General features: G+C 40.7%; 2 protein-coding genes and 2 pseudogenes across 4 annotated transcripts; 2 read left to right on the top strand and 2 right to left on the bottom strand.

Moving 5' to 3' along the window:
* Positions 1 to 1,207: 1,207 nt before the first annotated feature.
* LOC118650483 lies at positions 1,208 to 4,169 on the bottom strand (annotated as a pseudogene).
* Positions 4,170 to 6,934: 2,765 nt separating this feature from the next.
* Positions 6,935 to 79,842, top strand: NEK5 (NIMA related kinase 5). Its single transcript, XM_036301481.1, has 21 exons — positions 6,935 to 7,067; positions 24,293 to 24,389; positions 29,292 to 29,389; positions 31,206 to 31,289; positions 31,378 to 31,448; positions 32,956 to 33,042; positions 41,580 to 41,634; positions 44,005 to 44,205; positions 44,285 to 44,366; positions 45,887 to 46,017; positions 49,464 to 49,648; positions 53,160 to 53,226; positions 54,051 to 54,164; positions 55,897 to 55,983; positions 57,757 to 57,849; positions 60,509 to 60,589; positions 60,806 to 60,874; positions 62,536 to 62,659; positions 65,379 to 65,528; positions 72,132 to 72,270; positions 79,426 to 79,842. Exons 1-21 carry the CDS (start codon positions 6,951 to 6,953, stop codon positions 79,574 to 79,576), a joined length of 2,283 nt encoding a protein of 760 aa, XP_036157374.1. The 5' UTR covers positions 6,935 to 6,950; the 3' UTR covers positions 79,577 to 79,842.
* On the top strand, positions 66,468 to 70,489 carry LOC118649659 (annotated as a pseudogene).
* Positions 79,843 to 90,442: 10,600 nt separating the features above from the next.
* Positions 90,443 to 114,536, bottom strand: ALG11 (ALG11 alpha-1,2-mannosyltransferase). Of its 3 annotated transcripts, XM_036299615.1 has the most exons (5): positions 101,727 to 101,900; positions 101,184 to 101,267; positions 100,653 to 100,883; positions 97,407 to 98,338; positions 90,443 to 90,753 (listed from the first exon to the last, which is right to left on the bottom strand). In XM_036299615.1, exons 3-5 carry the CDS (start codon positions 100,739 to 100,741, stop codon positions 90,482 to 90,484), a joined length of 1,293 nt encoding a protein of 430 aa, XP_036155508.1. In that variant the 5' UTR covers positions 100,742 to 100,883; positions 101,184 to 101,267; positions 101,727 to 101,900; the 3' UTR covers positions 90,443 to 90,481. The 3 variants fall into 3 exon arrangements, with proteins under 3 accessions (XP_036155508.1, XP_036155507.1, XP_036155509.1); XM_036299614.1 differs by lacking the exons at positions 101,184 to 101,267; positions 101,727 to 101,900 and adding an exon at positions 114,458 to 114,536; XM_036299616.1 differs by lacking the exon at positions 101,184 to 101,267.
* Between the last annotated feature and the right edge of the window lie 13,411 nt (positions 114,537 to 127,947).

Below are 127,947 nucleotides of genomic sequence, written 5' to 3'. Positions count from 1 at the left end.
TTGGTTGAGTGTCATCCCATGCACGGAGAGATCCTGATTTGATTCCCTGTCAGGGCACATGCCTGGATTGCAGGCTTGGTCCCCAGTAGGGGGCATGTAGGACGAGGCCGATTGATGTTTCCCTGTCATCACTGTTTCTCTCCCTCTCCCTCTCCCTCTCTCTCTCAAATCAATAAAAAACATATTTTGTAAAAAAAAAATTAAACATGTTTTTATCTTAACATACAAAAACTGGTACAGAACTTCACCCCTCACAGTTTATTTCTATTTCAACATTTAGTCAGCCTTAGTCTCCTCTGGTCTCTGACAGTCTCTCTGTCTTTCCTTATTTCTCAGGACCTTGAGATCTTTGAGGAGTACTGGTTAGGCATTTTGTAGGATGTTCCTCAGATTGGGTTTGTCTGATGTTTTTTTCATAATGAGACTGAGCTTAAAGGTTTGGGGGAAGATTATCATAGAAGTGAAGTGCTTTTCCCATCACATCATATCAGATGGGTTGCAGGCTCGATCCCCAGTAGGGGGCGTGCAGGAGGCAGCCGATCAATGATTCTCTCTCATCATTGATGTTTCTATCTCTCTCTCCCTCTCCCTTCCTCTCTGAAATCAATTAAAAAGAAAAGAAAAGAAAGAAAGAATAAAGAAACCTCGCTTGTACCATCCACCATCCAGTTAGTTGTTCAACATCAGTATACATGTAAAGCAGTTTCTAAATTATTAACCCATACTCCTGTGAGAAACAAATATACCAACTATAATAGATTTTATGTATTGTTCTTATTGTCTTTAGCTTTACAATTCCAGTCAAAATACCATTTCTTAAAGTTACTTAGGTTAGCTTCTTTTTTTTTTCACCATTCTTGAGGATTTCAAAAGTTAAGGTAGGTAGAGATAATTTTAAATATATTTGCAGATATTCAGCTTCCATAGTACTCCAGTGTGTAAACATTTCCAAAACCATCAAACAGAGGGAACTTGAAATTATGTATAGTTTTTGAGATATTGAATGAATCTTGATTGAATGACAAATCCTTTTGAAAGTCAGATGGTTTGCAAGGTTTTGCTTTTAATGAAATTTCAAGAGACTCAATGGTTAGAGACCATTTTTAGTGATAAATTGCTATATGATTCTTGACATACAGCTAGACAAGAATTGAGAGACTCCTTTAACAAAACTTCCAATTCTATTTACTTATATGAATGTGGTTTCTCAGCACTTACAGCTTTAAAAAGAGAAAAACAGAAGAGAATCAATGTTAAACCTTGTCTAGTCCAGCAAAAAGTTAGCATTCTTCTATAGATACTAACTGAACTAATTGGGAGGGAGGAAGAAGAAAGTCCATTCAAGTCTTTAAGAGATGAATGTCTGATACAGTTTTACTTTTTATAATTAAGTATTTATCAATGTAATTTATTTTATTTTGATCAATGATGTACTACTAATAATTTTAATAATCCAGTAAAAAGCCTATATCAGGAAAAAGTAATTTCCATTTTTATAATAGGGTGATAAATATGATTTTTTTAAAAAAATATATTTTATTGATTTTTTACAGAGAGGAAGGGAGAGGGATAGAGAGTTAGAAACATCGATGAGAGAGAAACATCGACCAGCTGCCTCCTGCACACTCCCCACTGGGGATGTGCCCGCAACCAAGGTACATGCCCTTGACCGGAATCGAACCCGGGACCCTTCAGTCTGCATGCTGACACTCTATCCACTGAGCCAAACCGGTGCTGGCATCAATAAGATTTTTAAGCATGAAAAACATTACATGGAGGAGATAAGAGTTCAGGGAGAAAAAGGAATAATATAAATTTTCTGATTCTTAAAGAAGAGTTTACTTTTTTAATTAATTGGAAAAAATTTTAATAAGCATCAAATGCACTTTACATTGATAATCGCTATACTGAAATTGTGATATTTAAATTTGTTTTCTCTAAAAAGGTTAGTGATTTTCTTTTTTTCTGGGAAACATAGAGATCCAACTAACTATGAGCATTAATGTGGTCAGTCTAGGTCACTATGGTTTAGTTAACGATACTGAAACAAGTGCCATTTCATGTCTGTAATAAGGTAGACTGTGAACTTCTGTATCACTGACTTTTAGCAAAAATTCCATGAGGTAATTTAAAGGGATGTCAAATTTTTTTAAGTGTAAACTCATAAACTCTACATTGGGATCACTTTTTTGCTTGACTTGAGTGCATCTGACTTGAGAACACAAGCGATTTTCTTCCCTAATTCCTTGGGAAAATATATCAGCAATAAGTCTGTATCTTCTTTATTATGACTGGGTTGTTTGTTTTGTTTTTCTGCTTTTACTTTTATTACTATTTACTTTATGCTTAATTTACTCCCGAGCCATAAGTTTTTGTTTCTTCAGTTTCTTCTGGGATATCTAAAGAAAGAAAAAAAATAAAAATGACTGTTAAGTTTCCTGAAGAAACACCCACACTACTACTTAAAGGAGTAGGTCTTAACTCAGTGAAAGAATTGGAAACTTCAGTCATGACTGGGTTGTTTTAAGAAAGATTATAAGCCTGGCCAGAGTGGTTCAGTTGGTTGAGTGCTGTCCCATGCACCAGGACATGGTTCGATTGCTGGTTCGATTCTGGTCAGGGCACATGCCCAAGTTGCGGGCTGAATCCCTACTTTGGGGGGCAGCCAATTGATGTTTCTATCTCTCTCCCCCTCTCCCTTCTGCTCTCTGAAATCAGTAAAAACATATTTTTTAAAAAGAAAGATTATCAGCTCTGAAGTTAGTTTCCACAGTTGATAAAAATATGTCAAAACAGTATAATTTGCAAGTAAAAGGGTTTTCAAAGGCTGCAGGAACAGGACAGAAATAGCATTTCTTATTTGTGTAAGCACAAGCACTTAAAGCGAATCTGTAGGTAAATCCAATGTAGTATTCAAAAGTTCTATAAAAATGAACAAAAGATACATCTTTACTTCCACTGTTCCAATAGTCAAATGTTAGATCTGCATGAGAGTTGCAATGCAGCAGTTTGCTTGTCCTATTTAAGAGTTTGAGGTTCTTTTTGTATATTTGGCCCAATTATGTTTGCATCCCAGATAAATTCAGTTCAAAAATATGGAAATAAGCCCTGGCTGGTGTGGTGCAGTTGGTTGAGCATTGTCAGGTGCACCAAAAGGTCATTGGTTGGATTCCTTCCTGGTCAGGGCACATGCCCCAGTTGCGGGTTTGATCCCTGGTTGGGTTGCGTATGGGAGGCAACTGATCGATATTTCTCTCACATCAATGTCCCTCCCTCCCTCCCTCCCTCCTTCCCTCTTTCCCTCCCTCTCTCCCTCGTTCCCTCCCTCCCTCCCTTCTCTCTAAAATCAATAAAAACATTTAAAAAAAACAAAATGGAAATTAGGGCAAAGATTTCATATAACAAAGCACAGAGATATGCTATTGGAAGTTGCTTTCCTTCCATGGCTAATGCAGAAATAAAAAATTTTGAAAGCAGAAAAATGAAAGGTTTGGAGAAAAACCACACCATCCAGTAATTCCAGCAGTGAGAATGATTCCTACCATTTATTGCAAAGAAAATATCACCACGACACTGAAAAGTAGGATCACGGATGAAGACAATATCTAAGGACACTTCCCACACAACCAAATGAAATACCTATCATACTCATTAAGTTTAATAAAGCATTCCTAGACATTCAATTGTACTGATCCCATATACATAACCAAACTGGATTTTGCCAGGCAGTAACAATATGACTCCAAAGGCAAAGCAAAACACCATGGTTCCTGCCAGATGGGCCTCATTCACGATGCTGCCATCTGCTACTTTTAATGGGTGTAACACTGTTAGTATTTTTTTTGCCAGATGTGGTCAAAATTGATACCTAATTCTTCCAATAAAAGTGGTTCATCCTCAAAGCCGTTTCCATGGAATGGCTGAGGAGCAGTTGGAGTATATGCCTGAGCTGGCTGGGAATCTGCCTGGCGTATGGCTGCTGCGGCCGCATCACGTCTGGAGGGACATACGGACCTTGCGAGTAGTCACAGCCAGACACTCCATGGCAATGCGCAGCGCACTCAATCCCTTCCTCCATAGTCATAGGACTGCTGTGACCGGTCATCGATGCTGTAACTTGTCTGGTAGAAATCCATGTTTAAGTTATCAAAGCCTGACATTGCAAATGATCAAACTGGAAGCGGTGACAATAACTCCAGCAGCCCCAACTACCCCCCACCCCAACTCAGCTCAAGATCCTGAATTGGCCCCATGCTACACGTCACAGGCCGAAAAACTGCCGAGCTTTTGTATTTATTATTTTTAATAGATAATGGTGGGTTTCAAATTGCCATGGTATCTGGATTCCATTTGTATGTTTTACTTGTGTCAGTATTTATAGTTGCTGGTAATTACATCCTTCTCAATTACTGAACATGTAATGAATCGTTTTAGCAGCTTAATGTGCAATCTGAAATGAGGAATAGTGGAGGGGAAGGGGAAGGGAGCAGCAGCCAATTTTCTAAGAGGACCCCAAGGGAGGCCGCCGGCTGTGGACTGAATGGTAGGATTCCATTCCAAGTGTCCATCTCGACAGGATTTGAGACCTTGCACAAGAAACTTCCTGTCTCAATTTAGCCCATTTGTAAAACTGGGCGTCCACTACTCTGCTGGGTTATTGTAAAGAATAGAGATAATGTGTGCAAAGAATCTGGTACGCCGAAAGCGAGAACCGGAACCGTGTGCTTGCTGAGTGTTAGCAAAGGAGTTCCGACTTAAGGCAACCGGAGGTGACACGCTAGGTCTCCAAACTCGCTGGCCGCTGAGCCCTCCTCCGGGTGGACGGTGGAACCCCCGTCTCCCGGCCGGGTCCCCGCCCCGCCCCCGCGCGGCTCCGCCCAGCGGCCGGGACGCAGTCCGCCGGGAGGCTTCCCTCGCCCCGCGCAGCCCGGGAGCAGGTATGCGGCGGGCGGGCCCCCTAGTCCTTACCCCGGGCTGCTCCCCAGGGCTCTGGGATCCTCAGGGAAAGGAATGGAGCTCATACCCCAGGAGACCAGGCGGCAGAGGAGCGGTCTCCTGTGCGTCGGTCTCCATGGCAATGCGCAGCGCACTCAATTCCTTCCGGAGTGTTCCTAAAGGAGGATTTTCCCCAAAATCTGGGGCTTTCACCCCCTGGTGCCACCTTGGGAGCGTCAGGGGCCCGTAGTTCCCGCGCTGCTGCCCTTGAGTTTGGATTCCCTATCTGCTTCCCTCAAAATTCGGGAGCCCGCAGCTTCCTGTGGGTGCGGAGCTGGTGCCCCATCACGTCCAATCTACCCCCTCCCTACCCTGACAAAGTTACTCTAGAGCAGTGGTTCTCAACCTTCCTAGTGCCGCGACCCTTTAATACAGTTCCTCATGTTGTGGTGACCCCCAACCATAAAATTATTTTCGTTGCTACTTCATAACTGTAATTTTGCTACTGTTGTGAATCGTCATGTAAATATCTGATATGCAGGATGTATTTTCATTGTTACAAATTGGACATAATTAAAGCATAGTGATTAATCACAAAAACAATATGTAATTATATATGTGTTTTCCGATGGTCTTAGGCGATCCCCAATGGGTTGCGACCCACAGGTTGAGAACCGCTGCTCTAGCGCATAAGCGCCCTGGCCGGTGTGGCTCAGTTGGTTGGAGCGTCCTCCCTACACCAAAAGGTGGCGGGTTTGATTCCAGGTCAGAGCAACCACCCAGGTTTCAGGTAGGATCCCAGGTCCTCACAGGTGAGAGGCAGCTGATGGATGTTTCTCTCACATCAATGTTTCTCTCTCTCTCCCCTCCTTCCTCTTTCTGAAAATCAACTTTAAAAAATGGTTTAAAAAAATAACCAGCCTGCTCATTCAGTTTTAAGAAGTCAACATTAGACCCTAACTGAAGTATAAAGGGGAAATGCAAGGAAACAATTTATAATAAAATATTTCCATCTGTAAATGCTTGTTGCTGCTACACTGGAACGTACTGCTGTAGCCAGGTGCCCACACCCTGCCAGGGAGTCACCTGACCGCGATGGTTTCAGCTACTAGCAGAGGCCAGTGGGGGCGTGACTTTCCAAAAAACACCCCCCAAAACGGTGAAGAGTTCTTGGATAAACTTCCAAACAAAACAAAGTGCAGTTAAGCCTTGATTTGCGTGTAGTTGCATCCCTCGAAAATTGTTCATTAAAACTGTGTAAAAATTGCTTTGTATTCATATGTAAAATAGAGTTGGGTTCTTGCTGCAGATATGCGGATTTTTCCACGGACATGAATGTGTGGGAGACTTTCTAATGTAGGGCCTCGGGATAATCCTTTATTGTCCGGACCATCCCTTGTATTTCGGAATCTTAGTGTCCCACTCCCTAACTGCTTCTAAATTCCTCGGTGCCTCTCCATCTCTGAGGAGAACAGAAACACACACACACACACACACACACACACACACACACACACACACACACAAAACGGTGCCTCTCCATCTCCAAGGGGAACAGAAAAAAACAAAACGAAAAACCCCCAAACCAAAACAAAACAAAAACCACGAAAAAAACCCACCAAAAAAAACCCACCAAACGCCATAAATTTCCAAAATGTCCCCTAAGGGGCAGTACTTCATTACTGAGAAAAGCTGGATTGTAAATTCCGCAGGCATAGGAACACTCCTGCTTTATAGAGGCGATAATGCCCACGCTCACTAGAGTGTTCCAAAGCTGAGCAACAACCCAAGTCTGACCTCTGGAGCCCACCAGGAAGCTCCGTCTCATTTTGGTTGTTACCTGTGGCCACCTGGAAAGTTATTTGACTGTCTTGGTTGAGGTCCGAAGGAAAGTTTTAGCAAAATGAGTGCTTTTACATTTTAGTGGTCAATTTTCTGACTTTGTTAATGTTTATGAAAAAGGTGCAATAAAATTTCATTTCTCTAATTTCAGGAAACTTCATGCATTGGAAACCATGGATAAATATGATGTGATTAAGGTCATTGGGGAAGGTGCCTTTGGGAAAGCATACTTGGCCAAAGGGAAATCAGATAGCAAGCACTGTGTTATAAAAGAGATCAATTTTGCAAAGGTAAAACTAAGAAATTCAAATTCCTATTTATATTCAGTGGTCTATTCAGCTGGCTTTTAATCCAATATTTAAAGGAAACACTTTTTTGAGGTCTTTTTTTTGCAAGTATGAGCTAGTTGACTCTTGTTCGCTCCACCTCATAAATCCATTGTCCAAATAGCAACCAATAATCTTATTTTAAAAAATAAGTGTTGCTCAGTGGTTGAGCACTGACCTATAAACCAGGAGGTCACAGTTCGATTCCCCCTGTCAGGGCACATGCCCAGGTTTCAGGCTCAATCCCCAGTATGAGGCATGCAGGAGGCTGCCGAGCAATGATTTTCTTTCATCATTGATATTTTTATCTCTCTCTACCTCTCCCTTCGTCTCTGAAATCAATAACAATAACTATAACTATAACTATAACTATAACTATAACTATAACTATAACTATAACTATAACTATAACTATAACTATAACTATATATATATGAAAAAGAAATCAAGAATGAAAAGAAAAGAATCCACATCACCTTGGCTCCTATGGCACCTCTTGGGGTGGCCTGCAAGGCCCATGAGGTACTGCCTTCCTCTATTGCTGACTTCTGTTTTGCCAGTGCACTGTGTGAGGTCCTCGAAATCATTCGGTCTGGCCCTGCCGAGACATTAGGGGTGAGTTAATTAAATGTTTGACCAAATGTAGCAGGCTAATTTTTAAGTTGATAATTTTGTATGGCCCATGAATGATGTTATAAATATCCAAATGACACTTGGCAGAAAAAAGGTTCCCCAGCCCTGTTCTAGAGGATTTCTAAATGAGAGCAGCAGAAAAATGTCTGCAAAATGGACTACTCAAGCTGCACAATGGCAATAATGCCACTGATTTGGACACCTAAAAATGGTTAAAATGTTATAAATTTTGTCATATTTATTTTATCACAGTTTAAAAAATTGCAAAAAAGAAAAAAAGAGAGGACTAACCAAACTTACATCAAAGCTGAAAGTATAGATGATTAACTTCCAAGAGAATGCTTTATTTACCAAAATAGGGCCCCTTTCATGGATCGATGGTTTACTTCTACTAATGTCCTCTTCTTCTAGTGTCTGTCAGTGCTTCCTTTTATGACATTATTCTGCTCACTTCCTTGTTTATCTGACTACTTTTTCTCAGGCCTCTCTGTCTACTCACCTTCTATATATCCTTTGTTGACTCTCATTGTTATTGGAGAATTGCGCAGGTGGAATTTCTCCATTGCTAGTGGAAGTGGAGTTCTTGGGCGCCACGGGAATAAGAATTTCTGGAGGCCCCCAGGGGAGGATGAGATGTGGTAGAAAGCTATATTTTCGTGGAGTTATATCCCTTATTTTCCAAAGTCCCATTTCCCTCAAACCAGTCCTGGAAAAGGTCCAGCTGGGAATCCAGCAGAGCTAAAAGCAAAGCCAGTGTTCAGAATTGCTGTTCCCTGGTGGAGCTGGGTCCGATGTAGCATCAAGCTAGTTGTAGCCCATTAGTCCATGTGTGTGGCCCACCTGGCCATGTGGGCGAATGCGGGGGAGCACAACCAGAGAGCAAGGTGCGTGGGCAAGCAGATGAGAGAGAAGCTCTTTATTTAGGAGCTTAAATATCAAGTTTTCCTGCACCTGCAGTGGTGGCCATGTCTGTATGCCTACTCTGTCCAGTGCCCTGTTCCTAGGAATGACCGACAGGCAGGCACCCTCTCTATGTCACCTAGGCTTACTGGGCATGCATCTAATCTTCCTTTGTCCAGTCACTTCCCCCAGGATCTATGGGAAACAGACGTGGAGAGTGTTAAACTGCAGCTTTCTTGAACAAATGGCAGGCCTATATTATCTGGCCTCCCCTTTGCACCTTTCCTGTTAATTAATAACCAACTTATTACAATGGTATCATCATTTCTCTGTACTTTGTATAACCACCTCACTTCAATTGTGACCACTAAGCAGATCACTCTTAAAACCCTCTCTCCAGCCCTGATACCTTCTAGCGCCCTAGCTCTGCATTTCATCTGCCAGCTAGATACCTTCAAGTCATATCTCTTTTAGTAATCTATTGTATAACATATTGCCTCAAATTTAGTGACTTAAACAATAAACATTTATTATCTTGCATCAAGAATTAAGGGTGAAGATCATTGAGGACTATCTTGGAAGGGACCACAAAAATACCCCAAACAAAGTAGAAATTTCTCATTTTTCTAAGCAGACCCACTTCATCTGCTGTGTGCTTCACTGTGTTAATGACATCAATGTCCTTATGATATCCAGATTCAAACCTTGGGGTCATCTGTGAATTTTTTCTCTTTACAGGCACCCAAAACACCAGAAAAGCTGTTATCTGACAGCCTCCCAAATTTAAATGAGGGACCCTAATTGCATTGTGATAAAGCCAATTATTAAAGCAATTAAAACAATCAAATTTATTAAAGAAGCAAGGCAAGCAAATCTATTTCATCTGGCTCAGAGCACAGATGGGCATCACTTAGCTAATATGAGGAGTGAATTGGGTGGGGATTCACAGCATTATATACCCTCCTGCCTATAGATTTTTAAATTCCTCTGCTGAATATCTTGGTACAGATTAATTCTCAAGGTCCCTTTTTACTTTGTTGTGGCCTTCCCAGAATTCATGAGAAGTACCTGGCAATTTTATCTTGCCAACCTTGAAACTGCTGGCTTCTCTGTTTAGGGAGTAAAAAATAAAACAGCCCTGCCTGGCCGGCGTGGCTCAGTGGTTGAGCATCAACTTATGAACCAGGAGGTTACAGTTCCATTCCTGGTTAGGGTACATGTCCATGTTGTGTGCTTGATCCCTAATGTGTGTTTGCAGAAGGCAGCTGATCAATGATTCTCTCTTATAATTGTTATTTTTTACCTCTCTCCCCTCCTCTCTGAAATCAATAAAAATATATTTAAAAAATAATAAAATAAAACAGCCCTTTTACTCCTCCCTCCCCTTTCCTGCATTTTTTAGTTGGAGAGTCATTAACCATTTGCTTTCAAGCTGTCCTTGGGAAAGGTAAGGGCTTGCAGTCTTGCAGTTTATAAGCTGGTTGCAAATTGTTCACACGGTTTGGCCTTGTTTTAACATTCTTGTCTTAGTTTCCCTATTCCACTTACCCTGGAATTTTCCTAGCTTCTCACTGCCCTGTAACGTTTCCAGATGAAATTTCTTGTTAAATACTGTTGACTCTTTCTCTTCCTTGACTTTGAATTCCTTTTGTTCCTGGGTTCCTTGGATCAGTCAGTAGCTTTCTCAAGGCTCCAGCTTTCATATAGCACAATTTTGATAATGCTCCAGTTATGTCCCCAAACCTTCACTGGGACAGAAATCATAAAGGAAAAGATGGCTGAGTTTGACTACTTAAAGATACAAAGCTTCTGTGTGACAAAAAAACCGCCATGAATAAATTGAAAGGAAATTCACAAAATATAAAACATATTTGCAAGTATTGACTAAAAGGTGCTAGTTTTTTATAAATAAAAAACAAAATAAAACCCATAACTGAAGACATAACCCATAACAATTTCAAATTAATTTGTAAACTACTTAATGTAAATAAATCAATAAATGTCACCTTTTGTTTATGCATTTGGGGAGGACTGAAAAGAATATAAAAATGGGAGGAAGCAGTCACTCTTATTCTACTGATGGGAAGGTAGATTGTGAAAGGTGAACACGGTGGGTTAGCATGGTGGTGCACGGGTAGGCTAAGTAGCCATCTCAGACAGTGATTAAAGTAAAATTGAATTTATTTAAGGGAAGGGGTGGGGGATAGGACATCCAAAGGGAAGGGCTGCACAGCACCAAGCCTAGGGGACATTGGGTCCATGATGATAGCACCCAGGAGCTAGAGTTTCATCCTTACATGCAGTCGCTGGGTTGGTGGGAAACTTGATCTTAGTGAGTTTGGGGACTGAGCTGGTGAGCTTGGAATGCAGGTGGAATGCAAGTGTGCCATCAGGACAGTTTCAATTCCTTATATGGTCTGACTCTTAGTGTCTAGGAAGTTTTTCCGGGTCTTTTGTTCTTCTGTGGCAGGAAGCTTGCAAATGGCCAATAAGGATTATATTGCTCTACAGTCCTAACAGATTGGTAGCACCCTGAGGGGAATTTATCCAAATGTATCAAAGCCTTGGAAGGAACCATTCCCTGTCTGTATTACAGACAAGGAGTAAGGTCCACAATATGTTGTAAAGATGAAAAATTATCAGGCCACAACAAGTTGTGTGTGTGTGTGTGTGTGTGTATTAGGATTTCATCTCTGTCATTCTTTCTGTACTGTCTGAAGTTTAATATGGAATATATATTATGTTTTTAAAATTATGAATTGCATTATTTGTATAAGCAGAAAAAACCAACTTCATTTTGAAAAAGAAAAGGTTAAAAGCACACTTGCTAGGATCCATTAGTTCTACTTTTGGGAGTTTATTCCAAGGAAATATCCAGAGATGTACAGACAGTTATGAAACATTTCAAATGTCCAACAGTAGGGGATTGATTAAATAATTTATATAAATCTAAGAGGTTCTTAGAAGTGATGTTGTAGGTGAAGTATCGACGTGGAAAATACAACTTTTACTAATTGAGAAAATACTATGTGTAGAATAATGCAATCTTTGTAAAAATATTTTCTCTCTCTCTCCACACACACACACATACATAAAAAGAGAAAAAGACATGCTTGTGATTTTCTAGGTGGAATGTGGGATTATTAGTAATTTTTGCCTTGTACTTTTATACAGTTTCATTCTTCAGAGTAGTCTTGACACCCTCTCTAATTTGTTCCCAAATTCCATTTCCAATCTCCCTTTCATGTGCTCTTCTGTTTTTTCACATAACAAATCCTTTTCACTCCAGCTTCTTTGCTCTTCCACTGGGGTTCTTACTTCCAAGAAGATCTTTGCCTGCCCATCTCCAGCCGTCAAGGTTCCACTTGTCCAAGCCTCCGCTCCAGGATACTTTCCAGGGCCTTCCCACTCTAAACACTAATCTCTCTTTCTCTGTAAACTCCATAGCTTTTTAAAGTACTGCTGTTGTGATACTGATTGCTTTATACTTTTGAAATGTGGGGTTCAGGGAGTGGATCTCTCCCTTGTGGGTTCTTGCCTCACGAAGTCTGAAGAATAAAATTCTCTGACTAAAAAGACTTGTTAGTAAAAGGGTGGAAACTTATTGGAAGCAAATACAGACTCCCATGTAGGGAGGGGTTCCCAAGAGGGTAACCCACTAAGCCCCTTTTTCTAAGGCTTCTAAATGCTGTAGTTCTTTGTCTCTTCATGCTCCCTTCTAATTGGACCCCTTCCCCATTTTATGGCCCCGTGCTTTTCTAATTGGCCACTCTTTTGCAGAATATCAGCTTCAAAGTCCAAAACCCACAGGGTGCCCCTCTCTTCCTCTCCCTCTTATCTTGCAACATTCCTCTATCTCCTGTGAATGTGTTTCCCTCTTTCCAGCATCTGTCCACATTTCTCTGTCCTCTGGGAAGATGTTTCCTTTTCCCCCATACTCTGTGACTTTTCTTTATCCCCTGTGAATGTATGCCTTTCTCTCCTCTTATCCTGTGGCACTTTTCTATTCTCTGTGAATGTATGCCTTCTGGTGGCTCCAAGCCCTCACCTATGCATTCCTCCCCCATGGACCCTCCTTATTCCTAAGACTCCCTAAACCTGCCTATTTTGTCCGTAAAGTACCTTTCACTTTGATGTGCTTTAGCTGTTTATTTTGTGTCTTCTCCCTCTTCTTAAGTTGTGTGTTTTTTGCAGGCAGAATCCATATCTCATATGTCTTGATATTCCACACAGCACCTAATAATACTTTATATCAGCAGGTATTCAGTAAATTCTTACTGGGTAAATGATTAAATGTATAGATACTTTCAGTTCTGTTGTTAAGCTAGTGCATATTTAAGAAGAATAAAACCATTTTTCCAATGCAAAACATTTAATAGATTGTCAAATATACTGTTGTTAGAATTATCTAAATATCACTTATAAAAATTAACATCATATTATATGATTCTATAAAATAAAATCACACATTGATTGTAACTCCTACAGTCTAAGAATACCCCCAATAAATAGTACAAAATACAAATTAAAAAGAGAGACATTGTTTAGACATTTAAATCAAACTAACTTTGACTAGATTAATTACATTCATTCATCAAGTACAATAAATTTAGTATATTCACTAACAACACAGTTTCAGGTGCAATTTCACATGCTTTCATAAATCTTCCAGTACAGCTCCCATAGTAAATTGTCCTTGTGCTCAATTTTCATTTATATGTAGGTGTACCATACATCATACTTAAGACTATTTAACTTCATAATTAAACTTGTTAATAGATTTGTATTGGCCAAATTTAACTCCAGTAATGACAGAGTTTAACAATTAAAGAAAATTCTTTTTTTTTTTTTAACATTTTATTGATTTTTCACAGAGAAGAAGGGAGAGGGACAGAGAGCTAGAAACATCAATGAGAGAGATCGATCAGCTGCCTCCTGCACGCCCCCTACTGGGATGTGCCCGCAGCCAAGGTACATGCCCTTGACCAGAATCGAACCTGGGACCCTTCAGTCTGCAGGCCAACGCTCTATCCACTGAGCCAAACCGGTTTGGCTGAAAATTCTTAAATTTATTTAATTTATTTAATAGCATGAATACTATTAGTATAAAACCATTTTAATTTTAAGTAAAGAAAAAACTATTTGGGATGTGAATCTGTTACCCAAACTCAAGGTTTGCCTCCTGGAGTGCTCTGTTCGAGAACAAGGTATGGTTGTCCTTAGGGTGTTTTATTTACTTGCAGCAAGGAGACGGGTTCACGTCCACAGCTCTGTGTCCTGGAGGGGAGGCCTAGCCATTATTTATATATACTATTTGGCCAATTACAGGTTGATTTCTTCTTGGCAGTTGGCTAAACTATCTGTTGGGTTCTGGTCAAGTTACAGCTGCCTCTGCAAAATACTGTGCTACATTTTAACATTTAGCAAGAACAGCATTTTGTAAGAACTGCTCAGACCTTGAGATCCCTGTCCTATCTAACAAATCCTGTGCAAAAAATATGTATAGAGTGTCCCAAAATAATGTATACACACACTTAATTATAAAGGCGGTATTTATTAAAATACATTTCATTTTCAGAATTGAGCACTGTTAAAGTGTGTATACATTTTGGGGGGACATCTGTATTAATGCATTTCATAATATCTCTCCCATTCTTGCATATAGATCATCAAACGTTTACTTTATTTTTATAATAATATAGCACTGATGTTTTTTTCATCCTTTTATTCATGAACAACCTTTATCTCCCTGCCATAAATAGGTAGAATGTTATAGTAGGCCTTATTATTCTCACTTTCCCATACTTGTTTATGTTATCAGGTTTGCCTAGCAACATCTGTGTCGCAGTATTAATACTTATTATCTCTTTCTTCCTTTTTACTCTAATGTAGTTTTGTGAGAGGCACTTCTCAGACACCAGAGAGGTGTTACCTAACAGCCCCCTGAGTTGGAAGGATTCCAACCTTGATTCTTATCTTCTCTCGTATAAATGAATGTATATGGGAGACCTTGGTTGCATTGTGATTAAGCCAATTTTATTAAAGAAATGAAAGCATCTTTATTAAAGAAGCAAGGCAAGCAAATCTTTACATTTGGTTTATGAGGCGCAGACGGGCTCTCAGCTCATTGGAAGAGTGAGTGGCGTGGGGGTTTGAGGCATTATATACCCTGTCTATAGGTTTCAGAATTCCTCTGCTGAATATTTTGGGGCAGATTAATTCTCAAAGTCCCTCTTTTTATTTTGTTGTGGCCTTCCCTGAATTCATGAGAAGCACCTGGCAAATTTATCTTGCCCTGGAATTTTCCTGGCTCCTTACTGTCTTATAACAGTTTTTTTATTACTTCTTTTCTTGAGAACTTCTCAACTTTCCAATGCCTCTCTACTCAGTAAACTCTAGACCCCACACTTAAATTGCTTATTTTGTTACAAGTACCAAAAAACTAATATTTTCTTTCTTTTTTCATTTAAATACATTACTTAGTATTTAGTATTAGTTTTGAGAATTTATTGACGTTGTGGCGTGTTTTGGACTCCTTTTTTAAAATTATTTTTTATTTTTTAATTACAGTTGACATCCAATATTATATTAGTTTTAGATGTACATTTATGTAGATAGATTAGACATTTATGCAACTTACTAAGTGATTCTGTTACGGGACAGGGGCCGGCCGGGAGCAGGTCTGCCTCAGGCCTCCTGTAGTGTGTGGTTCTTGACTTTGTGTAGGAAAGATTTTGCAACACGAGTCCAGATGGGTTTTATAGGGAGTGTGTTTATTAATGCTGGGGACAGTGAAACAAAGGAAGAAACTGGGGTAGGAGAAACAACAGGGGAAAGCCTAGGCAGTGCTCTGCGTTAACTCTCTAGAAATGTTATTGGAAATAAATGAGCCAAGGTGGGGCTGCTTTAGCTCATTGGGAAGTCAGAGAAAAAGGGGGCCTTGGAGACAGGATCAGGGGTGAGCCCTGGTGGAACTGCCACTGCCCACTGCTCCCCTGGCTGCAAGTCTCGTGGGGACCCTGGGAAGGTGCATGGGATGCTCTAGAGCGAGCTGCATTGAGTCTTTGTCCTGTGGGCTTTTTATCTTTTTTTTTTCTTCTTTTTTCTGCAGGCAAGAATCTTAGGGGAGGGTTTTAGTAGAATATTCATCAGCTTTCTAGGTGTACTTTTAATATGCTGATGCATCAAAATGAGTGAATAGGGGGAGTTTGGGGTTATTCTTTGGTCTGTTTTACTGTTTTACTTTTATCTCAGGTCTGTCTGGCTTTGATGGGGGTTTTTGTTATTTATTCCCCAACTTATTATTCCCCAACAATTTATTCACCTGTCCTTGGGTTTAGCTGGCACAAATGGCATTAACTGGGTATTTTTTTTTCTCTATTTTCCCAGGTCAGGTTGATTTAAACTATGTATTTTCTAGTTAGGGAGGAAGGTATAAAACCATTTCTCTCAAGTGTCCTTGGTTGGGGTAGATAAGGTCTTGTGATTCACAAGCTGCTCAAAATGTTTGATCTTGTTTAATTTTCTTGTCTCAGTTTCCCCATTCCATTTGTCCAGGGATTTTCCTAGCTTCTTACTATCCTACTACGATTCCCCTACATCAGTTTAATACCCATGCAGAGGGTTTCCTTTCCAATTTTATGCTGGTTTCTTTTGCTGTGCAGAAGCTTTTAAATTGGGGTGAAAAATACCTAAGCTTAGAGGGTTAAATAGCTTACTGAAGGATACATAGATAGGAGGCAGTATAGCTGGGATTGAGAATGTTAATTAAAAAAAATTATTCCTGTGCTCGCTTCGGCAGCAGATATACTAAAAAAAATTATTCCTAAGTGAGGGTGAGAAATTGGGAACACACATACATTATGTGTGAGCCAATGATAAAGAACATTACAACGGGAGCAGTGGAGAGGAACAGGTGATTCATGGAGGCCAGAAAGTGGGGCAGCTGGGCTGATAACCAGGGTAGAAATGACAAGTTAGCAAAGTGCCAAGATGAGGATGAAATGGTGGAAATGAGGTATGACTACTGCCATTGGCACTAAAACATTTGAAAAGTGCTGTCCATAGATGATTAATGGAATAATAAGAAAATACAGTAAGTATAAAAGAAGTCACACCTTGGCTAGGTGGCTGAGTTGGTTGGAACATTGTCCCATACACCAAAAGGTTACGGGTTTGATTCCCAGTCAGGACACATACCAAGGTTTCAGGTTCAATTCTAGGTTGGGGTGCATATGACAGGCAACAGATTGATGTTTCTCACATTGATGTCTCTCTCTTCCTCCGCTTCCGCTCTCTCTCTAAAATCAATAAACATAACCTCAGGAGGTGAGGATTAAAAAATAAAGGAAGTCACAAGAGACAATTTTTATGTGAATGAAAAACATGGTAATCTTAATAAAGAACTTTACTGATCTGATTTTTGCGGTATATGACACATTTTCATATTTTATATATTTTGTTTCTTCTCAGTGGTGATTGCTGCTGAACTATTGCATATTTATAAAGAATTTCTTAGCTGAAAGATAAATATTAAAGTAACTTTCCTTTATTTTTTTAAAATAAATCTTTATTGTTCAGATTATTACAGTTGTTCCTCTTTTCTCCCCCCATAACTCCCCTCCACCCAGTTCCCACCCCACCCTCTGCCCTTACCCGCCCTCACTGTCCTCATCCACAGGTGCACCATTTTTGTCCAGTCTCTTCCCCCACCCCCACACCCCTTTCCCCACCGAGAATTGTCAGGCCACTCCCTTTCTTTTTTTTTGTTTTGTTTTGTTTTTTAATTAATCTTTATTGTTCAGATTATTACAGATGTTCCTCTTCCCCCCTCCCCCATTCCCCCTCCACCTGGTTCCCACCCCACCCCATGCCCTTACCCCCTGCCACTGTCCTCATCCATAAGTGTAAGATTTTTTTCCAGTCTCTTCCCGCACCTCCCAAACCTCCTTCCCCACAAGAATTATCAGTCCACTCCCTTTCTATGCCCCTGCTTCTATTATATTCACCAGTTTATTCTGACTTAATTTTTAGGTTCACTTGTTGATAGATATTTATTTGTTGTCACTTTGTTGTTCATAATTTTTATCTTTACCTTTTCTTCTTCTTCCTCTTCTTAAAGAATATCCTTCAGCATTTCATATAATCCTAGTTTGGTGGTGATGAACTCCTTTAGCTTTTTCTTGTCTGTGAAGCTCTTTATCTGACCTTCAATTCTACATGGTAGCTTTGCTGGGTAGAGTAATCTTGGTTGTAGGTTCTTGCTATTCATCACTTTGAATATTTCTTGCCACTCCCTTCTGGCCTGCATGGTTTCTGTTGAGAAATCAGCTGACAGTCGTATGGGTACTCCCTTGTAGGTAACTAACTGTTTTTCTCTTGCTGCTTTTAAGATTCTCTCTTTGTTTTTAGCTCTTGGCATTTTAATTATGATGTGTCTTGGTGTGGTCCTCTTTGGATTCCTTTTGTTTGGGGTTCTCTTCGCTTCCTGGACTTGTAAGTCTATTTCTTTCATCAGGTTGGGGAAGTTTTCTGTCATGATTTTTTCTAATAGGCTTTCAGTATCTTGCTCTCTTCTTCTGGCACCCTGATAATTCGGATGTTGGTACATTTGAAGTTGTCCCAGAGGCTCCTTACACTATCTTCATATTTTTGGATTCTTTTTTCATTTTGCTTTTCTGGATGGGTGTTTTTTGCTTCTTCATATTTCAAATCTTTGGCTTGATTCTTGGGGTCCTCTGGTCTGCTGTTGGATCTCTATATATTATTTTTCATTTCAGTCAATGTATGTTTAATTTCTGACTGGTCCTTTTCCATTTTTTGGCATTCTCATTAAGATCCTTGAAGGTCTCACTAAGTTCCTCGGAGGTTTGTAGAAGATTCTTGAGTAACCTTATAACTGTGGTTTTGAACTCTATGTCCTCCATTAGTTTGCTTTCCTCCATTTCTTTCATTTATGACATGTTTCTTTGTCTTCACATTTTTGGCTGACTGCGAGGACCCACTGTGTCTACAGTGGAAGATCTGCTGTGCTGGAGACACCCTTATGGGGTAGGACTTGCTTCAGTGGGGCTTTGGTGCTCACTGAGTCTGCTTCTTCAGTGTGTCCCTTATGGATGTGAGGAGTTGAAATCTGGTAGCTGACCAGGAGTACCCTGGCTCCTGGATCTCCAAGTCAACCACTGTGTGAGTCCATCCAGCAGGAGCTACAGCAATATCATCAGATTTCTCCTCTTTGTTTGTAGTTTGGAAGTTTTGGAGCTCTCTGACCCAGCTGCAATTTGTTAGGCTGCAAAAGCGCAGGTGATTGCTTTGTGCAGCGCGCACCATTTGGGTGGGGATGTAAATTGAGTGGGGCGGGGTCTCAGAGAATCTCCAGGATGGAGCAAACAGCAATGGCTGTCCTCAGCTGTCTCTGCAGACTCCGTGTCTCTGCGTCCCTGAGTCCCGCGCCCCCACAGCAACAATGATCCCTGCAAGCAGCTCTGTGAGAAAGTCACCCTCGCTTTCCGACCTGTTGTAAGATAGTCCAGTTTATCCCAGTAGGAGTCTGGGACCCCAGAGTCTCACCGTAAATGAGTTCAGTGCATTCAAGAGCTTGTACCCCTTCCGATTGAAAAAAAACACGCATCCAGGTGCAGCCGCCTCGCACACACCTCTGTACCTCTGTTCTTGGTGTCTCTGCACCTCCTACTTGGTCTCAATGTGCTTTTTTCTTTCCTTCTAGTTGTACAACTTCCACTCGGTCAGCTTTCCCGTGGTTCTGGATGATAGCTGTTTTGTCTTATAGTTGTAGTTTGAATGTTGTTGTCGGGGGGCAGCACATACAGGTTTGTACCTTATGCTGCCATCTTGGTTCCTCTCAGTCCACTCCCTTTCTATGCCCCTGATTCTATTATATTCACCAGTTTACTCTGTTCATCAGATTTTTTATTCACTTGATTTTTAGATTCACTTGTTGATAGATATGTAATTGTTGTTCATAATTTTTATCTTTACCTTTTTTCTTCTTCCTCTTCTTAAAGAATACCTTTCAGCCTTTCATATAATACTGGTTTGGTGGTGATGAACTCCTTTAGCTTTTTCTTATCAGTGAAGCTCTTTATCTGACCTTCAATTCTGAATGATAGCTTTGCTGGATAAAGTAATCTTGGTTGTAGGTTCTTGGTATTCATCACTTTGAATATTTCTTGCCACTCCCTTCTGGCCTGCATGGTTTCTGTTGAGAAATCAGCTGACAATCATATGGGTACTCCATTGTAGGTAACTGACTTTTTTTCTCTTGCTGCTTTCAATATTCTCTCTTTGTCTTTTGCCCTTGGCATTTTAATTATGATGTGTCTTGGTGTGGTTCTCTTTAGATTCCTTTGGTTTGGGGTTCTCTGCACTTCCTGGACTTGTAAGTCTATTTCTTTCACCATGTAGGGGAAGTTTTCTGTCATTATTTCTTCAAATAGGTTTTCAATATCTTGCTCTCTCTCTTCTTCTGACACCCCTATAATTCGGATGTTGGTACGCTTGAAGTTGTCCCAGAGTCTCCTTACACTATCTTCATATTTTTGGATTCTTTTTTCTTTTTTCTTTTTCGGTTGGGTATTTTTTGCTTCTTCATATTTCAAATCTTTGACTTGATTCTTGGGATCCTCTAGTCTGCTGTTGGATCTCTGTATATTATTCTTTATTTCAGTCCGTGTATGCTTAATTTCTAGTTGGTCCTTTTTCATATCCTCAAGGGTCTCACTAAATTTATCGGTGGTTTCTAGAAAATTCTTGAAAAACCTTATAACCGTGGTTTTGAACTCTATATCCAGTCATTTGCTTTCCTCCATTTCAGTCATTTGTGATCTGTTTCTTTGTCTCCACATTTTGGCTGCTTCCCTGTGTTAATAGAGTGGCTTTGTGTGCTAGGTGTCCTATAGGGCCCAGTGGCTCAGCCTCCCGAATTACCTGAGGTGACACTCTTGGTGCACCCCTTTGTGGGCTTTGTGCACAGTCTTATTGTAGTTAAGCCTTGATTGTTGTTGGTATCACTGGGAGGAATTGACCTCCCGGCCAATTGGGTGTAAGAATCAGCTGTGTCTGCAGTGGGAGAACTTCTGTGCTGAAGACACCCTTCTGGGGCAAGACTTGCTTCAGTGGGGCTTTGGTGCTCACTGAGTCTGCCCCCTGAGTGTGTCCCTTATGGATGTGAGGAGTTGTAATCTGGATGGTCCCACTCTGACCACTAGGTACACAGGCTCTTGGATCTCTAAGGAGGTGCTAATTTAGCCTCTGCCTGAGGCTACCCAGCAGGAGCTACGGAGAGATCTGTAGATTCCTCTTCCTTGTTTGGGGTTTGGAGGTGCTCAGATGAGGCCCAGCTGTGAAGCAATGCAAGCTGCTGTGGGGCCTTGAGCCTTCTTTTGGATGTTCTGGTTCTCTCTGACCCAGTTGCAGTTTGTTAGGTAATTTTAGATCTCAAAGGGCCAGCTCATTCATATGCAAAAGCCTCTGCTCACAGCTTGGGTGGGGCGGGGTCTCAGGGAATCAACAGGGCAGAGCAAACAGCTATGGCTGCTCCTCAGTCCTGCCCTAAGAGGCCCCCTGGTCTCAGTGTGCCGCAGTGATCGCTGCATGCACCTCTGAGAAAGCTGCCCTTGAGTTCCGCCTGCTGCCAGACAGTCCTGTTTCTCCCCGTATGAGTCTGGGTCCCCAGAGACTCACCCGGAACTGGAGTCAGGGCCGTGGGGAGCTTGAGACTCCCTCCCGATTGAAAAAGACACCGGCATCCTCAGCTGCCAGCCCTTTCCGCATGCGCCTCTGTACCTCTGCACTTTACTTCCGCACCGCCTGAATCTCAGTGTGCTTTTCTCTTTCCTTCTAGTTGTAGAATTTCCACTCAGCCACCCTTCCTGTGGTTCTGGGTGATGTCTGTTTTGTCTTTAGTTGTAGTTTTGAAGTGGTTGTGCGAGGCAGCAATTTCAGGTGTTTACCTATGCTGCCATCTTGGTTTCTCTTTATCAAAGTAACTTTCCTTTAGATGCCTAAATAATTAACAGTGTCTCACCAACCTAACTGAACTTTTTAAAAACATTTTTTTTATTTTTCAATTACAGTTGACATTTAATATTATATGGGTTTCAGGTGTACAACATAGTGGTTAGACATTTATATAATGTATGAAGTAATCACCATATAAATCTAGTACCAACCTGACATCATGCATAGTTATTACAATATTATTGACTATATTCCTGAAGCTGTATTTTACATCCTGAGACTATTTTGGAACTGCCAATTAATCCTTTCCCCTTTTTCACCCAGTCCCCCAACACCCCTCCCATATGACAATCATCAGTGTGTTCTCTGTACCTGAGTTCATTTCTGTTTTGTTTGTTCATTTATTTAATTTTTAGATTCCACATATAAATTAAATGATATGGTATTTGTCTTTCTCTGTCTGAATGGATGCTTATTTCACTTAGCATAATACCCTCTTGGTCCATCCATGTTGTCACAAATGGTAACATTTCATTTTTCTTTGTGGCTGAGCAATATTTCACTATATATTGAGTACCACATCTTTATTCATTTTTCTTTTTGTTTTTTAATCCTCACCTGAGGATATTTTTTTCCATTGCTTTTCAGAAAGAGTGGAAGGTAGATAGGGGAAGAGAGAGAAAGAGGAAGAGAGAGAGAGAGAAACATTGATATAAGAAAGATACATCAACTGGTTGCTACTGGCTACCTCCTGCCTGTGCCCAGACCAGGGGCAGGGAGTGAACCCTCGACTGGAAATTGAATCCGCAACCCTTCTGTGTGTGGGCTGGATGCTCTAACCACTTAACAACACTGGCCAGGGCTCCATTTGTCTTTTGATTGGAGCACTTAATCCATTTACATTTAAAGTAATTATTTATAGGTATGTAGTTATTGCCATTTATTAATTGTTTTCTGATTGTTCTTCTAGTTCTCTCCTCTCTTCTTATTTTCTTGCTTTCTTCTCTTCTACATTGTTAACTCACCTAAGTGTTGTATTTGGATTCCTTTCTCTTTATTTCTTGTATATCTCTTGTAGATTTTTTTAAAAAAATACATATTTTCATTGATTTCAGAGAGGAAGGGAGAGGGAGAGAGAGACAGAAACATCAACAATGAGAGAGAACCACTGACTGGCTGCCTCCTGCACACCCCCTACTGGGGACCAAGCCCGCAACCCAGGCATGTATCCTTGACCAGAATTGAACCCAGGACCCTTCAGTCCACAGGCTGATGCTCTATCCCAGCCGTGGGCAAACTACGGCCCGCGGGCCGGATCCGGCCCGTTCGGCTGTTCTATCCGGCTCGTGGAGCCGAAAGAGCGGAGGGTTCTCTTGCTCTCCCCTCCACTTTTTCACCAGCAGCAGTGTTAACATGGCAACGTCGGGAAACACGGCCATAGCTCCTTCTTCTGAGTCCAGTTTAAGAACCCATTGTGGCCCTCGAGTCAAAAAGTTTGCCCACCCCTGCCTGTCCACTGAGCCAAAGCAGGTAGGGCTCTTGTAGATTTTTGATTTGTGGTCACCATGTGCTTCTTGTATACCACACTATGTTTTTAGCAGTCTATGTTAAGGTGATGTTTGCTTAAGTTTGAAAACATTCTAGAATCACTACCGTTTTTACTCACCTCCTTCACATTTATGTTTTTGTCATTATTTTTTTACTTCTTTTGTGTGTGTTTTGTGTATCCTTAACTTTTGTACTAGTTTTAGTGTTGGTTGTTCCACTGCTTTTATTATGTGTTTGCCTTTGTCAGTGAAAATTTTTTTCTTTGTGATATTTTATTTATAGTTTCTTCTTCTTAAAGAAACCTTTTAACATTTCTTGTAATACTGGTTTAGTGGTGATGAACTCCCTCAGCTTTTTCTTATCCAACTGAAATTTTAATACAGCAAAAGTTCACCAGAAATCATTATTTTTTGTTTTTGGTTTTCAATGGTAAACCATTGATTAGATATAGTGCTAATTCTAGAAATTTTGTTTTCTGATGTTGAGAGATTGGTTTCAGAAGTGCCACTAAAAGCCAGTGAAATCCTGGAGAGTTTTAGATAGTGTAACTGAAACCAAGGTTCGGTTGCCTGCCGCCATGAAAACCAAACTTGTGAGACAGATGCTGGTGAAAAAGGAAAGTGGTTTATTTAAGTGCCAGACACCTGAGAAGGCGGGGGACTCTTGTTGAAAAGCCCATCTCAAAATCTCATTGCGGGCAAAGATTTTTATGTGGTGGGGGAGGGAAAGCAGAACAAAGAGATCAAGGGGAGGGAGTTGAAATGTTCTCTATGTGCAGACCAGTACAGTCCACTCCAATAAGGATCTGGAAACTGGTCAAGTGATGGTTTGGTGTATATCATCCTGGTCTTCATTATTCTGGTTTTACCGTTGAAGGTCAGCAAATCTCCTGTAACTGGGATGGCTGAAGGTCGAAGTCTGCATCTTCTGAAGTTAGTCCCTAGGATTCTTATACAAACATGCTGTTTATCTACAAGCTACATGTTAGTCAGAATAGCATTTACAGAAACAATGTCAAAAGAATGGTGAGATGGGTTACAATTCCCACTGTTACAATAGGAGTGAGCAGGAAGCATGTTCTTGACAGCAAGTTATCTTTACAGACTATTCTGTCTCTTAATATAATTTAGATGCCCATCCAAGAAAAAGAAGCTTCAAAGAAAGAAGTCATTCTTCTGGCAAAGATGAAACATCCTAACATTGTAACCTTCTTCAGTTCATTTCAAGGTTTGACTTTGTAGCATTCTTAAAGTATTTAATAAAGTATCAGCATATAGACTTCTGTAAAAGATATGTTCCTGAGAACTGTGATTAGTTTTTGTGAATGGACTCATTTTCCCATTTATTTAAATTGTCATTAGAGACATAATCTTTATTTCTTCTCTAGTGAATTTTTGTAGACAGGTTTCCCAAATTTTTTTATCCTTAATTCTTACTCCCTCAAATAGTTAATAATTGGTATATTAGCTTTACTGCAGGAACAGCACCCAAATTTCTGTGACCTACAATAATACACATCTATCTCTCACTCATGCCAAATTGGGGAGACTGGGGCCTTAGTTCTGGGGTCCAGGCTGAATAAGCAGCCCGGATATGGAGCATACTGTTCTGAGCAAAAGAAAAGAGCAAGATACAAGCACCCCCACATCATCAGTCTTGGAGTCTTGCTAGGATGTGGCATGGCTTTCATTTTTCTTATGGATTCACATTCCTGTTGCAATGCAGCCATGCAGTTAACCCTGATAATGGAGTGATGGGGGAAGGGGATACTTTGCCCACATGAGGCCCTGAGCACCCTGTGGCAATGGTTGGGGCTGTACAGTCTTCTTACAGAGAGGCACCAAATAGTTATGCGCCATCGCCAAGCAAATGGCAAAAATAGAGAGGAAAACTATAAGGAAGCAATTCCTTCATTTGCACACCTGAATACAAGATCTATTCTATCACCATCCATCATTCTATTTCAAAGGCAGGAACAACCCAAAACAAGCAATCAAATAATCATGAAAAGAGCAGTGGTCAGAAATCATTCATTCACTTAACAAATGTTTATCCAGTGCTTACTACATTGTTCTAGTGCCAAGAATAGAGCAGTGAACAAAGCAGCTGAACATATGTCCTCATGGAGCTTGCATTCTATTGGGAAGAGTCAGACAGTAAACACATATATAGTGTGCCAGTTGTTTATAGGCTGTCTGAGGGCTGTACATGCCAAAGTTCACCATGGGGCATGCCCCAAATCTGCACTTGGCACTGAGAGTGCTAAAATTCACAGGTTGTAAGTATTTAATGAACCAGGAATGCTACCTAAGTATCTTCAAGCACTATCAGGAGTTAAAGATCAATAAATAAAGAAATAAACATAGATACTATATTTTGAGCTTTTACATTGTGTTTCTTATAAATGAAAATTACTGCATTCAAATTAGTTCTCTGCATGCAACCTTCTTCAACAACTGGATATTTAAAAGAACTCTTAGAATTCTTCTGAGGTCTTCCTAGGAGCTGAGCAGTACACATGAACAGGGAATTCAGTTATATTAAAAACTTTTAAGGGCAGCCACTAACTAAAGTGCCTTCATTTCTGTTCATTGATTCCTAATACCAACACCATAAGGTGATCTTTACTTTCCTCATTCTTTGAGTTGTTACTGTGACCCATGCCGTTGTTACTCATCCTCGGGCCTTTTCTGAGATCACAACTCAAATAATAGCCCCCTTTCCTGATTTTGCCTAGCACTTTGTACTTGTATGCATATGTCTATTTATATAAGAAATTATGAATTGGTTTAATATTTGTCTCCCTTTTAATGGTTTCTTTTGCTCACCACTTGATCCTCAGCATCTAGCACAGAGTAGGTGTTCAATATATGTTTGCTGAATTGAGTGCATGGACTGGACCACTTTAATAGATTAGAGTATGTCTTTATACCATGCAAAATGGATATTTGAGGACAGTATTTCCCTGGATACTGTTATAAAATTAGAGGTTATTTTTACAGTATAATTAACCTCTGCTGAGTTTGTTTATATTATAAGCTTACATTTTCTTATGAAAGCTTTTTTTTCTTTTTAAATTAGAGCATCCTTGTGTTTAGAAAAACTAGAGTTACTGTGATGCTTTGGGTTTACCTGGAAGATTGTTGGATCTTGAAATTCCAAGCTTATCTGGAAGCTTTAGAAGTCCTTACAGCAGCTTCTAGACAGTGTAGATAAAGCCTTTGCTTACCCTCAGACAACTTATCTCTCAACACAAGAATTCTGGCTCTAGTTCATTAAATATTGGTAGAGAGTATGGAAGTTTCACAGGTTTGAAGGAATATACGATAAATAAGTAGAATGTGGTGAGATGTTCTTCAGGCTAAACTAATTCCGCTTAAATTCCTTCAGTAAATATTTATCGAGTACCTATTATATGTCAGGCATGTTTTAGGTCTTGAGGATATATCTCAGTGAACAAAATAGGCAAAAATTTCTACACTGCTGTTTGTTGCTGCTGAATAACAATGACCACAAATTTAGTGGCTTTCACCAACACTCACTTAGCATCATCCAGTTTCTCTAGGTCAGAAGTCTGGGCTTGGCTTAGCTGAATTCTCTACTGAGGGTCTCACATAATTGAATCAAGATGTCAGTTGGGCATGGCTAGTGTGGCTCAGTGGTTGAGCATGACCTATGAACCAGTCGGTCACAGGTTGGATTCCCAGTCAAGGCACATACCCAAGTTGTGGGCTCAATCCCCCTGTGGGGGGTGCAGGAGGCAGCCGATCAATGATTCTCTCTCCTCATTGGTATTTTTATCTCTCTCCCTCTCCCTTCCTCTCTGAAATCAATAAAAATATATTAAAAAAAAAAAAAAGAATTCCCCAAGCCTATCATTCTCAAAGGAACTCTCCAGAAAATAAAATATTAAAAAAAAAAAAAGATGTCAGTTGGGGCTGCCATCTCATCTGAGGCTCATAGTTCTCTTCCACACTTATTCAGCCTGCTGGAAGAATTCCTTCACTGTAATTGTAGGGCTGAGATGTCTGCTTTTTTGCTGGCCGTTACCTGGGAAGTGGTTCTCTGCTTCTAGAGGCCAAGTCCTCTTTTCTGCTAGGTGGCCCTTTAGTAGATCCTCTCCTGCTTGGAATCTCTCACTTCCTCTGCCTCTGACCCCAAACCCACATTTAAATGGCTCCTGTGATTAAGTCAGGCCCACCTGGATAATCTTTTCTATTAACTCAAAATCAGCTAATTACTAACTTTTATTATATCAGCAAAAATTCCCTTTGTTAACATAATTCTGGGAGTGATATCCCATTATATTTATAGTTTCTGTCCTCACTCCAGGGAAAGGAGATATAGAGGTTTGCACACTGGGGCAATCTTAGAACCTTCTAGAAGATGGAGAATATAATATATATATATATATATATATATTCAAGATAGACTGAATTCTAATCTCACTTCACCACTTAACATTTCTTAGCTCTGTGACTTTAAGCAAGTTACTTTAATTTCTCTGTGCCTCATTACCTCATCTTTTAGGGGGAAAGGTGGGAAAAGACAGACAGTAAATGTAAACATAATAAATACAATTTAAATAGTATGTTAGAAGGTGATAAGTGCTGTGGGAAAATAAGATAGGGTGAGGCAGGAGTGGAGGGAACAATTTTAAATAGGATGGTCAGGATAGGCCTTCTTGGGAAGGTGACATTGAACAAAGACTTGAAGAGTCATGCGAATGTCAGGAGAAGAGCTTTTTAGGCAAGAGGAATAGCCACTGCAAAAGCATGAGGCAAGAGCACATTATGAGTCTTCTGACTGGAAAACTGAACACTTTTTTACATAGGCTACCCTCACTTATAATTTCCAATTTCTTTTCTTTACAGTTGAGTAAGAATTTACAGGTACCCTGTGTGCATAATCCTTTTAAAGCTTCCCCAGTTATTTTCCACTTGTCCCATCTAACATTTAAGTCAATGGTTTTTTTTTAGCTATTCACTTTTACTGAGTCCTCCAAAGTATTCAATGTAGTTTGTGTAGAAATAATCACATCTGTTGTTTCTCATTAACGTTTTATCAGTTATAATAATTACAAATGAAATGGGCATAAACAGATTTCGGAACAAGCATAATGATCTCGATCAGTGGGAGCAGAGGTAACTGGGTACTACAGTCTAATAGTCCACCAGTGGTAACCTTGAATGGGCGAGCATAGTGGATAGAGTGTGCCCATTAATCTAGTGAGAAGGCCAGACAAAGGTCAGTTAGAAGAGTTTTATTGTACTTAATAACATGGTTGAATAAGTGTCATATAAATAAAAGTTTATACCCAAATTAAAAAAGGGTTTATTTATTCTTCCTGGGGTGTTGGGAAAGACAGCTGCTATTTTATATCAGATTTCTAATCTCTTGCAGGAATGTATTAATAATAATAGCTAACATTTATTGAAATGTCATTATGTGCAAGCATTGTTCTAAGCATCTGACATTCAATCATTACAGCAATCCTAAGAGGAATTTCTATATTATTATATCCATTTTATAGATGAGGTAGTTAAGCACAGAGAAATTAAAATAACTTGCTTAGAGTCACAGAGCTAAGAAATGTAAGTGGTGAAGTGAAATTAGAATTCAATCCATCTTGATGCTAACTATATATATATATATATATATATATATATATATATATATACACACACACACACACACACACACACACACACACACACACTCTATATGTTTTTTCCTGTCATATTCTCCATCCTCTAGAACAGTGGTTTTCAACCTGTGGGTTGCGACCACTTTGGAGTTGAACGACCCTTTCACAGGGGTCGCCTAAGACCATCGGAAAACACATATATAATTACATACTGTTTTTGTGATTAATCACTATGCTTTAATATGTTCAATTTGTAACAATGAAAATACATCCCGCATATCGATATTTACATTATGATTCATAACAGTAGCAAAATTACAGTTATGAAGTAGCAACGAAAATAATTTGATGGTGGGGGTCACCACAACATTAAAGGGTCGCGGCATTGGGAAGGTTGAGAACCACTGCTCTAGAACTTGAAAGACAAGTGATTAGTAAATATTTGAAATGCTTCCAGAACCAAATGATGCCTTTTCTTACAGAGAACAATAGGCTGTTCATTGTGATGGAGTACTGTGATGGAGGGGATCTCATGAAAAGAATCAATAGACAACGGGGAGTGTTATTTAGTGAAGATCAGGTAAAAACGCTTCTAATTTCCCTTTTAATTTATATGGGGACATTGCATTTATAATGCCATAAATAGTAGACTGTGTTTAGATGAAGCATGATTTCTGGTAGAGAATTCAAATCACAAAATAGTGATCAATATTCTTGATAGATTTAGTCTGGAACATGTTTGCAATTGAACTTAAATTGAATCTATTTTTAAGAGTGAAGTTTGCTTGAGAAAATATTGTATCTTATTTTTGGACAGTCTCATGTAGGGTGACCCTGAAATAAATGTTCACAGCTAAAAAACCTGAATATGGATATTCCTCGGCCATTTTAAATGTGATATATTTATAGGTTCACTCTTCTTCCTGTTACCATCTGTGCTCGCTTTGCTGGGGAGGACAGAAGCTCTTCTTAGCAATGGCTATTTACTTTCATTGGTTAAGAACAATGGCCTTGATTCCCATTTTCTTTTTTGCACAAACACATTTTTCTACTATATTCTGAGTTTCCTTTAGAAACTTCTGGGGAGTTGTACTCCTGGTGGAAACAGGTGTGTGTGTGGAGAAGAGTCCCAATCAGGCCTGTGTGACTGATGGGAAAGGCCATTGCCTCAACTAGTGCCCAGGAATGGTCCAACGGCTTTCTTCCTTTTTCTTTTTTTAAAGAATTTTATTGATTTTTAGAGAGAGAGGGAGAGAGAAACATGGATGTGTGAGAATGAAACATCCATCTGCTGTCCCCTTGCACACCCTCCACTGGGGATCAAGCCTCCAACCCCGGCATGTGCCCTGACCAGGCAGGAATCAAACCGGCGACCTCTTAGTGCACCCAACTGAGCCACAGCAGACAGGGCCCAACAGCTTTCTTTAGGCCACTTGCTTCTCTGTTTTATTTTAGCATTTATGAGCATCAGCCCATATAACTTCTTCCTCGAATTAAAATGTAACATTTAAAATGTACAAATGATTAATGAATTAATATCTCTAACCTCTGTAAACCTCACTAAGCGTTTTTCCTATGCTTATTTACAGTGTATATTAAATTTCATATTTTTAGAAACCCTGCTTTCTTTCTATCTAGGTATTATATTTTTCCACATTTAATAAAAAATACTTTTCTCTACAAAATTTTGTACTAAGTTTCCCTTTGTTGGGTGAGAACTAAAATTACAACTGAATCGTAGTATCTGGAATATAGCTTTTTTTCCTATTGTTTTTCTCTTTCTGTATAATTTGGTAAACAAAGTATGAATGAAATTTTAGGATAGTTTAAATAAATCTCTATAGGCATAGAACACATTTTACTAAAGAGGCTCATGGCCAGCTAAGGTAAATAAAATCATGACTAAGAAAATTAAGCCTTAAAAAGCTTAAAAGTAACTTTTTTTGTTTTTATATTATGTACATATATATTGGTATTTCATGAAAAAATGTAATAACCTCACATATTATCCATTTCTTTCTCCTTCGTTCTATGCTCTTGGCATACTCCTTCCACTGAAAAGGAAAAACCAGTGGCACCAGGGTTATCAAGAAACAGGGCAGCTTGCCTACTACCCTGATGCGGTTAGCAACCTATTAAGAAAAAGGAAAATTGTGAACTGCCTCCTCTCTCTTTTGCTTTTTTTTTCTTTTGTCTGTTGTGTCTTGGAGTTCGCTTTGATACCAACATGTTTGGATTGTTTTTTGCGCCTCCATTTTTTTAGGTTTTATATCTTATTAGTGTCATTCATGGAAACACACATACATCAATATGATATTTCCCTCTTTTTGCATATCATGAAAATACTTCAGTGACCACCAGACTATTCACAAGTTTTGTTTATGTTTCCTCTACAGATCCTGAGTTGGTTTGTGCAGATTTCTCTAGGACTAAAACACATTCATGACAGGAAGATCTTACACCGGGACATAAAAACACAGGTAACAGCTCAGAGAGAGAACAAGGACAGAACTGATCTTTTGTTTTCTTGAAATCTCTCAAACAATATAGCATTTTCTCCATTTACAGAACATTTTTCTTAGCAAGAATGGAGTGGTCGCAAAGCTTGGGGACTTTGGTATAGCAAGAGACCTGAACAAGTAAGTTCTTTGTAAAAATCATATATTTTCCTATTTATAACAACCAAATATGTATATTTTAAGTATTATAAGTTAAGAAGATATTAAAGGCTTAGTTTCCAGATAATTGTAGATAACTATATAAATCCATTAAATCGCCTGCTGACATGGCTCAGTGGTTGAGCATGGACCTATGAACCAGGAGGTCATGATTTGATTCATGGAAAGGGCACATGCCCGGGTTGTGGGCTTGATCTCCAGTGTGGGGCATGCAGGAGGCAGCCAATCAATGATTCTCTCTCATCATTGATGTTTCTATCTCTCTCTGCCTCTCCCTTCCTCTCTGAAATCAATAAAAATATATTTAAAATATATTTTAAAATAAAGTGTAAGAAAAAATAAATCCATTAGATCATTCAGATGGGAAAAAATCATTCAGATGGTACTTTGTCTGAGGTTAAAATTCTTAAGATAAATCTTGGCAAGATAGAATGATGGTGGCAATGTTGTATAGTGTCCTCTAAACTTATCAATTGAGATGTAACTTTTTTTTTTAATCCTCACTTGAGGATATTTTTCCATTGATTTTTAGAGAGAGTGGAAGAGAGAGGGAAAGACAGAGAGAAATATCTATGTGAGAGAAACACATTGATTGGTTGCCTTCTGCACCAGCCCCAACCAGGCCTAGGTGGGGAAGGAGCCTGCAACCGAGGTATGTGCCCTTTACTGGAATCGAACCCAGGACCCTTCAGTCCGAAGGCTGACACTCTACCCACTAAGCCAAACTGACTAAGTCAAGATGTAACTTAATATGCATAAAGCTAGTGAGAACTTAGCGAAACAGACAAATTTACACATGCTGGGGAGAATATATGGGTGTAACTGTTTTGGAAGATAATTTGGTGGTAATATCAACAGATTTTTAAATGTTCTAATTTTGGGAATTTGTTGTAAGGGGATAATGTGAAATTTGGAATAATTTAAATGTCTAATAATTGGGAAATGGTTAAATGTAATAGAACTTGGCATAGCCAGTACCTGAATATTATGTAGTCACTAACATTCATGATTTTGAAGACTTCTTGATGATGTGAGGAAATATTTGTTACATCAGGTAAAAATATGGAATTCTGAATTTTAAATACACTATGATCACAGTATTGTGAAAAATTGCATGGAAAAAGACAGGAAGGATATATATCAGAATTTTAACAATAATATAATTGTTTTGGGGTGGTAAAATTATGGATAATTTTTTTCTTCTTTATTTACTTTTGTTTTTCTCAAATTAAAATCATGAGATTGCATTCCTTTGATAATTGGGAAGAGGGGACTCTTCCTACATCTGGGAAATTTTTTGTGGATTAAGCCATGACATTTTTTTTTAATGTGTAAATTTTGGGGAGGTAAATTATAAGTTTAAAAATGTATACATTTTTATTCTTTTTTCTTGCATGTTTATATCTTAAGCCTTTTTTTTGCTCCAATAATAAACAATGTCATTTTATTATTTAACATAATTTGCTAGTTCCACAGAACTTGCTCAGACGTGTGTTGGGACACCTTACTACCTGTCTCCAGAAGTCTGCCAGAATAAGCCCTACAACAACAAAGCGTGAGTGGCCGACTGTGGCCTAAGGTCTCAGTAAGATCAGACGGGTTCTCTATTTCTTATGATACTTTTGTGATCTTAATTTCTTCATGTGTGAAATGAGTATCCCAGTGACTATATCTGGCCACCTCAGTGTTCCCAGAAGCTTTTGAACTTATTTAGAAAAAAAAAAATTATCTTTATTTAAAGGCACAAATGAGAGAAAGGCTACTGTTGAAAATTGGTCATTGTGACATCCATCTTTGTATTTGATTTTCATATTGTGGGGGAGGAACAAACTTCCCTCTACCCTCAGAATTCTTTTGCGTGGTCTAATAATCAAATAGACATGAGAAAGATTAGTAAAAGAAAATAACCAGGCCCTGGGCAGCTCAGATTGTTAGAGCATCACTTTAGATACTCTAAGTTTGCGTGTTCAATTCCCAGTCAGGGCACATACAAAAATCAACCAATAAATGCATAAATAAGTGGAACAACAAGTCGATGTTTCTTTTAGCTTTCTCTCCCTTCCCTCTCTAAAATCAATAAATTAAAAACACATTAATTAAGAAAAAAGAACCATATTTGATACATACATATGTATGGGAACCCCACATACATGAGAGATTCAGAGACCCCACATGCAGGAGAGGCTCAGAGACAGAAAGGGGACATGGGTGTCTAAGACATTCTGAGCTAGGATGAGTAAGGCGCCTTAGGGGCTTCAAAGGTCATTGCAATATGATAAGAGCAGACCTTTAGGAAATAGTTTTCCTTGCCCTGTAGATAGGTCAAAAGACGTTATCTCTGATAATAGTTTGTTATGGGCTAAGCTCCTAATTTAAGTTCTTCTAGGTAGTTAAAGAGAGGAGCAGAAATTTCTCTGGAACCTGTGGCTAAAGTTGCCTTTAGCTCTAAGTAATCTGCATACTGAGGCACTTCTCGGGTTGCTTGTTCTGAACTCCTCTTCCCCCGCCCCCCAGAGCAATACCTTCTTAGTGTGGTCGGCAGTTAGACAGACATGAGCAGAAGGAGGATGATGGGCCAGGTACAGAAGGTCACTTTGGTGGAAAGCTTGGGTGCCCAGGACAGTTGAAGGGTGGGACCTCATCCCTAGGGTGACTTTTCCTCCCCTAGCAAATCCCTGGTCATGAGGTGTGGATCTCTGACCTTCCTTCCCTAGAGAACATCTAGGCCTCAGTTGTATTTCAGCTCCAGGCCCAGAAAAGCAACAAAACCAGAGAAGTGACCCCATGGCTGACCTCAGGACCAGCTGCATTGAATAATGACCCCCTGCCCTGGCCCCGACCAATCAATCAGTGGAGACCCTGACCCTGAAAGGACACACTTGGAAAACTGCTGAATATACTATTGAGATCGTCCTCTTTGACCTCCCTAAAATCTGCACCCTTAAAACTCTTAGGAAAGCCTGGCCAGAGTGGCTCAGCTAGTTGTGTCCTGTGCCCTGAAAAGTTGCTGGTTCCATTCATGGTCAGGAACCCGGGTCGTGGGTTTGATCCCCAGTCAATTGATGTTTCTCTCTCACATCAATGTGTTTATTTCTCTCTCTCTTTAAGCATGTCTGCATGTCCTGGGGTGAGGATTTAAAAAAAAAACCCAAACCTCAGGATGGAGGACCCAGTGTACTCTCCCTCCCCAGGCACTCCCGTGCCTTCCCCTTCCTCCTCATCCCCCCCAGGCATGTCACCTTTACCTTCCTCACTTCTAAGTTCCAAGGGCCCCTCCTTTGCCTCTATGACTTGTTTCCTAAGCCCATTTCTTCTACAAATTACTTCTACTCTGTGATTTTCTAAATAAATGTTCTCTTATAGTTTGGGTCTTGACTCTGAATTCTTTCCTGCCAGAACTCAAGTACCGAGGTTGCTGAACCCAGGTCCAGTCTGACCCCACCAGCCTAATACCTGGTGCTATTCTTGCTGTTGCCAGTAAATGTGATAAGTTCTTTTGTGGTGAGAAAAGAATTCCAAATGCACACACAAGGAGAAGTTTAAATGTGAGGGCAAGATTTTATTGTGAATTAAGGGGAATCAATACACCCTTGGGGAAGTGGAGGGTGGGCAGCCTCTAATGCCCTGTCATGAGGTTCATGTTAATCCTCCATATATCTTCTTGGTTCAGGTAAAGAAGAACCATTCAAATTCCTAACTTTTCCTGGGCCTGGAGTTGACCCTCCTCCCAGTAAATTCTATTGGGATTTCATGGCCTCTATCCAATTCGATTACCTTTCCAATTGTTCCCAAGCTAGTGATAACCAGAAGGGTGAGCCAAGGTCCCCCTCACCCGCCCCTACCCCCCCCCCCTACAGCCTGGGGGTGTCTCACGATGCTGAAGAATGAGCTCCGCTAACCAGAAGATTTAAGCAAAAAGTGTGGAAAATTTATTACAAGCAGACTCAGACCCCACATGGGGAGGGGGCCCAAATAATGGGTTTCCAGCGAAGCTAGTCAGTCTAGGGGTATATACTGAAGTATGGTAGCAATCATCTCAGGTAGAAACTGTTAACGTAAAAAAAACCATTGAAACCTGTAAAGAATTTTTGTGAGTTTATTTGAGCCAAACTGTCGACATATGCCAGGAAGCAGAACCTCAACAAATTGAGATAATGCTCCGGAGAATGGCAGGGTTACATTCGTATTTATACATTGCAATCAAAGGAGGAACATAGGTGGGTTACATGAAATTCATTGGTGACAGATTTAAGGAGGTGGGATTAAGCGAAGCAGGGAAACCTCTAGGATAGGTTAAAAAGTAAAATGATGGACACATACTTAGGTGGGTGCAGGAACAATTAACAAGGAATCTGTGGTATCTGTCCTGGGCCCAGCACACCTGGCTGTGCCCCAGGGGCTCCATAAAAAGGGAAGTCACAAGTTACCCAGACATCCCAAGGATATGTTATCATAGATGCAAAAAGACAAATAGGCTCAGTTACGGTAAAGGTTGACCTTATCAGTAAGATACTGGCTTAGGACGTAACTGCCCACCATAACTGCTTTTAGTTAAGGTTTAATTTCAGACCAACCTTTGTGGTTACTTTAGGTCTCCGAGTCTGCAAAACTGCCATGCAGGCCTCTCCTGAGCTTGTCAGGTCGGCATGTGGCCCCTTTTGTCCACAAAACTATAGGTTAACTTTAACGCTGCTGTTTGGCTTCTGTACTTATTTGCTTTGTTTAACAATAGAAAAGTTATTTTGATTTTCTGAGTTATATAAATCATCCCATTCGATTAAATACCCTATTGATTGTAATGTGAAATCCCATTTGTTGTGGTCATACTGGTCTTAGAAAGCACATTTTCCTTTACCTGGCAAGGACAGCACAATTATCCCAAGGTCAGAGGGCTCCAGTTAACGTGTCCCTGTTGACTCAGTGTTCTGGAGACCCAAAACTATAATTTAGATAACATGCTGCTTTGCTTCTGTAAACTGCTTTTTTTGCCAATCAGGTTCCTCATTCCAAACCCTGGGATGTAATCAATACCTTTGTGATCTTTGCCTATATAAATCTGGCGCTGCAGCCATCTTATCACTATGAGATTTGGGGAATGGCCCCTCATAGTCCCGGATTGCAATAAATATGACTCTTTAATTCGACTTCTTGAGGCGTCCTTCTGTGATTCGCGGGGTACATTACAACAATACATGCTATAAGCCTGCTCTATATCTATCTGTGTTGCCACCTGATTGATTCCCTCATTGTTCTTGCCCAGCAACGGACCTGAACTTTCTTTGTTCCTATGCACCAATACACCGTGCGGTTGCAGACCCTCCCTTGGTTTCACATGTCTCCTCCTCTATGTCCAAAACATTCTGGTATTTTTGCATGGTTGGTTTTTGTGATTAGGCTTGTTCAAACTTCCGTGTCTGTCCCTGCCTATGTTCCACCTGCCTTTGTTTTCCACTGGCCCCCTGCCCTGCCTGCCTGCGTGTCAAGCTAACTTCTCGCACTAGGTCCTGTCCCTCTGTTTTGTCACCCTGACTCCCATTGTGCATGTCCAGAAGTTTCATTACAGCATCTAGTTCCTATTGTGCATGCTGAGCAGAGCACCCCTGGGGATATTTCTGAGGATTAAGTTCTCTGAAGTGTGTGAATGAGTCTGTTTACCAGAAACTAGATGGAATTCTGCACTGCTACCTGCTTCTCCATTTATTAAGATTACTTAGTTCCCTTTTGCTTTCTTCCTTATATTAATAACTATCTCTATCATATTAATAATTAGCTACCAACACTGACAATACCACTGCCAATATAAGCACTATTTACTTTATTGCAGAGAAGTGTTGTAGGTGGGCAAGATAGAAGGCAATGGTGACAGAGCACTAGATTAGGAGCTCAGAATCCTAGTCTTACTAGTACATAGGAGTTCAGAATGAGTCACCCCAAGACGTGCTTCTGTGGTATGTGGATTATTTTTGAGTTAAAGGCAACCAAGACCCTGTGGGCTCAAAAGAAACTTCTGCTCCCCCTTAATTACTTAGAAGAATTTAAATTAGGGGCCTTTCCATAGTAAGAAATTATCAGAGATAACCTTTTTGATCTATCTATAGAGCAAGGCAAACTTGTAATTACTCAAAATCTGTTCTTATCCTGCAGTGGCTTTCCTCCCCTCTGAAGCCTCAGGGTACCTTACGTCATCCTTAGCTCAGAATGTCATAATACTTCATTTGCCCTTTCTGTCTCGGAACCTCTCGTGTATGCAGGGTTCCCATATGTACATAGATAATTACATTTGGTTATTTTCTCTTAATCTGCCTCATGTAGATTTAATTATTAGCCCTGTTGAAAGAACATTGAGGGTAGAGGAAATTTCTTCCTCACACTTGGCTCTGTCACCAGCTTGACCAACTCACTTCACCTCTGTGAGCCTCAGTTCCCCACCTGTAGCAACAAGAATGCTGGCTAGGTAATCATTAAGGTGTCCTCCACCTTTAAAACCCAGCTATTTTTTTTTAAAAAATGTATGTGATACCAGAGCCTAGTTCTCAGGAGTAATATTAATATACATAGTGATAAAAGATGAAGATGAGGTAGCTTCTACTTTCATTTAAGGAAACGAAAAAAAGTTTTCGATTTTCAAAGCTTGACTGCCATTTGAACCATTTGAACTAGTAGGAGACTGAAATCCTCTTGGGAGTTAATTGTCTATTTGTTTAGGAAAATACCCAGGGATATGGGGCTGTTTGAAAGATAAATGGAAGGCAAAGCCCAGTTAGTAGAGATTTACAAAGAGAAAAGTAAACATTCCTCTGCATAATAAAAGAACAGACATTTGTTTGTTTGTTTTTGAGCTGACCCCTGGCACCAGAGGCCTTTGGCCTCCAGATGAGCAGGAATACAGCTCGTGTAGGGCTGGGTAGAAGGGCAGGCTTCCAGAGCAGAGCTTAGTGCTGCTGCCGGCCCAGAGCCCTAGGTTAGCAGCACTGTTTTGTTTCCTTGTACTGTTTTTTCAGAATTCGGGTCAACATTCAAATATGTTCATTTTAGCAATAATCAGCTGCGTCCTCTAGACCAGGAAGTCATTCCCAGGTTCACCTCAGTCCTCACCACACACAGGGAGGCTTTATTTGTGGGATTGTCAGTGTAAGAAACATTCAAACCTGTAAAGAATTTTTATTATTTTATTTGAGCCAAACTGATGACAATTGCTGGGAAGCAAAATCTCAACAAATTGAGAAAATGCTCCAAAGAATGGCAGTCTTGCACCTTATTTTATACATTTCAATCAAAAAGTAGATATAAGTGGGTTACATGAAATCCCTTGGTGACAGATTAGGGAGGTGGGAGAAAGCAAAGGTGGGGGGACATCTCTGAGATTGGATAAAAAGTAAAATGATAGTCATACATCTTTTACATAGGTGGGTGCAGGATAGTTAACAGTCAGCAATTAACATGATAACAATAACAATGAAGTCTACACTCTGGTGTGGTTGTTGTGCCAGGAGGGGTCCAGAAAGAAAGAAGTTATCTTGACAGTCGAAAGGTATGTTACCATACATGCAAAAGACAATAGACAGGCTCAATTAAGGTAAAGGTTGACTTTTTTCAGGGAAGATTCTAGCATAGGACATGACTGAAAGGTTATCATGGTGAAATGCAGGCAGGATAAATAGCGATCTCAGATGGTTGTTAACGTAAGAAAACATTCAAATCTGTAAAGAATTTTTTGTGAGTTTATTTAAGCCAAACTGTCGACAATTGCCAGGAAGCAGAATCTCAACGTATTGGGATAATGCTCTGGCGAATGGCAGTTTTTCATCTTGTTTTATACATTACAATCACAGTGGGTTACATGAAAGCTAGATTAGGGAGGCAGAGAAAGCAAAGCGGAGTTGGGGGGGAGGGATCTTTGGGAATGGATAAAAAGTAAAATGATGGACACATGCTTCTTTTACATAGGTGGGCACAGGATAGTTAACAGTCAACAATTAACATGAGAACAATAACAATGAAGGAATTTGTGGTCTCTGTCCAGGTGCCCTGGCTCATTGGTTGTACCCTGATGAGTCCGGAAAAAGGGAAGTTACAAGTTACCCTGACATTCCAATGATATGTTATAGATGCAACCATAGACAGGCTTAGTTAAGGTAAAGATTGACTTTTGTCAGGGAAGAATCTAGCCTAGGACATGACTGCCTGCCATAAACTGCTTTTTAATTAAAAGGTTTTAATTTCAGACCATCCTTTGTGGTTACTTTAGGTCTATGAATTTGCAAGGCCGCCATGCAGGCTTTCCCTGTGTGGCCCTTTTTGTCCACCATGGATAAAGAATAATCGAATTTATTTAGGCAAAGGGGGTGGAGGATGAGACATCTACAGGGAAGGGCTGCACAGCACTGAGCCACGGGGACACTGGGTCCATGAAGGTAGCACCCAGGAGCCAGAGTTTCATTCCCATGTGCAGCCACTGGCAGGAAACTTGTTGAGTTGGCTCAGAATGCCGATAGAATGCAGATGTGCAATCAGGTATCTTCAGGACAATTTCAATTCCTTGTATGGCCTAATTCCTGGTGTCCAGCGAGCTTTTTTTTCTGGTCTTTTGTTCTTCTGGAGGGGAAAAGGAGTGGTGTGGGCTGCTCCCCACAGGGAGAGAGCGAACTGGGTCCGTTGTCTTAAGGCTCTAATCTCTCTCTTGCAGGCAAGGACTTTTAGGGGAGTTCTCAGGGAAGGGTTTCAGCAGAATTTTCATCAGTTTTCTAGGTGGGGTTTCAGGGTTGAGGTCTACTGATTGATCAGTGCCAATGCAGGGGGTCATCAGTTAGGACAGCTGGTCCTGGCATCACTCACCTGGTTTTGCTGCTTTTCTGAGCCTGGAGCTGAAATACAACTGGGGCCTAGATGTTATCTCTGGGGAGGTGACCTTCTGTATCTGCTGTAAATTGCTCAGCTAGTTTGTTCAGCTGTTTGTCTCAGTGTCCCTACTCCACTTGTCCTGGCTTACTGGCCTGTCTCCCTTACTGCCTTGAATTTTCATAATACATTTTTTGTCTCTTAAATTCATGCTTTTTGTTCTATAAGTCAACTCCTTATTAAGGCAATCACATATAGCAATCACATATAAGTACTAAGTACAAAAGAGCAAGTCTCTAGTCATCTATATATATAAAAGCCTAAACGACCAGTCGACCCGTATCTGTGACGTGCACTGACGACCAGTGGCCAGACGCTCAATGGAGGAGCTGTCCCCTGGTGGTCAGTGTGCTCCCACAGGGGAGCACTGCTCAGCTGATCCATGGGTGCCAGATGCCTGGCTCATGGCTGGTGAGCACTGCTGCAGCAGTTGCACAAGCCTCTTCCGTGGACACTCCCCCTGTGTTCCCCTCCCCCATCTGGACCAGGACCTTGGCAGCAGCAGGCACAGTAGGGCCAGGATGAGCTGGAGCAGTGTCGGGCCCAGGCTCAGGCTCCTCCCCAGCCCCCCTGCTGCTTTGTGCACTACTACATACCTCTGGGGATGTAGGACTGCCGGTTTCAGCCAATCCCCACAGGCCAGGCTGAGGGACCCCACCGGTGCATGAATCTGTGCACTGAGCCTCTAGTATATTATTAGCACATTTTTCAAGTTTATTGAGTACCAGATACTATGTTCATCACTTAATGTGTGCCCGTGGGGGAAGAAGAGAAGGAAGAAGAAGGGGAAAGGAGTGGTGTGGGCTGCTTAATACCTTTGGTTCTGTCAATAGCCTTGAGTAGAACATACCTTGCTAACTCAACCAAATTTTACCTTTTGAATCAAAACAAAATTTATGTTTGAGTCCTGCCTTCCTCTGCCAAATGCTCAAAATTTCATATACATTTTATTTGAGCACATGAGGTTGAAGTATACCTTTTCTCTGTTAGGATTCTGACACAACTACAAATTGTTTTTATTTTACCTTTTATGTTAGTAAGAATAAGAATTGATAATGTGTCTGAAAACATTTCAAAAAACTAGTCAACCTATATAAAACTGTAAAGATACACAAGTATAAAGCACTGTAAGGATAAGGCTTTTATTAAGAACTGTGGATATATTTTTGGCATGTAAACTCTTATCTCCTCCAGGGATATTTGGTCTCTTGGCTGTGTATTATATGAGCTCTGCACACTCAAGCATCCTGTAAGTATGTTAATTGGCAAATTAATGATGAATTTTTGAAACTGTTAACTTCTGAGAGAAAAAGTTTGGTATTATTCAATTATTAAAAATTATGTGGGAAAGGAGGGTAAATGGTAATGGAAAAATATAAAGATAAAGGAAAAAAGAAAGCAACAAAAATTATATGGACAAGCTATTAAGAAGAAAAATAGATCTATATATGCTGACATGGAAAGCTGTCCATATTTTATAAGCTATATTATAAAGTAAAAGTTCCAAGTTGAAGAATAGTATATGTAACATATTTGCATTAAAAATAAACAAGGTGAGGCCTGGCAGTGGCTCAGTTGGTTGGAGAGTTGTTCCATATACCAAAAGGTTCTGAGTTCGATTCCAAGTCTGGGCACATACCTAAGCTTCGGGTTCAATCCCTGGGTGAGGGCACTTACAGGCAGCAATGGATCAATGTTTCTCTCACATCCATGTCTGCCTGGCTCTCGCTCACTTCTCTCTCTCTCTCCCTTCCCCTTCTCTCTCTAAACATAACCTCAGGTGAGTATTAAACTAACAAACAAACAAACAAACTGTGAGCATATATGGTCAGCAAAGGAAAAAGGTACATGGGTGAAGTCTGTAGGAAACCAGGCACAAGCTTTCAAGAGCCTTTCCTGGTAGATACACAGGATGCGCTAATTCCTCTAGCAACAAGTTGTGACAACACGTATGAAATGCTATGTACCAGGGAAGCTCTAGAGACCCAGTGCCCAGGTTTTTATTGCCGACTGTTCATGGAGGCACCCTCTGCCTGGCATGAACCAACTTCCAGACTCCTAGAAAGAAAGCAAGTGTTCAGCATAAACATATTGTTTACATAAACTGTGTAGGTAAAGAGAACCACTCTGAACATTTAGGGAATGGTGGGAACACTTCAGAAATCTAAGTTCCCAGATGTCAGCCAAGGACCAATATTGTAAGCAGGATAGCAGTCGTAGGCCTGCTATGTTCTCTTTTCTACACAGCTGCCATCATCATCACCATCATCATCATCATCATCATCATTGTCCAAGGTCACATAGCTAGTAAGTGTCTTACCAAAACCTGCATCTTACTGCCACACCTTGCTGCTGAACATTTTATTATAGTCATGTGTCGCCTAACGTCAGAGATGCACTCTACAAAATGCGTAGGTGATTTTGTTGTTGTTTAACATTATGGAATGCAATTACACAAACCTAGGTGTTACAGCCTACTAAACACCAAGGCTATATGGAATAGCCTATTAATCCTGTTGTAATGAATACTGCAGGCAATTGTAACACAATGGTATTTATGTACCTAAACATCTAAACATAGAAAGGTACAATAAAAATAAGATATAAAAGCCCTAGTTGGTTTGGCTCAGTGGATAGAACGTTGGCCTGTGGATTGAAAGGTCCTGGGTTCGATTCCGGTCAAGGGCACATGCCGGGGTTGTGGGCTCGATCCCCAGTAGGGGGCATGCAGGAGGCAGCCTATCAATGATTCTCTCTCATCATTGATATTTCTATCTCTCTCTCCCTCTCCCTTCCTCTCTGAAATCAATAAAAGTATATTTTACAAAAAAGATAAAATGTGTGCACACATGCATGTGTGTGCAAGGGTGGGAATGGGTGGGCAGGAGGTGAGTTCCCGGGCTCCCCTGCTCTCCAGCCCACACCCTTTGCTCCAGTCATGGGTGGACACGGAGCATGTGGACAGCATGCTGAGCCTCCTCATCTGTTTAAACCACCCAGAGCTCGTAGTAAATTCAACAATATAGTTGGCTCCAGCCTTTTTTTCCAACATTGCAAACACACTTTTTGGTCCATGGCTATAGATGTGGTCCGCGGCTGACTGAAACATTCATTTATAACACATGGCTGTAAGTGTAAGTAACTGAGGATTTTTATACATTGGGAGCATTTCTGGTTTATGAAGAATTTTTGTAGAAATGTTTGTGTTATGTTAATTTAAAAAGCAAGATGTAAAATTTCATATCGTTATGCCCTCAACTCTATAAAACAAACAATATTTTTAAAAATGAATAGGAGGAAATATACCTCTGTGTGGTGAAATTATACATATGTTCCCTGCCAATTTATAATTTTCTGTATCTTCCAGTTTTCTAGGATGCGTAAATATTAATTTGATAATAAGAAAAAATGAAACAAATATTGATTTAAATAACATGGCATCTCAGTGAGTAACTGCCTATAATATCAACTCATGAAATATTAGCTGATGAAAACAATTTAGGGTGGACCATGATGCTTCTAACTGAACTTTAAAACATTATTTTGTTTCTTGATATTACTTTAAATACTAGGATTGAATTTTTTTATAATTTAGTGTTATTATTCCTTGTCCTTTCAGTTTGAAGGTAACAACTTACACCAGTTGGCTCTGAAGATTTGTCAGGCACATTTTGCCCCACTATCTCCAAGGTTTTCCTGTGACCTACGGTCCTTGGTATCACAGCTCTTTAAAGTATCTCCCCAAGATCGGCCATCTATTAATTCCATTTTGAAAAGGCCCTTTTTAGAGAATCTCATTGCCAAATACTTGACTCCTGAGGTGAGTTCTGAGGTGATCCTGCCTGGATTTTGACAGAGGTTTTGGTTAGCAGGCTCTTGACACTTGTGTTTGGTTTTAGGTCATTCAGAAAGAATTCAGTCATACCCTAATAGGTAGAACAAGATCATCAGGTTCTCAATCTGCTGAGAAGGTGGTCCAAGGTAAACATGATTTAACTATGCAATAAAAAACATTCATTACGTGTGTTTCACACAATGAGTTATACCATATGGCTGGCAACATTAGCAGGGAAATTTCACCAAATATATTGAACATGGACATTTAAAAAAATATGAGCAATATCTGCAGGAGACAAAATCCTCTTGTCCAGCGGTGACTCGTGGGTGTGCCTGTACATCTAGCTGCATGACCGGGAAGAGTCAGCTCCTCTCTTCTCGTTAGTCAGGAGACTTTATAAAGCAGTGGGTTTGCTAATGAAGAGATGTTTGAAGAGGTAGAATCCAAACTTAACTTTTGTGTAGGGAGGGTTAGAGAGTAAGAGAGGATCAGAGACAGACATGCGATGAGGAAATGAAACTTATTTTTTTGAAATAGAGAGGGTGGACTGGCAATTAAGAATTCTCTTGGAAAGGCCCAATGGAGCTGAAGTTAGGATCTTGGAGAGAACCATAACTATGTGACCCCACAAGGAAAGCAGGTGATACTTTATGGTAATGTTAAGTAGAATAAATTTTAGTGTCAAGAATCCGCTGATGACATGATGAGGAGCAGGATTGAGCCATAAACAAATGTCTTTAAAGAATAAGGAGATGTAGAAATCTCTCTAATGTATCAGTGATAGGGAAATACTATTCACTATTATAGAGAAACTAAAATTGAGGAAAGTTATAAAGGGAAAATTAATAAATTAACCCTTTTACTATGTTTAATTTGATTTGGAACTGTTACTTATTGTTTTAGATTGAGAATGTTTAGAAAGTAGGCAAGTACAGGATGAGAGAAAGTGCATTGTCCACATCTCTAATATGGGAAAGATAGGAAAACAAGAACAAATTCTGATGGTGACAAAGAAAACATATTAGACATATGCAAATATTTCAAATAACAATGCGATATGAATGGTGTGGCCTGATAATTCAAACTCTGATGACTGCATTTAATTACTTATGCCATTACCTTATGCATATTGTTTCTGTAAATGTTAATATTCATTTTTAATTTTAAAAAAAGTAGTATTATATATCTCCCTGGCTGGTGTGGCTCGGTTGGTTGAGTATTGTCCCATGCACCAAAGGATTGCTGGTTCAATTCCCAGTCCAGGTGCATGCCCAAGTTGCAGGCTCAATCCTGGGGGCGAGGGGAGGGGAGGGGACGGGGGAGGGGGGGCGGGGGGGCGTATGGTAGGCAGCTGATCCATGTTTCTCTCTCTCTCTCTTTTTCTCCCTCTCCCTTCCTCTCTCTCTAAAATCAATAGAACATATATTTTAAAGTATTATTATATATTACTAGAAATATGTAAAGAAATACTAGAAAAATGGTTTTCTCCATTAAAAAAAAATGCATAATAATTTTTCATCAGTACTTCTCTCACTGGGAATAAATGTATCTGGGTAAAGTAAACTTACTGTGCTGTGAAGTGTCCCCTATGTTTATACTGACATCAGTGTTAAAGGTGTGAAAATTTTTAAAAATTGAAGTTGTTTTCTTTTGGTTAAATAAGATTTTAAAATACAGAAAATGAGATTCCAGAAGTGCTTACCAAGATCAAGAATGTCAGTGCCAAATAAAACGAAGGATATAATATATGGATATGAATGGAGACAACTAGCTGGAGCCCAGAAGCCCGTATCTGTAAGTTGTATTAAACACTTTTTTTTTTTTTTCAGATGGTATATTCTACCGACCTACTTACACATGTTTATGTGGTACATTGGTTTTTCTTTTTTTATAGAGAGTGGAAGGGAGGGGGAGAGACAGAGACAGAAAAATATCAATGTGAGAGAGAAACATCAATTGGTTGCCAATCAGGGCCAGGGATCGAGCCCGCAACTGAGGTACATGCCCTGACTAGAATCAAACCTGGGACACTTCAGTTCACAGGCTAATACTCTATCCACTGAGCCAAACCAGCTAGGGCTGGAATCTATTAGTTTTGTACTTACAATAAAATCTTTTTTCAGAATTCGGGTCAACATTCAAATATGTTCATTTTAGCAATAATCAGCTGTGTCCTCTACATGCGATATCTTTTTCCTTCCCTTGATTTTTAGTCTGTATCTTTTGTTCTGAGGTGGGTCTCTAGTAGACAGCATATATATGGGTCCTGTTTTCTTATCCATTCATTTACCCTATCTATTTCATTGGAGTATTTAAGCCTTTGTCATTTAAAGTGATTATTGATAGGTACATATTTTTCATCATTCTATTCTTTAACTATGTTCCTCTGTTGTGTTTTCTTTAAAAAGATCTTTTAACATGTCTTGTAATACTGGTTTGGTGTTAACAAACTCTTTTAGCTTTTTCTTGTCTGGGGAACTCTTTTTTTATCTTTTGCCGGGGTCCAACCCCAGCAGGTCCAGGGGTTCCCAAAGGCGTAGACGGAGTCGGCGAAGAAGGAAGGACACGGAGACAGCGTTCAGTTGATCAGCAGCCTAGCCAGGATCTCCAGCCAGGATCTCCAGCCAAGTTCTGGTCTGGATCTCCAGAGAGGTTCTGCTTAGGATCTCCAGCCAGGTTCTGTGTCCATGTTCTCTTGCTAGGTTCTCCAGGTTCTCCAGCCAGGTTCTGTAGCCATGTTCCCTCGCTAGGTTCTCCAGCCAGGTTCTGTCCAGGTTCTCCAGCCAGGTTCAGTCACCAGGTTCTAGTCAGGTTCTCTTGCCAATTTCTGTAGTCAGGTTCAGTCCAGGATCTTTTGCCATGTTCTCTCGCTAGGTTCTGTCTCTAGGTTCTGAGGCCAGTTTCTGTCCAGGATCTTTTGCCATGTTCTCTCCAGCGAAGTTCTTCTGTCTCTAGAGAACGTTCTGTGTAGGTTCTGTGCCTAGGTTCTGTCTCTCTTGGTTCTGTCTTCTAAGTTCTGTTCTCCTGTTGTCTTGTTACATCTGTATTTATACCAGTTGATTCCAATCCTATCAATCTCTATTCCAAAGGTTAGGGTGTTTCTTATTTCCATTCCAGGGAGTAAAGATTATGTAGCTTAAGCATGATTGTTCGTAGTTAAAGTGATTAATTACCCTCCTGGCACTTAGTTAAGAGGTTTTATTCCCTCCCTAACTTCAGGGGAAAATCCCTACCTGGGGAAACAACCTTTCTCAGAGAGGTGACCTTGGTTAAAACACATAGTGCCAAGAAGGTGAGCAAACATATTAAGAACAGTATGCCATATATGTCAGGTCCCTTGAAACAGCAAGCATGGACTGGCTCCCGGCAATCTTTCAATTTTAAATTATAGCCTTGCTGGGTAAAGTAGCCTTACTTGTAGGTCCTTGATTTTCGTCACTTTGAATATTTCATGCCAATCCTTTCTGGCCTGAAATGTTTCTGTTGAGAAAACAGCTGACAGTCATGCATGGGAGCTCCCCTGTAGGCAATGAATTACCTTTCTCTTGCTGCTTTTAAGATTCTCTCTTTGTCTTTAACCTTTGCCATTTTAATTATGACGTATCTTAGTGTGAGCCTCTTTGGGGTCATCTTGTTTGGAACTCTCTGTGCTTCCTGGAATTGTATGTCTTTTTCCTCCACCAGTTTAGGGAAGTTTTCTGTCATTATTTCTTCAAATAAATTCTTGATCCCTTGCTCACTCTCTTCTCTTTCTGGTATCCCTGTGATGTGGATGCTGGTATGCTTACTGTTGTCCCAAATGTCCCTTAAACTGTCCTCATTTTTAAACATCTTTTTTCTTTTTGCTGCTCTGATTATGTGTGTTCTGCTACCTTGTCTTCCAAATCACTATTTTGATCCTTTGCTTCATCCAACCTACTGTTTTTTTTTTCCTTCTTGCCTATTCATCATTCCAGATATTGTATTCTTCATTTCTGATTAGTTCTTTTTTATGGCTTCTAGGTCTTTTTTATGCTGCTGTAGTTCTAACTTCTTTGAGCAGCCTTATAACCATTTAAAAAAATATATGTTTTGACTGATTTTTTAGAGAGAGAGAGGAAGGGAGAGGGAGAGAGAAAAACATTGATGTGAGAGAGAAATATCGTTCGGCTGCCTTTGGCATGCCCCCTACTGGGGGTCAAGCCTGCAACCCAGGCATGTGCTCTGACTGCAAAGTGAATTGGCATCCCTTCGATGCATTGGATGATGCCCAACCAACTGAGCCACACCAGCCAGGGCCTTATAGACATTTTTTAAAACTCTATATCTGGTCAATTGCTTGCCTCTATTTCATTTAGCTCTTTTTCTAGAGATGTATCCTGTTCTTTCATTTGGGGCATGCTTTTTGTCTCCCTATTTTGGCTCTTTCCTTGTGTTTATTTCTATCTACTAGGTATATCTACCATGACTCCCAGTCTTAGTAGGGTGGCCTCATGTAGTAGGTGTCCTATGGGACCCAGTGATGCAATTTCCTTGATCACCTGTGCTGGGTGCTCCAGGATTGTCCCTTGTGTGGGTTATGTGGGCCCTCCTGTTGTAATTGAGTCTTGATTGCTATTGACCCCTTCATGCATGGGGTCGACCTTCAGTCTTGTTGACTGTGAGGATGAACCCCCAACAGAGTGTGTGAACTGCTGTGCAGATGCTGATTTCTCTCTACAGAGCAGAATTTGCTTCAGCAGGTTCAGTGCCTGTCGAGATCTCCCTTTGGATATGCCACTTGTGAAGCTAATTGTATCCTGATCTGATGTTGTCTAAAGGTGGCCACTGGGTTTATTAGTTCTGGGGCCTATTGGGGGGGGGGGATTTTGGTGCAGGCCAATGTCAGACACTGCCTATGACTGGCCTTGATTCACCTATTTGGAGCTACAAAGCAATCTACAGTTTTTGGCTCACTCTACTGGGCCTGGGCATGAGTGGGAAGGATTAAACTACACACCAAGGGTGGCTTTACCAGCTCTGGGCACAGGGCAAGTCAGCAAAAGTCCCAAGGAACCCTGAGACCTGCCTCTACCAGCTGGATAAAATATTTTTTAATTTTAGGATTTGGAGATTCTAAAATTATTTTAATCTGGAAACAATTCCAGAGCAAAAACAACAAAATGTACGTTCAATGCCTTGTCTTAATTATGGTCACTATCAAACTTTCAATTATTATAGATTTGTATTTTTAAAATTTTCTTTTCTTATTAATCCCTCAGATAAAAATGGTAGATAGGCCCAAACATGCTGGAGTGTGTGGCCATTATGATTATTACTATGCTCAACTTGACTTGTTAAGGAAGAGATATCATGAACCACATTACCACTGTGTTCCTCATGAAGATACCAGAGTTAAGGAGAATTGTAGTCAGGAAGAAAGCAGCAGTCAATCACCAGGCCAATGGTAATGTGATTGTCTAATTTAAACTTTGGTCCTCTGAAAACGTCTTAATATATCAACATTCTTTACTCTGTAATCCTTCTAAATTCTCCTAAAATAAATAATCCAAGAACTTCCAAACTCTTCATTTCAAATACTTAATTCTCAGTTCCCTTGACTGTTTTTATTTATTTTTTCATTTTTATTAAAATGTTTTTCAATTACATTTGACATAAAATATTATATTAATTTCAGGTGTACAACATAATGATTAGACATTTATAAAGTGACTACTGCAATAATTCCTTAACCCCTTTTCATCCAAGTCTGATGTAGCTTATCTTCTTACTCAAGTAGCCATTTAACTATGGGCAAAAATTTCTACTCTTGGATTTTTAATATTTTTTCTTCTTTGTAGTAAATTTCACTGCCTGGAACTCATGACGATAGTTGTATATGTATCATATTCCAAAAAGGTTATTAATATTCATCATTAATGATTGACTTATAATTAAATTATCATTTGAGACATATTAGAAATTAAGATATATTTCATTCAGCATTTATATTTTTGGGATTTTTTTCAGAATATGGATGTATTACAAAGAAAATAATACAATTAAATGGCCGTTATGGAAGCCTTTCAAAGAGTTTGTTCCAGAACAAATTTTTGCATATCTACAATATTTTCTATTCTTTATTTCACACCAATTTCAGTGTTCCTGTGTTCAGAGTAATTGATACCCATCCACAGTCCTGAAGACCTCAGTCATTTTTTAAAAAATGGTCTTACCATCACATTTTTTTTTCTTTCAAGGGTGAGAAATTGCTAACTTTTGGTAACTGTGGTCATTAACTATTGTTGAAATATTGGATGAATAATGAAAAATACAAGATTACGTGATGGTAGGCCCATCAGATAATTAATGAAAAGAGTAACTATGGGAAAAGTACATGTTTAATTTTAAAATATATTGGTTGCTGTTATAATTTTACACATCTTAATAACACATTTTCAATGACCTCCATGATTATCAAAAGTTGTGTGTTCCACTAGTTCAAATTATAAAATTCATATAGGACTCAACTAATAAGTATTTTACATAGGTGCCACCACAATATCCCTTGCCCTTTCCCAGCCACAGGAAAAATGTCTTCTACCCTTTGCCCAGATATGAGAGCTGTGAAACTATCAATTATTTTATTATAGATAGTTTAATCTCTCAAACTTTCACATAACATGGTAGAAAAATTCTTCTCTTTCCTGAATACTGCTGCCCATAATATGCCCCATCCTACAGTAACCCAGGATGCCCCTCTGATGACTTGACTAGTAACCCTCTACTATTTGTTATTCCAGGCTCTCACTTCTAGCTTTCTCACTCTCTGAGTTCTGATTCCATGGGAATCAAGTGTTGATATACTTGTCTGGAGAAAGAGGAATTTGTGTAGGGCTGGGGTGTGTGTGTGTGTGAGAGAGAGTGAGAAGAAGGAAGAGGAGGAGGAAGAGGAGGAGGAGGAGAAAGAGGAGGAGGAGAAAGAGGAGGAGGAGGAGGAAGAGGAGGAGGAGAAAGAGGAGGAGGAGGAAGAGGAGGAGGAAGAGGAGGAGGAGGAGGAGGAGGAGGAGGAGGAGGAGGAGGAAGAAGAAGAGAGGAGAAAGAGGAGGAGGAGGAGGAGGAGGAGGAGGAGAAGAGGAGGAGGAGGAGAGGAGGAGGAGGAGGAGAAGGAGGAGGAGGAGGAGAAAGAGGAGAGGAGTAGGAGGGAGGAGAAAGAGGAGAGGAGAGAAGGAAGAGGAGGAGGAAGAGGAGGAGGAAGAGGAGGAGGAGGAAGAAGAAGAAGGAGAAAAGGAGGAGGAGGAAGAGGAGGAGGCGAAGAAAGAGGAGGACACTTCCTCGTCTTTTCCTCTTGCTTCTCCCTTAGCGTCTTCTTTCTTCTCCTACATCTCTCTCCTCCCTCTTCTTCTCTTCCTCTCTTCTTCCTCTTCCCCTCTTCCTCTTCTTCTTCTTCTCGTCCTTTATACTTCTACTGTCTTCGCCCTCGTCTTCTTCTTCTTCTTCTCCCTCTTCTTCTTCTTCTCCTCTTCCTCTTCTTCTTCACCTCTTCTTCTTCCTCTTCTTCTTCCTTCTTCTTCTTCTTCTTCTTCTTCTTCTTCTCCCTCCTCTCTCTCTCCTGCCACTCGTCTTCTTCTTCTTCTTCTCTCTTCTTACTTCCTCTTTATGCGAGAGACAGAGAAATATAGAGAATGTATTTTGGACAGCTCCTGGGTGACTGAATAGTTTTTCTCATGAAAATATTGTTATGCCCACCACTTAGGTTCCTGAGAGACATGAAGCTACACATTAACCTCATTTGATTTCAGCATTATAAGTGTCAGACACTGGCCAGACACCTGTACAGACCTAACCTACTCTCATCCTCATATCAATTCCTCTGAAATAGTATCGTGCCCATTTTACATATGAGGAACGAAGGCCCAGAGACCTAAATAAGCCTGCCATTTCATCATATTTCTAAATGGCTGACTTATTATCTTGACTCTTCATAAACTGGGGACTGCTCATCATGATGTTCCCAAAGGAGTTATTTCTGAAATGATAGTTCTGGTTTTGGAGCCCTAGAATTTACCGGTGTTCCAAAGAACTTTATCACGTAGTTTATACTATGATCTGAAATGTGGTAGTTTTTATTTAGCATCAGTAATTACAGAAATTCTTAGCAGGAAATTTTGCAAAAAAAGATAAATATATAGAGAACATAGGTCGATATAAACTTAAAAATGGGTTGATCAAAATTGTGCTGGAAAAATACCTTAAATCAGGGGTCCTCAAACTTTTTAAACAGGGGGCCAGTTCACTGTCCCTCAGACCGTTGGAGGGCCGGACTATAGTTTAAAAAAAAACAACTGTGAACAAATTCCTATGCACACTGCACATATCTTATTTTGAAGTAAAAAAAACAAAACGGGAACAAATACAGTATTTGTATTTGCATGTGGCCCGCGGGCCGTAGTTTGAGGACCCCTGCCTTAAACATTGTGAGAGACAGTAAAGCCTCATTTTTTATTCATTACGGATTTGTATGCCAGCATGAGGAGTGGAGGTAAAGTGATGGGACACTATCCTGCTCCCAAGGAGCTCAGAGTGTAGTGTGGGAAACATATCAGCAGCCACCAGTCAGATAAGGGGTGACAGGCTGTAGATTAGAGGCCTGCACAGAGCATGAGAAGGTCCTGATATGGCTGTGTTTTCCCCCCTCTAACATATTATGAACTGTAGAAGAACAGATTCCAGTCCTTCTGGGTCAGAATAGTTTTCTGTTTTATTTTCTCCTATTCTCTTTATAGCCCTTTCCTTTTGTTTCCAAAGATCTTCTTTTCAATGTATACATTCTGAAACTTTGAGCTACCTCTTGAACTCAGAACTTCAAGTCAGAGGTGAATTGTGAATCTCATTATTAAGTTAAAAGTCTACTTGTCAAATCGGTGACTAAGACTAGTTAAAATTTCCACTCAAGCTGAACATTTTTATTTCCTAAGGCCTGCTGAATACCTTCAGAGGAAATTTGAAGCTCAGCAATATAAGTTGAAAGTAGAAAAGCAATTGGTGAGTAAAATACCAAATATAAGAGGCAATCAGGAATTTCCTAATAGTGTCTCTGTTCATAAATATTAATGAATCCTTAAGTCAAAGTTCATTCCATATAAAAGATCAAGACTACCCTCCACCTTCTTTAGTTTTTAATAGCTTAAAGAAGAATAATGGGAATAGGCTTGAATCAGGGCCTGGGAATCCTGGTTTCTTACCTGGCTCTATCATTTGCTGTGTAATCTTAGGCAGGTCATGCAACCTCTCTGAGCCTCCATTTCCTATTCTATAAATGATAGTTGTGGAGTAGATGAGCTTCAAGCTCCCCTTCTGTGTTGCAGTTCTTTGATTCTATTTTATTAGAATTCTACACATTTTAAAAAAGTGACTATTATTTTTTATTTGAATTGAAAGTTAGCATTCATTATTAAGTATAGTGTTAAAATTTTGGGGTTGAGGGAGGTTGGATATGCATTCTATTTGTATCGTTCTTATTTTGAACTTCTTCTTAAAGGCCCAGTTCTATTCCCCTAATCTCATGCTCTAGGGGTTGCTAAACTTTTAATGAATTTTAATTTAACAATTATAATTTTCCAGTTCAGAAAATGAATCTAGATATTTCATATGGTAGCATAAAATATTGATTGCCTTGGATAAACAACACAAATGGTTTTATTAATTTTCTCTAATTTTTTAATGTTTTGTACTTAAGAAAATTTTGCTGCTCACTCTAAAAAACTCTCAAATATGAGTTTAATTGTTTAAAGAGAAAGGTCAAGCTCAGATCAGAATATGTTTCCTAATGCAAGTATGTTTTATAAATGATTTCATTCAAATAATAGGGTCTTCGTCCATCTTCTGCTGAGCCAAATGACAGGAGACAAGAGCTAAGAAGTAATGGAGAAGAGCCTACATTCCAGGAGTTGCCATTCAGGAGAAACAAAATGAAGGAACAGGTTAAAAACAGTCTGATTCCAGGGCCACCCTTGTACTTATATCATTGGCTTTTGTACTGTGTACGGTACATGCCTGAGAGAGCCTGCTGCACAAATACTTGTTGGACAGCCTTGTGTGAAGCACCATGCTGGTGATTTTAGGAGCTACAGAGAGACATATTTCACCTTTTCTGAGAATACAACATAGCTAAGTTCCTAAAGGCTTTTTACTTGGGATTGATAAAGTAACTGCCATCATTAACAGTTTTGAAATTTGTATTAGTTACCTAGGGCTGCCTTAAAGCACAGCAAACAGGGTGGTTTAGTACAACAGAAATTCATTGCCTCACAGTTCTGGAGGCTAGAAGTTCAAAATCAAGATGTTGGCAGGTCCAAGTTGCCTCAGGAACATCAAGGGCAGGGGTTCTCAACCAGTGGGTCGCGACCCCTTTGGCGGTCGAACGACCCTTTCACAGGGGTCGCCTAAGACCATCCTGGATATCAGATATTTATATTACATTTCATAACAGTAGCAACATTACAGTTATGAAGTAGCAACGAAAATAATTTTATGGTTGGGTCACAACATGAGGAACTGTATTTAAAGGGCCAGAAGGTTGGGAAACACTGCTCTAGGGGAACCCTTCTTCGCCTCTTCCTAGATCCTAGTGGTTTGTCAGCAATCTTTGGCAATCCTTGGCTTACAACTGCATATCTTCATTCTCTGCCATTGTCACATGGCGTTTTCCATGTGTGTGTCTTTGTATGGCCACCTTCTTAAAAGGACAGCAGTCATACTGGATTGGGGGCCCACTCTACTCCGGTGTGACCACATCTTAGCTTAGCTAATTATGTCTGCAATGATGCTCTACCAAATAAGGTCACATTCTTAGGTACTGGGAATTAGGATTCCAACATAGCTTTTCTGGGGGAGAAAATTCTACCCGTAACAGGATTGTATATAAAAATAGGGTATATAAAGTAATTGAGATTATGTATCACAGGGAGTGAAGTACCACAGCCAAAATGTAAGGTGGCTATCATCCTTAGGAGCAACAGGTTTTCTAATTCTGATTATATATCCCACATTTTATTTAATTTATTTTTTTAATTGTTTTATTGCTTAAAGTATTACAAAGAGTATTATATATGTCTCCTTTTTTTTTCTCCCCTTGACCTTCCCCTAGCCTCCCATACCCCCCAGTGTCTTGTGTCCATTGGTTATGCTTATATGCATGCATACAAGTCCTTCGGTTGATCTCTTACCCACCCCCTCAACCCTCCCCAGCCTTCCCGCTGTAGTTTGACAGTCTGTTCAATGTTGCTCTGCCTCTGTATCTATCTTTGCTCATCAGTCTATAATGGTCTTAATTATCCATAAATAAGTGAGATCATGTGGTATTTTTCCTTTATTGACTGGCTTATTTCACTTAGCATAATGCTCTCCAGTTCCACCCATGCTGTTGCAAATAGTAAGAATTCCTTCTTTTTTACAGCAGCATAGTATTCTATTGTGTAGATGTACCACAGTTTTCTAATCCATTCATCTACTGATGGGCACTTAGGCTGTTTCCAGATCTTAGCTATGGTAAATTGTGCTGCTGTGAACATAGGGGTGCATATATCCTTTCTGATTGGTGTTTCTGTTTTCTTGGGTATATATCCCACATTTTAAAACTGTAGGTTGTATAGAGATTATTTTGTTAAGTTGTTCACAGACATTTAAAATTTGTGGATTGGGATTGCTTTCTAGGAATATTGGAAGCAGTTAGAAGAAATACGCCAACAGTACCACAATGACATGAAAGAAATTAGAAAAAAGATGGGGAGTGAACAAGAGGTAAATAAGTTCATTCTCCTAAAAGAAACATTGTATTATTGATTTTGAGCTAACTAAATTGAGCAGGTGTTAAAAGTAATGATTTCATAGAAAAGATAACTTTTTACCATGCACACTTTTAAATAGGAAAATTGTCAGATCTTATTGAAGCTTTGCTTTGTTGTGGTTTACTTCAGGCTACACAGGTGATGAGGGCATCTGACATTCTCAGTTAGGAAGGGTGATTATGAAAAATGCTTGTTAATTGTTTCTCTCATGAATTAGTCAATAATTATTGACTGGGCAGCCACACTACACCAGAACTGGATTAGATGCATTAAGTAAGTTCATGCCCATAGGGTGGAAAAAAGACCAGCATTTATTGAATTCTGTGCAGTTGAGATGATTCTTGAAAATCCCTAAAGGAATCACATTGGAAACTCATTCTTTCATCTTTTAGGTCACTGCTTTTTCAGTAGAACTCCTAATGAAATAGTTGGCCTGTGTTTGGAGACCATGTTATATAAAAAATACATGGTATTTAAATACTAGAAATACCCTCTGTGCTCAGGAATGCTTCTCCTATGAGAGGCCTATGGGCACTGAGACTAGACAAGACACAGCTGGGCTCCCATCTTGGGCTGCATACTCATTGAGTAAACCATCACACTGCTGCTGAAATTGATCTTTCTCTTCCCATCTCCCCCACCCCTGAGTGCCTTAGATGAATTAATACTGGTGAAATGAGCATTTGGTACAATTCAGTCGTATGTCCTAGAGCAGCGGTTCTCAGCCTGTGGGTCACGACCCTTTCTCAGGGGTCGCCTAAGACCACCGGAAAACACATATATAATTACATATTGTTTTTGTGATTAATCACTATGCTTTAATTATGTTCAATTTGTAACAATGAAAATACATCCTGCATATCAGATATTTACATGACGATTCATAATAGTAGCAAAATTACAGTTATGAAGTAGCAACGAAAATAATTTTATGGTTTGGGGTCACCACAACATGAGGAACTGTATTAAAGGGTTGCGGCAGTAGGAAGGTTGAGAAACACTGTACTAGAGCTTCACATGCTTTATCTCATTTACTCCCTATACGGAAAAGTTAAGTACCTCATCCACACAAGGCAAACTAAATAAATACCTGATTCTAAAACCTCTGCTCTTTCTAGCATATGCTCTTCTACTCATAAATAGTTGGAAAGATAAGACACACATGTATAAGGCAGTTTTTGAATAAGACTGAATATAGTTAAGCTCTGTAAGTGCATAGGAGGAAGAATGAGCAGCCTGAGGGTTTTCATGGAAGAGGAAAGGTGGAGCCTAAATTGGGTGTGAGAAGGAGTAGAGTTCAGAGAGGCAGGGCTAAGGAGGAGGCATTCTGAAAGACCATGCAAAGGTCCAAATGGAAGACTACAGGTTGGAGGTGGTTCTCTTCAGAGCAGAGGCTTGGTTGATAGTGGGAAGCCTTATACCATTGTCAGCTTTACTTTTAAAGTAGGTCTGTGATAGAAAACCTGAGTCAAGGAAAGATGGAGAGTGGACATTTCTAGAGAGACCATGAAATAAGCACGTGGGGAATGGGGAAGACCAAGGCAGCCATGGGGAAAAGGAGCCATAAACAGATCTTTATCCAGCCACACCATTGTTCGTCCCTGGGACAGCGGGTGGAAAGCATTTCCTCACTAGATCCCATTTAAACCCTGGCCAAGGTTCATTCAATAGCCTTCAAAACTGACGCAGAATCAATCTTGTTGATTGTGTTTAATTTGTGTTAAAGGAAGACTCAAAAATAAGTCATAAGACCTACCTGGTGAAGAAGAATAACCTGTCCACCCACCGAGAGACACCCGAGGAAGAAGCACCTGTGCAGGTGATGGTTATTATTAGACATCTATATGTTTCCCAGTGAGTTTTCCCTAGCCTGGTGATCCTTGCCCCTTATAGTGTAGTATAATCATGTGGGAAAATATCTAAAAACTCCAGTGCCTGGTCTGGGGCGGGCCCAGGCATCCTGTTTTCAGAAGTTGACTGGGTGATTGAGTGTGCAGCCAAGTTTCAGAACTGCTCTTGTGAATGTATGAGAGTTCAGCTTTCTGGATGGTATTGAAGTCAGGGTCTCAGACACATTGGTTAACTTCTGTTTCAACTTTACATTTTTGGAGAGAGTAGAGAACTGGTCAGAGATGAATTGTCAAATGGCTCTTGAGAGTTTTTTTTCTCTTCTTCTGGGAGGTCTTTTACCTTTTTCTTCAAGGTGCCTCTGAGCTTGAGTTAGGGCAGGTGAGTTAGGGCAGGTGAGTTAGGACAGGTGAGTTAGGGCAGGTGAGTTAGGGCAGGTGAGTTAGGACAGGTGAGTTAGGGCAGGTGAGTTAGGGCAGGTGAGTTAGGGCAGGTGAGTTAGGGCAGGTGAGTTAGGGCAGTGTTGAGTGAAGGCTGACGGCCTCCTTGAATGTTTTCTTTTGTGAAAGACCCTGGGACCTTCACATGATGCCAGAGAGATCTAAAGTGGACTGAGGTTGAATTTGCACCCAATGAGGTAAATGGGACTTAGGAGTCTAAGGTAGTTGTATTTTAAGGAAAATAAAGCAATATGATACATGTACAGTTGAGACAACCAGACTACACAATCAAATTAGACAACCACCTTCACAAATATAAGTAAAATACAAAGTCACAGTCCTGTTTCAGAGTTCATAATACTTCAAGGCAGAAAAACCCCTTCCCAAGGTAGCAGGGCAAACAATTAATAATGATTCAAACTGATACATGCTTTAGTGAAGTACATACAAAGGCTGTGGTAATATAGATGAAGCAGTAGTCGATTCTAAGGGAGAGATGATGGAGACATGCTGTGCACTAGTGGAGAGAAGACGGCATTAACAATACACACACAGAGCCACCACGGAGAGTCATAAATTTCTGGCTTGAATGGGATAGAACCACTTCCTAAAATGGGGAAGAGAGTAGGGAGTGGGCTTGTGGTGAGGGGCAATGAAGAAATCCCTTTGGCCCTGGCCAGCGTGGCTCAGTTGGTTGGGTGCTGTCCCAGGCACTGAAAGGTTGCTGGTTTGATTCCCAGGCAGGCCACATGCCTGGGTTGTGGGCTCAATCTCCAGTGGGGAGTGTGCAGGAGGCAGCTGATCCATGTCTCCCTCTCAGATCTCAATCTCTCTCTCTCTCTCTCTCTCTCTCTCTCTCTCTCTCTCTCTCTCTCTCATCAATTAAAAATATAAAAAAACATATAGTTCCCATTGGACATGTTAAATTGGACATGTTGATTAGAGAAGATCTGAGATTGCATACCTGCTTTGGGGCCTTTGCCCTCCTGCTCCCTCTGACGGAATATGCTTTTCCCAGACCTTCATATGCCAAGGTCCTACTTCATTCTAAGGCTTAAAGCAAACAGCAGTAGCCTTTTCCTGCATTGCTCTCACCCCTACTCTATGCCATTACCCTATTTTATTTCCTTTAGGGCAGCAGTTGCCAACCTTTCGGACCCCACAGACCACCACATGGTCCATGGACCACCAGTTGGCAACCACTGCTTTAGGGCACTTAACACTTTTTGAAATTATGCTGTTACTTTGTTAATTCATTTATTACCAATCTTACTCCAGTAAGTTCTATGTCAGCAAGGAATTTTCAGTCACATTCACTGCACTAGCCCATTGGACAGTGTCTGGCCATAGTGGGTGCTCAGTATGATTTGTGGAATGAATATTGAATTGAAGATGATGCTAAGTAGGCAGTTGAATATGTGAGTCTGAACCTCAGAGGGGAGGAAAGATCAAGCCTGAAGATTCACGTTTAAGAATCATTGCATAAAGATAGCTCTTATATCCATAGGAATTACTTAAACCCTCTTGTACTGAGGAAGAAAGGAGCAGAGGCCCTAGGGCTGAACCCTGGAAAAGCTCAGTATTTACAGTTCGCCTCTCAACTATCTTTGAAATTCTTGTCAAAGTTTATAGCCCTCTCCTTTGTTTATACTGTAATGAGCTATGTACCTTTCTTGTTTTCCTTATTAAGATCATAAAACTCTTCAGGAAAGGATCCTGTAGTCAAAATTACATTTTTTAATTAAATTAGGTTGTACACATTGCAATGTCAGTGCTAAGTGTATTAATATTTTGAGTTAATGGACACTCCCCCAAGTTTTAGTGAATTATTAGTAAAGGCATGTTTTTATTTTCAAATCAATCATAAGATTCAATCCAGAAATTAAATAATGTAAACATACCATGCTGTGATTTCAGATGGAATCCTATATAATAAAAGTGTAGTATGCAAATTGTCCCCTTGACTGGAGTTCTTCCAGGAGTTCAACCAGCGGGTGGGCCAGCCAGGGGAAGGGAGGGAGGCCCTGGTGTTGGCAGGTAGCTGGGGGAAGGGAGGGAGGCCCCGACTGGCATCCAACAGCAGCTAGGGACCCTACCAGTGCACGAATTTTGTGCACTGAGCCTCTAGTGAAAATGTAATTGTTTGATCAATATTAAATGGTATATGTTAATTTTTCTCTAAACTTTCAGGATATTGAAAGAGACTTGAAAAAAATTAAACTTCAGAATATAAAGGAAAGTAAAATTCCAGAACAAAAATATAAAGCTAAGGTAATAAACATTTAGTCTTTGGTTTCATATTAAGAAGCTGGCTGGGGGCACAATCAGGATTGCCTATAGGATTTTCCTCCTACTAGTTTATAGAATTGCTTTATTTTGTAATGTTATACTATTGGTTTTAAGTATCTATAATGTCAAATAGGGAGTTATAATTTGAAGGTTTTTATTGGATTGCTAAACTAAGATTTTTTTCTTGCTTTCTTCTAGAGAGGAGTAAAGTTTGAAATTAATTTAGACAAATGTATTTCTGATGAAAATATTCTTGAAGAGGAAAAGGTATGTCATTAAGTACTTATTTCCATTAGTAGGCATGAGAAAATGAGTATCTTAGTAGCATGTTTCATGACATTTTTTCATGGGGGGAGAAGAATTTTCTTAAATCTTCCTAGAAGGATCTCTGGTGTTCAAATAAGTGTTCCAAAATACTTCATCTTGACATTCTTTTTGTACTTGAGGTTATTCCCTTACATGGACCATTTCAACTTAATTTATTTTTCTTTTATAAAGTATTTATTTTCCTATATTAACTTTTAATCATAGCATAATTAAAATAGAAGACATAATACATAGTCAACAACTAATATACTTGCTTAAAAAATTGAGCAGGTACCCTGAAACCATACACATTTATTTCAGGTCTTTACACTGGTCTTTGGGTAAAGCTGATACAGCAATAAATGCACAATTACAGTAAACTCAAACTTCATTTTATTACTTGAGTTCAACATCTTTTTCAATCTCACTTTTTACTAGACCTGCGAACAGATATCAAAATCAACTGATTTGTGTTTCCATTTCACCTTCTCTCAATTTGCTTTTTAAAGTACCAAAAGTTAAGTATGTGTATATATGTTCTATTTAATACCTGATAGCCAATTTCTTTCTTTCATGTTCTTCATCAGCTTAACATTTTTAATGTTATAATTTCTTTCTGATTTGTGTGTGTGTGTGGTGAAGGACCAGTATTTTTTTAATAGACTTTCATGTTGTAGAGCAGTCATGGCAAAGTTGAGTGGAAGGTACAGACAGAGATTTTCCACATATCGCTGCTCCCACAAATGCACAGCCTCCCCTACCATCAACATCCCCCACAGGAGTGGAACATACGTTACAACTGATTAATCTACAGTGACACCGGGGTTCACTCTTGGGATTGTACATGCTATGTGTTTGGACAAATAGATAATTACATGTATCCACCATTGTAATATCATGCCAAGTATTTTCACTGCCCTAAAAACCCTCTGGGCTCCACCTATCTTTCAGAGTTTTACTAGCATTTGCTACATGAGACTTCGTTAGAGTGGTAACAATTAGCACTCACCCCTATTTAACCATTAGGTCTCTAAGTGTCCCAGAGCTGTGAGTATCATAGGGGAGCAGATATGGGTCTGTTTCTGGGCTGCAACCTGAGGAGTGCTTCTGTGAAGTGAGGCACTAACGCTGACCTGCTAGGATAAAAGAATGGAATAAAAAAAGTTTTATCTACCAGAGTGTTCATCCTTTATTATACTATGTTTTGATATATGCTTGAAACACAGTGATCATTTTTTGTATTGATTATGGGGTATGTATTAGGAGCAGTTTTGGGGACCCAATTAGGAATGTTGTATACTTAAAACAGGGCGTGAAGCAAATAACCTTGAGAATTCTGTAAAATGAAGTACAGTAGGATATTATAGAAGATAGGAAGTCTGGATAAAAGTAAGTTGCCATATGATTAGTGCTTGTCACTATTGACAAGGCAAAGAAATTAAAACATTCTTGTTTCTATCTTGTTCCAACATAGTTCCACTTTTAAAACTTTACTGACTTATTTGTTCAATATAGACATATTAAATATTTGCTATATATCTTGATAAAATTATTGCTGGGAACACAAACACTTTGTTTCTAAATATGGCTTATTTCTCTTGAAACACTATGGATTGCTTTAGGCCATAGACACGCTAAATGAAACTTTGACCTTTGAGGATGGCATGAAGCTTAAGGAAAATAAATGTATAAAGGAGCATGAGGATTACACAGATGAAGCACTGGAAAAACTCTGCTCAGAAGCAGGTACGTGTACCTTAAAAGCTGTAGATGAGAAGGAACTGTTTTGTTATCAATCCATCTCAAACTCTCTCCTGCACTGTCACCTGTCCCCTTGCTCTCCCTGAGCTGGGCAGCGACCTGGCTCCACTGCCTCTGCCTACCCCTCGGGGTCCAAGCTCCCTGAGACTTAGCCCTCCTCTCTTGCTCCATCCATACTGTCTCCTTGGGCAGTTTCATCCACTCCTTCAGCTTCAGTTCTCCCAGCCAGCAGCTCCACGTGCATCCATGTTTTGCATTATCTGCTGGAAAGCTCCCTGGACAAGTCCCCCTAGCATCTCAATCTCAGCGTGTGTGCAGTCAAACTTGTGCACATTTCCTTCTCATGATCCTTTACTTTGGGTAACACTGCCCCCAGACTGACGGTTCCTGCTACTCTGGGTGGTTTCTACTCTAAAATGTCTATGGTGAGCTCCTCCTTCTTCATCCACTCTGCCGCTGGTGTAGGGCCCTGTCATCTCTGAGCAGTGTGTGTGGTAGAAAATGTGTGGGTTTTGGAGACAAGCAGGAGCTTCAGTCCCAGCTGGCACTGCCACTTTCTGATTGTGTGGCCTTTTACAAGTTCCTCAAACCCTCTGCATCTCGGTCTCCTCCTAGGACCAGGGGTGATAGTACCGGCCACGTAGGCTTATTGTGAGAAATGTGGTATATAAAGTGCCTGGCACATGCTAGGTGCTCAATATATGCTGTTATATTTTCCTTTTCTCTTCCCCTTGCCGAGTTGGCCATGTGTTCTCCTTTTCTCTAGTATTTCCCTTCTGTTCTCCAAGTGATTGCTAGTTATCTTATCATATTATTACCCTACTCAAATTTTTTTGTTTTGTTCTGATAATACCTGTAGGATACAGTCCATTCCATATAGTATTATTTGACACTGAGTGGCCTGATCCTGTGGTTACCCACCTTTCCTACCCAGCACCCCCTTTCCTTCCACCGATGATGGGATCCATACATGACGGTGTCAGCATTTAAACACCCTGGCTTGGCTCAACTTCCACTTCCTAGAATAACACACTTTTCCTTATATCCATCTGGAAAAATATTTATTTAATTCAGCAGGCTTCTTCTTGGTAATCTCCCTTGTGCCACAGACTGTGCTAGGTGGTAGGGACTCTCAAAGATGGAGGAGACCTCAAAGTCACAGAGGTGTCATGAACCAAAGAAAAGAGGCACAAACATGTGTTCTGAGTCCAAAATGCTTTTTAAAAGGATTACCTAAGTTGTTTTGAAAGAGCTGTGATTGGTGCTAGCAAGCAGGCTTAGATTATGCCATACCTGATCAATTGCTTATGTCTATTGCTAGGTAAAAATTTTACGTTTTAATAAGAGAGTTCAGTGATGCACAGCCAGTTCCAGGAACTGCATCAGGTTCAAAAGTTCAGTTTCACATGCTGTTTTGTTCTTGTTGTTTTCAGTCTACATTGAAAATCTTTTGTTTAAAGTAGCCATCGTCATTAATTACCATGGCTAGAACTTCTGGATAACTTGCTGAAGCCTCTACATCAGCATTTGCTTCACTTTGCACTTTTATGTTATGGAGATGGTCTCTTTCCTTAAGCCCAATTAACCACCCTCTGCTAGGTTCAGACTTTTCTTCTGCAGCTTCCTCACCTCTCTCGGCCTGCATAGAATTGAAGAGCATTAGGGCCTTGCTCTGGATTAGGTTTTGGCTTATGGGAATGTTGTGGCTAGTGTGGCTCTTCCACAAAATACCACGTGTGGGCACGCATGTACAGTGCGATTGAAACTTCGTGGCCCATGCGCAGAAGTCGGTATTTTATGGAAGAGCCACACTCAAGGGGCCAAAGAGCCGCATGTGGCTCGCGAGCTGCAGTTTGTTGACCACGGCCCCAGACAATTGACTATCATCGCCATGAGAAAGTAAGTGAGGAATGATCCAGAATTCTTCCTTCCTCACAGTGAGAGAGAATGTACTGCACGAAAGGGCAGGCAACTTGATTTGCCTTCAAATGCTAGCCAATAACTTTGCTACAATTTCTTGAAGGGTTGTTTTTTAATCAATAAAATTGGAATTAAAATAATAGTTACCCACAAGATTTAGAGAGGTAACAGTGCAAAGATAACATTTAAAATTGCTTTGTAAACCAATGTGTTATTTAAATGTTAGGAGTGTTTAGTATGTGATGAAACTTTCAATCAAAATTCCTCATTTACATTTGAGCTCTGGCATAGTCTTTCCTTAGGAGAGGTTTACAGCAAATTCCAGGTGTTACCTTTATAGGTGGTAAAGATTTTTATAACTTATTTCCTATGTTCTTGGGGCCGGGGAACAGCTAAAATTTATTACCATGTTATAAGTTAAAGTATGTAAGTATATCACTGAAATTAGTAATTGTAAGAGTATGAACTGACATATTTATACTATTACAAAATACTGAATTCATTAAACTTTCAAGAAAAGGCTTGCAAATGTATAATTTAATCCATTCTAAGTAAATGATTCAATAAGAGGGAAATCTAATAAAAAAAAATAAGCAAATAGAATAGAGCAAAAAGTGACTCTCCTAACCACCATCTATGTTACAAAGGTCACTAAACTTTTCTATATCTCAGTTTTCTTACTAATAAAGTGAGTGATGGGATGAGCTTACCTCTGAGGTTCTAACAACATTCTGTGATTTTATAAAAACTCAAATGAAGAAGTGTTTTCTTTTTAATAACACAGTCTCCTCTTCAGATGGCCAAGTGATGGCAATCAGTGGCATTCCAGAAAATAGGAAACAGTGGCGGCATGAAGCTCCAGAAACTTTAATGAATCTTTTGGCAGCAGCACATCTAACAAGTAGCTCATTTTCTGCCAAAGAAGGAGAAGTTGGTATGTATTTTATTTTTAAGAACATAACCAGTCCCCTGGGGAAGTCTATCAAAGACTTGTAAATGCAGAAAGGGGATAAAAGAACCTTTAGCCTGGAGAGAGAATCAGGACGCTGCCTCAGCCCTTTCAGAAGCTGATTTGCTTTGTACGAGCCTGTTCCAAATGCCATTAACAAAAGACCTGAACTCTGGATAAGAGTGGGGTAATTTTGTTTAATGGGATCAGTTGACAATTGACGAAAAGTTAAGTAAGGAGGTCTATCGGCTTTGTAGATGACGAGAGAGTGTTGGTTAGCTTTAAACTAAGTCAGTTTATTTCTGACAGCTATTCACTATTCAGCTATGGACTCAAATTATGATTTTATGGGCAATAAAAATACATCTTAATATGTATAATGTTTTGGCTTTTGGGTTTTTGCCTCCTGTTTTTAGCAAGTTTATGCTTGTGTTTAAGGGAAACCAACCTAAAGTTTGAGGGAATTCCTATCACAATGGGAATTTGTCCTCTATCAGGTGAGCAGGTGTAAACTGTTAAAAGAGAAGTGATTGGGGGCAGGAAGGTATCAAACAAGGGGCCTCTGCACAGGTGGGACCTGGTGTAGCAGAGGTGCAAGCTTGTGGCGTCAAGGAGGCATGGAAACAAGCCAGATAGTAACCGAGGCTGGTAAATGCTCACAAAGTTAAAGAACAATACAGAAATATATACAACACTAAGCATAATGCAAGTTACCCGATTATTAATGAAGAGTGAGTCTGCCAGCTTGTGAAACCCAAATGTCACAATCTTTGTGAAATCTATGTGAAAATTGAGATCTTAAACACAAGATTTGAATGAGACAAGAAAAAGGGGACACTGCAGGTAGGGAGGCCTTGCAGAGACACACAGGCCTGTGTTGGAGACTGAGAAAACCTGTTTGACTAAAATCTAGGATTTGGCATTATGGCTCATCCCAGGTGACATACTGCTGTTTGAAACTGAAGAGAAGGAAGAGTAGTGCTTTCAAACTACAAACTGCATGTTAATTATCTGCTTATCTACTCCCTTCGCACATGACCTGGGGTAAACTGTTGTCTCCCAGGATAAGGCTGGAGGTGGCCTGAGGGAGTATTGAGTAGGCCGGGCTTGGCCTGGAAACCAAAGGCTCGGGCCCCAGGCCAGTGGAGGATGCTTCCCATTTTTCATGGCACTGAGATGGAGACATACTTGGTGGTTATGATGTCTCATATGTTTTCCCCTATGATTCTTGGAGAGAATTACAGAAAACTCTTCTTTTGATTTATCGTGCCAAATTAATTAACACATGAACTTATTGTATTTTCCCATGGACAGTTTTACATTAGGCATACACGAGCAATTCATCTAACAAGTAGGATTAGAAATACGAACTTGCTCCAAAGGTGGCAGAGCAAAATGCAGGTGTTTTCTTTTGTAACCTGCTGACATCACCCCCACTCTGGCTCTGCTTTGCTCTTTCAGTCTCTAACTCTCTTGGTCTTATCTCATTTTCCTATCCATGCAGGAATCTTGACTTCTTGTCCCTCGTCATCTTTTCTTCCTTCAGCTCACGCTCAGCATCCCTGCCAGATAATCCTCCTAAAATGGATCACGTCTCAGCTTAAAATCCTGCAAAATACACCCCCTTTCCTCAGGAGAGAACCCAGGCTCTGCAGACACTGAGCACCTTAAAGATTAGAAGGCCCCTCTCCCAAAAGGCCCCTGCCAATGCCGAAGCTACTAGCACTTCTCTATTAGCAAATATTCCTCCCTCCTTTTGCCAAAATAATCTCTCATGTAAGATTGCACTCTGATGCAACCTCCTGCCCGTTTCAGTCATTAGGTTTTGCTTTTTCTTTTTACAATTTATTTATTTATTGTTACATACATGTCTAGAAAAATGGCTGGCAGGAAAAAAACATGCTTCTCAGAGTGATGGGATTACTGAAATTTCTTTTCAGTCATTATGTTTTATTTTAAGTTAAAAAACATTAAATTTATGTGTCATTTTGTTTTATTGTCAGTTACCCTTCCCTTCCTACTTTCCCATCAACCACCAGATGGGGCTGTGAAAGGGGTTTGGAATATAGTAGATTTTTTTTTTTTAAATCTTTATTGTTGAGAGTATTACAGATGTCCCTTTTTTTCTCCTCCTTGTCCCCTTCCACCCGGTTCTCGCCCTGCCCCAGGCCTTCACCACCCTATTGTTTGTGTCCATAGGTAAGATCTTTGCTTATTCTTTTTCCCTTTCCTCTGAGGTTCCTCAGTCTGTTCCATGATTCCATGCCCCTGATTCTATTTTATTTACCAGTTTATTTTGTTCATTAGATTTCTTGTTTATTTTGATTTTTAGATTCAATTGTTGATAGATATGCATTTATTGCTATTTTATTATTCATATGTCTTATACCTTCTCCTCCTTCTCTTCCTCCTCCTCCTCCTGCTCCTTCTTCCTCTTCCTAAAGAATACCGTTCAACATTTCATGTAATACTGGTTTGGTGGTGATGATTCCTTTAGCTTTTTCTTGTCTGTGAAGCTCTTTATCTTACCCTCAATTCTAAATGAGAGCTTTGCTGAGTAGAGTAATCTTGGTTGTAGGTCCTTGCTATTCATCACTTTGAATATTTATTGCCACTCCCTTCTGGCCTGCAAAGTTTCTGTTGAGAAATCAGCTGACAGTCGTATGGACACTCCCTTGTAGGTAACTAACTGTTTTTTCTTGCTGCTTTCAAGATTCTCTCTTTGTCTTTAACCTTTGGCATTTTGATTATGATGTGTCTTTGGGTTCCTCTTGTTTAGGACTGGACTCTCTGTGCTTCCTGGACTTGTAAGTCTATTTCTTTCACCAGGTAGGGAAAGTTTCCAGTCATTATTTCTTCAAATAGGTTTTCAAGTTCTTCCTCTGTCTCTTCTCCTAGCACCCCCATAATTTGATACCCTTGAAGTTGTTCCAGAGGCTCCTTACACTATCTTCATAATTTTGGATTATTTTTATTTTTGCTCATCAGATTGGGTGTTTTTGCTTCCTCATATACCAAATAGTTGATTGGACTCGGAATCCTCTACTCTACTGTTGAATCCCTGTAAATTATTCTTTATTTCAGTCAGTGTATGCTTAATTTCTGACTGGTCCTTTTTCATGTCTTTGACATTCTCACTAAGATCCTTGAGTAACCTTCTAATCATTGCTTTGAACTCTGTATCCAGTAGTTTGCTTGCTTCCATTTCTTTCATTTGTGACATGTTTCTTTATCTCCACATTTTGGATGCTTCCCTGTGTTTGTTTCTATGTATTACATAGAGCTGCTATGTCTCCTGGAGTTGGTAGAGTGGCCTTGTGTAGTAGGTATCCTATAGGGCTCAGTGGCTCAGCCTCCCCAGTCACCTGATCTGGGCAATGTAGGTACATCCCTGTGTGGGATGTATACACACTCTTGTTGTAGTTGAGCCTTGATTACTGTTGGCATCACTGGGAGGAGTTGACCTCCAGGTCAATTGGCTGTGAGGACCAGCTGAAACTACAGCAGAGCTGCTGTGTAAGAGATACCCCCTATGGGGCAGAACTTGCTTCAGTGGGGCTTTGGTGCTCACTGAGTCTGCCCCTTAAGCGTGTTGCTTGTGGCCGAGAATACTGATTCTGATGCAGGTTCCAACTAATTACCATGTGATCTTAGGTCAGTCACTCAACCCTCTGTGCCTCAGTTTCCTTAAATTTACCAATTCTGAGATGCACATTCACCGTCTCCGCCCCCCCCTTTAAATCTTTAATTTCTTTATTGGTTAAGGTATTACAAATGTGTCCTCATCCCCCCATTAACCCCCAACCTCCCCCCTCCCCCGCACTCATGCTCTCATCCCCCTGCTGTCTGTGTCCATTGGTTTGGCTTATATGTATGCATATAAGTCCTTCAGTTGATCTCCCTCCCTTACCCCCTCCCTCCCCTACTTTCCCAGATGTGGCCTTAAAGTCAAAACCACAAACTCACACCCATTCAGATAGCTGCTATCAAAACCGTCTATAGTAATAAAAGTGTAATATGCTAATTAGACCGGACGTCCTTCTGGACGTCATTCCAGATGACCTTCCAGATGAAGCTGGGGCTGCAAGGGAAGCCTGGGTCCCGGGTGCCAGAGGGAAGCCGGTGCCGGCAGCTGGGGGAAGGAAGGCCTACTCTTGCACAAATTTCGTGCATTGGACCTCTAGTAATATAATAATTATTGGCAAGGATGTAGAATAATTGGAAACCTTATGTACATACTGTTGGTGAAATTGTAAAATAGTACAGCCGTATAGTCTTCACTGAGAGTTGCTGGAGTTTCCTGCTTCAGCAGTGCTTGGTATTCTTCCTCCGTCCCAGCCAGCCACTCATATCCAGCCTCCTCACAGTGCCCTCTGACGTTGCAAGAGCCCCAGCCCACTGTCCCAGTGCTCTCAGCTGCCACCTCTGCTGCTGCTTCTCCTCAGCCAGGCGTCCCCCTTGCAGGTGCGCCAGAACTACCACCAGGATCAAGAGGCCTCCAGCAACCACCAGATCAACCTGGAACTCTATGCTCCCTACATCTACCTGCCCATGTCTTACTACTTTGACCGAGAAGATGTGGCTTTAAAGAACTTGGTCAAATATTTTCTTTACCAATCTCATGAGAAGGGGGAACGTGCTGAAAAACTGATGAAGCCGCAGATCCAAAGAGTTAGTGAATCTTCCTTCAGGATATCATGCAGACTAGGAGAATGGGCTAAATGCAATGGAATGTGCATTACACTTGGAAAAAAGTGTGAATTAGTTACTATTGGAATTGCACAAACTGGCCACTGTCAAAAACGACCCCTATTTGTATGACTTCAATGAGACTTAATGAGGAGGTGAAAACCAAGTTGTGCAAGATGCCTTCTCCCCCACCCCAATTTGGCACAGCTGAGTATCTCTTTGACAAGCACACCCTAGGAGACAGTGATGAGAGTTAAGCCATAGGCTGATTTCCCACAGCCACGGGGTGACTGACATGGTCACCAAAGTAGTATCTGCATGTTGGAGTTACCTTTACATTTGCTATGAGTTGTACCAAATCATCCACTTACATTCTTTCATTTGTACCTTCCCTTCAAATAAGGTAATTTGGTACCCCTCCAAAAAATAAAGTAAAAAAAAAAAATAGTGCAGCCATTATAGAAAATAGTATGGAGATTCCTAAAAAATAATAAATAAAATAGAACTACCAGATGATCCAGCAATTCTTCTTCAGGGTATATATCCAAAAAAATTGAAAACAAGACCTCAAAGAGATATTTTTGCACACCCATGTTCACTGTAGCATTATTCACAATAGCCAAGATGTGGAAGCCATCTAAATGGATACACGGATAAAGAAAAGGTGGTGTATATGTACAGTAGAATGTTATTCAGCTTTTAAAAAAAATTCATCATATGCTACAACATGGATGAAACTTGAGGACATTATGCTAAGTGAAATAAGTTAATCACAAAAAGACAAATACTGCATGATCCCACTTATATGAGGTATCTGAAATAGTGAAATTCATGGAAACAGAAAGTAGAATGGTGGTTTCCAAGGGCTCCAGGGAGGGAGAAATGGAGACTTGTACAATGGGAATAAAGTGTCAGTCATGCAAGACAGTACAATATGCCTATATTTAATAACACTGTACTGTTAACTTAAAAATTGAGTGGGTAAATTTATGTTATTTTTTTTACCATTAAAAACACAAATATCAATGACTTAAAAAAAAAGTCATCCAAAATTCTTTGTCTCATTGTTTTATTATGGTGTCTTTGAATCAGGATCCAAAAAAGTTTAACTGATACATAAAAGGATAAATAATTCAGAGGAGTAAGACTCTGAATGTGAAGAATTTTAGTTATACCTTATCCAATTTGTTTTACTTATATATTTTTTTATGAGTATAAAAAGTAATATAAAATAAAAAATATATGCTTAGAAAGTACTAAAAGAGGTCTTAAGGTTAAGAAAACATTGTGTCATTTTATTGGCAACATTTTCCTTACTATTGGTGCATAAAAATACATCTTACAGAATTGTTGAGGAGACGCTGCATTGCCATAAGGAAACAAAATATTGTACTAGTCTGATCATTTTCAAGAAAAAAATTACATTTAAAATAACAATAAATCACCCCCTCCACCAAAAAAGATAAAGTTGTGTATGTATGTGTTTTGAGTTTTCTTTGCAGACATTAATGATTAAAGCTAACAATGAGCTGAATACTAATTTTCTAGAAACAGTGATGAATAGGGTGGTCCAATAATGTTGGCAATTCTTAGGTTATTACAACACAAGATTAAAACATATTTTTATACAATCAAAGCATCTACTCCCAAAGTGGGGAGTATTGTCTCTTTATCACTGATCCTTTTTCCTCTCACTTTTCTTGTCTTATTGTGTTGCCTACTTGCTTAGTACAATGCTGATAATAGTTGGGGTGTCAGTTGTCATCCCTGTCTTATTTGTTTTAAAACCTTTAAAAGGTTTAACATTATGTTTGACGTTCAATATACGGTTTTTGGTACATACCCCTCTTCAGGTGTATTGACTGGGATGATTTAATTTCTCTGTCATTTCTTTAACAGTGAGAACATTAAAACAATGGCGTCCTAAAGAAAATGAGGGGACGGTGGAAATGGCCTCTGGCATTGAAGTAGATGAGGAACAACCAGAACCAAGAGATGATGATGATGATGATGATGATGATGATGATGATGATGATACGTAAGTAGGTCATATCCAGATGTCCACATGAAAGTAGAAAGTTGAAATGCTGCTGTTGATACATAGAAGATAGCCTCAGTAACCTAGCTAAGACCAGGTTTTACTATAGTATATATGGGTTTGTTTGCGGGCTCTCCATTTGTTTCCAATGGCATTGTTCTCTATCTCTGTATCAAGTTCTGTCTTAATTACTGTGGCTTTATCATACCTTTTGATATCTGATAGGGCTAGTCTCACCTTGTAGTCTCCACATCTTTTTCTTTAAACTTATCTTAGCTATTCTTGTCCTTTACTCAACATATACATCTTTGCATTCTCTTGTAAAGTGTCATGAAAAACTTTGTTGGGATTCTGATCAGAATGACATTACATTTGTTAATTTATGGGAATTGACATCTTTTCAGTGGTTCTCAACCTATGGGTCACGACCCCTGAAAATACATCCTGCATATCAGATATTTACATTATGATTCATAACAGTAGCAAAATTAAAGTTATGAAACAGCAACGAGCCATGATTGGTTTGGCTCAGTGGATAGAGCGTCGGCCTGCAGACTTGGTTGCGGGCACATCCCCAGTAGGGGTTGTGCAGGAGGCAGCTGATCAATGTTTCTCTCTCATCGATGTTTCTCTCTATCCCTCTCTCTTCCTCTCTGTAAAAAATCAATAAAATATATATTTTTAAAAAAGAAATAGCAACGAAAATAATTTTATGGTTGGGGGTCACCACAACATGAGGAACTGTATTAAAAGGTCGCAGCATTAGGAAGGTTGAGAACCACTGTTAGATCTTAGCACCTATGAATAATGTATAGCTCTCCATCTGTTATGTCTTTTTAAAAATATTCTTCAGTATTTTTTTATTTTCTTCATGGTACAGGTGATACTTAATTTTTGTTGTTGTTGCCAGTATTAATGAGGTAATTTTTCTCCTATGTTTTCAATTTGGCTATTGCTAGTGTGTAAACTACTATTGATGTTGTATGCTGTAACTTTACTGAACTCTCTTATTCTAAAATTTGGAGTTTTTTGAATTCTTAGAATTGTATTATAATTTACCTTTTTGTTGTTGTTGTGAATCATCACCCAAGGATATTTTTTTCCATTGATTTTTAGAGAGAGTAGAAGGGAGCGGGAGGGAGGGCAGAGAGAAACATTGATGTGAGAGAGACACATCAATTGGTTGCCTTCTACATGCACCCCAACCAGGGCCAGGGAACCTGCAACCAAGGTACATGCCTTTGACTGGAATAGAATCCAACACTCTTCAGTCCAAGGGCCGATGCTTTATCCACTGAGCCAAACCAACTAGGGCATAATTTACTTTTAAAATAGGTAAAATATTCATGTGGTTCCAAATTCAAAAGGTAAATTCTTTTCATAGTCTGCCTGCTTGCCTCTACCTCTGCAACACAATTCCTCTTCCCAGAGTCACTAATCTAATCTTCTGTGCATAATTCTCCTGAGTAATGCTATTAAAATGTAAGCAAATGTGTATTTTATATATGTGTGTGTATTCTTTTTCTGTTTTATATGAACAGTTTCATAGTGTACATATTATTGTGAAACTTCCTCTTTTTTCCTTAACAGTGTATCTTGAATATATATATTTTAAATTCCCAGAACAACAAAGTATCAGGTCAAGAGTATGTATATTTGAAATTGGATATTGTCAAATTGCCCTTCACAGAGGCTACACCGACGAACACTTCCACCAACACATGGAAGTGCCTGTTTCCCCACATGTTTTTTTGCTCTGTGTGTTACCAAATTTATGGATCATCACACAATTAATAAGTAGTAAAATGACATTTCAGGTTAGTTTTAATTAGCTTTCCTTTTATGAATGAGGTTGTCTTCACATATGCTCCATATTCATCTTTAGTTCTTCCTGTGGACACAATTTCTTAAATGGCCTTAACCACTTAAAAATTTTAGGCTATTAACATTGTATTGATTTGTAGAACTTTTTGTATTTTAGAGATATTAGCCTTTTATCTATTAAATGATTAAAAAATATTTCCCCCAATTTTTTGTTTGCCTTTTGATTTTATTTAGTGGCTTGTGCCATGTAGGAATTTTATGATTTAATTCTCTATTTAGTTAAATATTTTATTCATCTTAAATTTTACTCATATGATACTGTAAAGTGTGGCTCCAACTTATTTTTTTCCAAATAAGTCCTTACTATTCTAACACCATTTACTGAAAATCTTTATTTTTGCTACCAACTTAAAGTGCCACTTTGATGATCTACTACATTTATACATGTATTTGTATCCAATTTCTAGTCTCTGTAGTCTAATTGTTATATTATAAACATATTGTTTATATTATAGATGATAATTTTGGGGGTCTGGTCCCCCTAAACACTTTCATTTTTCAGAATTTTCTTGCCTAGTCTATATAAACTTTAGAATCAACCTGTTTAGAAAATAAAGGAGGGAAGGAAGGGAAGAAGGGAGGGAAGGAGGGAGGGAGGGAAGGAGGGAAGGAAGAAGGAATAATTTTCTCAGCCTGAATCCTACTGTAGAATTTTGGAGTCCAGTAGCCTCTTTTTATTTAGCACTATATCTGTTCCTTTTGGTCCAACCTGGCTATATTTCTGCATATATATATATATATATATATATATATATATATATATATAATTTTAGAAATCTTGTGGGTCTCTGCAAATCTTACTGGGACAGCCAAAAACAAACAAAAAAAAAATCGGCTCCACCATTCCCACCTGTCCCACCTGTCCTGGCAGGGACTGACAGCAAAGCCCCTCTCCATCCCGAGCCCTCCAGCCCCATGCAGTCGGAGCCCCTGGGTGAGAGCCGAGCAGCGTGGACCTGAGAGCTGTGCACCTGGAGCAACTGCAGAGGGAGAGGGGCAGGCAGGAGCAGCGAGCCAAGGAGGGCCCACGGGCTGCAGAAGTTACCAGAAAAGAAAAAGAAGAAAGATGCAAAAGGACCCGCGGCCCTGGATCTGCCCTCCACAGAGGACTTCGACGCCCTGGTCTCGGCTGCCATGAAGGCTGATAACACCTGTGGCCTCCCCAAGTGCCGGGCCAGCGTTGTGACTCTGGGCCAGCTCTGCCCACAGGGCAGCCACTGCTACTGCCTCAGCCACTGCCTGCCTGAGACCCGTGGCTGTGGGGGGAGGGCCCACGCCCACGCCCACGCCCGGCAGAGAATCAGCTGGGAGGGAGTGCTGTACACCGGCAGTGGGGCCAAGGACGGGTCCCTGGACCCCGCCAAGAGGGCCCAGCTGCAGAGGAGCCTGGATAAGAAGCTGGGCGAGCTAAGCAGCCAGAGGAGGAGCAAAAGGAGGGAGAAGGAGATGGGAGCCAGCCCTCACACCCTCTGGCCTTGTCTTTGCAAATGGGGGTGGGGGCAAGCGGCCGTCCCTGGTGCTTTCTGTGCCTTGTAGCTGCTCTGGTGACATGACCAGGGCTGCATGAGCAAGCGAGGGGCCTCTGGGAGGGGTGGGTACTTGGGCCCAGCGTGCCCTGCCTTGCGCTGGGGTGGGGGCAGGCTGCAGTGGCTGTTCCCTGGACCTTCCTGAGGAGAGCCGCCCCAGGTCTCAGTTTTGCTGGCATCAGGGCCCCCAGGGGCTCTCCGAGGTCCCTCACCAACTGCTTTAAGAGAACCTTTAAGAGAGGTTCTGGGGGTCTGGGGTTGCCGCCTGGCCTGCGCCCCGGCCCTCCTGCCCTCCGATCGCCATGGGGTCCAGGGTTGCCGCCAGGCTTTCCGATGGCGATCACTGGCCGGGGGATGGGGAAAGGCGGCCTTTGCCCACCCCCTAGCTCTTGCCTGCTGCCTGGGTTGCCAATCACCATTCTTCAGTCCTTCCCCTTTCACCTCCCATCATTGCTTGGCGGTTACTGCCATCTTTCTTGGCAGTTAATTTGCATATCGCCCTGATTAGCCAATGGGAAGCATGTTGGAGGTACAGTTAATTACCATGTTTGTCTATTATTAGATAGGACTAGAGGCCCAGTGCACAAAAATTTGTGCACTCGGGGGGAAGGAGGGTCCCTCAGCCAGGCCTGTGCCCTCTTGCAGTCTGGGACCCCTCGGGAGATAACGACCTGCTGGATTAGACCTGCTCCTGGGTGGCAGAGGGCAGGCCCAATCCCTAGGTGCAGGCCCTGGTCAGGCTCAGAGCAGGGCCGATTGGGGATTGGGGCGCCGCCCCCTGTCATGCACAGAGCAGGGCGGATCGGGAGGTTGCGATGCCACCCTCAGTCACGCTCAGGGTAGGGCCGATTGGGGGGGTGGGGCACCGCCCCCGTCACACTCAAGGCAGGGTCGATGGGGAGGTTGCGGCGCCACCCCCTGTCACGCACAGAGCAGGGCCAATCAGGGGGTTGGGGTGCTGCCCCCTGTCATGCACAGAGCAGGGTCGATCAGGGGGTTGGGGTGCTGCACCCTGTCACACTCAGGGCAGGGCCGATGGGGAGGTTATGGCTCTACCCTGTCACACACACAGCAGGGCCAATCAGGGGTTTGGGGCACTGCACCCTGTCACACACAGAGCCGCAGGGCGATAAGGGGGTTGGGGAGCTCCCCCTATCAGGCACAGAGCAGGGCTGATCAGGGGGTTGGGGCACCTTCCCCTGTCACAAACAGAGCAGGGCGGATAGGGAGGTTGTGGCCCCGTCCCTGTCACACACAGAGCCGCAGGGCGATCACGGGGTTTGGGCGCTGCCCCCTGTCACGCCGATCCCAGTGCCGGGAGGCATATTACCCTTTTACTATATAGGATAGAGGCCTGGTGCATGGGTGGGGGCCGGCTGGTTTGCCCTGAAGGGTGCCCTGGATCAGGGTGGGGGTCCCCACTGGGGTGCCTGGCCAGTCTGGGTGAGGGGCTAAGGGCTGTTTTCAGGGTGGTGGGTGACTGAAGCTCCCAACTGCTCCTTTTTTTCTTTTTTTTTAATTCTGGGCCAGCTTTAGCTCTGATGCTGGCTCCAGCTCTTAGGCCTCCGTTGCTGAAAGCAGGTATCTGGTTTGTTTGGGTTCTATAATCGAAACACTGTTTCAACTCCAGCTCTGAGATCCCGGCTGGCTGAAAGCAGGTTTCTGGGGTTTTGTTTAGCTTCTATATTTATAACAATGTTTCAAACTGCAAGCTCAGAGGCTGGCAGCGGCAGGCGGGGAACGTTGGAGTCCTCCATCACTGAAGCAAGCAAGCCTCATGTTTGCTTCAAGCTGCCTGGCTGCCGGCCGCCATCTTGGCTGGCAGTTAATTTGCATATCGCCCTGATTAGCCAATGGGAAGGGTAGCGGACGTACGGCTAATTACAATGTTTCTCTTTTATTAGATAGGACTAGGGGCCTGGCACACGAAATTCATGCACGGGGGGGGGGGGTGTCCCTCAGCCCAGACTGCCCCCTCTCACATACTGGGAGTCCTCAGGGGATGTCCTACTGATGGCTTAGGCCCGCTCCCTGCTCCCCTTGGGAATAGGGCCTAAGCCACAGTCTGGCCTCCCCTTGTGGGAGGCAACTGGGCTGATCAAGGGAAGGCACCAGCCCCATTACCCTGCTGCTGCAGCCACTGCCAGTCACTGCAGCCACCAAGGTGTTTTCATCAACACGAACTCCAGTCCCTTCACCATGAAAAAATGACAACTTTCTTTAGGCAATTTCAAGATGTGTCTTTCATAGGATATGATCTACCTTTCTTTCTCTTCTCTTCTCTTCTCTCTCTTCTCTTCTCTTCTCTTCTCTTCTCTTCTCTTCTCTTCTCTTCTCTTCTCTTCTCTTCTCTCTCTCTCTCTCTCTCTCTCTCTCTCTTTCTTTCTTTCTTTCTTTCCTCACTTGAGGATATGTTTCCATTGATTTTTAGAGAATGTGGAAGAGAAAGGGAAAGACAGAGAGAAACATCAGAGTGAAAGGAACACTTTGATTGGTTGCCTCCTGCATGAGCCCTGACCTGGGCCCCGGCCAGGGAGGAGCCTGCAACCTAGGTACATGCCCTTGATCAGAACTGAACCCAGACCCTGCAGTCAGTAGGCCGAGGCATTAGCCACTGAGCCAAACTGGCTAGGGCAGGATATGACATTTCTTAGCCCTCCAGCAGCAGACCTTCGTTTTTTTCTCCAGGACTGTAGTAGGAAAACCCTACATCATCTTCTTGGATTCTTATTACCCAAGTTACTAAGAATATTACCAGTGGCATACAGGGAGCTTAGTCAATGAGTGGTCAGAAAAGGTGTTTCCTCTGTAGTTCACTCCGATTGCCGGCTCCGCCCCTGCCCCCTCTGATCGCCTGCTCCACCCCTCGCCCCCCCCCCCCCCCCGCATCCCCCACCACCTGCCTGGCCAACAGGCCTGGACACTTCAGCGGCGGGGCTGAGGGGCCTGGGTACTGCCATCTTGTGGCTATGGGCATGGCCAGCTTTGTGACAGAGTGATGGCTAATTTGCATATTACTCTTTTATTGATGGATATACCACAATTGATTTATACATTCACCTGTTGATAGACATTTGGGTTGCTTCCAGTTTTATTTATTTATTTTTTTGTAAATCCTCACCCAAGGATATTTTCCATTGATTTTTAGAGAGAGTGGAAGGGAGGAGAGACAGAAAGAGATATGTCAATGTGAGAGAGACACATTAATTGGTTGCCTCCCACACATGCCCCGACCAGGGCAGGGGATTGAGCCTCCAACCAAGGTACATGCCCTTGACTGGAATTGAACCTGGGACCTTTCAGTCCAGGGCTGATGCTCTATTCACTGAGACAGACCATCTAGGGCTGCTTCCAGTTTCAGGCTATTGTAAAGCTGTTAATATAAGATGAAACAGAGTATGTGTTAAGTGCTCTAGGTCAGTGACTGGCATATATAGTAAGGGCTCAATATATGGCTTTTATTTTTGGGCCCTCTCACTTCCCTTTTACACATTAGATGGGTATTAATAAATATGATAAAAGTTGTTGAACACAAGTCCAGATAAACAGAATAATCATTCTCTTTACGTTGGTTATCTTTCTTAGAAAAACCAGACTGGTGTGATAAATAATTTATTATCTCGGTGAAAATGCAACTTCTATATTGCTCAAGTAGGGGTGGAGTATGAGAAGGGAAGCTAATTTTTATATGTATTCTTCAGTGTTTTGATATCATGAAGTTGATTTTTACTGTTTATTATTTCAGAAATTTTGAAGAATCTGAAGATGAGTTGAAAAATGAAGTAGTAGAATCCCTGGAAAAACTCACTACTTCCAAAGAGGAGGGAAAAAAAGAAGAGGTTTCCGGTTCCCCTGAGGACACTGAAAAGTTAGGAGAAATATGCAGAATTAAATGAAGGTTTGGAGAATATTTCTACTCCACCTAATGGTAAAATCTTTATTGTTGATGACCAAGGAACATCAACAACCAGCCAAAATATACAAGTGTGATTATTGTACTTTTTCTTAAGCAGTAAGTTAGTATAAATTAACCAAAGTATCTGCTTGGGCACAAGTCATAAATACTCATCTATAATAATAAAAGTGTAATATGCTAATTAGACTGGACAGCTGAATGACCTTCTGGATGTCCTTCTGGATAACCTTCCGGACGAAGCTGGGGCTGTGAGGGCTGAGCCCTTTGCACAAATTTCATGCATCGGGCCTCTAGTTTATTATAAGGCTTTTCCAGTAATCCCAAGAATTTACTAATTTTTCTCTCTAAATGTAAACAATAGAATTTTTTGAGTGTAGAAACTAATATTTTTACTTTAAAATTTCTATTTAGAAACCTTGCAGATAATATATGTGGTAGGCAGAGTAATGTGCCTACCCCCTTCCCAAATGTGAATATATTATGTTAAATGCAAAGGGAAATTAAAGTTGCAGATGGAATTAAAGTTGCTAATCAGCTGACCTTAAAATAGGGAGGTTATCTTGGACTATCCAGGTGCCAATCCTATATAATAAAAGCCTAATATGCAAATTGTCCCCTTGGGCAGTCATTTGACTGGAAGACCAGGAGTTTGACCGCTCGCTATGATGTGTGCTGACCACCAGGGGATGGCGTGGAATATGGTGGGTGTTGTCAACCTAGTGCTGGCAGCAGGCGGCAGTAGAGGTGCTGCCAGTCCCGATGGGCCCTGATGAGCAGGACCATGGCAGGATGGTAGAGCAGGTGAGCAGCCAGTGCCAGGCCAAGGCGGGTAGGAGTGGGGGCCTAATTGCTCTGCCAATTGCCTCACAGACAGTGACCAGTGGCAGTGGCAGGGGATGGGGCTGCCATCCGGCTCCCAGGTGCTGAGGGAGTGAAGCAGGGGGCCTAGTCAGGACCTATTGCCCCATAGATGGTGCCCTGCAGAGGGAGATAGTAGAATCAGAGATGTGGCAGTGTGAGAGGGAGTTGGCTCGATCGGGGCTGGGCCCTGGGCTGGAATGGGGAACTGGGGGTGGGTGGTGGTGACCAACCTCCCACAGCATCTGGGTGGGGGGCTGCAACCTCTCGCCGACTACCTGGGGGCAGGTGTGACAGGGATAGAGGTGCAGTGAGAATGCAGGGTGTCCACCGAGTTCGCTCTCACTTCTCCTGCTACCCTCCCCTGGGATGCCAGGGCTCGCACACTGGGGAAGCTCCTGCACTCATGTGCTGGGTTCCTGCAAGGAGCCCACCCCACACCGGTGTGGCCTCTTCCGGGTGAGCCGGGCTGCAGCCGCTGGGACCACAGGGCTGGTCGGGCTCCCTGTGGGTTTGCACAGGAGCTGGTCTGTGAGGCCGGCTGGGAGAGAGCGTGCTGCCCACCCAGCTTCAGTGTGGTGCCACTGGGCAGCCCAGAGGCTCATGCTGCACCCCGGCCTGTGGCATCCAGCCATGCTCACCGCATCTCCATGTGGGGACTCGGGGGGCGCATGGGGGCCCAGGTGCTGCCCAGGGCCCAGAGGTCAGCTGGGACCTGCCTTTCCACACCAGACACTCGTGCTTCAATCACCGGCCAGGCCTAGGAACTGCAGCCGTGCATGAATTTCATGCACTGGGCCTCTAGCACAGTAGTCGGCAAACTCAGGCAACAGAACCAAATATCAACAGTACGATTGAAATTTCTTTTGAGAGCCAAATTTTTTAAACTTAAACTATATAGGTAAGTACATTGTTATTAACTTAATTAGGGTACTCCTATGGCTTAGGAAGAGCCACACTCAAGGGGCCAAAGAGCTGCATGTGGCTCGTGAGCAGCAGTTTGCCCACCACGGCTCTAGTGTAATCATAAGTCTTTAAAAGTAGAAGAGGGAGACAGTAGAATCAGAGAGATGGCAGTGTGAGAGGCAGTTGGCCTGATGCTGCTGGCTTTGAAGATAGAGGACAGGGCCAAAGCCAAAGAAAGCAGGCAGCCTCTAGAAACTGGGAAAGGCAAGGAAAAGGATTTTCCCCTAAAGCTCTGCCAACACCTTGATTTTAGCTTAGTGAAACCCACTTTAGGCTTCTGACCTATGGAACTCTAAGTAAGATAATAAATATGTGGTTTTAACTTAGTTTATGGTAATGTTAAGACAGCAATAGAAAACTAATACAAACTCATTTAAAATAATGAATCTGCCATTTAATAAAACCGTGATTTTAAAATTTCTTGTTATATTGAATATACTTGTTTGAAGCTGATGTTGACATGGGAGTAAGGCAATTGAGCAAGGAGGGGAACAAGACATGTCTTTAATTATACATCATAAAATCATTTTATTATGTTTTATTGAATTATTTTGATAGTTTCAAATGTATAGGTTATAAACTCTTATAATGGTCTTTTTATATGTAGTACTTAGCATAGTGCCAGAAATGTTTCTTAAATGAGTAAATAAATGCTAATACAATTTCCTCAGTAAGACTGTAAACTTTTTGTCAGGAAAGGAGAATTTTTTGTATTGAACATGTGCCTAGAGCGTAATAGATATTGTTGATTTATCTGCCTCTACAGAGGACAGGGTTCTTTTCTTTTTTTCTTAATCCTTACCTGAGGATATTTTTTCCATTGATTTTGTTGTTGTTTTATTAATCCTCACCCAAGGATATTTTCCATTGATTTTTTAGGGAGAGTAGAAGAGAGAGGGAAAGACAGAGAGACATTGATATGAGAGAAACACATTGATTGGTTGCCTCCTGCATGCACCTTGACCAGGGCCGGAGTGGGGAGGAGCCTGCAACCAAGGTAGGTGCCCTCCACTAGAATTGAACCCGGGACCCTTTGATCTGCAGACTGACGCTCTATCTACTGAGCAAACTGGCTAGGGCTCCATTGATTTTTTTTTAGAGAGAGTGTAAGGGAGGAGAGAACCAGAGAAACATGGGCATGAAAAACACATCAACTGATTGCCTCCCAAATGCACCCCAATCAGAGCTGGGGATGGAACCTACAACCCAGGTATTTGTCCTTGACTGGAAATCAAACCTGCAACCCTTTTGGTGTGCAGACTGACACTCTAACCACTGAAAACACTGGCCAGGACAGGGCTGTTCTATTTCTAAGTGGTAGAATTCTGCCAGAAATATCTGCCCTATAATAAAAATAAAACCCAAATTGCACATTGATACATTGCTGAACCAAGGAAACAAAGATGAGGGGTTGGTCTGATTACTTCTAAGGTCTGCTTAGTATTTTCATTTGTTATAGCTTTATTAACTATAGGGATTCCTCTAGCTGTCGGATGTGTCCAGTCTTTATGCCTTTATTTTCCTGGTGATGCTTGAAGGACTGTTCTTAATATTTGGTATATAGTTATTGATTCTACTCTTTTAGGGAGAGTGCTCAGTATGGTCATATCATCACGCTGGGAATATTGAAAACTTTCTCACCATTGTGTTAATTTCAAACTAGGTAACACCTATCCTGAGGGATTGGAGCATCAATAACTCTACACCTCTTTAGTGGTCAGTGTATACATACTTAATTTACTTTTAGGACATTATCTGGTTCAGATATATCTTCAGGTGATCTTCATGCTGTCTGAATAGTGTTTGAAAGCATGGGAAATGCAACACAATTCTGAAAAATCCCCCAAATCCAAAGATCAGCCAATTATAGTATGCAGGAAAAAGAAAAGGAATGACTAAGGTCAATATTTAAGGACTAGAGGCCCAGCCCACAAAATTCATGCATGGGTACGGTCCTTAGGGCTGGCCTGTGATCAGGGCCATCTTCCCCGGCTGCCCACAGCTGGCTCCTCCCCCTGCTGCCACCCACTCCTGGTTCCCCTTTCACCACTGGGTGATCGGTGCCTGACGGCCAGGGGTAGGGACTGAGAGGTCGGCTTTTCCTGCCCGCTCACCAGCCCTGCCTCCACCATGCGTCACCCTGTGTGTAGAGGGCAACTGGCAGGGTGGGGGCCTTGGCCTGGCGCTGCCCACATCCCCCACCACCCACGCCCAGTTCCTCATTTGCCATCAGGTGACTGGAGCCTGCTGGCTGGGGAAAGGGACCCAGAAGTGGTCAGTGTGCCTTATAGTGACTGGTCCAGTGGTTGTTCTGGTCGTTCTTCCTTCAAGGTCAATTTGCATATTATCCTTTTATTATATAGGATAGAGGTCTGGTGCAGGGGTGGGGGGTCGGTTGGCCTGCTCTGATGGGGGCCAGGGATCTGGGTGGGGGTCCCCACTGGGGGGCAGGGCCAGCCTGGGCAAGGGGCCACTGGGGGCTTGCAGGTTGGCCATGCCCCCAATCAGGGTGGGGGGGTCTCCGCTGGGGGGCGGGGCCAGCCTGGGCTAGGGGCCATGGTGTTCTGGTCTCTGGTTATTCCACCGTTTCGGTCGCTGGGCTTTTATTATATAGGATACGCATATTAAATTTGCTCCAAGGACAACATGCTTGGCTAAAGTCTCCTTTAGGCAACAGCCACCAAGCCTGATTATCATTCAAAGATTCTGAGTTCTTTGCTATAAATTAGAAAGCATTCATTGTGATGAATATACATATCTGCAAGGTTTGTCAACCTGCTTCAGCCCCTAATTTACCTTACCCATCTTACATACACCATTACCTAAATTGTGTTCTAGAGACACAGTCCTGATTGCTTTTCTCTGCTTTTAGGCTTGGCTGCCTCTGTATATTGAAACTATTGATCAAACCTACATATTTTTAGAATACATTTTATTAGAAAAATCATTCATCTTTATGTATGATAGCTATCAAACTGATCACTCTTTAAATGGTACCAATACGGGCCCTAGCCGGTTTGGCTCAGTGAATAGAGCAGCTGTGGGCAAACTACGGCCCGTGGGCCGGATCCGGCCTGTTTGAAATAAATAAAACTAAAAAAAAAAAAAAAGACCATACCCTTTTATGTAATGATGTTTGCTGGGATCCAGCCCCAGCAGGTCCAGGGGTCCCCAAAGGTGTGGACAGAGTCAGTGAAGAAGGAATGACACGGAGACAGCGTTCAGTTGATCAGCAGCCTTGCCAGGATCTCTAGCCACAATCTCCAGCCAAGTTCTGTGTCCATGTTCTCTTGCTAGGTTCTCCAGCCAGGTTCTCCAGGTTCTCCAGCCAGGTTCTGTAGCCATGTTCCCTCGCTAGGTTCTCCAGCCAGGCTCTGTCCAGGTTCTTTTGCCAGGTTCAGTCACCAGGTTCTAGTCAGGTTCTCTTGCCATGTTCTATCCAGGTTCTGTCTCTAGGATCTTCAGCCAGGTTCTCTCACTAGGTTCTGTCTCTAGGTTCTGTTGCCAGTTTCTGTCCAGGATCTTTTGCCATGTTCTGTCTCTAGGTTCTGTGTGTTCTGTGTCTAGGTTCTGTGTCTCTAGGTTCTATCTTCTAAGTTCTGTCTCCTGTTGTCTTGTTACATCTGTATTTATACCAGTTGATTCAATCCTATCAATCTCTATTCCAAAGGTTAGGGCGTTTCTTATCTCCATTCCAGGGAGTAAAGATTATGTAGCTTAAGCATGATTGTTCGTAGTTAAAGTGATTAATTACCCGCCTGGCACTTAGTTAAGGGGTTTTATTCCCTCCCTAACTTCAGGGGAAAATCCCTACCTGGGGAAACAACCTTTCTCAGAGAGGTGACCTTGGTTAAAACACATAGTGCCAAGAAGGTGAGCAAACATATTAAGAACAGTATGCCATATATGCCAGGTCCCTTGAAACAGCAAGGATGGACCGGCTCCCGGCAGATGTTTACTTTGAATTTATATTAGTTCACACAAACACTCTATCCATGCTTTTGTTCCGGCCCTCCGGTCCAGTTTAAGAACCCATTGTGGCCCTCGAGTCAAAAAGTTTGCCCACCCCTGGAATAGAGCATTGGCCTGCGAACTGAAAGGTCCCAGGTTCGATTCCAGTCAAGGGCACATGCCCAGGTTGTGAGCTTGATCCCCAGTGGGGGACCTGCAGGAGGCAACCGATCCACCATGATTCTCTCTCATCATGGATGTTTCTATCTCTCCCTCTTCCTCTCTGAAATCAATAAAAGTATATTGGAAAAAAAAAATGGTACCAATAGATATATCAAGCCTTAACTTCCCTTCTAAGTTTCTGGTAACATATACATATAGTCTAAGTGAGCACTTAGCACTAGGGCATTAGAACTGATGCTTCTCCAACACCAGAGAAGGCCTAAGATTTAGGGTGGGGAAAGAGGAAAAAGAGGCAGCATAGGAATAGTGGGAGGTAGGGTAAATTTTAGGGTATAAATTATTCTAGTGTTTGCATAACTTCTTGTGGTTTAACACAAGTATGGGGAGGAAGAACCTTTCCTCTACCTTTTAATTATTAGACCTCTTTCAGCTGGTCTACTAATTAAATCTATGTGAGACAGATTAGCAAGAGAAAATAACCAAATTTAATCACATAAGTATGTATAGGAACCCTACACACAAAAGTGGTTCAGAGACAAAAAGGGAAAGTAAGGTAGACATGGCATTCAGAGTTAAGGATGCAGTAAGGCACCCTGGCGCTTCAGAGGGGAGGAGGGTCATTTGCAGGACAGATGCTCAGTAATCAGAAGTGTGCTCAGCCCTATAAATAGGTCATAAAAAGTTATTTTTGCCAATACTCTTATTATGGTCAAGGCCCCAAATTTAAATTCTTTAAGGAAGAAGTAAAAGTTTCTCATGAGCCTGCAAGGTTTCGATTGCCTTCATCTCAACATAATTCACATACCAAAGTGGCACATCTTGGGGAGTTCTGTTCTGAACCCTTTAGTAGTAACTATTTTGCACCTACTAACAGATTTAGCACAGGCATACTCTCATTTATTTATTCACATTATAGTTCTGGAGTCTAAGGTACATTTACATAATTAAACAAATATTCTGAAAGCACTGATAATCATACTGGCCCCTATTTCATAATTTTGTCTATAAGATGATTTTGTAAAATACCCTAAACATTATTAAAGTAAAGTATATGAAGCTCTGCTTCACAAAAATGTTTTTGTATGTCTGAAATATTCATTTTAAAAAAGTTATTTAAAAAACCTGCCAACCTATTCTTCTTGGACACAAGAGACAAGATGGTTTGGTTTTGCCATTAAATTCTTTAAAAAAATTTTCTTGGCAGGTGAAGCTTGAAATTTTAGATAATAAATAAAAGCATTGGGAGATTACATGAGGGATATAAACGTACCATACTGGAAAAAGTATCCAAGATAACGAAAATCACTCCATTAGGTCATATTCAGATACAAAGAACATGCACAACTGGAAATAGGGATGTGATTAACTACTGCTGTGGGTTCAAAAAAACAGCCCACTCAAAAGCAACACTTATAGGAATAGTCACTCAGACTTTCTCCAGACCAGGGGTCCTCAAACTACGGCCCGTGGGCCACATGCAAATACAAATATTGTATTTGTTTCCGTTTTGTTTTTTTTACTTCAAAATAAGATATGTGCAGTGTGCATAGGAATTTGTTCATAGTTTTTTTTTAAACTATAGTCCGGCCCTCCAACGGTCTGAGGGACAGTGAACTGACCCTGTTTAAAAAGTTTGAGGACCCCTGCTCCAGACAGTAGCTGACATATTGTTTTGACATTTGTCATGGTATCAATCATCCTGAAAAAACGAACAAACAAAAACAAAACAACACATTAGGACAAACATGTCAAACTCGTGGCCCGTGGGCCTCATGCAGCCCACAGGAATATTTTTGCGGCCCAGCCAATATAACGGTATGTAAGAAACGTTTTAATAAAAATTTCATAACATAATTTTTACAATATCCTGTTATACATAATTACTAATAACTACAACATTCGCTAATGACTAATTACTATAATCATGTTGCATTCATTTCCTTTATGTGCCTTACGTGCAGGCGCACCATTTCTCTCCACTAATACTAGCAGCAAATATTTTAGTAGCCAATTGCCATGTTCTTAGTCTTGTACTGACTTATTTGGTGTGAGCCACAGGAAATATTTCGCTTTCCGAGAAGAAGAAAAATAGGTTTATTTGTGTTACACTTATTAATTTGTGCAGTTATTCAGTGTCTGGTAAGTTACTGTTCAAGAAAAAAATATTAATTTTTATTAAAATGTTCTATTATTTTATGTTAACGATCACTCATTTATTTCAGCCCTTTGTATTCAGCATGTCTCTATCGAAATAAACCTATGTTTCTATGAAAATTGAAGCTTATGTTTCTTTGCGGCTCACATAAACTTAAACCTTGTTTATTTGGCCCGTGTTAGCCTTTGAGTTTGACATGCTTGCATTAGGAACATTGAAGTAAACATATATGCAATTTATATTTCTAATGTTTGTGATAAAAATTGTTTTAAAGAAACAAGCTTAAAAATGTCTTCTGGCATTTCAGAATCCTTTCTTACTTACTACATCCTCTATTTATGTTCAATTTCAATTTCTTTGTCTTTGTCCCATGTGACTGTTGAACCTCAGGGAAGGCAGGGGAGGGTGGGTGGGAAGAGATCAACCAATGCACTTGTATGCATATATGCATAACCCGTGGACACAGACAATGGGGTGGTGTGGGTCTGGGTGGGTAAGGGTGGGAGTGGGCTGGAAGAGGTTAATGGGGGAGAAAGGAGGAACTATGTAATACTTTCAACAATAAAGATAAAAAAAAAAGACTAGGTGTAACATACAAGAAAGCACTAGGCTGGGAACACCCAGGTTATCATCCTGATTTTGTCATTAAACAGCTTTGTGATACTGAAGGAGTCTAAATTCTTTAAACTGCTCTTGTCTATAAAGTTGAAAATAAAAGCAAAGTGGACTAGAGAATTCGTAACATTCCTTTCAACTCCAATTTCCAACAGTCTTTCTTTTCTAAACTGAATAACCTCCAATACAAAGCTATGTTGGTGTGTCAGAACATCTTGGGACTCGGATTTGCTGCCTTTTGATCTGATTAGTTGTCTGCAGGTCATCTACTGCAGGACAATGTAATTGAGAGTAGATAACAAAATGGCTGGATCTACGCATGGAGAGAGGACTGAAAAGGAAAAACATACCTCTTTAACATAACCCTAACACAAAGAGGTATCAGACTGGAAAAGAGGTCAATTCACTGAACTAGAAGGAATTGACTATGTATGCAGAAAATGCCAAAAGTTGTGGATCTCTATGCCATTGCTGTTCATATGCATATATTAGTTACTTTTCATACTAGTTATTCAGGATAGAAGTCCTGCTAAATTATACTGATTCCTTGCTACTGGCTTAGTAACCAAGAATTCACACAGGGCCCTAATGCAGTGATAAAGATAGGATTACAGAAGATATTTCCTACATATTGCTACATTAGTTGATTTTAGAGACAGAAGGGGGGAGACAGAAACATTGATGTGAGAAACATCAATTGGTTGCCTCCCATATGCACGCTGACTGGGGATCACACCACAACCTTTTTGGTGTACAAGACGACAATCCAACCAACTGAGCGACATGGCCAGGGCTGTTACCTTTAATTAAAGTAACTTTTACTTTTATAATTTTCAAAGTACTTTCACATACTTTCCATGTCAGTATCAGAACTCGAAAAGGCAGGGAGGACAGGCATTACCATGTCCAGATTATAGATGAAGAATTTTAGGTGATACTCAGAAAGATTAAGGAAAAGCTTTAATGTAAAAAAATCAGATGTTTGTAAATGAAGCTGAGGTCAGGCCCAGGTATGCTACCTACTAGCCCAGTGCTCTCTTCAGAATGCCACCTTTTCACCTTACAATGCATAATGCTGGTCATAGGGACTGTGCACATGGAAGTGTATGTTACATCATCACTATGAAAAAACAACTAATTGTGATGTTCTTACTCAAACCTCCTGATCGACGTAAAGCTGACTTCTAGCCTCTGAGATGTGGAAATGTTAAGGAATAATGAAAGACCCATACAAATGTACTGATAGCTCTAAACAAAAAACTATTTTCACAAATAGGAAATGATTACCAGCAATACCTTGACCTCTACATGCCTATGCACATTCACAAAGCAATCACAGTCAGTTCATCTTTTGACTTTTAGAATATTAAGCCTGCTTAAAGTTTCCTTTTTTCTTTTAAGAAACTCATTAGATATATTCAAAATGGTCCTCTACAATACTGTCTAAATTTAAATGTACCAGAATTTTCCTATGTTCCAAAAATGTACAATTCTAAATTACTAATCAATTACCAGTCATCAATTTTTTATTTAACATTTCCTTCTTTTCCAGAAGGTAATTCTCTTTTCTGGTTACTAAACAGATTTAAAAAATACAGATTATACCAACATTAAGATTGTTCATCTTTTTTTCTTTAAGATTGTATTTTTCAGATTTTGAGATCAAGCACTAATATAAAATTTTTACATTTAAACATATAAGGTTACCTTTTCTATTTAGGTACTTTTGCCTTTTTTCCTTAAAATAAATACATTGCCTACATATCTAAAGAGTGTTGCTTAGGCTGATTTTATTACAAGGAGGAATGAGTTTAGAAAAATCTTACCTATCTAGCTCAGCTGGCGTGGCTTAGTGGTTGCGTGTCGACCTATGAACAAGGATGTCATGGTTTGATTCCCAGTCAGGGCACATGCCCGGGTTGCGGGCTTGATCCCCGAGTATGGGATGTGTAGGAGGCAGCCGATCAATCATACTCTCCCATTATATATATACACACACACATATATATACATACATATAATATATAATTATATATTATATATTATAATATATATTATATTATATAATATATAATTTATATATATATATGTATATATATATAAATATAACTAGAAAAAGAAAAATATTACCCATCTTTTATTTGTACAGATATGGCATTATTTAAATAACTTCTCCATAGATGACAGGAATGTCACTTCAAACTCCTGATCAGAGAATCTGCTTACAGATGCACGAGCATTATTTCTGATTTGGAGTCTCTTTTCCTCAGACATGGAAAGAATATGAGCCATAGTCTCAGCATAGCCTTCTTCACTTTCAGCCAGAAATCCAGTTACTTCCCCTTCATAAGGAATGACAATGTCAAGCTTCGGGCCCCCTGAATTGTGTGCAAGGATAATTGTGCCAGCTGCCATACACTCAACAACTCCTGAGGAAAAAACAAAAGCATGTAGTTTAAGTTTTTGAACATGTTCATATGAACAAGAATCAACAGAAACCTTAAAAAAATTGTATGAGACTTATGAGAAATTTAATTACATACCTATATGTCTATAAATGTGCTCATTTAACTTCCATGGTACAAAATAAAATAATTTTAAGGTTTTTAATTTTCAAACCTTCACAATAATGCTGCTTTGTTCTTAATTAAAACAGATAAGTAGATGGAAGGATGGTCTATATAAAACAGATATGTGGATAATAAAACAAAGTAGAAGACTAGAGAAAGTTAGCAGAATGGGAGATAATTAACGGATATGGAAATATAAAAGAAGTAAAAAGGTATCAAAAGCAAAAATATAACAGTTCAAATTACAGCAGTAGGAGGAAACAAGGAAAAAAGTAAGCCATCTCAGTGAGGCATACTATTACTGATGCTTAAGTTACTGCCTGGATTTCCGGCAAATCCGAAACTACTGTGTGCCCAACAGCAGTGAACTAAATGAAAGTTTTGGTTAGTTTTTGCCAAATAATGTAGGTGAGGATATAAGTTACTCTAGCCAGAATATCTTAACTGTGCTTCTAGAGAGAATTAAGCCCTTCAGAAAGTGAGTTAGTTGACTGCAGAACTGATATTCTAGAAGCACAGGAAAGAAATGAAATAATTTACAACCGTTTCTTCAAAAGTGGTAAAATCTCTATGGAACAGAATTTTCTGTTAGTGTTGTAATTTGAATTCTTATTTGAAAAATATGGATTATATCATAATATTCTGTTCAAGGCTGGATACCATTCCTCTATACTTTCTCAGAGACCTCAAATCTAATCAATTTTATTCCCCTCCCTCCAGGATTTTCCACCTCTTCAGTTCATAAGTCCTCCTTTTGCTAATGTCTCTTCTTTCATAAACTTCTGAAAAGTATGGTTTGCACTTACTATTTCACTTGCTCACCTACATTCAATGCTCAACTTACCACAATTCAACTCTTGCTTCTCCTCCTCCTTTACTGGTAAACTGCTCTTGACCAGGTCACCAGTCACTTCCTTATCTGGCCCAGCATCTGGGAAACATGGAAACTTGCTGCCCTTCCTCTTCCTCCCCAAACACTCTCTCCCCTTGATTTCCATGACACTGCATTACACTGGTTTTCTTCCTCTATTTCTTCTCTTCTGCTTTGCTGGACACTCTTCTTCTGCCCACTTCTGAGCTGTTACTATTCTCAGCAGTTTGTACTACGGGCCTCTACACACTTTCTGTAGGCAATCTTATCCACGTCCAAGGGGCCTGCAGTAACTACCTGGACAACAACAACAACTCAAACTGTATTCCCAGAGCAGGTCCCTCTCCTGTACTTCAGACTCATATATATAAATGCTTGCTGGATGCACACATGTACAGTGGAACTTCATTTCTCAAACTTAATTCATTCCAGAAGGTTGTTCGAGAAATGATTTGTTCGAAAACTGAATAATTTTTTCCCATTAGAAATAATGTAAACTGAATTAGTTAGTTCCAAACCCCCAAATGATTCCTTGTTTTAACTTTTCTTATATACAGCACATGTCTAATATACTGTTTAATTTAGAAATAAACACTTCTTAAATTTATCGAACCACCCCCTATGAGCCTTAAAGGAATTTTTCATATACAGTAGGTCCTCAGGTTACGTCGGAGCTCCGTTCCTACAGCACGACATAACTCGATTTCGCCGTAAGTCGGAACCCACCTACATAAGCACCTCCGTCACTCACATGGAGCACATACACAGCAGTAATGAAGTGAAACAGTAAAAAAAATTTAAAAGAAAGATAACAATTCCTGACCTTTACTTTTGGTAAATAATAAAAAACATAAAGCACATATGTACATACGTCGAAATGACAGAACTTTTTTTTTTTTTAATTAAATCTTTATTGTTCAGATTATTACATTTGTTCCTCTTTTTTTTCCCCCCATAACTCCCCTCCTCCCAGCTCCCGCCCCACCATCCGCCCTCACTCCCCACCCACTGTCCTCATCCATAGGTGCACGATTTTTGTCCAGTCTCTTCCCGCATCTCCCACACCCCTTTCCCTCCCAAGAATAGTCAGTCCATTCCCTTTCTATGTCCCTGATTCTATTATGATCACCAGATTATTTATTCACTTGATTCTTAGATTCACTTGTTGATAGATGCATATTTGTTGTTCATAATTTGTATCTTTACCTTTTTTTTTCTTCTTCCTCTTCTTAAAGGATACCTTTCAGCATTTCATATAATACTGGTTTGGTGGTGATGAACTCCTTTAGCTTTTCCTTATCTGTGAAGCTCTTTATCTGACCTTCAATTCTGAATGATAGCTTTGCTGGATAAAGTAATCTTGGTTGTAGGTTCTTGGTATTCATCACTTTGAATATTTCTTGCCATTCCCTTCTGGCCTGCAAAGTTTCTGTTGAGAAATCAGCTGACAGTCGTATGGGTATTCCCTTGTAGGTAACTGGGTTTCTTTCTCTTACTGCTTTTAAGATTCTCTCTTTGTCTTTTGCTCTTGGCATTTTAATTATGATGTGTCTTGGTGTGGTCCTCTTTGGATTCCTTTTGTTTGGGGTTCTCTGCGCTTCCTGGACGTGTAGGTCTATTTCTTTCACCAGGTGGGGGAAGTTTTCTGTCATTATTTCTTCAAATAGGTTTTCAATATCTTGCTCTCTCTCATCCTCTGGCACCCCTATAATTCTGATGTTGGTGCGCTTGAAGCTGTCCCAGAGGCTCCTTACACTATCTTCATATTTTCGGATTCTTTTTTCATTTTGCTTTTCCAGTTGGGTGTTTTTTGCTTCTTCGCATTTCGAATCTTTGACTTGATTCTTGCGCTCCTCTGGTCTGCTGTTGGGTGTCTGTATAATATTCTTTATTTCAGTCAGTGTATGCTTAATTTCTAGTTGGTTCTTTATCACAACATCGAGGGTCTCATTAGATTTCTTGAGGATCTCACTACATTTATCGGCGGTCTCACCAGTCTTTTCGAGGGCCTTACTAAGTTTATCGGCAGCTTCTAGACAGTTCTTAAGAGACCTTAAAAGTGTGGTTCTGAACTCAATATCCTCCATTGACAGTTTTGTCCTGTTTCTTTGTCTCCGCATTTTTATGCTTTCTTGGTGCACCCCCTAGTGGTCTTTGTCCGCAGTCTTGTTGCCTTTAAGCCTTGATTGATGTCGGCAATACCGGGGTGATTTGACCTCCAGGCTAACTGGCTATGAGAGTCTGCTGTGTCTGCAGTGGGAGGGCTTCTGTGCTGGATCTCTAGGGCGGTGCTAATCTAGCATTTGCCTGAGGCTATCCGGCAAATGGTTCTGTGCAGGGCTTGGGCGGGGCGGGTTCCCGGGGATCTACAGGGCAGGCGGAACAAGCAGTTATGGCGGCTCTCAGTTCCTTCCCCAGGGGCTCTGCCTCTCAGAGCCCCAGCAATGGCTGCAAACCTCGGAGAGAAAGCTGCCTTCGAGTTCCGACCGAAGCCAGACAGTCCCGTTTCTCCCGTTTGAGTCTTGGTCCCCAGAGACTCGCCCGGATCTGGAGCTCAGAGTCTGAAACTCCCTCCCCATTGAAAACAACAACCGCGCCCTCCGCTGCCAGCCCGCTCCGCGCCCACGCGCGCACTTCTGCACCTGAGTATTTCACTTCAGCACAGTGCCTCCTCTGAGTCTGGGTATGATATTCTCTTTCCTCCTAGTTGTAGAATTTCCACTCAGCCAGCCTTCCCGTGGTTCTGGGTGATGTCTGTTCTGTCCTTTAGTTATATCTCTGAAGTGGTTGTTTGAGGCAGCGATCTCTGGCGTTAACCTATGCCACCATCTTGGTTTCTCCCTTTTTTTTTTTTTAAATAAATACTGTAAATGGGAGATGGTGATGTAACCACGAAATGACGAATGTCGAGTCCAACATAACCGGAGGCCTGCCTGTATCACTGTTAGGTCTGATCAAATAATTGAATCAACACTCCCTCCTCTGGGAACTGACCTTTATACCACTTCACAGCATTCCCTTTGGCTTAGACTACATTCCACTTGCTAAGACCACATTCCATTTGCTAAGACCATTATCCTTCCCCTCTGGACCTTCCTAGGATCCAGACCAGCTCAGAGAATTCTCCACTCAAAAAAAGTTCACCTGGAATTCTTTAAAATATTTGACTCCCTGTCCCTGGGTGCTGATGCCATTTTGGCGCTTATCCCATCTGGTATCCAGATGACCCTATATTCATAATCCCACCACTTTGGCCTTGTGCATTCCTCCTTTGGGGACCCTAACAATCACTGCCTTTGAAATGCTATCACCAGGTAACTGCTTTTCCTTTATCCAAAACAACAGCAGTTTTTCTATCTACAGTGGGGCCTTGACTTATGAGTGTCCCGACTAATGAGTTTTTTGAGATACCAGCTGTCTCTTGGCCGATTTTTTGCATTGAGTTGATAGAGTAATTTGAGTTAACGAGCTCCTTAATGAGCCTGGGATTAATGTTTTGTGAACACGTTCACACCCTTAGCAACATTAGAACTCTGCACGCCCCCTACTGGGGATGGAGCCTGCAACCCAGGCAGGTGCCCTGACCAGGAATTGAACTAAGGACCTCTTGGGACACTCAACCACTAAGCAGCACCAGCTGGGCACATTAGCACTCTTGATGGCCTCTTTATGTTCTAAAATTGTGCGGATTGGCCCAGCATCAATCTATGAACCAGGAGGTCACAGTTCAAGGCATGTGCAGGGATGCTGGCTTGATCCCCAGTAGGTGGGGTGCAGGAAGCCGCCAATCAATGATTCTTTCTCATCATTGATGTTTCTATCTTTCTCTCCCTCTTCCTTCTCTTTAAAATCAATAAAAGTGTATTTTTAAAAAAACTGTGCTCATCACCAGCAACAAAAGCATCCTCTCCTTTGCTTGTCTGCTGAAATGCTTTTTGTCATGCGTGAAAGGGTTGTCAGGTCAAAAACTGAAGTTTTGGTAGAAAACCGAGACATTTTTTTCTGTGAACAACTTGGTTGGGAATGGAATTGTTCAAGATGGAAGACATTCGAGAAATGAGGTTTGACTGTACATGTCCTTCAGACAATTTAAACTCTACATGCTAGAAACTTGGCTCATTAACGGCCTCTCCTCTTGTAGTCCCTCTCAAGGTAAAAGGCATCACCATTCACACAGTTGTCCAAACTCCTCATTGCCTTTCATTTAATACATCCAATTAATCACCAAATCCTGTTCAATCCTTCTTCAGAATCTCGCTGGCATGTTCACCTACCAGGTTCACAATGCCAACACCTGTCACCCAGGTTGCTGCAGCAGCCCAACTCAACTTCCTGCCTTTCTAGTCTTGCTCTTCCTGTTTCTTACCTAACCAATCCATTCCCCATATTGCTGCCACAGTGAACTTTAGGAAACAGAATGCTTTTAAATCCAAAGTTAAAATTTTTCTATCTTTTCCCACTGGCTTAATATGGCCATGTGATCCTCCATTGTCTTGCTGCTCCTCTGTCATGCTCCAGCCATACTGAACTCTGTTCCTTGAATTTGCCTGCTAATGCTCCTTTTGTGATGCCTGTCACCATGTTATACCTACCCTTCTTTTGCTGGCTACCCTCCCCTCTTTTGCATGATAGCTTCTAATTACTGACAGGTCCCAGCTTAAGTATCACATCATTTCCTGGGCCATTGTTCCCTGACCCTACAAGTCTGTGTTAGGTGTTTCTCTTAGGTTCTTCCATATTCTGCACTTGCCTTAGCATAGCACTCAGCACACTGTGCAGTTAACGATGACTGTTTAACTTGTCTGTATCACTCACAGAGGTGTGAGCCTCTGAAGTTTAAGAGCAGTTCTTATATGCCTGGCACAATAAATGCTCAATAAACATATGTGGGAGGAAGCACGGGAAGTCAATTCCATGCAGAAAGTTTGGATCAGCAGTTCTTGCTATATGTCTGAGCTTAGTACTGTGCTACTAACTAGGGACAGAAAAGAGTATAAGAGAAATTGTAGCCCTAGTACAGGAGACTTCACTTCTATGTTTTTCTATTTTCCCCTAACACCTAGCAGTATGAGGCACTTGAGACATATCTTAAACCAAATCAGACACAAAACAGTACTTGATTATATACCCAAATCTTTACATAACAGGAGGTCAGAAAGAGTAATTAGTTCTGGAATAGATAAGGCTATATCAATGAGCAAGGAGATTTAAGCTGAACATTTATAATGGAATTTGGCGGAAAGAAAAGGAGAGGACATTCCCATAATGAGAACAGAATCAATAAAAGAACCAAAGAATTTCTGTGAGACGTCCACCTGAAGAGAGGGGTTCTCAGCTTCTGATGCAAAACAGAATCACCTAAGGAACTTTACCAAAATACTTAGCCCTGGGCCCCACCCAGAAATTCTGATTTGGTCCTTCAGTGGGATCAGTCTGTATATGGGGGTAGGTGGGGAGAGAAAATGTAGTGGTTAAGAGCAGGGGCTATCTGGGTTAGAATGTGGGCTCTACCTCTTCCTGTGTGACTGACTTGGGCATGTTCTAAACCTCTCTGTTTATTTATAAAATAGAAAAACTTTCAGAGTATTATAACTTTATCAATATACTTCATAGCAACAAACAAGTTAAAGAACAAACTCACCAATTCCAAAATGCTCATTCCACATGGTATGCAAACCAATTGTTCCTTTAGACAAGTAATTCTTTAATTCATCAAATGGAATATTTATTTTAAATTCCACATCTTCTTGAACTCCTAGGTCTTCACATAGTCTTCTCAGTTGGTTTACTCTAAATTCATCATCTTGGTTACGACAACCTCCAATGAGGACAAGTTTAAGTGAAGGAAGTGACTCAGTCTTCCTCATATTCAACAATTTAGCAAAGGCTCTGATCTGCAAAGGATGATTCTTTTCAGGCCTGAACTGGCCAACAGAAACCAGTAAATGTCCTGGGGTCATCTTTTTCTCCTCTAAGGGAATGTCCAGAAATGTATGCACATCACAAGGTGGATAAACAATGTTAGTGCAATGCCCAACCTTCCACAGTGAGAGAATATGGTTTAATGTCCAAGAAGAATTGACCATGACTATATCACTGCAGGAACCAACAAGTCCATAAAGAAAAGCAAATAAATAGTAATAGATGAGCTTTACTTTGCTGAGAAAAGGATTCCTGGTAATGAAGGTTGCATTATTAAATCTAGCATTTTGATTCTTCACTACAGAGAGCATGTCAGTGCTGATAGTGGGATAATGAACATAGCTTCCAACTCGGCAACCACCTAAATACTTAAACAGAGGAAGTGTGAAAGCATATCCCATTGAATCGATGTAAATATCAGGGACACACTGCATCAGGGCTTCCCAGCCAAGAAAGATGGACCCTAGACTTTGGCCCAGCAGTGTGAAGTAAGGATAGAGAGAATCTTCCACAAGGTAGCGTTTCCTTAAGAAAACAAACCTCACTGGGTGAGTTAATCTGATGTTAAATCTTCTGAAAGCACCTTCTAGTATTTGTTGACTGCTGATATTAACATCACCAGTATAAACAACATAAACTGCTGTAGGATACCTAAAATAGAATACAATAGTTAAGAATTTCATTAGTTTAGGTTAAAATCAAGCAAAAAGTTATAGATTTTTTTCTCACAATCATAAGAAGCTTATTTTTAGACTAAAAAAATGTTTTCCACTCATTGCATTTGGACTACTGACCTCATTCTTTCCTGCCCTATAACTAAAATGTTAGTTAGTCCTTCAAATCAGACTTCTAGTTCTTTGCTCTCTCCTCCACTAAGAGTTTCCTATAGAGCAGACACAAACAAAAACTGATTTATAAATGAGACTTTTTTATTTTCAAGAAATATTAAAAATTTTATTTTGACAACTTTTTCAATATAAAAATGGTAGTGAAATATTAGTAAAATATATGAGTTAAATTTCACTGAAGATATCTTTAGATAGAATGGTAAATGCTAAAGCACTTCTCAGTGTTATCTGAGTAATAAAAAAGGTTATAAAAACTAGATCTTCACATGGTTCTTCACAGCACTTAGAATAAAATCTAAACTCCTTACCCTGTTCACTGAAGCTCTGTAATCTGGGTCCTGTCGCCCTCTGTACCTTCGTCTTCTACTTTCTCCCTTGCCTACCAGGGTTCAGCCAAACTGACAATCCTTTCTTTGAACAAGCCAAGCTGCTTCAGCCTTAGGGGACTTGCAGTAGTTGTCCCTTTGCTTTGAATTCTCTTTTCTCATCTCCATTGTCTTTTCATAAGGCAGGCAGTATAGCAAGTGGTTTAGAGCAGGGGCTCTAGTAACTCAGTTTCCTTGTTTGTCAAATGAAAATAAGAGTAATGACCTCACAAGGTTGTTAGGAGGATTGAATGAGCTAACATAAATAAAATATTATTCAAACAATGCCTGGCACATAGTAAAAGTTCATTAAATGGTAGTACTTTTGTCATTCAAAAGTATCTCCTTGAAGAATTTCCCTAATTGCTCAATCTAAAGTATCAAGTCACACTCATATTATTCTATTTTAATTTCTTATATAGTACTTCTTACCATTTGATATTTTTCTTCTTTGCTTATTGTTTTCTCTCCACTAAAATCTAAGGTCTGCAAGAGGGACTTGATCTACCTTGTTCACCATTTACTCTCAATTTCTTTTTACAGTGCTTGAAACAGAGTAGTTCCCCAATAAATATGGCATAAGTATACTGTACCTTATGCTGAGTCAGGAAAGACTTATAGAAATTAACTGAAGAGAAAAAGATTATTTCAGAAAAAAGGGAACACTATATAAAAAGATAAGGAATCTAGAGAAAGCATGATGTTCAGTATGCTGGAACACAGTATATGTGAAAGAGCAGAGAGGAATAAGAAACAAAATCTGGCAAGAGCAAGATGAAAAAGTATCTTCTGTGTCATACTAATTATTTGGATTATTTTTTCCTTGTAGGTGAGTTAGGAGTGATAGGGGTTGCTGGGGAGTATGTGTATAGATATAAAACTTTGCCACTGCCTAATTATCCAGAATTAGATAATATCACTAGAGAGAAAAAGGTAATACATAGAGTTATGCAAAGAAAAGAATAGTATAGATTACGGTGGAGAGGGCTGCAAGGAGGTGAGAATTAAGTGAGGATTTAAGAAAATTCTTTGGATTTAGGCACTTATGGAAGATAGAAGAGGAAATACAGGGGTGGTGGCTGGAAGCCAGGATGGGTCAAGAACATAGAAATGTAGAGCTAAGGGATTACCTGTGAAGGCTTTGGAAGGAAATGAAGGGCATGAATAACCATAGAAGGATAATAACCCGGAAGCAGAATAACCATAGGAGGATAACAGTTTTCCACATATAATAAAACAATGAAACCTGCACTTTACTATGCTTTCTCCTTTTTAAAAGGGAATCATAAATACTTTGGGGTGGGGAGGAAAAAAGCCTAAAACATTAAATGATGTATAATATATTATTTCTAACATGGTAAGTTACTTAAGACTAGCCAACTGATAATGATATCAGAATTAGAAGCAAATAGATGCTTCATAAAGATTATTTTGGGTATGCCACCACTGACTAAAAGTGCTCCACATTACTTTCTACTATTTAATCTCTTCTCCACATACTCTCCCAAGATGACTAGTTTTAAATTATGCCATAAAAGGGCAGATACTTTCCATTTTTTATCATAGCCACTAAATGCAATAGGATCTTATAAGGCAAATTGGCATATGAGAGAACTATTTCTTTGTTGAAAAATAGTTTAAAAATGAATTCCTGGCTATAAATAAGGTATTAGATAAAGATGAATTCTGGGTAATGATTTTTTTTAAAAAAATGCTAATATAGCAAATTAGCTAAAAAAGATGCATACCTACTTTTTCTGCAGGGCCCTTAATGCACACCATAAAACTCTTTCTCCTCCTCCGCCAGCACTGCAGTATGGATGAAAAAATGCAATCACCATTTGATCTTTCCCTTTTTTGCCAGTTGATGCTGAGTTTTTCTTTCTTTGTAGCAGCACTCTGATTCCCCAAAGGATAAGGATCAAACACAAACATAAAATTCCACATACAATTAGCCCAGGGAAGAATAATGAATAAAAAAACCTGAAACAAGAGGGAAAAGGTGAAAATTGATATAATAATGCCCATTAAACAAAAATATGACTACAAAGTAAAGTCTACTTTCATACATCTACTTTATATATTAGTAGCAGAGAGAAATTTTTATAGCTTGTGAGCCTGCTAACGAAATACTCAATAATTGAAATTCTATTGCTACAAAATATCCAGATACAAAAGTATAAAAGTCCCCTTTAATTCCAGTCTCCACAGTAATGTTAGCAATTTAATATATTTATTTTTAATTAGTAATAAAAATAAATATTGAGCCATCTTTCTCTTAACTCAATATATGCGTTAAAGCAGCGGTCGCCAACCGGTGGTCTGTGGAACAATGGTGGTCCGTGAGGTCCAAAAGGTTGGTGACTGCTGTGTTAAAGGATTAAAACATATTTAATTATTAATCTCAACAAAACATTAGTAATAGCATCTGCCCCTCGAAATGACAATATGTAACCCCCCAAACGTGTCTTCTCTCTCTCTCTCTCTTTTTAAGTAAAGTTTTATTTTTTTAAATGTATCGCTGGTGGGACCTGTTCGTGCATCTTCTTCAACAGCTGGGGCATCTCCATCTTTGGTGTTTCTGGTGTAAACTGCTTGAGCTCTGCGCTCTGAAACTAGTTTAATAAGTCCTTTCCTAAGGAGCCCCTGAAGGGCTCCTGGCCAAGGAACTGTGGATCTTCAGTCTCTCAGAGATAATAGCTGGGATTATAAACTTATAGTTGGGAACTTCCTTATAGAGTTGGACATAATATGCTTTGCCAAATAAGACTAGGTTATTGAGCTTGTCCAGAACTTTGCCCTTGGACCACTTCTTTTTGGCCTTACCCCTGGACTTGTTCACTGGGTCTTTGTCTTTTTTGGCCCACATTTTCTTCTTCTTGTTGTCCTTGGGCGGCATTGTGAGAGTTGGAGAGCAGGGCCTCTGCTGCTGCTTTGGTAAGATGTCGGACTGAGAGCTTTCTCTCTGTCTGTCTGTCTGTCTGTCTGTCTGTCTCTCTCTCTAAAGACTAGTTTACTTATTTGTAAAGAGAGAGGAAGGGAGGTTGGGGTGGGGGGGGAGTGGTGGTGGAGAGATAAACATCAATGTGAGAGAGAAACATTGATCATCTGCCTCCTACAATCTTCCTAGGAGGGATTGAGCCAAAACCCGGGCATATGCCATGATCAGGAATCAAACCAGCTACCTTTCAGCACACAGAATGATGCTCAACCAACTGAGCCACACCAGCCAGGGCAAAATATGACTTCTTGAATGATCAGTATTGCATTAGTTAAAAGTTTGGTGAAAGTTATGTCAGAGGAATGGTGTGTGAGAGAGCCCCTTGGCTGCTCACCCTGAAATATCAAGGAAACCAACTATAATTCAACAAAGAAATCCCTGTTCAACACAGACGCATGCATGAAAGGTCTGTGCCTTGAAACACCTAAAGGTGGGCAACTGGGAAGATGAGGAGGGAGGAAAGTGCAGACAGCTTGCAGACACAGCGCTTCAGCCAAGAGCTCGAGTCTCAGCCTTGAAAGGGAAGGAAACTGGTGGTAGTAAGCGCTTCCTTTGGCTGGGAGCAACAAAGAGTTATGTGGGGGGTAGGGGTGGGGGTCTGAGGACCCAACAGGGCGAGTTGCAAAGGTGTGAACAGTTTCTGAGTCAGCAGATGCCTGACAGAACATGGGGTTCTACCCAGCAGCTCTGTGTTTCAGACAAAGAAATAGAACCATAGAGCCCTGATGCACTTGGACCCCCCAAACTCACCTCCCATTGCCCTTAGAGTTGGGTCCAGGAGCATATTATCTGTAGACCAAGAGCTGTTGGAGTAGAACCACTGTTTCCCTCTGTGACTGAACCCTAGGAGGGGTGCTTAGGGCAGGACCCCATGGAGGTCAGGGGTCTCCATTATGGTGAGGGCAAAAAAATCCCACTCCCAAGTAGCATGGCTATACTGTATTATGGAAGCCATGGTGGTCAAGACTGGGAGATCACAAGAGATAAAAAAGTTTGCAATTCAGGGCTATCTACTGGAAAATAATATATTGATGGAGAACAGCAAAGGAGAACAGCAAATACCATGAATAACCATAATAATGAGGATGACCAGAAAGGACATGAAAAATCCCCAGAAAGCAAGTTGGAACACTTGGAAATGTGTGATATAAATGACAGAGATTTCAAGATTGCAGTTCTGAAAATACTCAATGAGATGTCAGAAAATACAGATAGGCAATTCAATGCACTCAGAAAACAAATCAATGGACAAAATGAGTACTTTGCCAAGGAGATTGAAACTTTAAAAAAGAACCAATCAGAAATCCTGGAAAGATTTCAGTGCAATAAGGGAGATTAAGAGTAAACTGCTGAAAACCATGATGGCAGCATAGGTAAACACCTGTACTTGCTGTCTCCCACAACCACATCAAAATTACAACTAAAATACAGAACCACCATCATTCAGAACCACCTGAAAGCTGGCTGAATGGAAGTCCTAGACTAGAGAAGTAACGAAAAGAAGCACACTGAGATAGTAGGAGGAGCAGAGGCACAGAACAGGCTGGTCCAACACCCATGTGTGCCATTTTTTTAATCGGGACGGAGACTGTCTCTGTGGAGGTTGCCTGTGAGGAGCAAGGTGTCCGAGGCCCACATCAAATTCCCAGTCCAGGGTTCCAGAACTGGGAAGTGAAGTTCCTGAAACTGTATGGCCAATAAAAAACAGCAGGGACTGTGGCTGAGTGACACGGAGGCTGCTGGAGATCCAGGTGTTCTTTTTAAAGGGCCAATGCACAAGCTTACTCAGATTTATCCCTCTGAGCTCCAGCACCGGATGGCTTTGGGGGACCCAGACACATACTGGGAGGAACTGGATTGTCCGGTATCAGGGCAGGAACTTGGGGAAGGCTTCCAGGCAAGGGTGCTGTTGGAGTCATTGTTCCTGTGCTGGGAACTCCCCCATCGCAGGGCTGACTGGCAGCCATATCTGAGTATCCCTTAGTCTGCTTCACACTGTTTGCTCCAACCCTGATGATCCCCTGAGATCCCGCCCCATCCAATTTGCAACCTCACCCAAGCTGTTTGCAGTAGCTTTTCCATATGAATGGCTTGTCCTGGCTCATGCATCACACTTTGCTAAAATCTCTCCAAAGAGTTGCAGCTGGTGTCAGTGTGCCTCAAACCTATCAACAAAAGGCCCAAGACCCACCAGCACTAGCACCAGCCTGCTTTGCTTCACAGCTGGGCCATGCCTGGGTACCACCAAGCCCAATACAAATAGCAGCCATATACAGATCCCTCTGTAGCTACTGCCAGGTGGCCCCAGCAGTGGCTGATTTTGCACCTCCCTGGAGGCCCCAGAGCCAGTGCACCTGGTGGACAGCTTCAGACCATACCAGATTACAACTCTATACATTCACAAGTGACACACTCAAGAGGCAGACTCAGTGAGCACCAAAGTGCACTGAAGCAACTCCTACTCCATAGGGATGTCTCCTGCACAGCAGCTCTCCCACTGTAGTCACAGCTGGTCCTTACAACCAACTGGCCAGGAGGTCAACTCCTCTCAGTGATACCAACAGCAATAGAGGCTTAACTACAAGACTATGCCCCAGCCCACCCAGGGGCACACCTAGAGTGCCCAGCATAGGTGACTGGGGAAGCTGAGCCACTGGGCCCTACAGGACACCTACTGAACAAGACCAATTTCCAGAAGACATAGCACCTCTACCTAATACATAGAAACAAACACAGGGAAGCAGCCAAAACACAGGGAAGCAGACAAAGAAACAAGTCACAAATGAACAAAATGGAAGCCAGCAAACTACTGGACACAGAGTTAAAAACAATGGTTATAAGGTTGATCAAGGATCTTTACAAGAGCTTCAAGGCACTTAGTGAGACTTCCAAGGATCTTAGTGAGAATGTCAAAGACATGAAAAAGGACCAGTCAGAAATTAAGCATACACTAACTGAAATAAAGAATAATTTATAGGAATTCAACAGTAGAGGATTCCGAGAATCAAATCAACTATTTGGAATATGAGGAAGCAAAAAACAACCAATTTGATGAGCAAAAAGAAAAAAGAATCCAAAAATATGAAGATAGTGTAAGGAGTCTCTGGGACGACTAGAAGCGTACCAACATTTGCATTATCAGAGCAAGATATTGAAAACCTAGTTGAAGAAATATAGCAGAAAACCTCCCATCTGGTGAATGAAATAGACTTAAAGTCCAGGAAGTGCAGAGTCCAAAACAAGGGGAACCCAAAGAGGCCTACATCAAGACACATCATAATTAAAATGCCAAGGGTTTAAGACAGAGAGAGAATCTTAAAAGCAGCAAGAGAAAAGCAGTTAGTTACTTAAAAGGAATGACCCATACGACTGTAAGCTGATTTCTCAAGAGAAACTTTGCAGGCCAGAAGGAAGTGGCAGGAAATATTCAAAGTGATGAATAGCAAGGACCTACAACCAAGATTACTCTACTCAGCAAAGCTCTCATTTAGAATTGAGGGTAATAAAGAGCTTCACAGACAAGAAAAAGCTAAAGGAGTTCATCACTACCAAGCCAGTATTACATGAAATGTTGACGGATACTTTTTTTTTTTTTACTTTTTATTTATTTGGTTTTTTTTAATCCTCACCCTTGGATATTTTTCCATTGATTTTAAGGGACAGTGGAAGAGAGAGGGAAAGACAGAGAGAAACATCAATGTGAGAGAAACACAACTGGTTGCCTCCTACACGAGCCCTGAGCAGGGCCCAGGCCAGGGAGGAGCCTGCAACCAAGGTAAGTGCCCTTGACCGTAATCGAACCTGGGACCCTTCAGTCAGCAGGCCGATGCTCTATCCACTGAGCCAAACCAGCTATGGCTTCTTTGTCTTTTTCTTTTTTTTTTTCTTTTTAAAATATATTTTAATTGATTTCAGAGAAGAAGGGAGAGGGATAGAGAGATAGAAACATCAATGATGAGAATCATTGATCGGCTGCCTCCTGCATGCCCACAGTGGGGATTGAGCCCCAAACCAGGCATGTGCCCTAACCGGGAATTGAACTGTGACATCCTGATTTATAGGTTGATGCTTATCCACTGAGCCATGCCGACCGGTCTTGAACAGTATTCTTTAAGAAGAGGAAGAAGAGAAAAAAAAAGATAAAAAATACGAACAATAAAATGGCAATAAATACATTTCTATCAATAATTGAACCTAAAATAAAAATAAACGAATAAGAAATCTAATGAACAAAATAAACTGGTGAATAAAATAGAATCAGAGGCATGGAAACATGGAACAGACTGATGAATCTCAGAGGGAAGGGGGCAGGGCAGGTGGGAAGAAATTACTCAAAGATCTTTTTTTTTATTATTGATTAAAGTATTACATATGTATCCATAACCCCAAATGCCTCCCCACCCCACTCCTGTACATGCCCTCACCCCCCTGCTGTCTCTGTCCATTGGTTATGCTTATATGCATGCATACGAGTCTTTTGGTTGATCTTATCTATGGACACAGACAGTGAAGGCCTGGGGCATTGGAGCGGGGGAGGCAACATCTGTAATACACTCAACAATAAAGATTTAAGGTAATAAAAAAAATAATAAAAAAGAGTGAATGACTGAGCACAGAAAACAGAACCAACCAGATGGAGGAAAGAATTTGTGGTATCAAAGATAGGGATCTAAAAATAGCAGAGGGAAGAAGTGAGAGACCTGAGCATAAAGAAAAATGAAAGAGCTCTACAAGAACTGACTCCATCAGAACAAGCAATATTATAATTACTAGGGGCCTGCTGCACAAATTCGTGCACGGGTGGGGTCCGGCCAGCCCTGGCCCCAGATCAGGGTGAGTGGGGGCCAACTGGGGGTGGGGCTGGCTGGGGGGAGGGTCCACGGGCAGTTGGCTGGCCAGCCCCGCTCCCTGGTTGAACTCCCAGGTGAGCTCCCAGGTGAACTCCTAGTAGAGGGGACAATATGCATATTAGCCTTTTATTATATAGGATAGGCATTGTGGAGGAGAAAGAGAGGGAGCAGGGAACAGAGATTCTATTCTAACTAATATTGGATGAGAACTTTCCAAACCTATGGAAAGAACTAGATCCTTAAATCCAAGAAGCAAACAGAACACCTAGTTACCTCAATCCAAAGAAGCTGTCTCCAAGGCACTTGGTCTAAAACTGTCACAAATTAACGATAAGGAAAAAATTCTCAAAGCAGCCAGGGAAAAGAAGGAAATAATCTACAAAGGAAAACCCATCAGAATTTCATTTGGTTTCTCAGCAGAAACTCTACAAGCCAGAAGAGAGTGGAACCAAATATTCAAACGTCTGAAAGTGAGAAATTACCAGCCACAAATGACACATCCAAAAAAATTACCCTTTAAATTGAAAGGAGAAATAGGACTTTCCCAGACATACAGAACTTGAGGTATTTTATCACCAGAAAACCTCCAATGCAGTAAATACTCAAGGGAGTTATTCTACCTGAAACAAAGGACATAAGGTCACAACACTATGAGTAAGATTATCAAAAAACTTACAGCATAAACAGGGATAATTTGCGACAACAAAAACATAAAAGAGGAGGGGGTAAAGATCTAAACTGGCAAAGGAGGATGAAGATCAGATGCACTCAAAAGAAAAAAAAACACTATGGTATATATGCAACTTTATTTTTTATAAACCTAATGGTAACTACCCACAAAAATCCCCATGCCAGAACACATAGCTTAAGAAAAGAGGAAAGAAGTATGGAATACCGCCTAACAAGCCAACAGACAAAAACACAAAGGAATAGAACCAAAGTAGGCACAGAGATACCAGAAAACAAAAGATAAAATGGTTATAGGAAGTCCTCATATATCAATAATCACCCTAAAGGTAAATGGTCTGAATTTACCCATAAAGAGGCACAGAGTAGCAGAGTGAATAAAAAAACAAAACCCAACCATATGCTTCCTAAAAGAGACATATCTAAGCTGCAAAGACAAAGGTAGATTCAAAGTAAAAGGGTGGAAAATGATTCTCCAAGCAAATAGCATCCACAGAAAATCAGGTATAGCCACAATCATGTCTGTCAAAATAGATTTCAAGATAACAGATAACAAGAGACAAAGATGGACACTTCATAATGATACATCACGAAAACATAACACTTCTTAATATATATATATATATATGCACTCAACCAGGGAGCACTGACATATATAAAATAACTACTCAAAGAACTAAAGGGAGAAACAGATCAGAACACAATCATAATTGGAGACTTTAATACTTCCAATGACATTTCTAGACAGATCAACCAAACAGAAAATCAATAAAGAAATATCAGTTTTGCCTGGCTGGTGTGGCTCAGTAGTTGAGTGTCAACCTATGAACCAGGAGGTCACAGTTCGATTCCTGGTCAGGGCACATGCCTGGGTTGTGGGCTCAATACTCAGTGTGGGCGTGCAGGAGGCAGCCGATCAATGATTCTCCCTCATCATTGATGTTTCTATCTCTCCCTCTCCCTTCCTCTCTGACATCAATAAACATATATTTTTTAAAAAGAAATACTGCCCTTAAATGAAACTACACATAATTGACATTTACAAAACCTTTCATCCCAGAAATCAGATTATACATTCTTCTCCACTGCACAGGGAACATTCTCAAAAACAGATCATATGTTGGGTCCCAGAAAGTAGCATCAACAAATTCAAGAAGATTGAAATTATACCTAGCATATTCTCCGACCATAATACCTTGAAATTAGAAATCAACAGCTAAAAGGATGTAAAGAAACCCACAAATACATGGAGATTAAACAACATACTACTAAAAAATGACTGGGTCAAAGGAGAAATAAAAGATGAGATCAAAAGATATATAGAGACAAATGAGAATGACAATACAATACATCAAAATGTCTGGGATTCAGCAAAAGCAGTAATAACAGGGAAGTTTAATCATTACAGGCCTATCTCAAGAAACAAGAAAAATCCCAAGTAAATAATCTAGCATTACATCTTAAAAGAACTAGAAAAAAAAAAAGAACAAAAGCAACCCAAAGTTAGCAGAAGAAAGGAAATAATAAAAAGAATTGAATGAAATAGAGAACAAAAAGACTACACAAAAAAATTAATAAAACAAAGAGCTGGTTCTTTGAAAATATTAATAAAATTGACAAACCCCTATCTAGACTCACTAAGGAAAAAACCCATATAAATAAAATCAGAGATGAAAAAGAAGTCACCACAGGCATTACAGATATACAAAGGATCATACTAGAATATTACAAAAGCTTTTTTTTGTCACCAAATTCAATAACTTAGAAGAAATGAATAAGTTCCTAGAAATATATAACCTTCCTAGAATAAATCATGAAGAATTGGAAAATCTAAATAGAATGATCAGCAGTGAGGAAATTGAAACAAACATCAAAAATCTCCCCCAAAACAAAAGTCCAGGACCAGATGGCATCACCAGTGAATTCTACCAAATGTTCAAAGAAGATTAAAAACCTACCCTTCTCAAACTCTTCCAAAAAACTGAAGAGGCAATACTTCCTAAAATATTCTATGAGGCCAATATAATCCTGATACCAAAACCTGGCAAAGATAACACAAAAAAAGAAAATTACAGACCAATATCTCTGATGAATACAGATACAAAAATACTAAACAAAATACTAGCAAATGGAATACAACAGTACATCAAAAAAAATAATACATCACGATGAAGTGGGGTTCATTCCAGGGGTACAAGGATGGTTTAACATATACAAATCAATCAAATTAATACACCACATTAACAAAAGAAAGAATAAAAGTCTTATTTTATCAATAGATGCAGAAAAAGCATTTAAAATACAATATCCATTTATTATGAAAACACTCAATAAAATAGGAATAGAAGGAAAGTAATAATAAAGGCCATCTTTGATAAACCCTCAGCTAATATCATACTCAATGGTGAAAGACTGGAAGCTTTCCCTCTAAGATTAGGAATAAGACAAGGATGTCCACTCTCACCATTCTTATTCCAAGGCAGAGCAATAAGGCAAGAGAAATAAGTAAAAGGTACCCAAATGGAAAAGGAAGAAGTCAAACTGTTACTTTTTGCGGATGACATGATTCTTTAGAAAACCCTAAGACTCCACCAAAAACTATTAGAAACAATAAACAAACACAGTCAAGTTGCTGAATACAATATCAATGTGCAAAAATCCATTGTCTTCCTGTATACTAACAACAAAACTTCAGAAAAAGAAACGGGAAAAAAAAATTCCTTTTGCAATTGCTATCAAAGAACAAAATACTTAGAAATAAATGTAACAAAGAACATGAAAGACCTATATATTGAAAATTACAAAGCATTATTAAAAGAGACTAAAAAAGACACAACAATATGGAAAATATCTCATGTTCATGGATTGGAAAAATCAACACTGTAATGGCCATATTACCCAAAGCAATATACAGATTTAATGCAATTCCTATCAAAATCCCAATGGCATTTTTTAAAGAAATAGAATGAGAAATCATCAGATTTGTATAGAACCACAAAAGACCCCGAATAACCAAGGCAATCCTGAGAAAAAAGAATGAAGCTGGAGGTATCATGCTACCTGACTTCAAATTATACATCAGAGTTATGAAATCAAAACAGTATGGTACTGGCAGAGAAACAGACACATAGATCAATGGAACAGAATAGAGAACCCAGCTATAAAACCACATTTATATGGATAGATAATTTTCGACAAAGGAGCCAAAAACACACAGTGGAGTAAAGATAGTCTTTTAAAAAAAGGTGCTGGGAAAACTGGAAAGTCATATGCAAATGAATGAAACTGGATTACAGTTTGTCCCTATGTATAAAAAGTAATTCAAAATGGATCAAAGACCTAAATATATGACCTGAAACAATAGTTACACAGAAGAAAACATAGGTACTAAACTTATGGACCTTGGTAGTAGAAAAAAAATCTTATGAAGTTGACCCCACAGGTAAGGAAAGTAAAGGCAAAAATAAATGAATGGGACTATATCAAATTAAAAAGCTTCTGCACAGCAAAAGAAACTGACAACAAAACTAGAGGCGCCAACCAGATGGGAGATGACATTTGCAAACAGTAGCTCCAACAAAGGTTTAATTTCCAAAATATATAAAAAACTCATAAAACTCAACACCAAATAAACAAACTCCCCAATCAAAAGTGGGCAAAGGATTTGAAAATACAACTCTCCTAAGAAGACATATGAATAGCCAGTAGATATATGAAAAGATGTTCAACCTCACTGGCAATTAGGAAAATGCAAATCAAAACTACAATGAGATATCACCTCATACCTGTTAGAGTGGCCATTATCAACAAGACAAGCAATAACAAGTGTTGGAGAGGTTGTGGAAAAAAGGGAACCCTCATTTCCCACTGGTGCGAATATAGACTGGTACAACCACTACGAAAAGCAGTCTGGTGATTCCAAAAAAATTAAGAACAGAGCAATCCCTTTCCTGGATATATATCTGAAAAACTCGAAAACATGTATATGCACCCCTATGTTCATTGCAGCATTATTCAAAGTGGCTAATTCATGGAAACAACCAAAGTGTCCTGCCATAAGAAAGGATGAAATAGCACCATTTGCAGCATGGATGAATCTTGAGAACATTATGCTAAGTGAAATAAGTCAGAAAAAACTAAGAACCATATGATTTCACTCACATGTGGGATATAAAACTGAAACTCGTGAACACAAACAGCAGAGTAGTGGTTGCCAGAGAGAAGAGGAGGGGAAGAAGGGGGTCCTAATATATGGTCACAGGAGATTTGACTGTGGGTGGTGGGCACACAATGCAATATACAGATCTTGTAACATAGAAACTCACACCTGAAACCTGTATGTTCATGTTGAGCAATGCCACCCCAATAAATTTCTCTCACTTCACATCAAGTAGAACAATTTCTAGGGTAAGAGGAATAGCATTTTAATTTCTCTATTTGATCTGTGTATATGACCCTAAAATCACTGCCTTCCCTTATTTGCTTCTGAATGAGTTGCCAAAAAAGCCACTAATGTTCTACCTTGTGCACTTTAGTGAACTCACTCCCACACTTACTGCTAAAAGATTCTCTATTATTGCCACATCAACTGAAGCTCTGAAAACACAAGGAACCAGGCTTGTTCACCACCATATCCCATAATACCTGGTACAGAGAAGGCATACAATAAATATATATGAATGCAAAATTTGATTACCTCCTCAATGTCTCTTAAATTATGGTGAAATAATTTCTCAAGTTATATTTTTCTCTTACGCTTGGTACCTAACTTAGTATTTGTAATACCATGCCTATCCTTTATGATGGATTTGAGGGCATTATAGGTCACAAAAACAATAAAATACTAAAACTTAAATAAACACAAATTCTTTGGAAAGTAAATATCTTATTGATATTCAGTTTTTATTTTATTTATTGTTAAAAAATTTTATTTACTTATTTTAGAGAGAGGGAGACAAACAGAGAGAAAAATATCAATTTTGTTGTTCCATTTATTTATGCATTCATTTGTTGATTTTTATTTTTTTTTTGTAAATCGTCACCCAAGGATATTTTCCCATTGATTTTAGAGAGAGTGGAAGGGAGGGGGAGAGACAGAAGAGAAACATCATGGATTGGTTGCCTCCCACACATGCCCCAGGGATCAAGCCTGCAATGAAGGTTGGAATCAAACCCAGGACCCTTCAGTCTGCAGGCTGATGCTCTATTCACTGAGCAAACCAGCTAGGGCCATTTGTTGATTCTTGTATGTGCCCTGACCCAGGATTGAACCGGCACACTTGGCATATGGGGAGGATAGTCAGGGCCTATAACATTTTTATTTTAAATAACCCTGTATTTTCCAAACCAAAAACTTAGTAAGGATGTCACAGTTTTAGTTTGCAAATCTCATTGATGTCTGGCTTAACAGAAGATAGTGGCTTCTTGTACCTGCTTCTGCATTCAACCTGTAGTGATATGTTGTTTTATTTGAAGTATATGAAGTAAATGCAAACTCATTCAGATACATACTAGGAAAAGGGAGCATATTTTAATAGCCTTTTCAGATAGCTGAGGATATTTTTCTGTGATGCTATACCAAAAAAAAAAAGTTATTCAGCAAACATTTATTTAGCAATTACTATGTGCAAAGTACTGAATTAGGGGTATTTCAAATGACAGGGAAGAATATGCAAAGCAGCGAATTAGGGGTATTTCAAGTGACAGGGAAGAATAAGAAGGATCCAAAATAGGCTTTTGCACTCAAAATATTTTTAAAAATCATTATAGAATTTGAAATAGAGGGACAAAAATGAACAATGAATACCTGAATTTTGGAGCGAATATGTTAATACTGCTAATCAGGATGCTATTTTGCTAATTATAAATTTTCAACCTGAACTAAAAGGGTGGGGAGGGGGAAGGGACAAAACACAGAGTTTATTCTTGAATTATTATTTATTTTATTATTTTCCATATGAACAACTGTACACCTACTTTTGCCACACCCTGTATGTAGGCATTAAAAGACCTGGTTGGGTAAAATAGACTAGGTCTTTCCGTTTTATTAGTGTAGGGCAAGACAAGTAAAATACAGTACTGTATCAACAACAAACGTGGGGGAAAAAAGTCTAGTTTTTTCACCCAAATGTTTATAGTCTTTATTTTGGATGGTAGCATTCTTGGCGAATTTTCATTTTTGCTCATCTATTTCCTAAATGTTCTATAAGAAACAGTTTATTACTTATGTCATAAAGATACATGCCGTAATATTTTATATAACCATTCTTACGTTAATCAGAAATAAAAATCAACGGACGGCCAAGAAGCAAGGGATTGGCCCTAGCCGGTAGCTCAGAGGACAGAGGGCTGGCCCGGCTCGGAAGGGTCCCGGCTGGGATTCCCGCCAAGGGCACAGCCTGGGCTGCAGGCCAACACCGGCGGGGAGCGCGCAGGCGGCCGCGGATCCGATTCTCTCTCACCATTGATGTTTCCATCTCTCTCCCTCTCCCCTCCTCTCTGAAGTCAATAAAAATATATTTAAAAATAAAGGAGCAAGAGGTTTAGCATAAACTTTGTATTTAAATGACATATTAACAACGACAGTTTTGGTGAGTGAAAGAGGAGGAACTAAGGCGTGAGAAATAAGATCCAATTTCTTCTTTACCAAAAAGGCAGACATGCCAGATTGGAAATGATTCGTGGCTCCGTCATAAAGGAAAATGAGGAACACATATGAATGATTTGACAGATAAACTGGATGCAAACAAGTGACATAAAAAGCTGAAACAGGGAGGGTAACGACCCCCCAGTAAGCAGTGGGGCAGGCGATAAACTGAAACACTTAGCATGAATATTTTTTAACCCAGTCGGCTTCGGTCTACATGGAGAAGACACCAAAGTGAAAGAGCCGCTCAGTGGACTTAAGAAAATGCCGCAGATTCGTGACAAAGGAAGCCCTTCCCCGCAAACTTCAGTCGCGTGGGCGGATAATACTATCACGACAAGAAACCTGTGGGCCCGCACCATCGTCTCCTCACCTCAGTAACTCGTACAACCACCAACCCCTTTCGGTGGCCGCCATCTTCAGTCGACCCCGGAACTCAGGAAGCGCTTCGCTATTTCTCTTCTCTATTGGCTACTGAGGTGTTCCTCCGCCTCCACGGGGCTGGATGTGCGTTCCAATTGGTTGATGGTAGTGGCTTCCCACGGCCTTGCAGCCAATAGCATCTCCGGGGCGGAGTCAAGTTTTCAGCGTGTGGAACACGGGTCCCGCGCTCATGGGCGGAGCTGTCGTGGGAGGTGGGCTGGGAGGGCGTGGCCTGTGATGGACAGTCTGTTCTCCCTCCCAGGGCCCCCTCCCTCACTGGGAGCCGTGGCTCGGGCACCCCGGCCCCCATCGCGGAGCCCGTCACCCGTTGGAGATCAACGGGACGCGCTGGCGTGTCTCGGATCGATTTTCCAGGTGCGGAGTTCACTCCCGAGGCTGCTGCGGCGTCTGGGGACCGCGGTGTCCCGGAGTCAGGTTCAGGCGTGGAGCTGGAGAGCGGACCTCACGCGGGCGCCTGCAGCACCTCACCGCCGCCGCCGCGGTGGGCGACCCCCGGGGTCTACACCTCCGGCCCTGGGTCTGGCGGCTCGCCCGCACTCCTTCCCTCCCCTGCACGCGTTGGAGCTGAAGACTGAACCTGAGCGCACCAGCCCGAGGTAGCAGAGACCGGGAGACAGGATGGGCCCCTCTAGGGGTCCCGGCTCCACCGATGACCCTGAGGCGTCGGCAGGCCGGCCTCCGGGTTCGAGGGTGAGGGTCCGAGACCCACCCTCCCCTCTCGCTCTCATGCCCGCGCCCCCAAGGGCCGGGGGTGCGGTGACACGCAACTTTGAAATAGTGGGTGGGGTGAGGGCAGCGGATCCCCTCATCCGAAATGCTGGGGTCGGTTCCCATGCTCCGCCTCTTGTTAGAGCCGAACCGCAGAGATGCCGTCCACACCAGGCTCCCCTTGCCCCTTGGTTTTAATACCGCCTTCTTTTTCACTAACTAGGTGACCTTCGGGCTCTGGACCGGATCCCAGAAGAAATAGGCTTCTCCGGGAGATGATGCCTGGACAGGAGAGGCAGATTACAGCTAGGGAAGGGGCCAGTAGGAAAGTAAGTTTGCCTCCCCCTGCGCTGGGTGGGCGCGCCTACCCGGTTCCGAGTCCACCTGCTCACCTGCCCTCCTCACTCTGCTCGGAGAAGGCGGGGCGCGAGGGCCGCTCCCCCAGAGGAGCCTGGGTTTGCAAGAAGAGCGCTCTTTAGAAAGGACCTGCCATTGCAGTAGCTGATTTTTAGGAACAATTTAAAACCCAGCACTTTTCTGTTCGCCTTATGCTGGAGAGGTAAAGTGAGCTTTGAGTTGCTGCTTAAGAGCCCTAATTACTCAAGACGATTACGTTAATATAATATTAGGTTAATATTATATTAACTTAATATTATTAACAATATATTTTTTAAGAAGTTATTCAGAGTTGGTGCATATACGCCTTTGTGGTCTATCGAGGCCCTGCAACATTTTTAAGAACTATTTTCAATTATTTTAATTATACAAAGTAATGCATTAACACAGCCTCTTAAAATGCGGATAGTACAGAAATATTTAGCATGGAAAGCAGATCAATTTTCTAATTCTTTTGTATTCATGTACATGTGTTTTCATTCATTCAGTAAATATTTATTGAAAACTACTAAGTTTCAGGCAGTGTTGAAGAGCTGAACATACAGTGGTTAAATACATATATTAATGTATATATGTATGTCCAGAGAAATATTTAGGTTTTATATGTGCGGTTTTAAAATTTTTGTTTGTTTTACATAAATGAGATCACATAGTGTGTATTCTCCAACACTCCCCCCCACTCCAATATAAGAATATATTTTGGAGATTATTTCACATTAGTACTTAAGTATCAGTTGTATTCAGTTTAATCTCTACACACAGTATGGATGCCTTATAGTGTGTTTATTGTTTCCCTGTGAGTGGACATTCTGGCTTCTTTTTTCTTTTCCCCTCACAAGTCAGGCTGTAGTCCCTGTGCATGCTTTTTAATGCTGACATGAGTATTTCTTTAGGATAGAAATAAGCCTGGTTTGCTGGTCTATCCTGAAATTAATTCAACATAATTGTATGTCCTATTGTGAAATTCATCTTGGTTTTGGTGGCATAGAAATGAAAGAATGGATTGATGGATGGGTAGTCTGGTCAATAGAAGATTCTTAGTGTGATGACTTTGTATTTAATGGAGGTGTGAGGAGAACACGTGGGGGAGGGGTGGCTCATACAGAGTAGGACAGCCTGCCAGCCTCCTGCAGTTGCCCCCACCTCTGTACTTATCAGAAAAATCTTATCCTTCCAGATCAAGCTTAAGACCTGCCTCTTCCTTGAAACTTTCTGTAACTGCCTCTGCCCTTGCTGACCTCACCCTCTTCTGGATTCCTTTGATAATAGTAATAGCCAACATAAGTGAGCTTAATGTGTGCTAGGCTGTTAAACACTTTATTTTCCTCTCTGTACACTCTTTCTCATTTAACCTTCACAAACCTTTAGATGTAGGTATTATTTTCATGTTGTCACCATTTACTCAACCAATTTTTTTTTAGCATCTACTATGTGCCAGGAATTCTAGGATCTGGGGTCCAGCTAAGACCAAGACCCTGCCCTCAGGAATTTATATCTTAGTAGGAGATACAGAAAAGAAAGAGAATAAACAAATATAATCGTCCCACCTTACCCACAGTTTTACTTTCCACAGTTTCAGTTATCTGTGGTCCAAAAACATTAAATGTAAAATTCCAGAAATAATTCATAAGTTTTAAATTGTAAGCCATTCTGAGTAGTGTGATGAAATCATAAATCATCCTGCCCCCTCTCTACTGGGATGTGAATCATCTCTTTACCCAACCTCTCCATGCTGTATTTGCTACTCACTCATTTGTCAGTTAGTAGCTGTCTTGGTTATTGGCACTTGTGTTCAAGTAACTCTTGTTTTAATTAATAATGAACTCAAAGCATAAAAGTAGTGATGCAGGCAATTCTGATATGCAAAAGAAGAGCTGTAAAGTGCTTCCTTTTTTTTTTTAATATATTTTTTATTGATTAAGATATTACATATGTGTCCTTGTCCCCACGTTACCCTCTACCCCCCCCCCACCCCCCCGCTCATGCCCTCACCCCCCCCCCCCCCCCGTTGTCCATGTCCATTGATTAGGCCTATATGCTTGCATACAAGTCCTTTGGTTGATCTTTCCCCCTTACCCCCACCCTCCCCTACCTTCCCTCCAAGGCCCAACAGTCCAATCAAGGCCTCTCCGTCTCTGGATCAGTCTTGTTCATCAGTTTATGTTGTTCATTATATTCCACAAATGAGTGAGATCCTGTGGTATTTATCCGCTCTCCAGTTCCATCCATGCTGTGGCAAATGGTAAGAGTTCCTTTTATTTCTTCCTCTTCTTAAAGAATACCTTTCAGCATTTCATATAATGCTGGTTTGGTGGTGATGAACTCCTTTAGCTTTTTCTTATCCGTGAAGCTCTTTATCTGACCTTCTATTCTGAATGATAGCTTTGCTGGATAAAGTAATCTTGGTTGCAGGTTCTTGCTATTCATCACTTTGAATATTTCTTGCCACTCTCTTCTGGCCTGCATGGTTTCTGTTGAGAAATCAGCTGATAGTCGTATGGGTACTCCCTTGTAGGTAACTGACTGTCTTTCTCTTGCTGCTTTTAAGATTCTCTCTTTATCTTTTGCTCTTGGCATTTTAATTATGATGTGTCTTGGTGTGGTCCTCTTTGGATTCCTTTTGTTTGGGGTTCTCTGCGCTTCCTGGACTTGTAAGTCCATTTCTTTCACCAGGTAGGGGAAGTTTTCTGTCATTATTTCTTCAAAAAGGTTTTCAATATCTTGCCCTCTCTCTCCTTCTGGTACCCCTATAATTCTGATGTTGGTACGCTTGAAGTTGTCCCAGAGGTTCCTTACACTATCTTCATATTTTTGGAATCTCTTTTCTTTTTTCTTTTTCGGTTGGGTATTTTTTGTTTCTTTGTATTTCAAATCTTTGACTTGATTCTTGGGATCCTCTTGTCTGCTACTGGATCTCTGTAAATTATTCTTTATTTCAGTCAGTGTATGCTTAATTTCTAGTTGGTCCTTTTTCATGTCCTCCATGATCTCACTATACTTATTGAGGGATTCATTAAATTTATTGGCGGTTTCCATAAAATTCTTGAAAAACCTTATGTGTGGTTTTGAACTCTATATCCAGTCGTTTGCTTTCCTCCATTTCTGCCATTTGTGACCTGTTTCTTTGTCTCCGCATTTTGGCAGCTTCCCTGTGTTGATAGAGTGGCCCTGCGCGCCAGGTGTCCTGTAGGGCCCAGTAGCTCAGCCTCCCCAGTTACCTGGGGTGGACACTCTTGGTGCACTCTTGGTGCCTTGGTTGTTGTAGGATCACTGGGAGGAATTGAACTCCAGGCCAATTGGCTGTGAGAATCAGCTGTGTCTAAAGTGGGAGAACTTCTGTGCTGAAGACACCCTTCTGGGGCAAGACTTGCTTCAGTGGGGCTTTGGTGCTCACTGAGTCTGCTCCCTGAGTGTGTCCCTTATGGATCTGAGGAGTTGCAATCTGGATGGTCCCCCTCTGACCACTGGGTACAGTGGCTCCTGGATCTAAGGAGGTGCTAATTCAGCCTCTGCCTGAGGCCACACAGCAGGAGCCACGAAGAGGCTCAGCTGTGAAGCAATGCAAGTAGCTGCGGGGCCTTGGGCCTTCTCTTGGAAGTTCTGGGTCTGCCTGGCTTGGCTGCAGTTAGGTACATTCACATGCAAAAGCCTCTGCCGCAGCCTGGGTGGGGCAGGGTCTCAGGGAATCCAAGGGCGGATCAAGGAGCGGTCTGCCTGGCTAGGCTGCAGTTAGGTACATTCACATGCAAAAGCCTCTGCCGCAGCCTGGGTGGGGCGGGGTCTCAGGGAATCAAAGGGCGGATCAAGGAGCTATGGCTGATTCTCCGCCTGGAGTCGCGGGTCTCAGTGACCTGCTAATTGCTGCAAGCACCTCTGAGGGAAAGCCGCCTTCAAGTTCGCCCGCTGCCGGACAGACCAGCTTCTCCCCGTATGAGTCCTGGGTCCCCAGAGACTTCCCGGAACCGGAGTTCAGAGCAGTCAGGAGCTTGTGATTCCAAAAGACAGCCGCGTCCTCAGGTGCCACCCCCTTTCCTCGCGCGCGTGAGCCGCCGTACCTCTGCACTTCACCTCCGCAGCGCCTCTGGCTCTCAGCGTTCTTTTCTTTCCTTCTAGTTGTAGAATTTACACTCAGCCAGCCTTCCTGTTGTTCTGGATGATGTTTGCTCTGTCCTTTGCGGTAATTTTCAATTGTTGTGAGAGGCGGCAATTTCCCGGTGTTTACCTATGCCGCCATCTTAGTTTCTCTAAGTGCTTCCTTTTTAAGTGAAGAGTTGAATACAGTATAATAAGGTATTTTGTATTCTTTTTTTAAAATGAATTTTTAAAATGTATTTTATTGATTTTTAGAGAGAGAAGAAGGGAGAGGAATAGAGAGAGAAAAACATCAATGACAGAGAAACATCATTGATTGGCTGCCTCCTACTGGGGCTTGAACCTGCAACCTGGGCATGTGCCCTGACCAGGAGTCGAACTGTGACCTCTTGGTTCATGGGTCACTGCTCAACCACTGAGCCACACCAGCTGGGCCTATAAGGTATTTTGAGAGAGAGTGAGAACATTCACATAACTTTTATTATAACCTATACTAGAGGCCTTGTGCATGAAATTCGTGCACTGGTAGGGTCCCTAGGCCTGGTTGGCTATCGGGGCTGATCTGTTGGGTGATTGGGGGGGCCCCTGCTGGCACCCGCCTTGGCTGGCCTGGGGTCTGCGGGCTGGGGGCAGCTCCTGCATTGAGCGTCTGCCCCTTAGTAGTCAGTGCACATCATAGCGATCAGTGATTCAGTCGATTTACATATTAGGCTTTTATTATATAAGATTGTTATAATTGTTCTATTTTATTATTGTTGTTGTTAATCTCTTAGGTGCCTAATTTAAAAGTTAAACTTTATCATGCATATATATGTATAGGAAAAACAACATGGATCGGGTTCAGTACTATCCTAGGTTTCAGGCATCCACTGATGATCTTTGAATGCATCCTCTGTGGATAAGGGGAGACTGCTATACTGTTATTTCTGTACTGATAAGTACTATGAAGTAAATAAATCAGGTTAGGGGCATTAAGAATGACATGGGATGGGGCAATACTATTTTAAGTAGATGGTAAGGGAATTCTTCTCTGAGGAGGTGATATTTGAGTAGAAACCTGTGTGATTGAGATTTGGGGGAAGTGTTCTAGGAACCAGAGGTGTTAAGATCCTAAGTCAGGAGTGACCTGACTGATGAACAGGAAGAAATCCAGAATAGCTGGAAGCAGAGGGAAGGAAGCAGGAGTGGTAGAATATGAGTTAGAGTTAGTCATCTTTACTGATGGGAAGCTGAGGCAGAGAGAAAGTAAGTAACTTGCCCAGGGTCCTATGGCTAGTAAGAAACAGATCTGGGATTGAGTCCTTGCTAGGCCTGTCTGACTTTCTCAAATATGTATTTTCTTCCAAACTTACTTGATACTTGATACTTTTCTGAACACGTATAGCTTTTCTTTGCAACTCTATGTTTCTTAAGAGTGGAGACCAGGTTTATATCACTTAAAAAATATGCTCTATTGTGCGTAATACATGCACCATAATTGTTCTCGAATGAATGATTTATAGTATGATTCCCCCCTCACTTTTTCCTTTTCAGACGCCTCTTTAGCAGTGATCCGGAAAGGAGCATGATCCATGACCTGGGTCATTCAGCCTTCATTCCACAGACATTATAGAGCACCTTTTGTTTGCCTGGTGTTGGGCCCAGCAGGGGGATGGGCAAAGATGAAGAGAGGTCAGCCCCATGCTTTTGAAGCTGGCAGTTATAGCTACTAGCAGCGGTTCTCAACCTGTGGGTTGCGAACAATGAAAATACATCCTGCATATCAGATATTTACATTACGATTCATAACAGTAGCAAAATTACAGTTATGAAGTAGCAATGAAAATAATTTTATGGTTGGGGGTCACCACAACATGAGGAACTGTATTAAAGGGTCACAGCATTAGGAAGGTTGAGAAACACTGTCAGCTAGAGAGAGGTGTGTCTACACTGTACCGTTGCCACAGGCAAGGATGATTGGTTAGTGTTCCCTGGGAGGAAGAGATGCAAAAAGAGCTTCAAAAGAAGATTGTGCCTGAGTGAGGTCTTAAAGGAAGAACAGACATTGGCTGGGCACAAGTAGAATGGAGGCACAGGCAGAGACCAGCATGTGCAAAAGCCCAGAGGATGGGAATGGTAAGATGCATGGGGCGGGGTGGGGTGAGAGGGATAATGAATGGCTTGACAAGGCTGGAAAAGTGATTGTGGAAGGCCCTGTTTTTCAGGCCAGGAGTTTGGATTTTATCCCACAGACTAGAGAGTTTGAGCTTAGAAAAACAGTCCAAAGAAGAGGGTAAACTGGGAATCGGACTGCTGGAGACTTGCTATAGACCTTTGACAGTGACAACCTTGTTCAGATCAAAGGTTACAGGGCAGGGAGTGGAGGGGGGTGGGGGGACTAACAAAGAACTGGGGGTCGGCTCTTTTGTGCCTGGTTCCCCGTGGAGTTGTCTTCTCAATAGAGAGTTGGCTTTCTAGTCTCCTCAGTGTCCAGAGTGTTAGAGGCCAGTGGTAGTCCTAACAGCAGCACAGAGCTTAGTTGGTACATGAGTAACTGGGTGATAGGCTATGGGGGTGAGAGAACTAGATTTTAAATGCTTATTTACCTGACATACATTTTCTTCTTTGAAAGGATGGAGATAGCCCAGTGATATATTCCTCTTTACTGATACCATAGCAATAGGTATCAAGGAAGTGTCAAATGTGTGCAATATTATTTTCATCTATAGGATTGGAATTATTGCCAACTGAAATTCTGGAATGTCTAGGGGCTTATTTTTTTTAAACTAAGTTAAAGGAGAAAATATGAACAGAGCAAAGGTTGATGAGATAAAATAGAGGGCAAAGCAGAGAGTGATGCAACTAACATAGCAAATAAGACTAAAAAACAGCAGCAATTGTGAAATCTGTGCTTTTAGAATGTAGCACTTTTTGAAGCCTTGGTTCCTCCAGAAACTAAAAATTACTCTGCATTGGGCATTAGACACATTTAAAGTTTTTTTAAAAAATTATTATTATTATAAAAGCAAATGTAACTCCATAATAGAAATTTGAAAATAAAGACCAAAGGGGGTGTGGGGAGGGAATTTACTCTTATTCCTACTGCTTTTAGGATGAGTGTTGTTAGCATATTTGTACACTTCCTTCATTGTTTGCTTTTTTCGGCATCTAGTTATTAATTTTTAGAAATAAAAAATATATTCTTGCAATTTAAAGATAACCAAAATTAACATCTTTGGTCTAGTTTCTCTTTTACCTGCCCCTGGATTCCTGTGTTCCCATCCTGCTGTGCCAGCTACAGTGCTGCGAACTGCCTTCTCTGCTCCTATATTAGAGAGACAGAATTGCTGGAGAAAATCAGGCAATCATGTGGTTGGTATTGCTAGCAAGTCCTTATTTCTAATTCTCTGCAAATGCCTTTCACTGTTTCTTGTCAACTTCCTGTGACTCTTACAAACCAACACCACTTGCAGCCAGCCCTGTGCTCAATCCCTGCCTTCCTTATTCTCAACAAATGACCTCAGTTCTTACTGTGAGAAAATTAACACCATTGTGAATGATTTTCTTCAACTTGCTGCCTATCTCTACCTACCTTCTCCCAAAATTTTATTTAGATGTTCAAACTATTTTCACTTCCTTATCTCTAGTCTCAGGACAGGCCTACCTTCTTTTTAAGCTCATCTCTTCTGCCAGTGTTCTTGACTTCTACCCCTTCCTCTCTGCCTGTTCAGGAGCCATTATTGGTAATCTCTTCTCTTCCCCTCTCTCTTCAGACTTCTCCCCTTCAGCCTATAAAGCCATCTGATTTACCTTCATTCTAAAATCTCTCCCATTAGCTTGTGTCTTCCAGTAGCTGTTGTACTGTTTCCCCCTTTCCTTGTTTAGTTTTCCAGAAAAAAATCATCTACATTTTTGTGTTTCCACTCCCTCATTCATTTTAAGATTTTTCTTTGATTATTTTATCAGTTTATTGGCTATAAAGGAAATATATATATAAGCATATACTATACTCATACAGAGAATAACAAAGCATAATGAAATAGAGAATACCTGTGAACACCCCACCTGATCCAAGAACGAGAATATTAACACTGCCACAGCATCTTTCAACTGTTCTTCCTCATCTTCTTGGATCACATAGAAGATTCTCTATAGAGATAGCCACCATTCTCAATTTTGTATTTGTTGTAAACCAGCTTTTTTTTTTTTTTTTTTGGTAAAGTTTTATCACATATATATGAATACCCAAATAATACATTAGTTTTGTTTGTTTCTGAGCTTAATAAAAATGATGTAGTATATTTAGTCTTCTGGCACTAACTTTTCTCACTAGACACTACATTTGTAAGATTGGTTGCTGTCCATTTTGGGAATATGGCACAATTTATTCATTCTCTTTGAAGGATGGTGGGTGGTTTGTGAGTTTTTCCTGTTCGAGCAGTTGCCTGGCGCACACTGGCAGTCTATCCACTTTCCTATTGCTTCACTATTTTCCTGAAACTTCTTGTTTAGGTTTCCATGAATGCCAAAGGCATATCCTCTCTAATTATTATTTTATTGGTATACTACATTAAAAAAAAACCAACTGTATTGAGATACAATTCACATACTGTACAATTTACAGATGTGTGCAGTCATCACCACAAACAATTTTAGAACATTTTTATTACCTGAAAAAGGAACCCTGTACCTTTTAGTTATCACTTTGCATCTCCCCATGACCTCCATGCCTAAGCAACCACTAATCTTTCTGTTTTTATAAATTTGCTTATTGTGAACATTTCATATTAATGGAATCTTTGTCTTGTTCCTGATCTTAGTAGGAGGCAAGCTTCCAGTCTTTAACCATTAAGTACAGTGTTAGCTGTTGAGTTTTTATAGTTGCCCTTTGTCAGTTGCCCTCTAATTCCAAGTCTGTTGAGTGTTTTTATCATGAAAAGATTTTATAAAATGTTTTTTCTGTGTCTAATGAGATGACATGGTTTTTTGACATGGTCAGTGTTATTATATTATTTAATTTTTGGATGTCAAACCAAATTTGCATTCCTGGACAAATCCCACTTGGTTAGGGCATGAAATCATTTTATATGTTGATGAATTTGGCTTTCTACTCTTTTGTTGAGCAATTTAGTGTTCATATTTATAAAAAATAGTGCTCCATAGTTTTCTTGTGATGTCTTTGTCTGGTAATACTGGCCTGATAGAAAGAGTGAGAAGTGTTGCCTTCTGTTTTTCTGAAGGCTTTATTAAAAATTGGCATTCTTCTTAATAAGTTTTTGATAGAATTCATTGATGAAGCCATCTGAACTTGGGCTTTTCTTTTGGGACATTTTTCTGATTACTAATTCAATGTCTTTACTTGTTATGGGTTGATTCAGATTGTCTATTTCTTCTTGAGTCATTTTTGGTAATGTGTGTCCTAGGAATTATGGACTGTCCATTTCTTCTAAGTTATCTAATTTGTTGGCATACAGTTATAACCCTTATTTCATAAGATAAGTAATAATCCTGCTTTCATTTTTGATTCTAATAAATTGAATCTTCTCTCCTTTTTTTTAAGTCTTTCTAGCTAAAGGCTTGTCAATTTTGTTGATCATCTGAAAGAATCAGCTTTTGGTTTTGACTGTTTTCTCTATTTTTCTATTCTCTATTTCATTAATTTCCATTCTATTAAAAAAAAATTGTTGCTCCCCTCTGGTACCCATCTCCCATTGCACTGCAGTAATTTCCCAATGAGGTCCCTCTGAACAATGTCTTTTTACTCCTTCCTTCCTTCCTTCCTTCCTTCCTTCCTTCCTTCCTTCCTTCCTTCCTTCCTTCCTTCCTTCCTTCCTTCCTTCCCTCCTTCCCTCCCTCCTTCCCTCCTCCTCTTTCCTCCTACTTTCTCTTCCTTGTTCTTCTTCTTGTTCTTGTTCTCCTCCTCCTCCTCCTCCTCCTCCTCCTCCTCCTCCTCCTCCTCCTCCTCCTCCTCTTCCTTCTCCCCCCGTCTCTCCCCCTGCCCTCCTCTTCCTCTTTCTCCTCTTCCTCCTTTGCCTTCTTCTTTTTTTTTTTTTTTTGATGGTCAAATAGCATGTCTCTTTTTAGCAATTCTGCGAGAAGATTCCAATGCTGTCATTGTCACAAGGAAGGGCTCACCTACTGGATCCTTTCTGCTCCTCAGGTCAAGTTAGGGAAGCACATATTTCCAACACGGGCTGCTCCTTGACTTTGAAGGATGTCAACCTGGGAAGCAGAAAAATGCCCAACGGGCACATCAAAAGCTTTGGGACTGATTTTTTAAACCTAAATACATTTAGAACATTAAGAAAAAAAAAGTTGACTTTTGAAAGTAAAAAAAAAAAAAAAAGTAATGATACCCGCCTCTGATGGAAGAAAGGCATGGGTGGGCAAGAGACAGAGAGAGAGAGAGAGAGAGAGAGAGAGAGAGAGAGAGAGAGAGAGAGAGAGAGAGAGAGAGCCCTTCCTGGCATCCATTGTCTTGAGGGTTTTATTTCTCTTCTGCAGGTGGGAATCCTAGGGAAGGTCTCAGAGGAGGGTCTTAACCCAATATTCATTAGTTTCCCTGTTGTGTCCTTCAATATGTTGATTCATCAAAATGAGTATATAGGGGAGTTTTGGATTGTTTTTTGGTCCATTTCACTGCTTTACTTTTTAAAAAAATAATGAATCTTTATTGTTCAGATTATTACAGTTGTTCCTCTTTTTTCCTCCCATAGCTCCCTTCCACCTGGTTCCCACCCCACCCCATGCCCTTACTTATCCCCCACCCCCACTGTCCTCGTACATAAGTGTACGATTTTTGTCCAATCTCATCCCGTACCCCCCCAAACCCTCTTCCCCCTGAGATTGTCAGTCCACTCCCTTTCTATGCCCCTGATTCTATTATATTCACCAGTTTATTCTGTTCATCAGATTTTTTATTCACTTGATTTTTAGATTCACTTGATAGATATGTATGTGTTGTCACTTTGTTGTTCATAATTTTTATCTTTACCTTTTTCTTCTTCTTCCTCTTCTTAAAGAATACCCTTCAGCATTTCATATAATAATGGTTTGGTGGTGATGAACTCCTTTAGCTTTTTCTTATCTGTGAAGCTCTTTGTCTGACCTTCAATTCTAAATGATAGTTTTGCTGGGTAGAGTAATCTTGGTTGTAGGTTCTTGCTGTTCATCACTTTGAATATTTCTTGCCATTCCCTTCTGGTCTGCATAGTTTCTGTTGAGAAATCAGCTGACACTCATATGGGTACTCCCTTGTAGGTAACTAACTGTTTTTCTCTTGCTGCTTTTAAGATTCTCTTTTTGTCTTCTGCTCTTGGCATTTTAATTATGATGTGTCTTGGTGTGGTCCTCTTTGGATTCCTCTTGTTTGGGGTTCTCTGTGCTTCTTGGACTTGTAAGTCTATTTGTTTTACCAGGTAGGGGAAGTTTTCTGTCATTATTTCTTCAAATAGGTTTTCAATATCTTGCTCTCTCTCTTCTTCTGGCACCCCCATAATTCGGATGTTGGTACACTTGAAGTTGTCCCAAAGGCTCCTTACACTATCTTCATATTTTTGGATTCTTTTTTCCTTTTGCTTTTCTGGTTGGTGTTTTTTGCTTCTTCATATTTCAAATCTTTGACTTGATTCTTGGGATCCTCTAGTCCCGTGGTTGGCAAACTGCGGCTCGCTAGCCACATGTGGCTCTTTGGCCCCTTGAGTGTGGCTCTTCCTAAGCCTTAGGAGTACCCTAATTAAGTTAATAAAAATGTACTTACCTATATAGTTTATGTTTAAAAAATTTGGCTCTCAAAAGAAATTTCAATTGTTGAACTGGTGATATTTGGCTCTGTTGTCTAGTGAGTTTGCTGACCACTGCTCTAGTCTGCTGTTGGATCTCTGTATATTATTCTTTATTTCAGTCAGTGTATGCTTAATTTCTAATTGGTCCTTTTTCATATACTTGAGGGTCTCACTAAATTTCTCAGAGGTTTCTAGAAGATTCTTGAGTAACCTTATAACCGTGGTTTTGAACTCTATATCCAGTATTTTGCTTTCATCCATTTCTTTCATTTGTGACTTGTTTCTTTGTCTCCACATTTTGGCTGCTTCCCTGTGTTTGTTTCTATGTACTGGGTTGCTGCTAAGTCTCCTTGAGTTGATAGAGTGGCCTTGTGTGGTTGGTGTCCTATAGGGCCCAGTGGCTCAGCCTCTCCAGTCACCTGAGGTGGACGCTTTTGGTGCATTCCTTTTTGGGCTGTTT

Source organism: Myotis myotis, unplaced genomic scaffold (genome assembly GCF_014108235.1).
Source record: "Myotis myotis isolate mMyoMyo1 unplaced genomic scaffold, mMyoMyo1.p scaffold_m19_p_3, whole genome shotgun sequence".
Lineage (NCBI taxonomy): Eukaryota > Metazoa > Chordata > Mammalia > Chiroptera > Vespertilionidae > Myotis > Myotis myotis.
Note: the sequence above shows the minus strand (reverse complement) of the source record. Positions and strands in the feature narration are given on the sequence as shown.

Coding starts and splice junctions, on each gene's coding strand:
- NEK5 (XM_036301481.1), top strand. CDS start 6,951: ATGGATAAATATGATGTGATTAAGGTCATTGGGGAAGGTGCCTTTGGG. Junction 33,043..41,579: donor AAGCCCTACAACAACAAAGC/GTGAGTGGCCGA, acceptor TATCTCCTCCAG/GGATATTTGGTCTCTTGGCT. Junction 72,271..79,425: donor GATGATGATGATGATGATAC/GTAAGTAGGTCA, acceptor TTATTATTTCAG/AAATTTTGAAGAATCTGAAG.
- ALG11 (XM_036299614.1), bottom strand. CDS start 114,501: ATGGCGGCCACCGAAAGGGGTTGGTGGTTGTACGAGTTACTGAG. Junction 98,339..100,652: donor TTAAGGGCCCTGCAGAAAAA/GTAGGTATGCAT, acceptor ATTCTATTTTAG/GTATCCTACAGCAGTTTATG. Junction 90,754..97,406: donor GAATGAGCATTTTGGAATTG/GTGAGTTTGTTC, acceptor TTTTTTCCTCAG/GAGTTGTTGAGTGTATGGCA.